This window comes from Gekko japonicus, unplaced genomic scaffold, assembly GCF_001447785.1.
Source record: "Gekko japonicus isolate JY-2015 unplaced genomic scaffold, Gekko_japonicus_V1.1 scaffold162, whole genome shotgun sequence".
Classification (NCBI taxonomy): domain Eukaryota; kingdom Metazoa; phylum Chordata; class Lepidosauria; order Squamata; family Gekkonidae; genus Gekko; species Gekko japonicus.
This window is the reverse complement of record NW_015176456.1, coordinates 1,014,834-1,159,012: the sequence shown is the minus strand read 5'-3', so window position 1 is coordinate 1,159,012 and position 144,179 is coordinate 1,014,834.

The following is a 144,179-nucleotide window of genomic DNA, read 5'->3' as shown; positions in this document are numbered from 1 at the left end:
CCTATTTTAATCCAAGAGATTGTTGTAATGGAATTTAGAGACATTGTCTAGTCCTCCAAAGATCTGAACAGAAAAGTAAACTGTTTATTTTAGGTATAATACAATTGAAGCCCAAAGGCACTAATGGGCATAATGTCAGTACCCATCTTACCAAACCTATTGTTATCTCTGAGCTGTTTGGAGAAAGAGCAGGAAAAATGTGATGGATTAATTCTTTATTACCCACACAATAATTTTGCTTATTGTTGCACAGAGGGAACTGTGCCCCGAGTTCCTAGTGGGAAAGCCAACAATACTGTTTTGAGCCAACAATTCTGTACTGAGGTCATGGCTCAGTAGCTTCTTCCCTCCATGATGTTTTGAAAACTGGTATAAATAGCCTGCTGCTCCTCACTGGTACCCCACTTCTGGCCTCATGCCTTTGCAGTTCCTTGGCTACATATCCAGCTATCATCTGCAAAATGAGGTATACAGCTTCTACAACCCCCCCCCCCAAGGTCATGTAACAGAATAATGCAGATGTACTCACTGGAAAATATAGTAATGCTAGGAAAAGCTGAAGGCAGGAGGAAAAGAGGAAAACCCAATGTGAGATGGGTTGATTCAATAAGGGAAGCCATGGCCTTCAGTTCACAAGACTCGAGCAAGACTGTTAATGCTAGGACGTTTTGGAGGTAAATCCATAGGATCATCATAAATTGGAAGCAACCTGTAGACACATCACACTCCAGAAACCATATTTACTTAACTCAAAAGAGCAACTGCATAACTCTTTTTCTTCCAATTCCATGGCGGTCATTTTCATATATTTCAAAAATGAAAGAAGAATGAATCATTTTAACAGGGAACTGTCAACTTTGGAATGGAATAATAACGAAATATTGACATGAAATGAGAATATGAATTTCAGCAAGGATACCTTCCACCATCTTTTCTTGCATGAATTTGTTGTTTATTCCTTTCATTTGATAACAAAATAGAAAGAAGCTTTAAAGCCAATATTTTCATCATTTCTGAAACCATATACAGTAGTTCAGGTTATACTTTCTCCCTCATCCATAGCTGTTACCTAAGATTTTCATACATAGAACTAGGCTTTTATCAACTGATAGTAGAGAACAAACTGAGATGCTGTGGCATGTTAATGCACTTTGCAAGTTGAATTCTTACTTGTTAAGCAAAAGTGGTCATGTTGATTTCAACTCCATTTCACATACAAAAAATCAATGCAACAAGCAAAAAGGAATTTAAAGTGACTCTAAGTCCAGTTGTTAACAATAAAAAGTAAAAAACTTTTTAAAAAGTGTGAGTTGATGATGTCCGTTTGGAATAAATAACACTATGTGCTGGCATGCATGGATTATATGCTTTGATGAACTTTTAGTCTGGTGTATTGGTTCTGATGCAGGAGTTCACAGTGTTGTAAAACTGAACAGTTATTGTTAGATATTGTCATATAACATCTTCCTGGTTTCAATAGGTCCACCACCGGGCCCCTGATGTCAGGGTGTGTGGCATATGCTAATGAGTTATGCTAATGAGTTCCCCTAGCTCTTTTTCTACGAAACGACCCCTGCTAGAAAGGATAGACCTATCACTGAATCCTGAGTTACCATACAAAGGAAAAGGGAAGATAACAAGACACAATATTATCCATCACGTTGGCAATGCTTTGGAAATGATTTGTGAATATTTGTAAGCTTTACAAATGTAAGCATGTAGGATCAGTTTTCCTATTTTAATCCAAGAGATTGTTGTAATGGAATTTAGAGACATTGTCTAGTCCTCCAAAGATCTGAACAGAAAAGTAAACTGTTTATTTTAGGTATAATACAATTGAAGCCCAAAGGCACTAATGGACATAATGTCAGTACCCATCTTACCAAACCTATTGTTGGTTCTTCTTCCCAGCCTCCATCAGGAGACAGACGGTCCTTCCCCTAAACATTATCTCTGAGCTGTTTGGAGAAAGAGCAGGAAAAATGTGATGGATTAATTCTTTATTACCCACACAATAATTTTGCTTATTGTTGCACAGAGGGAACTGTTCCTAGTGGGAAAGCCAACAATATTGTTTTGAGCCAACAATTCTGTACTGAGGTCATGGCTCAGTAGCTTCTTCCCTCCATGATGTTTTGAAAACTGGTATAAATAGCCTGCTGCTCCTCACTGGTACCCCACTTCTGGCCTCATGCTAACAATAAAAAGTAAAAAACTTTTTAAAAAGTGTGAGTTGATGATGTCCGTTTGGAATAAATAACACTATGTGCTGGCATGCATGGATTATATGCTTTGATGAACTTTTAGTCTGGTGTATTGGTTCTGATGCAGGAGTTCACAGTGTTGTAAAACTGAACAGTTATTGTTAGATATTGTCATATAACATCTTCCTGGTTTCAATCAAATATAAGGAAGTAAAAGTATAAGGAAGTAAAAGTTATTCTTTTTTACTCATCTCTGCTAGGGATGCTTGAACACCTGCCAGTTAAAACTCATGTCCTGTCCCCCAGTTTCAGGGAGAGATCTTTTTTAAAAAATTGGCTCAATAGTTCGTCAATCTGTTCATTCATGTTTAGTGGATTGTTAACTGTATTCCTTACTAACAGTGCAGTACAGTGCAATTGGCTTTTTGCACATGTGCATTCTCTGACCACCCAATTGAGTTCTACTATACTCCTGTCCCTGCTGTGTAACTGCTCCTCTCAGCAGGCAATTGTTTAAATAGACAATTAGATCTCTCACAGTCATCAATACATTCTGTGTTTCAATAAAACCCTGCCCTTCAATGTTCATCTAAGTAGACCTTAGTGACACTAATGGCCACCAATCAATTTGAATCAGCAGTACCTTTGGCATTGCACAGTTCTGAGAAAACCCAATGCAAACTGGTTTGGTGGGCATGTGCATCTCTTTGATACAAAGAGACCAAAACAATCCATTCGCATCTGATTGCCACTTTCAGACATGGGAAGTTTGATAGTCATACATAATTCAGGTGAAATTCACAGCATCCCTAAACTCTAAATTTCTTAAGGTGCTTTTAGAAGAAATGGTACACCTCCCTAGCTCTTTATGCTGTGCTGGTCAGCAACCAGTAGCATTCTGTGACAACTTGTCCCATAATTCGATAAATGATCTATATTCTTTGTTGAGCTGTCCGTGCAATTCCCTTGAGAATGCTGAACATCCTGGCATCACAATAGGCTACATTCAACCAGCTTTTCCACTGGCGGAAAAGAGAGGAGGAATCTCCTTTAACCACCAAAAAGATTATGTTGGGACTCATAACACCTGCATGGTTAAAAGGCAAGTGAGTTGGGGGCTGCAGTAAGGATGTGAATTAAGTAAAACTGAGTGAAAAAACTGGCTGGATCTAATCATGTCTAATATTTGAGAGCCAGCGTGGTACAGTGGTTAAGAGTGGCAGACTCTAATCTGGAGAACTGGGTTTGATTCCCCACTCCTCCACATGAAGCCTGCTGGGTGACCTTTGGCCAGTCACAGTTATCAGCCCCACCTACCTCACAGGGTGTCTGTTGTGGGGAGGGGAAGTGAAGGTGATTGCAAGCCTCTTTCAGACTCCTTAGGGTAGAGAAAAGTGATTTAAAAACCAACTCTTCTTCTTATGCTTTGCTTTAGAGTTCTGTAATCCTAGTTCTCATGTTGCTTATTAGATGTGTCATCCTAATGATGGCTTTGACTTTCACTGTGGCATCCACCTTGAATCTCAGTGAGATGGGAAGACTATGGTCATGGTCAGATGAGCTGTTTGATCCGATGTCATTGCCTCTCCCCTCTGGCTCTTTATGCTGTGCTGGTCAGCAACCAGAAGCATTCTGTGACAACTTGTCCTAACCCATAATTCGATAAATGATCTATGTTCTTTGTTGAGCTGTCTCAAACACCATCATCCCTATCCCATTCAGCAGTCGTTGGCCCCCTGTTCTCACCCCTGACTTTCCCGACACCAGTGAAAGTACAGTATTTATGGATTCAACTGGTTTCACTGTGCACTCCCAGATGTCTGAACTCTCCCTTGCAAACTCAAGTCATTCGGGAAGTCTGATCGCACAGTCCTGTCTTCGCGCTGTCGCACAGCTCCACCCACCTGCCATTTTTTGATGCAGTTAGTGATGTGCACATACATAGATCTTCGCCCCAGGGTTGTGAATCACTGCTTGTGCATTTCTGCACCCAAACATTCTATCAGGATCAGGAGCCCCTGACGGAGTTGCTTTGGAGCAACAAATCCCTCCCCCAATCCTCTCTCCTGTTTCTTGGGGTTGGAAAGCCATGAAAATAGTCCTTGCTTAGGCTCCCATGTTGGCAGGGATCCTGGGGAGGCTGGCATCCCTAATTCAGGGAGACTTGTGTAAAGCCGGAAAAAAATTTAAAATCCAGGCAGCCTTGCTTCTGAGCTAACTTGGGCTGAATATTTGCCCCAAAAGTGTGTGCAGGGCTTTCTGGTCATGGACCTTGACTAAAGTCGGGGATGGATGTTAACCAGACTACAGAGATCAGTTCCTCTCCCCTCTGGATTTAAAATGCTCGTTCAAACACCATCATCCCAATCCCATTCAGCAGTCGTTGGCCCCCTGTTCTCACCCCTGACTTTCCCGACACCAGTGAAAGTACAGTATGGAGATGGCAACCCTACTCTCCATACAACTTCCCCCCATGCAAACTGTGTTAGCAGAAAAAGGGTTTTCTGCTTCAGAGTTGCTGTTTGAGATCATCCCATGATTGACACAAGGGTAAATATACTGAGGTCAATGGGACTACTCTCATGTAAAACTGCACTGTAAAGATGTTCACACTTTCTCCATACATCCCAAGGAAGAGTGGCAAAGCAGAGGAGGCTGCGAAGGGCTGCAGTACTTGATGGAGGGATTGCGGAGCTGTCAAAATGGAGTGGTGCTTCAAATAAGCAGGTGACAATAATCTGAATGGTCAACCATAGTGTGAGCATGAGGTGAGGCGGATTAAGGGTGGCATGCTTGGACAAACCTCTCCAGAACAAAGAACACCGGATAAATTATAGGTGCGGCCAGACTGTGCCAAGCCTGTCACCTGACCACAGCTTATAAGTAAATAAATGAACAAACAAAAAAGAATATTATAAACATATTTTGCATCTCCAAAAGAAGTAAGGGGCAAACAATTTATCACTGCATGGAAGACTAATTTATCAAAATAAGACATGAGATAAAAGGATATTTTAAGATCAATATGGTCATTAATGCAAATTGGCCCATAGTATGGGATGCACATAAGGCAGTTATTAGGGAATTATTATTCATCAGGACTCTATATTGTAAGAAGGAATTCATCCAGGATATAAACACAGTGAAAGATGAAATTAGGACACTGGAATCTAATCATAGGACGACTGTTTCAAAAGGAGGGTATAAGCAGCTGAGAACAGAAAGAAAACAAATGGAATTTAAACTGTAAAGGTATAAAACACTTATGTGTTTCTTAAATGGAGAATATATAAAAAGATAATAAAGCAGAATAACTTAATGAGCTTTAAAGGAACAAAAGAAAGGATTAATATTCCCCATTAAAATAACGCAGGGTTTGCTACTCCATGTAAAGAAAGAAATATGAATGTTGTTAATTATTATTTTTTAAAAAATATGTATTTCAGAATGCCCTAAAAAGAGACTTTATCATCTTTTGTGTATACATGCTTGAGCACCTGCCAGTTTAGCTCATGATCTCCTTGCAAGATTATACTGCTTTCTTGAGTGACTACAATGTTTTTTGCTGCAACCACCCCCTGCCTCTCACCCTCTGCCACCTCTCATTTTAAAAGACACATTTAAAGATAAATTTTAAAAAAATGGAATTGAGACTTACTACTTAGACTTCCTGGGTGGTTTTCAGAATGCTTTGGTGTGTGTTGGAAAGCACATTTCTTATTGTCAGCCTCCATCCAATCTTATTGATGTACCATTATTACTCTATTTCTTCTACTAGGCAATATTCTGGGACTCAAGATGTAATAACACTCATAATTATATATATATAGCTGACCCACATTGTAGCTGACCCGTCTTAGTAGTCCTGATGAGCTTTCTTATTGTCAGCCTCCATCCAATCTCCTTGATGTACCATTATTACTCTACTTCTTCTACAAGGCAATATTCTGGGACTCAAGATGTACTAAAACACACATAATTATATATATAGCCGACCTACACTGTAGCCGACCTGTCTTAGTAGTCCTGATGAGCTTGGGCCAACTGAATAAATGTCCACTGAATATATATACATACATACATACATACATACATTTTTGATTTATATACCGCCCGTGACCCCCAATGGGTCTCAGAGAGGTTTACACTGAACTACTTCTGCACTCTGCCTTGGTTTCGTCTAGCCTACTGAGCTGTGAAGGAGGCAGTCTTACAGGATGGGAGAAGATGGCAAGAGCATACATAGGCCAGCTGTAAGCATGTCTATAGACCCTAATGCTCTGACCCATCAGTGATATGAAGTCCTGCTGCATCTGTCTATTATGGCAACGATCCCACAGGTTGGATGATTTTCCATCTCTAATTTACTAATCAAGATAGTGTGACCAGATTCACATGCTTGTTCTGCATTCTAAAGAAGCCCTTGGCATCCTGCATGGTTTTTCCTACTGAATGAAAAGAGAGAGAAGAAGAAGAGATTGGATTTATACCCTGCCCTTCACTTGGAGTCTCAGAGTGGCTTACTATCTCCTTTCCCTTCCCCTCCCCACAACAGACACCCTGTGAGGTAGGTGGGGCTGAGAGAGCTCTTTCAAGGACTGCTCTTGAGATAACAGCTCTAAGAGAACATTGACTGACCCAAGGTCACCCAGCTGGCTGCATGTGGAGAGGTGGGGAATTAAATCTGGTTCTCCCAGATTAGATTTCACGCTCTTAACCATGACACCAAATTATACACTGTTTAATTATACTGACCAGGATATGTAACCCATTAAAGAAAATTCTTAAGAAAATGGTATTCAAACAAAGTCAATCACATTAAAAGTGATGACAATTGTAACTGAAGAACATACACATGTGCTAAATACATATTAAGAAAGAGTCATCATAAGACAGGCATCTGGTATATTGAATACAGGATGGAAAACCATCAAATGGATTCTCAAACAGAAAATTTCCATTCCCAGATGATAAGCATGGTTCAGCCCCATATGACCAAAGTCTAAACATTTAAGAACACCTTCATTTTAACTAAGTCCATCTCCATGATACATTTGAATGGGAGGACATAGGATAGCACTAACCCTTCTGTCAGGCTATTCTTGGCCCCTAGCTGAAATTTTCATGATGCTGTGGAGGATACAGGATTTCAACTAAAGAGGAGATGGGCACAGGGAATAAATGTTACACTAGGTGGGAACCACAAGAACAGAGAGAAATGTGGGAAGGTGTCATTGGGCTGTCACTGTTGGAGATATAATGGTGGGGTTCCCTAAATTCGCAATGTGAATGCTGCAGTCTCCAAGAGCTAGTGACAATAGATGGAGGCAGCAATCTATTGAGCACGAGGTAATCATCTCACAGTACCCACAACTGATAGAGGCAAGAAACAAACTACTTTACCCTCTCCCTTCTCCATGGGAAGCCAGGAGAAATGTCCAGTGGATGGAAGTGCTCTCTTTTGTAATGAATGTGTTTTAAGCTACAAGGACCAATGCATATGTTTTGTGTGAGTCTTTGGTGCAACACAATAACTTTAAATGGTATACAGTGCATTAAAATGATTTATCCACATTTTTAGATGGATTATGAATTTAGGACATGTTGCAAATGCAAAACAGGTGTCTCTTTTCCCCTTGGATCTTTTATTTTGATTTCATGAGTTCCCCTGTCTCCACCCCTTGCACCAGCAAGAATATACCCAAAAAAGACTCATTTAATGGTCTCCTTTTTTTGCCTGGAGTGAGGAGAGCAGCTTCAGTGTGTTTCTTGTTGGCTGTCATTTATTCTGTAATTACATCTAATCTACTCTTGGACCCTGCCTTCCCTGGAAAGCAGCAATCTTATGAGTGACATTTCCAGAGCGCACCTCAAGCCGGTAATTTATTAGGGTAATACATCATTGGAGCAAGGTGCTGTAATGATGCTTCCCTCAAAAGATAGCACCATCCAAAGAGTGGTTGTATAATTGAGTAGCAAGAGATATGCCAGGAAGCTCAGCACTCTGGAAGGCTGAACAGGTTTGCCTCCAGGTATAACTGGCATTGTAGCCCCTCCTTTTCACACATCTTTTAGTGCTCTGCCTAGGCCTCCATACCTGATCATCAAACTGTGTCTCCTTGACAACTAAACTTTTCAAAGATTACAGGCAAAAAATGTTTCCTTCAGCCCTGAAGCTGTTTAATGCTTTAAAATGTCAGAGAAAAGATCCTTCAGTCCCAAGAGTGAGGAAGATAAGGTGGCGAGAGGCTGAAATGGGATATTTAAAAATATGTTTACAAAATAATTCAGCATCACAAGGCAACTCAACAGAGGTCTACGAAAACAGCCTGCAAAAAAAGGGATTCAGGTATTAAATATGCTGACAAAAGTACAGTTTCTTTTACTTGGGATACAGGTAGGTTTGTGTGTCAGTCGCAGAAACATATTTTCCCATCTAAGTCAGTGGAGTATTAATTTATAGATTCACTTATGATTTAGGAAGTGGTTCTTCTGCTTTGAGCTAAAACATTATCCCAGTAGTACAGAAGTTCAGCAGCATAACTTCCTTACTCATTCCTAGGGAGATCAGACCTCGCCAGTCTCTGGTAGACCTTTCCTAGTACAACACTGGAGGTTTTATAAATACCTTTTAAATACAGTATAGTTACAGAGGGCAGCTGTACTGGTCTGCAGTAGAATGGCTAGATTTGAGTCCACTGGCACCTTAGAGACCAAAGGAAGCTTATACCTTAAAAATCTTGTTGGTCTCTAAAGTGCCACTGGACTTAAATTTAGCTGTTTCAAATACAAGATTAGAGAATGAGACAGATCTCGAAAGTGCACCCCTAAGCAGATTTACACCCTTCTAGGTCCATTAAAGTCAATAGATTTAGAAAGGTGTAACTCTGCTTAGGCTTACACTGTTAGTTCCCTACAAAGAGCAGACATGAGTTACTTGTGAACAACCATTTGTCATCTATGGCCCCGTTCATATGAGGCAGTTTGGGCCAGGAGTGGGCCGGATTGGAAGCGCATCAAACGGGCACGATCCCACACCAACATCTGCCTGGGGTCGTGCTCCCGCCTCCAATCCGGCCCTTCCCCCGATGAAGCGCGTCAAAGATGAACCACCTACCTTCGGTGGTACATCCGGTTGGTCCGCTTCATCCTGGCCATGGGATCGGCGGCGCATCTTGCCGCCGTCGCATCCCCAGCCCCCTGCCGTACTGCGCATGCTCGAGCATGCACAGTTTGGCAGCCTCCCCCTCCGACTAGTATCTTCCTCCCCGGCATCTTATCATGCCGGGGAGCAACGGAGTGCAGCTACCGGGATCCATGGGATCCCGCCGCGGCATTTCTTTTTTGGCGCGGCTTTTAAAAGCCACGCTTCACCCATCTTTTCCCTGCCGTGTGGCAGGGGCCTATGTTTCAGTTAAACGTCTTGTAGCCTCTTAAATGTGAGAATGGATAGCTGTATAGGAAAGCCACACTTGCTGTTCTGAAGCCCATGGAGGAAAGATGGAATGAAAAACAATCTCAAGAAGCAGCCACCCTAGGAGTAGTTTTGGGCAAACAGGAAACATAACAGGAAATGCTTCACTGAAGCATGGAAATTTCTATGCTGAAAATGTGTTAAGTACTGTGATAGTATTGTGGCCAATGACATGGAAACTCCGCATGGCTTGAATTATTACTGGGCTGCAAGTGACCAGCACATCTCTAAATGCTTGGAGGGGGGGAAAGGTAACTTTTAAAATCAAGAATTCTATACTGGTTGCCTTTTTTTGGTTAATGTATGTTCTTGTATTGCCACTTGGGATCTGTGGGGAAAGCAATGTGTTGCCTAGGCAACTGTGTACTGCTTCCTTTCCTTCCATAATGTATCACAATGATGTCTTGTCCCAAGCATTCCTCTGCATATTTATGAGCATAGCCCCGTAGCTAGAGATTATTGGGGGAGGGGGCCTGGGGGGGTCTCAGCTAATTAAATAAAAGTTAATCACATTAATTCAATTTGGGACTGGCCCGGGAGAGAGGGGCCCCAGAAGAAATGCTAGGGGGCCAGGCCCCACAGGCCCCCACAGATCCCTTCCTGGAGACAGGCCAGGGGGCAGCAGCTTTGTGGGAATTTATGCTGTTATTTACAAAACAAACAACCAACAAATCATCAAGTCCGTTTCAGCAGTTGGGACAGCTGCAGACCAAACTGGGGTAACAACTATCAGCCTGTTAGAGCACCTACTGCCTCTGTTGCCTGACTGGTGGCGGAGGTGCAAAACAAGCACATGCCACTTTCTGTTTCAAAGTAAGGGGGATTGTCTCATCATCATAATAAAAAAATAATATGAGGAAGAGAAATTCAGATTGTAAGCCCATTATGTTTATTTTATAACTGCATGGCGTTAATAGTTGGGTAAACTGGAGGGAATTAAATGACTGCTTGCTTACTTCCAGCATAAGAAGCTAGGAAGTTTCATGTGGCAGTCTTGTGCCCGTGCCTCTCTGCTGATGTGCACAGGGCGCTTTTTTTAAAAAAAGAGGTGCCAGAATTCTCAAGAGGGAAATGAAGTTTTCAATCTGTATACTGAAAACTCATGAACTTTTAAGCATTTAAAAAAGAATTCTGCTGAAGAGGTTCCAGAACTCTGTTCCAGCGCATTCCCCCAGGAAAAAAAAATCCTGGATGTGCATATTCTGGGTGAACTGGGAAATGTTCACATGAGCCTCCCTCATGCTGTACCTCAATTTTTGAGGTTTGGGGCAAATGTGTTGTTTGTTTATTTATTTATTGTATATGGTAGAGTTAAACACAATTTTAGCTCACCTTCTCGTGGTGCACACTGGATAATGCTTAAGAGCTAGAACCTCTGGAGCCAGACAGTTGTATGATCTCCTGGTTACACTACAGACATGGAAACAACCAATCAAACAGTCCTTCTCAGGTTTTAAATAGTGGGTTCCATGGATGAGCAGGCTTGAGTCCAGTGATCAGCTCAACTTTTTGTTATTTCAGCAAGAGCAAGACAAGACCCCAGAGCCACAGCTCTGTTAAATAGCATGCAATTGCCACTCCCAGTAACAGGCTATTTACATAACATTTCTGCTTGATTGGTTACTTCCAGAGTCCTGGTTGGCTATTGTTCTTGGGCTCTAAGCTCAGCCAGTCTCTGGTAGAACAGTCCTGGGATGTTTCAGTCTCAATACATAACATCAGGACTACTTGACAAGGGGTGTAGGAGACTGCATCCAAATGTGCCAAATTTGTGTTTGTGTGGAGGTCATAGTTTTGAAACCCTGCGATGGTTTGGGACTCTGTTTTCAGTAGATACTCTCTGTTATCCTACAGAATCTCTTTTCCCATTTTCTCTTCTCAGTTTCCATACAAGTACTGAAGCTCAGACATGGTGAGTTGCAGTTACCACAGATGAAACAGAAGGGAGGCATTTAAAAACTGAATGCACAGTCTAGCCAGTTTGTGCCAGTCATACATATTACAAATGCAGGAAATGGAGTGGTTTAAGCATCACTTTTGTGAAAGGCCTGAGTAAATATTTTACTCTGGCATGCTGATTCATGCTTTCAGAAAGCACAACAGATCATTCTTATTATGACTCATTTTTCATCTATGATGTTTTCAGTACAAGTTGACAATGCGATTACATAAGAACATAAGAGACACCAATGTTGGATCAGGCCAAAGGCCCATCCAGTCCAACACCCTGTGTCACACAGTGGCCATAAATACCAGGTGCCATCAGGAGGTCCACCAGTGGGGCCAGGACATTAGAAGCCATTCCACTGTTGACCCCCCCCCCAAGCACCAAGAAGACAGAGCATCACTTGCCCCAGAGCCCCTATCTATACCTTGTGGCTAATAGCCACTGATGGACCTCTGCTCCATATGCTTATCTAATTCCCTTTTGGAGCCGTCCATGCTTGTAGCCGCCACCACTTCGTGTGGCAGTGAATTCCATGTGTTAATCACTCTGTGGGTGAAGAAGTACTTCTGTGAATTCAAGGGATAACTTGACTTTTCTTTCTATCATGGTACTAAAGGTATATAGATTAAGTATTAAAAAGCCAGTGTTTTGATTGTGCTTCAGGATTTCTTTAAGATCATGAGAGAAGTATAGAATTAAAATGCATTTCTAGTAGAAAGTCTTAGTTGAAAGTCAGTATTGTTTAGAGAAAATAAAATCACCATCTTGAAATCTGTATCCTAAATTCCAGTGGGGTAGCCACTTTAATATGTTGCAGCAAAAATAAATGTGAGTATTATGACATCTTAAACAATGGCCCTGGTCACACGGGAGGATTTGCCCCGCAAAATGGATGGGTTGAAGGCGCATCAAATGGGTGTGATCATACCGCAACATCTGGGAAGCGTCACACACCCGTCCCCAATCCTTCCCTTCGGCCCGGAAATACGCAATGAAAAGGTACCAGCAACAGAGCACTACCTTCTGAATGACACACGGCAACTCCAGGCATGATCAGGGAAGTGCTGGTAGCCCGTCGCAGCCAGCGCCGTTCCCCGTCCCACACATGTGCACAAATGCGCAACATCCATTTTGCCGTGCTATGTCTGATCGCCTTCCAAAGGCTGGAGCATGAAGCCACGGGGGCGCGTTGGCTCTTGCTACTGTGGTTATTTTTGCTTCGGCTCTAATTTGCCTTCCTTCAGCGGCGCAGTATCCCGCTTGTGTGACCGGGACCAATATTTGTATACCAGCATTCAGTTATGAGGATCCAGAACCCAATTCTTCACTCCATTTATATCTGATGAAGGAAACTTTGACTCTTGATACCTTATATCCCCAAAAGTTTGTTGGCCTCCAAGGTGCTGCTGGATTCAGATCTAGCTCTTGTTCAGTCCACTCATTATATCTGAGAAAGTGGGATCTAGGTCATGAAAGCTTATGTCAGAATAAAACTGTTAATCTTTAAGATGCCACAAGATTCCTCTTTATTTTTACAGGTTAAATTGTGCACTTAAAAAAAGCAAAACACCTAACTGATAAAACCGGATATTCTACTGAGTTATCATTAAATCACTTAATGTCACAATACAATGCCGGTCTGACTAGCACCTAGGAATTAACTCTTTCAATGCCCCTTGCAATTAACCTGGCTGTAGTAATTATATTATTGTGTGGCTAAATTATTTCACACCTCTATAAATGCAAATGTAAACTGTTTACGCAGGGATCCCATGCCTAGTAATTTTCATGTCACACCCTAAGCTTCTTATTAGTTTGAACATTTTGCTTGGCCCTGAGTCAAATGATAGTGCAATTAGATGAGATGGAGGGGTATCAGAGTAATCAGAATACAAATGGGCATTTGGGTGAACATCAAGTTCCATATCTTATGCATATGTGGTTATACTCTTGAAATTTCACACACATCTTTCCATGTTTCACATCTGGGAGCAGAACATAAAGGACTAGATCAGGTAGTATGATTAGATCAACAATGAGCATGAGTTTAAGAGTCAGCTTCTTCCATTTCTGCAGAATCCACATAAAATAACCCAAATCTAGGAAAATGGAAAATCTAAAATTTGTTCCAGTTGCTATTCAAATCGTTCTGAGTAGGTAAGGTAAAGGTAAAGGTTCCCTTGCTCGAAAGCCAGTTGAATCTAACTCTAGGGTTGCGGTGCTCATCTCCGTTTCAAAGCCGAATTGCCAGCGCTGTCCGAAAACATTTCAGTGGTCACAAAAGTATAATTAATTGGGGGGAAACAGCACCCTGATAACACTATGGCAGAAACAGTATTTTATTGGCTGCTAGAACTGACTGTTGGGGTAATAACAGGAAATAAACAGAATGAGCAAATAAAATGTGAGGAAAGGCAGATAGAGGGGTTGAGTCCACACATGAGGGGAGCAACCACCTCAGGAAGATTTTTTCATTCCCTGATAATCACCTCATCTCCATTGCTTTTAGTTAGTGCCTGATGGGTTGGATTAAACATGCCAGAGCCACTAGGGCAGTAACTTGCCCATGGCATCCAATGTGTGAGAAGACCTGAAGAGGAGGGAACCTTTCATGTGGTAATGCCTACAGAATTCTAATACTGAACCCATAAACCAAAGGTGGCAGACTTCCAGTTTGGCTCTCATCCAGGTAGCAAGGGCCAAGGAGTATGAACTGACAATTTAAAAAACACCGGCTGATTGAGTCTGGAGCAAATTACTAGCTCTCATCTAGCTAATGTTGCTTTCCAGAGCCCCAGAACCTGCTAGTTTCCCCTTGGATCTGGTCTGGTCTGCCTCCTCCTGGATAAACTAGGAAACCCATGTTCTGTTCTGAGAGAAGGCATGACCGCCTGGGGCATGGGCAATTATTACAAACACCTCAGAATGAATCACAGCTAGAAAGAAATGAATCTGCTGGAGATGTGAGATACGCTGTTTCAATTGCAGTCTAGAACAAACAGCAGTGTTAGGATGTTTAGGTCTCTGGACTTCAATCCAGGTGTTTCCAGGCTATTGTAATGAGTCCCAGGCCCCCTTCCGCTCTACCATCCCCTTTTTCATCATGTCCTTGTGAGGTGAAGTTATGCAACTAAATTCACACAATGAAGTAGCATGAAATTATAAATGGCAGTGGCATGCAAGTGGTTATAAGATTATCACATAGTCTTGTTTATGGAGAAGGCAACTCTAAAGTGTGGGTATCCGAGAAGGGTTCAAGTGGGGTGTTCCACTTTACAAAGATTGCAGAGTTCATTGCTGGAGAAAGACTGCACAAAGCATAGAAAAGGTTAAAGCGATTCTTCAGTTTCTGGGAGTGATACAAAGGGTGTCACATTAATATATCTAATACCTGTGCATTTATATGAGAACAAGTGTAAACCTGCCTTACAGAAATTATATTAAACAGTAGAAATAGACAGTCATTTTAATAAAGTGCATCTATGTAAATGCTCAATACTTCATTATCTATTTATTCTTCTCAGGCACTCAATTTTATTTTTATCCCTCATAATTAAAAAGGAGGCAAAGTCAAGTCTTTAAAATGATCTTATGCCACTATTTTGTATAAACAATTTAGGCTGAATGTAATATTGGCTGTCTCAGTTGCTCATGGACTGCTTGGATCCCTTTATCTGACTGCAATATTTTTATGTTTTTTGTAGACAGATCTAGATCACTTTGACAATAAAAGATGTAAACAACAGTTTAATTTTCTACTGATTAATCCTAACCTGGATTAGAATAATATTATGGGACATTACTTAAAACTCTAGCATCCAGACAACTGATGTAAACCAGAGAACCAGTATGGTACAGTGGTTAGAATAATGTATGGACTGGGGAAACAGGGTTCAAATTCCCACACAGCTTCATGACTGAGTGGGAATCTGAACCAATCCCTTTCATTTGACCTAATTTACCCCACAGGGTTATTGTGAGGTGTAAATAGAGGTGGGGAGGGTTATACATGCTACCTTGAACTACTTGAAGGAATGATGGGATAAAAGTTAGGCTTAATATAGTTTAACCCCATTTCAGTATTGTACAGGACCATCCTGTTAACTCAGAGTTAAGTCCCAGGGAAGTTAATAGAATTTATTCCAAGGTAAGGGCATATAGAATCACATTTTAAATCCAAATTATTTCCAGACACAGGGCCATCTGTCTCTCACTTCTCCTTCAGGCAAATGTGAATTTGTTAAATATACTTTGGGTGGATACTTAACAATAAGGCTTTGGGGATAATTCCTCTGAATGCATCCATATAAAAATATAGTCTAGCAATGGTCCATCCATGCCATTTGTCCAAGGGTGATTGCAGGACCTGGATAGTCTATCCTTGAATAGGCTTCTTGGATGACACGTTCCGTGTTTTCATGTGTTGTATTTAGCGGAGTCATGCAATGCTAGCTTACAATTGGCCTGGAGTAAGTACATGAGAAGTAATTTTCTTGTACAGGTGGAAATTTACAATAAATTATCTGGTAACAATGGAAAACCAGAATGTTTGATGTTTGACAAAAATGGCTTGTGTAGTCTACAGACTTAAGAATGAAATAAAACATCAGCATCTTTTACACTTGTGGGTGATAGTGAAGGGCTGTCTTATTTTTTTTGCTGGCTTTGCTGCTGCTTGTACCTCACACTTTTTGGCCTTTTGCTATAGTGACTTTCAAGGCGGCAGGATAAGGCCCATTGCTTTCTTGTAAATTATTAATATTCATCAAAAATGATAATGAAAATACATAATAATTATGACAAACACACCAACTCATTAAAATGAGAGGGGATGAAATCCTTCTGAATTTTTCATCTGAAAAAGAAAGAACGTTACATTAATAAGAGTTAATTATATCATTAAATATTTACAATTACTTCCCATAGTAGATTTTATTTTTATTTAATATATTTCATTTCTAAATATGTTTAGCACTTTTATGAGAGTTGTCCATAAAAACCACATCAACTTATTGGGCAAAAGAAGTATTTGCTTAATGTATTCATCATATATATTTCACCACATTTTCTGTTTTATTTATCTTTAAGGGACGCTAACAATCCTTTTTATTTTATTAAAATTTATATATCTATATTCTCCAGAAATAAATATTTCATATCGTTGCTAATGCATCATATACAAAATATTTATTTAATAGAAAGTATGAATCACTTGCTGTGCATTTGACTTTAATAATTGATATTTACCTTCATGCAATATTTTCACAGGGAATCATGATTAACATTAAGAATCTGACTTTAACTGACAGTGTGGCCAAGTAATGAAGGGGAAGCGCTGAGAATCCATTCAGTCCAAGATGTTTTGGTTAAATACTGTGGGGGCCTCTGCACAGAAGGTGGCACTACACTTAGGGACTTCAAATTTCTGTGGTAAGTAAACCCACATTCAGCTACAAAACAGTCCAAGATAAGAGATTAGAATAAATTATGCACAGGGCTCAAAATTGCCTAATTATAGATGCATTTCCATATTTTCAAAGTTTTTTTTAAATCTAGGGTTTTCTGAATTTGAAATTTGGGGCTTGAGGTCAAAACGAATATTTCAAATATTTGCACATCAATATATCTAATTCTCAGCATGACCCCATCTGTGGATACTTAAATCCAGAGACTGAACCCATGAACAGATCTGTCTACAAATCTGGAAAAAAATCCACCCAGGTGTTCAGAAACCTAGTCGCCAACAGGGGAGAACTGGGGGTACACAATTCCCAGGGCCAAAGTCAGTTTGAGGGCCCAGTGAAGCTAAAATAATTCTGCATTAAACAAACGTGTTTTAGTGCTGTTCTGCACTTCACCCACTAGGGGCACAGGCAAGGGAGGGCAGAGCAAACAGGCAGCGGGTTTTTCGGGTTGGTGCTCCTTTGTCAGCACCAGTCTTTAAAGAAAGCTCTTAATGGCTACAAAGTTTTTAACTACAAGGCTGAAGAAAACTTTTCTCCTACCTTTTATTTTGCACTTAAGCCCATCAACCAATGTGGTAAGCCCTTATTTCACTCTTCCCCCATCATCCTCCCTCCCCCATTCCAGCCTCATTCCTTCTCATCCCTACCCTGGCTGGGAAGTCCAAACATAATAGTAGAACAGAAAACCTCTGTGTGAAGTTAATATTTCCCAATAATCTATCAAAACAGTGAAAGAGGGGTTTCCTCCACACACTTTACATGCATTATGATCTGTATTAATCTGTATTAGAGATTTTAAATGTGGAATAGTGGATGCCTTAGGTGAATGCCTTCATTTTAGTTTATATAATACGCAGCACAATTAATTAATTGACTAAACTATTATGAGGTGACATCCACTGGTTCAAAAGATTTTAAAAGGGGATTATACAGATTCATGGAGGCTGAAAAGTTGATGAGTAGCCATTAGCTGTGATGACCAAACAGAACCGCCATGTTTAGGGGTAGTATATTCTTGAATGCCTACTACTACTACTACTACTACTACTACTACATTATTACATTTCTATACTGCGGTTTACACATATACATTTAATTGCCTAACTAGGGCCACATACATATCAGGGGAGATGGATGCCTTACCAGGCACCTACGCAGCGTAGGTCTTTTTGTGGCAGGGTCTTGCTAGGACCATCCCTGTTGATGGCATCTGGCTGGCAAGTGTGAGGAATAGGACACTGGACTATAGAAAATTCTGGTGTGATCCACCAAGCCACTTATTTTATTCTTATGAAAGGTACAGGACATATAGTTATCCTATCCTCAATTTTACGGAGAGTTTTAAAAATATTATTCAGTGATCCCATTGCTTCCTCTGCATCTTTAAATATTCTACTGAATTATTAAAGTGTGTGGGAAGAAAAGAGACTGCAGGTTTTGTTTTTTAACATTGAGAGAAAGGCATTCGGTTCATGCCCAGAAGTATTTTCCTTCCAGAACACAGCTTCTGCTGAAAACATACTCTTAGGCTAAATCCTAGTGAGATCTTTGTACAAACTGAGTAACTAGAAAAGATAAATTCTAGAGGGGAAGTCACGTTATTCAGCCATGGCAGAACTAAAAAGGAATCTTGTGCCACCAAAAAACAAAACAAAACCCCATGTATCATGGTTCCAGCTTTTATGGTTAGACTCTGTTTCATCAGATACATGAATTCTCAGTATGCAGATACTGCTATATGCATGAGGGGGAAATTGTCAGTAAGCAGTTGTAATTTCCATTAAAATGCATATTATGGTGCTATGATATCTTGTAATTAATTAATATTATATGTTAAAATTAAGAAGCTCATATGCCAGGGAAACAGAAAACTGGGGATAGGTCCCGTTGATTAAAATAGGATTTACTTCTAAGGATACCTTTTTAGGATTATTCCCAAAAGCTCTAGTCAGTTCTGTACCCTTTGACCTGCTAAAATCTGTACCTCCAACCTGATAAAGACCACAGATTTCACCACTCTGGAAATTATTTCCAGGGTACTTTCAGTTGCTCAATCTGTCCCTGCTCTCCTGCTTTCTTTTTTCCACTTTGAAGAAGTAGCAACAGGAGAGGAGGGGATGGGATGGAATGGGAAGAGAGAGTTGGAGCTAGTTGGATTTCAGCATCCAGGTACTAGAATTCCTTTCTAAAGTGAGTGTAGGTACAGGAAGACAACACCTGCCCTCCTCTCGCTGGATGATGAAACTTGTCTTCTCGTATCTCCCCCATTTTCCATCCTCCAGTAAGTATGTCCCCCCCCCCGGGTTAGTAGAAATATTTTAAATGTCTTTTTGCAGTTTAGTACTGTTTGAGAGAGAGTGTGTGTAATGTCTCACTTAATTCAGGGGAATTTATTCTCAGGGAACAATTATAACTTTATAATAGTAACAGAAAGCCAAGTGGTTTTGTTTTGCCATATTTGTTTTGGATCAAGGTCATGGGGGGCACAGGTGGAATTTTTGCCCAAGGGGCCCATAGTGGGCCCCTTTGGCAAAATTAAAATCTTTTTTAAAAAATTATGCTGGGTGGTTAGGTCCCCCCAAATAATCAAAGCAGCACCTGCAAATTTAAGAAGCAAATGCCCTCAGTGGCCATTGCTCAGTAACCGCAACAGTATAGCCAAGACTTCCAGCCTTGTTTTCTGTCAGGAACAAGCAGGGCCTTATCCAAGACTGTTTGGGCCTTTGTAAAAGGTTCCCTTGCTCGAAAGCCAGTCGAATCCGACTCTAGGGTTGCGGTGCTCATCTCCGTTTCAAAGCCGAAGAGCCAGCGCTGTCCGAAGACGTTTCCGTGGTCATGTGGCCGGCATGACTAAACACCAAGGCGCACGGAATGCCTTCCCAAAGTAGACATTTTTAATGCATTCTCACATTACATATCTTCCCTGCAGTCACACAGCAGTTGCAGGGAACTGCTTCTAAGAAAAGGTAGAGGTCAAACGGGCTTTGAATGGCACCATGGGGAGAAAGAGCTCCTGTCTCCTTGCACAAAAATCATACTGGGAGGAGTACTTTTTCCTGCTCTGCAGTATCCTTTTTGAGACACAGTGTGACCAGAACTGACCTAATAATCCCCATCATAGAGTTTACCTTTTTCACTGCTGCAGCACACTGGGTTGTTGACACTTTCATTGAGCTATTCACTATGACCCCAAGGCCCCCTTTCTACTCAGTTTCAGCAATTTCAGACCCCTTTAGCATATACTTGAAGTTACATTTTTTTTTGTTTCAATGTGTGTCACTTTATATTTGCCTACATTGAACTTCATTTGCCACATTGTTGTCCTCTTCTCCAATTTGTGGAGATCCTCCTGGAGCTCTTCATAGCCAGCCTTTGTTTTCACCATCCTGAATAATTTTGCATCATCTGCAAACTTGGCTTGTGGGACACCACTGCTTCTTTCCCTCCATTGCGAGGGCTCTCCATTTATTCCTACTTTTTGCTTCCTGTTGTTAACTGATTTTTAATCCATTAAACAACTTATCCTCTTATCCTGTAACTACTAAGCTGACTCAGGAATCTTTAGCGAAGTACCTTATCAAAAGCCTTTTCAAAGTCCAGGCATATATAATGTTTAACAGGTCTCCGTTATCTGCATCCTTTTCACTTTCTCAGAAAACACCAAAAGGTTGATGAGGCATGACTTCCCTTTGCAGAAGCCATGCTGATTTTACCCCAGCAGGCTTTGTTTCTCTATGTGTTTAATAATTCTATCTTTGTTTACAGTTTCTAATAAATTGCCTGGAACAGACATTAGGCTAACTGGCCTGTAATCTGGACCCCTTTTTAAAGATTGGTGTAACATTTGGTACTGTCCAATCTTCTGTTACAGTGGCTGATTTTAGTGACATTTTACACATATGGGTTAACAGATAAACAGTATCAGATTTGAATTCCCTAACTACTCTAAGGTGTATGCCATCATGAACTGGAGATCAGTTTTTAATGTCCCCAATAGGTCTAAAACTTCATGCACATGAAAGCTCATACCTTGAATAAAACTTTGTTCATCTTAAAGGTGCCACTGGACTCAAACTTTAACTTAGCCTGCCTGAAACTAGTGGCTGTGTCCTGGGTACGTGTCCCCTCCCCTCTCCACAGTGAACAGAGAAGCAAAAAATTCAAAAAATTCAATTAGCTTCCCTGCCATCTCCCCATTTTCCTTTAGCAATCCTTTTATTTCTTGATCATACAAAGGATAATTTTCTCTGGCTGGTTTCCTGCTCTGGATATATTTATAGAATGGGGGTTGAAGGAGATATGATGAAAAGAAGGATATCAAACTAACATGGGAAAAGTTAAATCTTACATCAAGAATCACAAAATTGGGAAACTTATAAGAGAACATTTCAGCCTCCCAGGGCACTCAACGGGGGACCTCAAATTACCTGTTTTATTGCAAAGAAATTTCACAAACAGTCTGGAATGGGAGAGTGCTGAATTACTTAGGACAATAGAACCCCCAGGGCTTAACAGAGATATCAGGGTCTTATCTCACTACACATGCTAAATCACTCAGTTCTTCCTTATGCCCAGAATTAAAGTTTGTTGGTTTTAAAGGTGCCACTGCCCACAAACTTAGTCCTCAAATCTGTTTGTTAACTCTTTTACTATCTGTATGCTAATTTGCTGCTATTTACAGTCTTACCAACTGCTTTAATCCAATCTTAGCTATACTTATCGCTCAGTTACTTATGCATCTTAACTCTAAGTAGCCCTTCCTGGCAACTAAACCCCCTACCCTTTCTCTACCTATATGTAATGGGTGAGGAAATCTTGTTTCAATGTATCTGAAGAAGTGTGCATGCACACAAAATTTATAACCAGAATTAAATTTTGTTGGTCTTAAAGGTGCCACTGGACTCAAACTTTGTTATTTTGGAAAAGCATTAGAGAGAGAGAGGCCACAATCCTGAACAGAGTGATGCATGTTTAGACTGAATGATTTCAGAATGACTGCTTGAATCTGTGTTGGATTATTGCCACTGAAATAAATCAAAATGTAGATGGAGGAGCCAGGGAAGGCTTTTTGAAAGATGAAATCCCAGGAAGTTTGCTGGGTTTTGTGTATCAACAATATACTTCAATTAATGACGGGAAGATCTTAGAGAATGAATTCTTTCTAGTGACAAGACTCTAAGGTGTTTGCTCAATTATTACAGGAGGTACTAAGAAGTTGTAACTGATGGGATTAAAAATTCCTAGTATGCCACATGACTAGACATTTCATTGGGCCATTACCTATGCCATATATTTTCCCTTAAAGACATAATGTAAAAATAAAAATAAAGAACGATATGATGACAGGCAATGTGTTAGGCTACAGGATGCATGAACTGGGCAAAATAATCCTAATTCTAAACAAAGGAGAATTTCTTCTAGGTGAAGAAGATAAATCTGATTTTCAGTAGGGACCATCACACCAGTCTTGTTTCATCTACACTGCCTCACAAATTGCTCCTGGGCCCAGTTCAGTGTGCTGGTATTGCCCTGTAAACCTTATATAGCTTGGGTCAAGCATACCTGAAGAACTGCCTTTTCCAATACAAATCTACCAACTGGACCACTCCAGCCATCTTTGGAGACCCTTCTTTGGGTACCCCCACCACCTGGGGATTGGCTGGTGGCAACCACAGAAAAGGCCTTCTCAGTCAAGGCACCAAAATTCTGGAACTCCCCCCCCCCAGGAGATTTGTCCGTCTGCTTCGACTGTAGTCCTCCACCAGCGGGTGAAGACTTCTTTGTTTCATTTGGCATACCCCCAGTTATTGTTATTGGCCTTCCTCCCTTGTTCTAGTATTGTGTGTCGCATTTTTACCCTGCTGCTCCACCAAGGAAATCATTCAATGTATTGGACCTCAATGACCCTTGAAATGTATATGTCTCTTACAAATATGTCTCTTACAAATTCACTGTAAATTAGGATTAAAAGTACTACTAACATGCTACCTATATATAAAAGAAAATGTTGCTGAAACATTTGAAAGACCATTTTGTACTCAAGGGTGAACTCTGTGACAAAGGAATGACTAGAAAAGAGAAAATGGGAAATGTGACAATACCTGTATTTATGGGGGAATGCCTTTTGTTACCATTTTTATCAGACTTTTTTTTTTAACTCCATGTGGTCTACAGCCAAGGACTGCCTTAGTGAAAACAATCAGAATGACTGTAACAGCAGAAAGCCATTCAAAAGAAAGAAACAAGGGAGACTGCTCATCATTTTAGAAAGCCCACAAACTGGTTTACCAGCTCAACTCTAGAGTGATAACACATTTGCATATCCAAGATAGGCATCACTTTCTGTAAAAGTGTAATCTTTCACAAAAGAAAGAAAATCATACTCTAAATCATTGTAGTCATTTTCAGGAAACATATCTGATTTGGTCTGATAAATTCCCTTTGACTTTTCAGTTGCAGAAATATTTTAGTGATTGGTTTTTTCACTGTTCTTAAATATAGGCTTAATTCTTCTGACCCTGGATCTGTGCACAAAAATCTCAGTGGAGTCAATAGAAGCATATTTAAAACTCAGTTTTTTAAATAAAAAAGATGAAACAGCTTGTTTCCTTTGTGATATTTACTCCAGATTACAAGAACTGACATTTGACATGAGACAGAACAGAGAGTGTGAAGAAGGGGCTCATGTTTTAATAGAACACTCTATATTTGCCATCTTGATTTCCTACCAGTGGTCCAAACTATTGGCATGTAACGATTTGCAGGTAAATCACACGGTTTGAAGTTATAGGCCATTTTATGTGAAGCAATAATATTAAAAAAGGCTATTGAGCTAATCCCCAGTTAATCTGACATTTAATGAAATAAGTAATGCTAAGTATGACACAAGGTCAGCCTTTATGGGTGTGAGCTTTAATCTATTAAATGTAGGGCGAAGGTGCTGGTTTTGCTGACAGCAATAAACAAGAGATGAAGAACAAAAGAGCTTCTGCATGCCATTATGTCAGGTGAGCAAGTGACAGTTCCTAGGCCAACTATCATCTTAATTAACAGAATAAGTGAAGATATTATTATTATTTTGCTGTTTTTTTAATTAATGGGTGACAGCTGATTTCTTTGAAGTTTCCTCCACCTGCCGTTGGCACTCTTACTTTGAATGAGGTATGTAAGCAACAGCATTAGTCAAAACAGGTCTCGGAATGTCATCAGCAGATTTTCAATAAAAGAGTTCAACATGTGGGCCAGAAGCAGGGGTAGTTTCTAATGCCTCCATGCACACCCTGGAACACAGTCTCCCCATGTGCCACTGAGCTTAGCATTCTATACAGAGAGCAGTTGCACGATACCAGAATCAAACATCCAATAACAAGATGTTTGTGTATTGTTAACTTCCTAGCATTTTACAACATAGTCCTAAATCATGAAGGGCCAAATCATTGGCTCAAGCTTAGCTTTTTAAAAAGATAATAAAACTCTCACTGCTGCTTTTTGCTGAGGGCAAGATCATGACAAATATTTATGTCTGCAAAAGATATGGTGCAACAATCAGAGCAAGAGAACTGGGGGAATCAGACAAAGGTCCTTTAAAAGGAGGCTAAATGAACTAGGATTAAGGGTTCGTGAAGCCAGGCAGACACTTTATTATTTGCTTCCTGGAAATGTCTGGGGATGTCAATCAAAGCCACTCTTGCTGTTATAAATCAAAGCAGACCCAAGGCAGCTCTTCCTTGTTCCATTGCCAGCTTGGCCCATAATTGACTGTAGGAAAGAAAGTGGGTGTTTGACTTGTTCCATCCCAATGTTCCTTGCAGCTGTCTCATGAATAATCCCCAAAGGATGCCAGGTTTCCCTTCAACAGAGGCTAATAAAAATGAATAATAAACATAATTAGAAATCAGATGCAATCAACATAGCACCCTGGTACAGATGTGAAGCACCAATATGCGGTCAAGCTAAGTTTTAATAACAGCTGATTGGTATCAACATACTACTGCCCTAAGTTTTTAGTGTGGGTGGTGATTAGGGCAGCCGTTTTCCCACTGGGCACCATTCAGCTGGGCAGCAGTAGAAAAATGGGGGGGGGTGATTTCCAGTGTACCAATGCATAGATGTCACTTCTGGTGCAACTGGAAGTGATGGTGGTGTATCACCTGCAATGCTCTGGCATACAATCAAAACCCTGCAGAAAAACAAACAACCCCCCCCCCTGCAGTTAAACCATAGAGTTTGGGGCAAATTCTACAGCATCACTAGTGACATACTGATGTCACTTCTGGTTGTGCTTGGAAGTGACATCATTGTCACCAGCAGCATAATGGTGTTGCCATTGAAGCTGTCTGTCCTGCTGTTTCCCAGCTTTGTGCTGGCAAGCCTACTGGTGATAACAAAAAGCCTACCAAAGGTACCCAAGTTTTGGGCAACTCCACCCTGCCTTCAAACCTGGCCAGTAGGCTTTGTTTATCCTGCCTTGAACATCCAACAGTACTAAGAAGTGTTATGTCTCATCTTCTTCTCACCATGTGCCACTCAAGCAACTAATGGCTTAGTTGATACCGCTCAGCCCTTCTCCAGCTCATCCAGATGCTCAAACCAATGACAAGATGGATTGGAGAATGGTCCTTCATCCTTAGAAGATTATCAGTTAGCCCTACCTAGCAATCTGCAATATACTTGCTATCACTAGTTATGGCCTAATTGGTCAAAGGTCAGGCCTAATTATGAACAATAATAAAAAGTGAGAGTCACATTCAGTCACTGCTCTCAACTCTACCTTCAGTTTGCTGAGATACATGAGGCAACCCCCCCATTATTTTTGATTTTTCATAGATACACAAGGCAAAATGACCCCACCATAACCAGTGTCCCATGTCTTATTTCAAATAGAGGCTGTCTAAAGCTTTACCCCATCCTAAAAGCCTGCAAACTGGATTTTGTAAAGGCTGAAATGTGAAGTCCACTTGCTAAAAAAAAGAGAGTCCTATTTAACTTAGTGGGAATTACGTCTGAGTAACCATTGCTTTTCATAGTCATTTGTTGCCTAAAAGACAAATTGTTGCACAAATTCTGAACTGCAAAAAAACTGAGCCGAAGCCATCAGCTGAGGTGTGGCTAGGCTGGTAATAAGCTTTGGACAAATGTATGTTCAGGGATAGGTGTGATCTGTGGCAAAGATACTGCTGCTCCAATCATTTGGTTCATCACAGAGATACTTCATTCAATAACAAAGCAACACTTGAGTTTATTCTTGTCTCCTGGTGAGGCATGAGTGTCGTTCAGTGTCCTGGCTGTCTCCCTTCAGTCTACAACTGCATGAAGGAGAGGCAGTGATGAACATTGCTCAGAGGGAAGAAGCAGCTCCTTCCAGCCAAAACACAAAACTTAGTGAGAAGTTTTGAGGTGCTGCCATTAGCAATTAACACCTTGATTGCCTCAGGAATTGCAAAAGGCACTTTACATATTCATAATTTGTTTCATCATTGTTTCCTGAATTTAAAATGTGGCTTTACTTGCTTCAGTTTTTCATTAAAAATGTAATACAGTGCTGGCTCTGCACCCCAAAGCAGGCTTCTGTATACTGGTTTTCCTCACTAGTTTGGGATGGCTGTGTAATGCTAGGCATCAATACCCATAGGTCCAAAGGGTCATTCAATGTGAATTACTGTATTCTGGTCTTTGTGCACAAATGAAACTGTAAAGCAGTATTGTTGGCGTATTGTACATTTTCAGCCAGATACAGTGAAGGTCATTTGCTGGATCAGTGACCTGACATCACTTGCTGAATCAGAAGCATAAATTGGATGTTCACCCCAGTGAATATATGAGAGTGTACGCAACCAGCTTGGGTTGCATTGCTTTGAATGGGTTTGTTTTCTACCAATTGTCCAGTAGTCCATGAAGAAGAAGGATGGATTTAATCCAGTTACCACTCCCCAATGAAATCCCATATGGCTTTTTCTCCATGTGAGATTGTCCACCCAATCTCCAGGGTCACCTTTTCAGAACTTAAGGAGATGCTGCTGGGGTAGGGTGGAAAGATGGAAATCCAACTAAGTGGGATGCATATGATAAGACATTTCAGTGGCACATGCCCATTCCAATCTGTCCATTTGTAAATGCAACTAGACACAGATCAGGCATTTGCTAGAAAACGTACTTGTATAGTTATTTATGCCTGAAGATTTGTACATGAGGATGTATTTAGCTGTCATTATCATCTATGTATGAATAGAAAAGAAGACGGGGACGGCAAAGGATGAGATGGTTAGACAGTGTCATAGATGCAACGAACATGAAATTGAGCAAACTTCAGAGGACGGAGGAAGATCGGAAAGCCTGGCATGATCTGGTCCATGGGGTTGCGAAGAGTCGGACTCGACTGTGCGACTGAACAACAACACCATAAATAGCCTTAACATGGTACACTACTTATTTGTCTCAATTGTTGTTTTTAAAAATCTGAATAAATAATTGAAAATGCCATTCACTGTTTAGGAAGTTCAGAGGATGTTTTAGGAAGAACAGTCTTCTGCATACTCCATAATTAGGTTTTTGGGTAACATCTAAAACCAAGTGTCACCAATTTGGGCTCATTCAGATACTTTCTCCCTTTATTTTTTCCAAGCAGTGCTTTAAAAAATCCAATCCTAATTAACCACATCCATCAAGTCAAATTTAATTTGACCTATCCAAAGACCATGACAAAAATACATATCTCGCTAATTAATAGCTAACAAAAAATCAACAAAAGTGTTACACATAAAGTAGATTGGTTGCTGGTGTGTGTGTGTGAGGGGGAACAAGGGAGATGGTTCACAGACTAAAAATATTCTTAATTTAACAATATATACAACTTAGAGAGTTCAAACATCAGCTGAAATTTAGATATCAAAATGTAATACTTTCCTGACATATAAGCTGCAGTTTCAGCATTTCCCCCCTGTTTGTATTTATTGATATATTATTTCCTTCTTATTTCTTGGTATATTAAATGAACTAGGCCATGGATCTTTCCAACTTCTGCAGCTGCAAGATGGAAGGGAGGCAATCTCACACAATTCTCTTCTGCACACCCCTTCAATCTGCAGTAATGGAGTCCTTACATTCTTCATAGATTTCTGCTCATGGTTCCAATATCTCAGGGGTAAAAAGGAACAGTTGGGCCAAGAAGGTGGAGAAATGGCCTCTCTCATCTGTAAAATGCTGGTAGGACCTGGTTACGTATCATGAGTTTCTTAGTTCTGCTTTATGGAAACAATGACAGGTGGCCTTTTAGACAGGCACAGGTTCAGGACTGTATAGAACAGATCCTGTGCAAGCTAGAGATGCCAAACTCACAGGGAATCTCCAGCTGACTCTTGTCTACTGGCCCTCCAAAGTTAGTGAGGATTGGACTTACAGGGTCTGAGGTATGGCCCCCCCAAAAGGGTGCCCCCAGGAAAGTGCTTTCTGAGGAAATGACAGGTGGTCATTTCCCCAGAAAGCACTTTCCTGGGGGCAACTTCTTTGGGGTTGTGTGTGTAAATCCAATCCTCACCACACTTGGTGGGCAGGCAGAAGAGAGTCCTGGAGATCCCTTGCATGTTTGGTGTCTCTAGAATGCTAGGGGGGAGGGATTCTACTGGGTCATGAACCCCGTGAACCGAACTGGTTCATTTGGCGGGAACTACATGAACCAAACTGAACCGTATTTTCCTGGTTCATGCCCATCCCTAGTTAGATTTTCAAGGCAAATGTTATGCATGCTTCATATGACAGTATTTAGAAATCCTTCTTCCCATTTAGGCTGCGGTAATAATAAGTCACACACCCACATGCAGTAGCGTTTTACAATTAAGATCGCAGCAAATTTTTGTTGTCAGCATTTGGAATGTTTGTATGCCACAGATTTAACCAAGATTGTGTAAACTTTTAGAACTGCCCCTTTTTAATAGAAAAAATGGTGTGGAATGTACAGCAAAACAGTGGAGAACGAGTGTGTGCGTGCGTGTGTGTCTTCTGGCATGGAGGAGAGAAACTGCATGTCGTTTTTATTCATTTTTGCATATCTTATCACTCCTCCTTCTCTTCCTTCTTGGAGGGCAATAAGACAACCCAGATGCCAAGCTATGGAACATGTTCTTCTTACACTAGCATCTGGCTTTTTGGCAGCCTCCTCTAACTGACATGCTGGCAGCTTTGCTGTTGTGTCCTCATATATCGGTATATAAGAAAATTGCAGATGGGCTCTCTTCTCAGATTAATAAAAGATCATCCTGACCTTCATCATGCAAAAAATGTGTTGGGTTTGCACGTCTGTGAATGAGATCTCAGGCCATTATGAGAATATTTAGCAGTTCAGTTTCCAAGTGTTTTCTGAGGTGATGCCAGAATCTTTTCCACAAGCCCCGTATGTAAAAAGCCCTGTAAACTCTTGTATATCAAGGAGTTAGGATGCATAAAATACAAATGCATTAACTTAGGGGAAAGGGGAATTAACTCTTTCCTTTGCATTCAAGTACACCATTCAGTTTTGAAAATGGGAAGCAAAGAGATCTTTCTTTTTTTTTAACTTTGCATTCTTTGGTGCTTCTGGAACTTCAGATGGCAGAGATGGCCAGGAGCACTTTTCAGTAATTCCAAAAGAGGGTGTGAATTATTTATGAAGGGAGCCAACACAAACATTAACCAAGAACACCTCTGAAGAAGGGCACTGTGTGACTGCAAGGGAGGGATGGAGTGGTGACCACGCTACCTTAGAAGATCTAGGTTTGCTAGAGGCAGACTCAGAAGTCATTTCAGGGAGGTTTTGATTCCTGTCATACACTCCTGTAATTATTCTGTCCCATTGTTGTCTCTGGTCCAGTCAGTACTGCAGATTTTTGAATTGGTCTAAAAAAGCCCATTTACCAGAAACCAACATGGGGTGAGCACAAACAGCAAATACTTCAAATTACCTCTTTGAAATAAGTGTCCCTGGCCCAAGAGTGACCGCTTTGGATGTCTTCCAGTCTTGTTTTATATCATGATATGCCCACACAAACAAATAAGCTCTGATATAGAGGCTCCATGTGCATGGATGTTTGCTGTGAATGTCTTGCACACTTTTAAAATCTGGCAGTCATTGAGAACATTTAGTCATGATTCATGAACCTACGCAGTCTCTGACCTTCCCAACTTCCATCTCCTGTCAAACCACCACAGCAGAAACTGGGATAAGTACAACTCCCTGATGGCACTATGGAAGAGCCAACCCTGATCAAGCAAGGTGGTCCTAGTGAGCATGCTCAGTGGCTGCATGGCAGGGCAGGGGAACACCTCTGGATCTTTATTTGAAGCTTCTTTTAATAAATGTTGCTTGGAGAATAAATTAAGGCATGACTGACGGAGGCTTCTTGTCTGTTGCTTCTACAATAAATAACCACAATGCATAATTATAATATATTGCCCTTCCCCACTTCTTCATGTTATGCTTTTGTTCTATGAATGGCAGAAAATAAAAGTCAGCATAAGAATGAAGCAGATATAGGCTGCAATCTAGTACACAGGCTGCTTCAATCTCACTGAAGCCAATGGGATTTAAACAGACTAAGAGCATGTCATGGCAGCAGCCGGGTCATTTGACACAGGTCACAATTTCTTACAGTATACAGACAATCCAACCAAAGTTAGGCACTTTTTTGTGATTAAGGTTCTTTTTTCCTCAAGAAAAAAGGGATACAGAAGGGAAAAGGGGGTAGGGGAAAATATAAATTCATAAAAGATTATCAAATATTATGAATAGTTACATACAAGTAAAATCAACTGTAGTAGTAAAACTACATGTTTCAAATATAGAATCAGATAAAAGGTACACAAAAAGTTTCCTGATATTAGCAATAGTCTATTAACACTAAAAAAGTTACATCTTTAGCAATTAAACAAAGACGTCAATGCACTTTAAGCATATAGGAAATATTCTGTTAGTATAGGAAATATTCAAACAAACTCCGGAGCATGACAGGAAGGCCTGGTGTGATGTGGTCCATGGGATTGCGAAGAGTTGAACTCAACTGTGTGACTGAACAACAACAATAGGAAATATGAGAGTCCACTTCTTCAAACACAGTTGTGTATGCAGTTGATGGTATTGGATCCTATGGAAACCTGCTAAAATAGAAGGTGGGGATTTTTTACCAATTTCCCCCTTTTGCTGCAGACCTCTGACTCCCCCTCATGCTGTCCCTGGCATTCCCATTTTCCTCAGGAACAACATTTCAGGGCTCATCTTGGGCTACATAGAGGGTGTGTTCAGATGGGGCGTTTCAGCCGGCATAAACTGTACCGGTTGGAACCGGTGCAGTTTATGCCGGCTGAAACGCGATCACACTTACCGCCTTTCTGCGGAGCCCATCGCTGTATGCCTGTTCACATGCAGCGGGCGTCGGCTTTTTTTTTTAAAAAAACCCTCAGTTTGAGCATGTGCATAGGCAGCCATCCACAGAATGGTGATCCTCACGCATGCGCAAAACACCCTGTCTTTCATTTAAAGTTTAAAGGTAAGGACTTACCTTTAAAGTTTAAAGACCAAACTGGCCTCCCTGAAGTCTCGGAGTCCTCCAAAACCTTAAACTAAGGACCTTTTCTTTTTTTTTTAACAAACGCTGGGGCAAAGCTTAGCCCAAGCGCATATCGGCGACCTAAAAAAAAATGGTGGGTGAAAATCGGAAGCCTCAGGCTTCTGAACGGAAGTGGCTCTACAACATTGGAGAGCGATCAGACAGGGGTAAAGCGATTACAACCGTTGCACTCAGGATACCACCACTTGGGGACCTAGTGGCAGAATACAACGGTGTAAAGCTCTTTGCAACGGTTAGGGACGGAAGGCAGATGTTCACCATGTGAACACCGGTAAGTACACCGATTCCAACTGGCACCTATACCGTTGCAAATGCCCCGTCTGAACGCACCCAGGGAGTCCCATTTTGCTGATGGAAACTTCCTCCCATTAAGATTTACCACAGGATCCAAACCCAGGTCTAAAATTAATACATTCTGAATCAAAAACTTACCATTTTAGTCAATAAATGATATAAAGATTTAAATAACATGGAGAACATACCCAGTGTAGTTGTTTGTGTTTCAAACTTGCACTTGATGAAGTCACAAAGTATATTATCAAATACAGTATCACTGTCATCAACAAAAGAAGGAATTGTATGCTTAGATTTTTTTTCCTGCTATGAGTTTTTGTGCATTTAATAACAGATGGTAATCATTCTCATATACTCAATCACTTCAGGAAGAATACAGGGAGAATGTTCAGTTAGAAGAGTCTATTTGCCCTTCATTTTGACAAAATTCATCAATGACCAAATGTTCTAGATCAGGGATGTCAAACATAAGGCCCAGGGGCTGGAACTGGCCCGTCTAGGGCTCTCATGTGGCCCACAAGCAATTGGTGCCAGGGAGGGAGCACTGGGGGGAGTGAGCGGGGCCATTCCATTGTGGCTTCAGCAGGGCAGAACAAACTTGTCTGCAGCAGTCAAGCATCATGGGAGCATCTGCCCAGTGCTGAACTGCTGCCTCTCCAGTCTGCCTATGTGGGTTTTCCTTTGCACCCCCCACCCAACCCATGGGGCCTTTTCAGTGAGGACACACCAACTCAGAGCTTACCAGCTATTGTTCTTTATACAGTTTCTATCTCCGGTACCTGCGTTACATTTTATGGCACTCATGGCCCGGCCTGACAAAGTGACATTTATGTCAGATGTGGCCCTCATAAGAAATGAATTTGACACCTCTGTTCTAGATTTTCTATCAATGCTGTATCCTGTGAACTGAGGAAATATGAAAGTGGTTTAATGTGACTGTATAGACTGGTAAACAAAACAGAGTATTTGCCCATTGAGTGTAGTTCCTAGAATATATGTGTTACTAGTCAGAATTGCTTTGAACATTTCAACCAAGCAGATAATTTAGAGTAATATAAATATGATATTTCTGAAGTTGATTAACTTAATGATTCAATGCAAATATTGGATTAAAGAGCAAATAAGACATTTGAATGTTGTCCAAATCAAAGAACAATAGGTCATCACTATCAGATTCAGCTTAGATCATAACTTTTCCTTGTTAATTGAAGGAAAAGCTGGCTTTTAAGTCTATAAATGCAGCAAAGTGTCTCTGTAATTATTTTATACTTAAAATTAGATGTGATAAATAATACCATTTCTGATGGCAGAACATCTTTCTCTAAATCCTGCTTGCTCATCTGCTGTATTACTTTCATTTCCAAACAGCATTCCCAATAAATGCTGGCACATATTTTTGAAATGACATATATTTACGGTAACTAAATAGATGATACGAAGTAGGAGTAGCAGAATTACTTTTTGAAACAAGAATTTAGGGTTAATCACACTTAATTGTCCATTTCTGTTAGGTTTTTTGTTCCACAATAGAAGAATGAAGACTTCCATATGCGAATCCTTCACTAGACAAGGAATCCTAATGACCTAGGCACTGTGAATACTATTCCCAAAGCTAGATATCTCCATCTGGTCTTTGGAACTGCAAGTCCATTTCAAGATGCTGAGTTGGGACAGAAAGCACAATGTCCAATGGAAGTGCTCCTGTTTTATTTCAGATGGTTTAAATATGCTGGATCATCCTAAAATGGAGCTATAGGAAGCACAATTATGCCTACCTCATATATTGTCTGGCACATATGAATGCAGATTTTATATTTCTGGTAGGACCAGATTTCCACACATGTAACACCTTAATTAAGAATCATAGCCCAACAAGGAGCTCAGGCAAGACACTAGTAAAATATCTATAACAAAAGATTCTAGGAAAGACTAACAATAGAAAACAAGAGAGGTTGAGTGGTGGTGGTGGGCAAGTATACAGATGGATTTCTATAGGCAACCCCCCCCCCCGCTTTCCTATCAAATGAAAATAGCATCATCTGGTTTATTCTGCTTTTTTGAAGGGGGGGGGTTGAAAGTATTGTGGCATGCTCCCTTGAATAGAAGGTTCAGGGATGTTAATCATGACTCCTTTTATCAGACAGCTTTATTAAGATCAATGTTTTTTGTTGCTAAATTAGAGTGGACCTAAAGCGAACTTCCCAGCAGTTATTAACACAAGTCCATGTTTGCTGGAAGGATTGGGGTACGTTCGTGTGTGCTGCAATAGCTGCAAGTTACACAATATCTATATCATTTTTCACAGCTTTGTCATTAGCTGGTAATGATTTGATTATTTTGCAGATGAATCACAGTATAAATCTCTTTCACAAACACTACCTCCAAGTATTAATCAAAACCATTAAGGCAAAGCAGTCAGTGCAAATTAAAAAATTTGCATGTCTAAATTAAAAATTACAGTAATACATCATAAATAAATCTTTTAAATTCTCTATGGTCTCTGCGAACATCCCCTTTTTGTGCCTATAATGAGCCCATGAATGCTAGATTTCCCTCCTTTTTTAATCACAACGTAATTGAATTTTGGAGGTAGAATTCAGGTCTTTCTGTCTGAAGCCAATCCTAGGCCTTGTGAAGGGGTGAAATTGCATAGGTTTTTTATTATTCTTTTCATCTTTCTGAAAGTGAATGAGAGGAAAAGACAGAGATTCAAAGACAAGTGTGAAAGATTAGAGTTTGGTCCCATCACACATAATCTGCAGCGTCTTCAATTGCAGCAAAGTAAATATTTGTAAAAGATGATACATCTTAATCAAATATCTTTGAACTGTGAGAAAAATGACTAGATTTTGTTTTAGACACCATTTCATTTTACCACTATTAACACCTTACTTGCAGTTTGGTAAGAGATTAAAGAACCCTCCTTAATAAAAAGTTGTCTTTGGCATTCCATTCCATTCCATTTTATTTTCTTTTTGTTTCAAAGTACAGACATAAACTTCAACATAAAAATTAACATTTTATGGCCTTAATGTCCTTCATTGTTAGAAACAGCATCAGACCTTTGTCCATAGTTGGACTGAAGTTACAACTTCCTTATTCAAACCATTTTGTCTAGATTTGTCTCACATTCCTCTCTTCAGCCTTCTCTGAAAACTCCAATTGGTTCATGGTCACGTGGTCTTAAATGTCTTTCGCTTTCACAACCTCTACCAGCTTTTTGTGTGTGGATATGAAACAGGTAGAAGAAATTCCGTGAAGATGGAAAGGAGAAACCATTTTCCGTCAACAGTCAGAGATGGTTCTGATTCTTCTGTGGAAAAAAACCATATATATATATATATATATATATATATATATATATATATATATATATATATATATATATATATATATATATATATATATATATATATATATATATATATATATATATATATATATATATATATATATATATAAAATCTGGTTTTTATTAGAGTTGTATGGCACATAAGAGTTAGGTTACCTATTTTGTGTTTTAATGTGGTTTTAATTGTATTATATTTTATACTGTTGGAACTGGCCTGAGCCCATTAAAGAGAGGGTGGGATATAAATCCAAATATATATATATATGTATATATGTTTTTTTTTTCCACAGAAGAATCAGAACCATCTCTGACTGTTGACGGAAAATGGTTTCTCCTTTCCATCTTCACGGAATTTCTTCTATTTGTTTTTGTCCCAGTAGATACATTAAGACAGGCACCTCATTGCACATCTTTCTTCTTTGTGTCTTATACCACCTGCAATTTCATTATCGGGCCTTCTTTTAAATGCTACTTGAATGCATCTGGTACAGACTGAGTTTCAACTGTCTCCAGACAGTTCATCTTTTGCAGTTAACCACAATTAATTTCTTAGCAATGTCTGAATAAAGCAAGCATCTATGAATGGGTATAAGTATGTCAATCAGTCATGCTCACTGTTGCATGTTCTGAAGGAGGGAAGCATCAGGATTTCTTCCTTCCCACTATATCTGTTTTCTATAGCTTTGTACATATCAATTATGAATAGCATAACAGTGATAAAGCAAGACATAGCATTATCTAAGACCCTATTTTTTAATTTGGATACCTGTCAAACAAGATAGGTTGAAAAACACCAACATTTCTAATTTAAAAAAATGATCTCTGGAGAGAACTGAGAAATGCAAGGTGCTTCATGCATTCTCTGGTATTGTTCCAGTAAGCAAAGTAATTTTTTGAATGATGAGCTTAAAAATGGGTGATGAATACTACCACTGGGAAGGCACTTCAGAAGATGACGAAATGCCAAATCTAGGATAGCAACCACTTGAAAAATTAAGGCAAGCAAGTCCTGTGTCAAAAAGGACTTGCATAGGAGGATCCTCCAATACTTAGGTTTTGAACCTTCTCAACAAATTATCATGCCTGGTGGGTCTGGTGCTCCCAAGTTTACAGCTAATGTTATTTTGCATCTTACATAGCATGGCCAATATATCTTTTATTGGCTCCTTGTTTTGAGTTGGTGGCTAGCTTTAATGTTTCAAAAATTCTAACGAAGTTTCATTCAAACTGAGTTTGGCTGGCAATCTGTCTGTTTGTAGGGTTGCCAACCCCCCCTGGTTTTCCAGGGGTCCCCTGTTTTGGGGGGGTTCTACCCGCCCGCTGGCCAGATGGCCAGCGGGGGAAGCCCCACCCCCACCCCCCCTCTCCCTTTAAGTGTGTGGAACCCATGTTTCCTCCCAAGCCTTTGTTTCTTCCCAAGCCCGGAGTGCCAGCTTCATGCTCTTAAAAGGGAAACACGGCTGCTCTTAAAGGGGAAACGCCAGCTCCTGCATTTAAAAGGGAAACACCAGCTTCTTTAAGGGCAGGGAAATGCCGTTTCTGGAGATCCGACGCACGGGCAGGTGGGGGGGCGGCGGACGTCCCCAACGTGATGTCATCACGTTGGGGATGCCCACCCCCTCCAGGAACGCCCCCAAAGTCCCCCGCTGGGGGTGGAAGATGGACTTGGCAAACCTGTTTGCCATGTGTTTTAACTTCTTTTGTACACTTTTTGATGCACTATATATTTATACTATCCATTGTTTTCTACTTTATTCCTGTGCATTTATGCATTTGTTATTGGTATACTGAGCATCAATATATCTAATTCTAAATTTGGCCCTATCTTTGAATGTTTAAATCCAGAGACTGGAGCCATGGATAGATGACAGATCTTTCCATTAACCTGAGAAAAGCCCCAAGGGTGCAAAAACATCAGAAAATCTTTAAAAACAAAAATGAACCTCCATTGGGGCTGTTCAAACCCTCCAAAAGCAGAGAAGCAGGGCCTGTAGTTTAAAGAAATGAATGACCTCAGTGGCCATTCCTAGAGAATCTCAACAGTATTGTTAACCTTCAAGGCTTGGTTTCCTGACAGTATGGCTGTTTTGGAAAGGAACTTCCATGGCCAGAGGCAGTAAGACTCTGAATAAAAGTGACAGGATGCAACATTTGGGGAGGCTTTGGTTCTGTGTCCTGTTCGTTGGCCCTCCAGGGCAGCTGATTGGCTACTGAGTGAAACAGGATACTGGATGAGATAGGCCACTGTCCAAAAGCAGGATTTGAAACTGGGAAGTTATACCATAGTTTAGAATCCTGGCTAATAGGGACGAATCAAATTCCAATTTGATTCCAATTTGCCTAGACCTCTTCATTCAGACATCACTGTAAATTGGAGTTTGATTGAAGGCTTTTGAAACAAGGAAGTTTTCAATTGCACTCAGTTGCACTATACTCATGCAGGGAAAGGAGAGCATGACCATGATAACAATCATACACCATCAGAGGAATGCCCTGAAATCTACAAGCAGCTTTAATCTCTCAGAAGATCTTTATTAGGTATAATGTAATTCTGATTTGAGGGTGCTTCTTTTCTGAAGTGTCCGTTTCTAGCTGTTGTCAGGCAACACTTGGGATATGGTGATCCGTGGCTTATCTTAAGTATCTGCTACATGCATTTAACACTTCTATTACAGAATGATTTCCACAGACCATAAAATGAATCAGAACCAAGGAATTAAGGCTAATGGAGATACAGCATGATTATACTGCTACTGAAATAAGTTATGGAGGGAAGGTATAGGGGTGTGAATGGAAAGAGGGAGGAAATGTGCAGAGTTTCCTGTAAACAACTTTTAGGGTGGAGTCATTAAGAATGATCTAATCCTAGAAACATAATCAGAATACATTTTCTGTAAGTTAAATGTTCAGCTCCCTATTCTTACTGGCAATCAATTCCTAGTGTCTGAAACACAGCAGATTCACCAGATCTACAGGATCTATTTAAGGATCCAAGTCAGAACCTGCCACAGCTAGGTGTTTTTTTACTGGAGGAAAGTAATGACATTCTGAATCCGGCTCCCTTCCACTCTCTGAGCCCTTTAGCAATGGAGGGGAGGGGCTGCTTTGCCCCCCGGAAGGAGGGCAGACAGTATCTGACTGGCTGATGCTTGAGTCATGCTGTGACCTTGGGATGGAGCCATCAGGAATTTAAAACTGGTTGCCTTTTGGGGCCAGGTAGGAATTTTCCAACCCCCCATAATTGGCTTGTGTGTGTGTGTGTGTGGGGGGGTGTTTTCACCTACCTTGCACCATTAGCAGTGGAATTTGGGAAAACCACTTGGTGGTTTAGTGTGGGTAAGAAATGTGGATTTGGTGAGCACCATAGAGCAGATTCTTTGGGAACAAGGAGTCCTTCAGGAACAGCCTTTGAGTTTTGTGGCCCAGGGCTGGGAATGGGGATTGCCTTTGGGACCATCCTGGATAGGCTCTTCTCTGCAAGTTTCACAGCTTTGGGGATGGCACTACAGGGTGATCACTATTTGCTAGGTTGCTGGTCATGAGCTGGGGATGGCTTGGGGCAGGGGCAGGTGTCTTGCCCAATGGAGGGGAAGGAGGCGGTCCAGGATGACACTTGCCTTGCCTACTCCGCGCTTGGATTTTTCTCTCCTTGCTGTACAGCTTTAATCAAGTTAATAAAGTGGCCCTTGTTTAAATCCATGATGGTGTCTGACTCCTTCTTCTGACTGGGTGAGGCAAAGACATGTGTAGTTTCTCTGGTACTGATGATAAAAAAAGGATTTTGTATAAACAGTTTTAGTCAGAGCTCCTGTAGTAGTAGTGCTACGAGTATATTTAGCATGCTTTTGCATTGTGGTTTTTTAGCTTTCTTTTCCTGTGGAATTGTCAACTGTAGGTGACACTATTGTGAAGGCTGCATTTCAAAGCCTTCACCTGTTTTGCCATCTCTGATTTTATGTCACACTTTCTGGTATCAACTTTAACAATCTCATTCTCTAGCTCTCTCTTTTCTTTTACACCTCCTCTACTCATTTCCTGATGTTTGACACAATAAAACTCTTGGTGTGTGTGTGTGTGTGTAAACCATATTTAAAGCTTTGTTGCTGCTGTTGTCACTACTGCAGCTGTTATAATTTCTAAGAAACGGAAAGGCAGGTCTTCAGGTCTTAAGTACAGAGGGGCTTTTAAGCTTATACATAATGCAATATTTTGAGTGTTTATTTTCTTAAAGAAACTGGTTGCCCGAACACTTCCATTTACAAATTTAGCAAAAAATGAGACCTCTGACCATTTCTTTGCTTGGTTAGTGACAAACCTTCACTAGCTGTCCACATAAGTGATGATCAAGACAACCAGCATGTTGGGTTACAACTTCTTGGAATTCCTTCTTATGGAGTCATATTTTCAGTTTAAAAATACTGAGACAGTCTCCAGATCTTGAATACAAAAATAACTTTTTTATATATAAAAAAAAGGCCAACAGACAATCAAGTGGAAAACTTAGTGGGGTGTTGTATATTGCAGTTTTTATGGTACCTCCTTCCCTTCTACTTCCCTTCTACTTCCCTTCTACTTCCCTTCTACTTGCCCCCCCCAAGACGCTCAAAAGATTTGCAAGGAAATGAGGCAAGTCTAATGGAATACACAAAAAGCTACATGAAACCAAACAACAAGATCTTATTACACATATGGCTATTTTATCAATTACTGCATTCTGGCCTTTTATTTGATCCCTATGCTTACTCTGCCCTTACAACAATTGAGAAATCCATGATGCTGGATGCTCATGATCCATGGGTTTCATGATATTGAATTATTTTTGCAGCCAAATTTTGCAGACTCCATCTTGCATCAAATTAGAGTATCGTGCTAGGAATTAAGTGCAATAAAATGCCACTTAATGATGAGACAGCAAGGTCCCTGTGAGAAACTGTCACACCCTTTCATCAAGGACTTATCTAGTGATTCCACAAGATCGTCTCATACCCAGACCAAAGTGAACAACCCATACTTGTGAGCAATGTTCCCTCTAAGCTGAGTTAGTGTGAGCTAGCTCACACTAACTCAGCTTAGAGGGAACACTGCTTGTGAGACAATAACCTTACATTTTATTCCCAGCAAAGAACATTCCAAATAACACAGACCTGCTCGGTAAACTAATCAAGTACTTAATCAAAAGGATAACGTAATTTCCTGCCCCATTAGCATCGCCTTTGGAGTAACTCGAGTAACAAGAAAACTTTGTTCCCACCACTGGCCAAAAAGGGAACATTTCAGATATAAAAGGATCCATTTCAAACGTTTCACTTTCAAAACAGGACTGTGCCTCTGTCACCATGAATCTTGATAATGCTCATGCTTCTCGATCAGGCAATGCATGAGTCTTTCCCCCCACCCCACCCCAGCAGTTTTTACTCTCAGGGCCTATATACATTGCAGTCAAATGTCTGACTGTGGGACTCACTGTTAAAAGTGCTGTGAAGAAGAAGAAGAAGAGATTGGATTTATACCCCGCTCTTCACTACCCAAAGGTGTCTCAGAGCGGCTTACAAACTCCTCTCCCTTCCTCTCCCCACAACAGACACCCTGTGAGGTGGGTGGGGCTGAGAGAGCTCTGACAGAAACTGCTCTTTTTCAAGGACAGCTGTGCCAGAGCTTGTGACTGACCCAAGGTCACATCAGCAGGTGCAAGTGGAGGAGTGGGGAATCAAACCCGGTTCTCCCAGATTAGAGTCCGTGCACTTAACCACTACACCAAACTGTGGGTCCTGATTCTATTCCAGAGTGTGCTGCAGAGGAGGAGAGGCTTCAAGCTTCCCTCCAATCCCATTTTCATGAGGGGAAACAGCCACAGAGGCCCCTGTTCACCCCACTGCTGGGGCCCATGTGTCCTCAGTCACATGATTGTGAGTAACATTGACCTTGCCAGAAGGACAAACTGCCCCCCCTCACAGGCACAAAATTGGTACCAAGATGAAAGCCCCCCCCCCCAGCCATGCTCTGGAGCAGAATCAAGCTCCACAGTGCCTTTTAAGGTGAGTCCCCCAATCAGATTGTGGCTGCAAGTTGGGGCTGGGATTCCTGACCCAGCTCACATCACATCTCTTGTGTAGATAAGCTCTCAGACCAGATCCCCTGGTCCTCCCCCCTGGCTTGCTGTCCTCCTCTCCTGCTCCACTCCATAGGCATCCCTCTCTCTGCCAGCCCCATCCTTCCCTTTCTTTGCTCTCTCTGTTCTTGATCAGCTCCTGGACACCATCACACTATCCTTCCCTTCATCCTAGCCTCACTTGGGTAAGCCCTGACTCCACACTCCATCACCCTTTCTCCTTGCAGCCCCTTATTTCAAGCCTGGTTTTCCTTCCCTCCCCAGACTGCAACACTTCCTCTTGCTTCTGCTCCCCTTTCTACTGGAGACCCCCCTCCCCATACATCCATGGGTGCATTCTGTTTTGATAACATGTGGGAGGCGTATTTAATTTAGCATGTGCACTTCTACTAGAAATGATTTGATTGCTTTTCATTGTATTCCCAGAATGTGTGTATTTGATTTTACTTGATTACATTCTGCTTTCCCTTCTTGCTTTTCTGTCTATCACTGTACTCAATAAAGATTGATTTAAGTTCAATTAAAGGTCTCTCCTCTCTCACACATACATTTCCCCAAATATTATGTACCTAGATATACACACAGATTTAGGATCCTGGATTAGAGAGTACATTGCCTGTGTAATAGCCAATGCAGGTGCTGGTTGGGCAGTAGCAATGGGGCTTCTCCTTAGGACAACCTGGAAGCTTCAGTTTGTTTCTAAAAGAGTAAGCAAACTTTGCAGTGTCACAGTATCTTTTTTCAAATTTAATGGTCAAACTGCTAAATCTCAAATAAATGAACAAAGTTCACACCTGTCCTAACATTGTTGTGCCATGAACACAGTGACTGGTCTGCAACAGGCACATTTTGAACCACGTTCCTCTTGTGAATATTTTGGCAACACTTGTTATCTAGAACCAACATGGCAATGACTATTTTCCTCACAAACTTGTGCATGTAAGTCCCACTGTATCCAATGGCATTTACTCTCATATAAGGGGGCATGTGCACCTAGTGCAACCATGCCCAACCTTTTTGAGCTGGTGGGGACCTTTGAAATGGTGACACAGGATGGCAGGCACAGCCATGGAATGGCTGTTACAAGAGGCAGTGCCAACCACGAAACGTCAGAGAGGGAGGTTATGCATAAATCTCATTGCAACGCTTCAATATTTCAGGCAAAAACTCTGTTTAACAGTATGCCTTATATGGTTTCAAAATAGTTTGTTGCATACACTCAGCTTACCTTCAGTTAGTAAAGATCCTTGTGCACTAGGACTTTTGACCTAGTGTGTGTCCTGAGCAGTAGATGACTTTTTGGCACATTATGATGCCAAACATTCACGAGGAGGTGGCACAGCCCTCACCAGTTTACATTATTCTGTAATTGTTCTGTTTAATACTGACAATAGGACTTTTCTCATATCAAAGTGTGTACTTCTTTGAAGATATACTTCAGACATCTGCAGTTTCTCAGAAATGGAAGCAGTGAACATTCCTAAACCAAAATACCAATGAAAACTAGTTGGGCCTCACCACCCATAAGTGAATCCAATTAGAGAAAGCTCAGATGGCATAAATTACTTTAGATACCAGTCACAAAGCTTGCAGATCTTCATGGAAGAGAGAGATCGGGGTCACATCAGCTTGCCTGAGCTCGGAGATTGGTGAATGGTATCTCCAAAGAGATGTGATATGAGATTAAACAAGACTTGCAGGAGGGCTTTATTTGCAGCAACTACAGATGCTTCAAAACTTGCAGTGAACAGGTTGGGCAGACAAACATACTGTGCTTGACAGCTGTGATCATGACTGAGTTGAGCCTAGGATCTCCTTACCTCACTGCAGTCTCCTTGGAGCAGATGCCAAACAGCTTTGTAGCTGCACAGTAGCTGTGGTTCTTCATTTCCTTCTGCCACTTTTGCATCTGTACAGTAGGCAAAATTTGTTCTCTTCCAGGATCAATAAATGATTGAGTTGGGAAACTAAATGACCCTGGGCAGGGGAAGAATACTATGACTCCCATCAGAATGTGTAAGAATGTGCATATGCAAAATAACCTTCGATGATAACATAGGACTATGCAAATATACAAGATCCTGACCTGTATAATTCTAGACTGAGAGGTCACCACAAAGTATAACAATTGTGGGCAAGATAAGATATGGAGTGTAAAAATGAAGGAGATAAAAAAGAAATGGTCAGTATACTTTAAATGGGTTTATAAAGGGGAAGCCAACATGGGTGTACTTGAAAAGTTGGAAATAATGTGCTCATGGTTGAAAATGTAATTTGAATAACATGATGGTGGCCACCTTAGGGGGGGGAGGGAGAAAATAGGGGGGGAAGTATCAAAAAGTTGGAACTAAACTGTAATGTAATAACAATATTGGGATACAATAAAAAATTGGAAGAAAAAAAAATTGTGGGAAAAGACATATATTGTCATATTTGTCCTCACAGACATAACCTTTTGCTGAGGCATGAGATCCCTTGCCTTAACTATATAACAGCTGGGTATTTTCATGTCCACTCCATTTTAGTTACAGTTTGAGTTTTTGAAAAAAAAATTCAGGCATTTACCTTTTGCAATCTCCATTTTCTTTTGAAGTGAGCAGCCTATATCATTGCGTGGATGAAATTTCAAGTGTACTCATGTCTGCAATGGTAGTAGGGAAGGGCACACACTACATTTTTGCGGTTCATGGCTGAATCATGAACTGACTCACAAAAAGATACGCTGGTTCATGAACTGAACTAGTTTGCATCAGTTCATGACCCATTTAAACCCATGCTTTCTGCTCCCCACGAAAAGCAGCAGCAAGCAGATAGCAGTGGTTTAAATGGCTCCAATCTATTTAAATCAAACAGCTAAGCTGTTTTTCATGAAGAGCAGAAAGCAGGGGTGTAAATGGCTTGTAGCAATTTAAACACCTGTTTTCTGCTCTTTGTGAACCGCATCAAAGTGGAAGTTTGCGGCAGCTCTTCAGTCTGTGAACATTGCTTCGCGAACCATGAATGGGCCAAAATTCATTATGAACTTTAGTTTGTCAGCTGGTTCATGCCAATCCCAAGTTGGTAGTTTTCAGCATGGCAGCGGGCCATCTAGTCACTATTGGGGCCTGTACACAATTCAATGGTTTGCTAATATTATGTGTACCTTAAAGTAATTAGGGGTAGGTCATTGTTTCAGTGAGTAGCCATGTTGGTCTACAGTAGAACAGCTAGATTCAAGTCTACAACAATGGATCCACCCCAGGCTGAAGAGGGACGTAGGATTCTTATCTCACTACAAATTCTAATTTTCTACCCCAAAGCATTTCCCTTCTTCTCTAATCAAGCTAATTACTATGCACATTGTACCTTTACATCCTGGGTTCCTTCTTTGCAACACCTCTCCCAACTTCTGATTGGGATACAAGGACTCAGAAATTTCCATTCAAACTTATATCTGATGAAGGGAGCTTTGACTCTTGAAAGCTTATACCCCAAATTTTTGTTGGTCTCTAAGGTGCTACTGGAGTTCAATCTATGGGTGGGTCATAGATCTACATCATGTAAAATCAGCAACAGCATATGTGCCACTTTTGCATATGCACAGTCAGCAACATTCATCATACTGATGCATGCCAATATGAATGCTCTGTTCCTAAGAGTGTGAAAACAAGCTAAGTATTTAGATCCAATTCAGAACACTCAATTAACACAAACAGGCAGGCAATAGAGACAAGGTTTGAATACCAGGAAAAAAGCCACACAACTTCCTGCACCATAAGAACATAAGAGAAGCCAGTGTTGGATCAGGCCAATAGCCCATCCAGTCCAACACTCTGTCACACAGTGGCCAAAAATACCAGGTGCCATCAGGAGGTCCACCAGTGGGGCCAGGACACTAGAAGCCCTCCCAGTGTTGCACCCCCCAAGCATCAAGAATACAGAGCATCACTTGCCAGTTTGGTGTAGTGGTTAAGTGTTTAGACTCTAATCTGAGAGAACCAGGCTTGATTCCCCACTCCTCCACTTGCAGCTGCTGGATGACCTTGGGCAAGCCATAGTTCTGTCAGAGCTGTCCTTGAAAGGGCAATTCTTGAAAGAGCTCTCTCAGCCCCACCTACCTCACAGGGTGTCTGTTGTGGGGAGCGGAAGGGAAAGGAGTTTGTAAGCTGCTCTGACACTCCGAGTGAAGGGCGGTGTATAAATCCAATCTCTTCTTCTCTTGCCGAGCCTTCCTGTCTATACCTTGTGGCTAATATCTACTGATGGACCTCTGCTCCATATGTTTATCCATATGTTTATCCACTGCAGCAGGATTAAGACATTCAAGGATGGCACTTCTTTCTGAAATCTATCATTTGTTTTACATCTGGTGGGCTGGGGAGATGGCAGAGAGGGACTAAGAAGAGAGAGAGTGCTAGAAAATCTGTGCAAAAGCATCCATGTACAAAACATTTACAGTTTAGGAAAATCTGAGTGCTCTAGAAAGAGCATGTCTCCTTCAGGAGACATACTTCTTCTACAGTCACAGTGCTCAGTAAATTGGGGAGGAGAAAACCCAATTAGCATGGAAGATCTGGCAAGCCTATGTAGGAAAATGTTTTTACAAAAGTACTACATAGCATTCCCGTTTGCTTGTGTATGGTAGAACGCCTCCAGGCAACTGCTACCATTGCAAGCTGACACTCAGCTGGTCAGTCGGCCAGCCAAAAGAGCATGTGTGCCATATATGATGATGCAATTTCCAGAATGACCCAGAAGTGACAGCATTGCACTGGGGGTGATGCTTTAGTACTTGGCCAAAAAATGTATGAAAACCATAGAGTTTTTGGACAAAAGCTAGAGCATCACCCTAGCACAATGCCATTGCTTCTAGGTCATGCCAGAAGTTACATCATAGCATAGGGAGGATGATCATGCTCCCCCCCCCCAGTAAATTTCCACCTTCCCCATCTCTCACCAGTTTCCAGGTTGTGTCTGGCAATGCTAATTATGTATTAACTCAATGTTAATAGAACCAAATAAAGAGCTGGGAATAAATTTTCCATAGGTTTAAAGACTTACTGGTGTACATAGCTGTGCATCTGAAGTACAGAACTATGTTTCCAGCTTCATATCTGCCACAATTAAAAAAAAACAGCAATGTCAATGAAAACCCCACATAATTTTTTAGAAATTATCTGGCTACAAAATGAACTCACTGACATGACACATTTGAGAGAAAGGAACTGAGGTTAGGCAGGCAGTTGAGGCAACTGTACTGGAATGAATGACAAAACTATTTCCTCTAAATCTTGCTTGTTTTTGCTATACTTTGCAGCACTACCAGCATTATTGAAAACCCTTCCTGTTTTAGAGTTTCTCTGAGGTAAGCAATGGAACTTCCCTCTCGCTTAACTGCTCTGTGACACAATACAAGGTCCTCTTTTTCAGATAATTCTGTTACTCTGGATGTTCAGTGATTTGTACTTACTCTCTGATGTACTAGGGTGACAGAGTGGAGGTGTTGTGAGGTAAGGGAAAAGAATGTATCAGCTCCTGCACATGGCCTAGGGGACATTCATCAATGTTTCCCTTTGGAGTCTGGCATAGCCTCTTGTGAGCTAAGCTCTCCACCAGTTCTAATAAGCAAGTAACTGTTCTCTGGTGTGAAAATCAATAATGTCCCTTATGGGTATTAGCTATGCCTGGAAACTGGAAAATGAGCACTCTAATTTGCACACTGATGTAACTCTTAAAGAGTAGAGCAGGAAAACCCTGCATTCAGAAACAAAAACCAAGAAACTTTCAGACAATTTTTAGATAACAGGGAACCATTCCTTCCCTCTTTCTTTCTCTTTTAATCCATCTGTCTATTGGGTCCTAAAGAATAAAGCAATAGATTGAAAGAAAATTTATAATAGGCATAGATCCAGCAGAGATATCCATTGATCAATGAGATTTTTTTCTGCAGAGCATGGTGTCCTTGACTCGCCCCTCCATCTGCAGCCCAAAATAGAAATACAGAAAACTAAGAGATCCCCCAGGATCAGGGATATTGGAGGTCTGCTGGAGGAGGGGGGAACTGGCGAAAATCATCCCATTCCCATCCATGAAAATCCTCCATGGGATACAAGCCATAAACTTTTAATATTCAATGGAATCTAGTTAAATCACATAAACATACAAGGTAGCTCATTAATAGTTCTGGAGTTGTTCTAAAACTTCCATCAAATTGAATCAGACAACTAATATAAGAAGCAGTGTGGTGTCATGGTTAGAGTATCATACCAGAATCTGGAAGACCCAACTTCAAATCCCACTCTGTCATAAAACTTACTGGGACACTTTGGTCCAGTCACACACTCCTCTTAGCCTGTCTCACAGGGTTGTTATGAGAATAAAATGAAAGAGAAGAGTACAATATAAGCTGCTTTGGCTCCCCATTGGGCAGAAAAATTGAAGTAAATAAATAATAAAACTTCACCAGCAGTCTCTAGAAAACTTTCATTAACTCTTAGAAGCTAGAAAATTACTCTTTTCTGGAGCACCCTGGAGAACCAATGCCTTTTTTTGTAGATAGCACCTCTCAACAGACTTTAGATAACTCATAGCCCAAAGTCATTCAGTGAACTTTATAGCTGAGTGGAGATTTGAACTCAGGTGTCCCCAAGCTGCTACCTGTTTTCTTGATGTGACTGGGCATGTGAAGGAACATGTAATCTAGATATATATAAAAGGCTAACTGTGTTGCTGATGACTCACCTTCAATTTGATTGGGCCAACTTTCAAGATCATTTGCATATGTGAGCTGATTGGTCCTCACTCCATTCCGCATGTTATCCTCTCCCTCCTCCCATAGCCCGTTGGAATACAGGAGTCATTTGTATATGCGGCCTGATTGGCCCTCGCCTCCAACATTCTAAACAGTTTGCTGTTGCTGCTGGGAGTAACTGAATGTATTCTGAGGTAAAATACATCTCCCAATCTTCCCCTAAACATTCACTGGGGTTGCCAGTCTCCCTGTGGGGGCCTGGAGATCTCCTGGAAATCACAGTATTCCCCAGCCACATTTCCCCTACAGAAAATTTCCCAGCTATTTCACCTGATCTCCAGATGACCAAGATCAGTTCTCCTGGAGACAATGGCTGTTTTGGGCAGTAGACTCTATGGCATTATACCCTGCTGAGGTCCCTCCTCACCCCAAACCCTGCCCTCCCCAGGCTCTACCCATCAAATCCACAGCTGTTTCCCAACCCAGAGTTGGCAACTGTGTAACTGGTTACAGAACTGCTTTTCAGACCCTTGGAACCCAGAAAACATGGCATAGGAGGAGGTGCTTTTCTACCTTCTGCCACTGCATAGCCCCAAATAAACATACATCAGGGATGGAAGGAACCATACTTGTTACCATGGGACAGCAAATTGACTTGAGACAGCCCTGCCTTATAGCTTAGCAGAAGGGAATAAACATGGCTCGCCACCCTTTGTTTTCCTCTTCCCTCCACCGCCCCCCCAGCCACAGCTGGGACACTCACCTGGAGCTTCTTTCTAGAGCTCATTGTATTTCTTCCCACAACAGGCCTTACTCCTAGTATGCATATAATATTTTAAGATCCAGTGACAACCAACTTATAGCAACCCTGTAGGGGTTTCAAGGCAAGAGATGAGCAGAGGTGGTTTGCCATTGCCTGCCTCTTCATTCATCATTAAGAATATCACAAATCACAGGAAGATAAACAAAATCAAGCATTGTTATAAGTCTTAAGGAGAACATTTGTTCATGACTGAATTGGCCAGCAAAAGTTTAATCAGAGGTTACATTCCCAAGGACCTGTTTGTTTGTCTTTGCCTGGTAAAGAATTTACTAGACCAATTTTTGTGCTCAGATAAAGAATGTCTTCCCTTACATGAAAGATAATAACAGTCTTATTGACTCAAACAAGTCTGTGGGGTTTTAGAATTTTGTTATTTTGACATCTCTTTCATGCATTCTTATTTCCCTTTACATTTGTTGTATGTTGTTGAACTTCTAGGATTGGGTGTTTCACTGCCTAAACAAACAAATATTTTCCAGACGGAGAATCTGATCCACCATTAGTTGCATATAATATGGTGTTGATGAGAATGACTAATGATGTGGGTTGAATCCAAAGTATCAGTGGAGTATCATTTCCACTTCCAGTGGAAGTCTCCTTGATATGAAGGAAAAATCCACCTCTAGAAGAATGGAATATTTGGATCCATCCCATGAACAATGATTGGGAAGAGCCATTTATAGCAGCCCCATATAGCACTATATATATTCCTGTCAACCGTAAAAGGTGAATATGATGTTCATGTGAAGCATACAGGGTCAACAGGGAATGTGTTGAACAACAAGTCCTTTAATGTTCAGATCTGCATGAGCAGTGAGTTTCCATTCAAGTTGGGTCTGAGCAGGGGAAATAAAGAAATATTTTTGATTAGCCTGTCTATGAATATCAAGCCTGATTCTTCTGTTGTACAAGTACTTAATTCAACTATATCTTCTTTGGAGTCACAATTATACCTAAGAAGAAGTTAGACACCTTGGCCACAAGCCAAGAGAAAGCATAAGAACATAAGAGAACATAAGAGATGCCAATGTTGGATCAGGCCAAAGGCCCATCCAGTCCAACACTCTGTATCCCACAGTGGCCAGAAATACCAGTGCCATCAGGAGGTCCACCAGTGGGGCCAGGACATTAGAAGCCCTCCCACTGTTGACCCCCCCCCAAGCACCAAGATGACAGAGCATCACTTGCCCCAGAGTCCCTAGCTATACCTTGTGGCTAATAGCCACTGATGGACCTCTGCTCCATATGCTTATCTAATTCCCTTTTGAAGCCGTCCATGCTTGTAGCCGCCACCACTTCCTGTGGCAGTGAATTCCAAGTGTTAATCACTCTTTGGGTGAAGAAGTACTTCCTTTTATCCGTTCTAACCCGACCGCTCAGCAATTTCATGGAGCCACCCTCCTCAACCCACTGCTTTTTTGCCTTTGCTCTTGGTGTTTGTTTTCAGCCTTTAGTACGAATTCACCTGCCTGAGGGATGTAAACTCTTATACATCTGATGAAGTGAGCCTTGACTCATGAAAGCTTATGCTGGAATAAATTTTGTTCATCTCTGAGGTGCCTCTGGGCTCCTGTTTTATTTTCCTTATCCCTAGGGGATCCTGCAGATTCAGAGTGTTTTTGAAGTGTTCTGGAATCCATGGATCTACTGAAATATTCTTGGGGTTCTCTGCAGAGCAGCTGTTAATTTTATGCTACCCATCAATTCTTTTGAACTGAATTACCCATTCCAGCTATAGCAGATATTATCAGTTACAAATGCTGCTATTTTTAAAGTGTGTCTGGAAAATGAATCTCATGCATGCGGAACCAACTTCTTTTCTCCCATATATTCACAGATTCCAAATGTGCAGCTGGACCAGTTGCTAATTAGTGCTGTGGTGTGATCCAAGGTGTTGGCATTAATTATAAAGCCCCACACAACTTTGGTCTTTAGCTATCTGAGAGGCTGCCTCTTGAGGGAATTGAATTAGCAGCACTCTGCTTGTCATCACAAGAAATCTCATGTCTGAGCCTTTGGGCAGGGGCAAATTTAAGGGGTAAACATGCACATTTGGGCCAAGTAGTCACCTTAGTTTGATGCACCTAACCTAAACATTTTAAAATAAAATGATTTGCACTGTGGTGATGGAATAGGTTATTTGAAGGCAGTTGCTTCTAGTTCACTGTATACTATTGAACTTGCCGTTACCTTTTAGGCAAGCAAAGAAGATACTTCCTGGAGTTTCTGGTAGAATTAAGGCTTACATCAAGGTTTATGAGCCCGCTTGCAGGGAGTGTGATATATAAATCAATCAATCAAACAAACAAACAAATAAATAGGACTGAATGAGCATTAAGGGGTAGAGGTTTCCACCAATTCAGTCCACAGCCTAAGCAAGATTACCTTCTCCTCATGTATGGCCATAGACAGTCATCATAGTGAAGACTGATGTCAGGCAAACTTCTAGTTTAACCTGTAAATTTTTATAGTTCTTGCAGGTTATATGGACCACATCTAGGAAAAGAATTTTGCAATCCACAGTCTGATGGCTACCACACAAGGCAACAGCATTGTGTTGCACTAAAGATATCCTTGTTTTGCATTGTATTGTCTCCTATTGTATTGCAGTCATCATGTTATATGGTGGATTTGCTTAGGCTGGGAATATATGAAAGAACAAGGAAGACTATGTTTCTAGTCATGTACAAATCACATGTTCTGCAGCAAGCACAACCCATCCAATATAGGTATTCAAAAGCTTAACTTAATTCTCTCTTTGTAGAAATTATTCACTGTAATTTTCTTCTGTCTTCCTTCGGAGTAATTATTCCACCTTTGTCTTCTGTCGGTACAAAAGGGAACAAACAATTGAATGCTGGAAAGTTGAAACCACATCTCTGAGTTCTAGATCCATCTCTGTATCTACATCCCTACCTTGTCTATTAAGATCATGAAAGTTCTGTTTGTAGTGTTTGATCTGTGAGAATTCACTCCCATATGGAAGTCATCAGTTCATGTTGCAGTCATCAAGTGATGAACATTCATTCTGGAACATACTTGGAATTTCAAAAATTATCTCCATTGCTCTCCAAAATGGTACTTGCAAGTTCAGTAATACATAGTATGCTATTTGAAAGCCAACATGGTATAGTGATTAAAGTGATTAAATAGGAGCTGGGAAACCCATGTTTGAATCTCTGCTGTGCCGAGCTTGGCCCATCACTCCCTTTTGGTCTCCTCATCCTCACAGGGTTGTTGCAGCGAGGATAAAAATGGAGGAGGAGAGAATGATATTATAAGGAATTTTGGGTTCCTATTGGGGAGAAAAGGTATAAACATCTAAATAAATAAATGCTAATAAACCGCCTTTGGTGTATTACATAAAAGTGTTAATTGAGCAAATGACTCTAGCTAAGTCAAGCAGATAACTCCTTCAAAATGATTTCCTTCAAAGTTATATTTTAATTTTTTGGTGGAGTCTTTTAATTTCTTTTACACCCTCAATGTCTGTTAAGAAAAGATACTTAAGTAGTAACTGCAGCTAGAATTTTATTTGCAACTTACTGGAAACTTACATTAACACCTTCTGAACATGATCTAATAGCAAAGATTATGGAAAGTGCGGAAATGGATAAATTGACCTCGATGTTAAAAGTGCAAATGGAAGAAGACTTTGTTGGACTAGGGACTCCATTTTATCATTGGATAAGAGAGAAATATAAAGATATGAACTTTCTAATATTATAATTTTAAGACTTTATGAACTTTTAAACCTCTCAGTTTATCTGTGTATAACATGAAATGACAAGTAGAGGAAAGTTACATGCAGAAAATCATTACTTTTTTCCTTCCCCCATCCCCCTTCCCCTTCCTTATCCTTGTGTATTTTAAAAACTTAATAAAATTTATTCGTAAAAAATGAAAAGTTACATAAAGGGGCAGGTACATGAGTAGGTAAAAATAAAATGGAAAAGTGAAGAGAAAGAAAGAAATCAAATAAAAATTACTCCATGTGGATGTCATCAGGAAGACATGGAAGAGACAAAAGCCTCTCAGAGGTGAGGCAAAGGACACCTTTGCCATCTGAATGTGAATACACTTACGTTGGTTATATATGGTAATTCAGCGACTGCGGATGTAAGTATGTAGATGTTTAAATACAACATAGGACAGCTCACGCCACAACCTTAGCACATGGTACTGGTATTTGGTTCTCCTCGTATATTTTATTGCTTAGAAACTTAGAAAGCTCAGCCATTAGAATAAGATGTCTATGATACATGGACTTTCCAAAATCAGCTAGATATGAAAAGAAAACTTTCCATAAACATCTGATACGTTTATTATTGTTCACAATTTATATATCATATATTTTAGCTTTAACAGAAAAATACTTTCTGCAACTACTACAGGCAGATGGCTCACTGGATCACTGAGTGCAGTGATCTGGCAGAGATTTCAGTTATCAGGAAGTTATTTTTACCCTTCCTTCCTGTTTTGTTTTGTTTAATAGCCTGGTTTCAGCCTTGAAAATCATTCCCCAGGCATTCTCCTGACTTGTGGAAAGACATTCATTCCTCTTCCCGTTGGGGAGGAACAGGAATACCAGCACCCCCCATGGAATTTTAACCTTTCCCACTTTGCTTCTTTTAAAACTTGTACTGGCTTGAAAAAGGCTCAGAAAAATCCCAAGATATTCCTTGTCTTCTTCATGGCTGTTTTGTGCATTATAGGGCTCTTAGGCTGCTGGTGTGAACCAGCAAAATCCAGTTGGAAAGTGCATTGAAAGTGGATTATTTAGTTTGGGTGACCGCAGCCTTATAAAGCAACTGTACTTGTCACCACTGACTGTAGCTTCAACCAATCAGCAGCAGCTCCACAACTTCTCCCTGGGTCCTCCTCTTTAATGAGAAGCTCTGCTCTGAATACCAAGACTACAAATACTTTGGGTTGGATTCCAATTTGTTCACTCAATTTTGACAATGCCTCTCATTACTCCTCTGTATCTCATGGTTTTTGTTCATCCAGATCCCATGATCCCCAGTGCAGCTTTATGTGGGGTGGGGGATCAAAGAGTCTTTTCTTTACATTTTCAGCAAGGTTGATTGGATCCAAACCTTTGTGCAGAATACTTTCCCTCCCTAAACAAGAATCACACACACACGCACACACATTTAGGGATGAATTTGTAGGCTAGAGAAGTGATTTGCCGCAGGCAGATGTAACTCAGGAATCTTCAATTTTTAGGGTTCCCAGGTCTGGGTTGGAAAATACCTGGAGACTTTGGGGGTGGATCTGGGAGAGGGTGGGGTTTGGGGAGGGGAGGGGCCTCAGCATGGTACAATGCCATAGAGTCCACCCTCCAAAGGAGTCATTTTCTCCAGGGAAGCTGAACTCTGTCAGCTGGAGATCAGTTGTAAAAGAAGATCTCCAGGCCCCACCTGGAGGCTGGCAAGCCTATTCACTTCACTATACAAAACAGTGATCCCCCACATCTCTTCTTGTATTCTCTACTAGCACATTATTTATTTATTTATTTTCTGTCAAATTTATACCCTGTCCTACCCTGTCCGAAATTTCTCCTCACCCCTCAAGTGAAGTCTGAACTCTTCTTAGATGGCTCCTCTAAAAAGGAATTCAGGATTGCATATTGCTACTTCTAGACTTCTGTCATTTCTCTACCACTTTAGAGGCCTCTCATATCATTGGGTGAAACATTACCATTGCCACTGATAAGACTGTTAACCATGTAATAAACTGGCATACAAGATGCTAAATATATTTAAACATTATGTCAGTTATATTATTGATTTCAAAGTGTAACTGTAAGTAACATCATTGTGCCAATAAATACAATAAAAAGAATACATGCAGTAATTGTGATTATTAAAATACATTAAGTCATTGTAATTATTATGAAGTTATTGTGATTGTTGATGAGAACCTCTGGATTGAGTTCCGTTTTGTCTCTTCGTTTGAACAAAACTTCAACCAGTGTTTCAAAAAGTCCTATAATTTTCCCATTCTAATCTTTCTAGTCGTGATTCCTGCATGTCATATAAACATCTTCCAGTGGTATTAGTCAATAATGTATTTTCAATATGCACGTTGCATCGGGCGTTCCACGAGTCAACTGAAAGGCGCCTTTCTCGTCAACAATCACAATAACATGGGCTGATTTCGCACTCGAGCTGCCTCAAAAAACAGAATTACGAAACTGCGGGGGAAATCGGGCAAAGCCGTGGGTCAAATGCAACCCCGCAGCTTCGGGTGAGAAATTGACCAATAGTGTCGGGGCAAACAGCGGCGCAACCACGAGGCAGCTCTAGTGCGAAATGAGCCTTCATAATAATTACAATAACTTCATGTATTTTAATACTTTTAATAATCACAATTACTGCATGTATACTGACATAATGTTTAAATATATTTAGCATCTTGTATGCCTGTTTATTACATGGTTAATCATTTTAGGACTGGATTCTCCACTTTAGTCTGGACTGATAAGACTGTGGCAACATCAAAACATGAACCTAATGACAGTAACCTATCTTACAGTGGATTTAGGTATGAATGTGTAATAACTCCACAAGAACACCATGCCAGAATGATAGCAGGTTTTATTAGAACAGAGCAGGGCCTTTCCAGGCCTCTGCTGGAACACAAAACTAACAGCCAACAACCAGCAAAGGAAAATGAAACCAAACTGCAGCACATGTTTTTCTTGGCCCTAAAGGACCAGAAGAAAATAACTATTCAGTTCAATAAGGGAACATCACCAAATTCATAACTTCCCACGAAATAACAGAATGGATGTGAACATATCTGAACACATGAAATATTCTATATTATTCTAAAGTTTCCCACAATTGGAATTTATGCTGTTCCCCTCCCAAATTTAAATGGTGAGGGTCTGTAAAAATTCTTGGCTCGGTGAGCAACATTATAGCACTGTCTCTGTCTTAAAGTATGACCAATGTCCAATTTGGTCACAGTAGAATCAGTATAATCACTTTGTCACACGAGCTTGACGACCCCTGTCGCTGTCACTCAAGTCGTCTAGCTGTTGGCTGTCCGCCACCATGCCCCACCTCCTGGAGGAACTGCAGAGGCCTCAGACTTGTGAGAGAGGAGGAGTTTACATCACCACCCTCTTCTCTCCCTTGGCAGGTCAGACAAAATCTCTCTGTGCTTGTCCGCTCACCCGTCGCCTGTGCCACATCCTCCTCGGCCTCTGCTATTGGTACTCTTTTATTCCTGCCTCATGTCACCCGACCTCCCTTGTGCTCCAACCTCCACCTCTCCCCCAGGGCCCCACCCCCTCCTCTTATGCTGGGATGCTGAGCCGTGGGCGTGACGTCTTCTCTGTTCGCTGGCTCTCGGCCTGCCGGGCGGGCAGGCTCCGCGCTTCTCCCTCTCCAAGCTATTCTGGGCCATGGGCAAGCTCTCGTGCTGGGCTGCTGGCCTGGCGCAGCTCCCTCTTTTCTTCCGGAGGCTTCCTTCCCCCTGGACGGCTGCTCGTCTGGGGCGTTGTCATCCAGCAGGTCTGTTGTCAGCTTGCCGGGGCCCGGGAGACTCGGCAGCATTGGGGTCGACCACCCCTGCCTTCCTGTGAGTGCCCAGGGGACCGGGCAGTGGGGTGTTGGGGGTACCGGAGTCCCGAGTGGTGGCGGCCCTCGGGACACACTTTTACCACCTAACGTGATTTAATCTTTTTTCTAAAACTAAAGTATTCAGATTTGTGGGAACAATGTATTGGAGAAGCAGCAGTCAAAAGGAGGTAACAGTAATGGGGAAAATGGTTTGGGTAGAAGGCTGTGTTGAGGACAGGTATTCTGGTTGCTGTAGAAAAGGAAAGAGGCCAACAGCTTCCTGTTTCTTTGCACTGAGTCTGGGAGCAAAGTTGTCTAGAGTCTTCAGGCTTAGAAAACCTCCCCCCCCCCCCAAGTCATTCAGGAACTAACAAATGGGCACTATCCACAACAAAACACACAGGTGGAATTTGATATTCATTTCCTTTTCCCTACTCCTGAACATGGACAATCTTAATACCTGTCTAGACTACTTGTTTGAAATAATGGTTGGTTGTTTTCCTGTATGCATGTAAGAATGAATATGGTTTGCCATGACAGAGTTAACATTTCCTCCATCAGCAGATGGTTTAGCACAGTGTTATTGAAGTATCACAGGAAAGCAGATTGTTTTCCAGAAAAAAAGACTAAAATATCATGAGAATGCAGATATTATGAACACATACTAAAGTCCTCCATGTAAACATGACTCAGAAGAGGAGCTGACGAAAGCACGGTGGATTTGGGAATCACCCATAGAATGGGCTATGTGGGATTTAGAAGTGTTGGAACATCAATACAAGACTATTTTATTTCGGCTCTAATTTCAGAAATAGTGTAGTTGTAGTCTAGCAAGTATTCTGTGGAGTGAAAAGGCAATATTGCCATGCTTGGATGGATATAGGCATAATCCATTGCACGCAAGAACCATTAACGAAGATGGCTTAAGAGTAATTGAGGTGTGTGGATCAGTAATTTCATTTCAGAATTAAGTCTATCAGCTTCACATTGTCCTACAGCAAATTCCTTGTATGAACATTCACAAGAAATTGCATCACCTGTGGACATTTGAATCAAATGCTATTTTTTAAATAAAAAAGAATAACCCACACTCTTTTCACATCTTTTGCTATGCACAATCAGCCACATAATGTTTAGACAGCAATGAATAAAAGGTATGTACAGTAGCGCATGGTGATTCATGCATGATGGCATTCATTTGTTTCATGCTCCAAAAATTCTGTATTAATAACTAAAATCTGTTTCCCTTTTTAGCCATTTCAGTTACATAACATAGACATTTGCTCTTCTAAAATATTGCTTGAAATCCATCTTCTTTTATGTATGTCAAGAAGAACTTCAAATAGTAAAATAGTAGCAGCTGGATTTTTTAAAAGGCAGAATACATGTAATTTTGGAAGGAGAGTGAGTTTGTTTGACAATGAAGAAAGCTGACAGGAAGAAAGTTGATTCATTTGAAATATGGTGCTGGAGGAGAGTTTATGGATACTGTGGAGTGCCTAACTCTCCCTAGAAGCTAAAATGACCACACTGAGGCTATTGTACTTTGGTCAAATTATGAGAAGACAAGACTCACTGGAAAAGACAATAATGCTAAGAAAAGTTGGAGCAGGAAAAGAGGAAGACTCAACATAAGATGGCTTGATTCAATAAAGGAAACCACAACCATTAGTTTGTAAGACCTGAGCAAGGCTGTTAAAGACAGAATGTTCTGGAGAATATTAATTCATATGGTCACCATAAGTTGGAAGCAACTTGATGCACTTAACAGACACACACACACACACAGAGTAAATAATGTTCCATGTGAAACATATGAATAGTCTGGTGACAAAGAAGAGATTTTCTAAGTGGGTGAGGATTGCTGGACTTTCTTTACATTTTTGAAGGGAGACCTCTTATTAAGGATGGGCACAAACTGGCTCATGAACTAAAGTTCGTCACGAATTTTGACCAGTTTGTGGTTCATGAAGCAAAGTTCATGGCAGGGTGACTGGCACAAACATTCCATGAACTTTCATGCTGTTTGTGGTGGTTCATGGTGGTTTGTGAATGGATACATTTCTAGACAGACTGTCTCCACTTTTTAATTAAATTTATTTAATCTAGCGGGCAAAATGTGCCACCTATAGAACACTTTTATAATCTTTTCCTTAAAAGCACTTGTTCTTACAAACTTTACATTTCTTGTCCAAATTTTATCCCATTGTTCAAAACTTAAGCTGTGACCTATGTCTTGTGCCCATGCTATCATTGGTGGTTTAACCTGCTCGTCTATCATTTTCCACTCTAACCAAAAATTATAAGCTTTTTAAATAAATTTTTCTTTTGTGCCTAACCAGATCTTATCTAACTTGGTTTGGATTGCATATATACCTGTTTGTTTATCTTTTGTCCATCTTGACAAAAGTTGGTTTTTTCCCCACCAAGTCAAATTGGTCCCTTGTTCTTTTAAGCATGTTTCCGATAGTATCTCTCCCTTTGCGTCTAAAAGATCTTCGTATCTCCATTTGGGATATTTAGTATAGAGCGATGGTTTTGCAAACACCTCTATGGGAGAAAGCCATCTAGGTAACTTTGCATAATATTTTACTTTTATGTCCTCCCATATTTTATACAATGCTGCTCTAATCGTGGGTTGTTTAAAATGTGTAGATGGGGCTTTTTTATTGTACCACATTAAAAAATGCCAGCCCACCTGTAAATCGTGCCCCTCTAAATTCAACAGTCTTTTGTCCTCTTGAACAATCCAGTCCTTTATCGAATTCATAGCCGCCACTTTGTAATATAATGCCCAATTTGGTAACGCAAATCCACCTCTTTGTTTTCTTTCTTGTAGGTGTTTTAGCTTTATTCTTGGTCTTTTTTGTTGCCAAATAAATTCCTTAACTAACTTTTTCAGTTCTTTGAAGAACGTTTGATTTCTTAGTATCGGGATAGTTTGAAACAAAAAAAGAATACGAGGTAAAACATTCATTTTTATTGTTGACACTCTCCCCATCAATGAAATATGTAAACTTCTCCATGTTTCTAGATCCTTTTTTATTTCTAATAGTAATTTCTTATAATTATCGTTGAACAATGAGCAACATCTATTTGTCAATTTAACACCTAGGCATTTCACTTTCTTCTGAATTTTGAAAGCAGACAGATCTTTTAGTAACTTTTCAATATTTCCATTACTATTTTTCAGTAAGATCTTTGTTTTCTCTTTATTTATCTTTAATCCTGCAACTTTACCATATTCTTTCAAAATATATAGTAATTGTTCTAACGATGCTTGCGGTTCATCCAAGATAAAGGCCATGTCATCAGCAAAGGCTTGGACTTTAAAACTTTCCCCTTTGCTATGTAAACCCTGGATTTCTTTTTCGCTTCTAACACGTATTAGCAGAGTCTCCAAAGTGAAAATAAATAGTAATGGGGACAGCGGGCAACCCTGCCATGTACCCTTTTGAATTTCAATATTATCCGTTAAGTCTCCATTTACTATTATTTTGGCCCTTTGTGTATTGTAAATTGCTAAAATCATCTTCCGAAAATTTTCTCCACAATTCCAGTGGTTTAATTTTTCTACCAAAAAATCCCAACTCATGTTGTCAAAGGCTTTTTCGGCGTCGATAAATATCAGGGCCATTGTTTTTTCTGAATGTTGTTCATAAAATTCCAACACGTTTAATATAGTTCTGACATTATCTTTCATTTGCCTCTTTGGTAGAAAGCCGGCCTGATCTTTATGAATAACTTGGGATAGTACTCTCTTTAACCTAGCAGCCAGTATATAAGCATAAATTTTATAATCAATGTTAAGAAGCGATATGGGCCTATAATTTTGGATTTCATTTCTTTCTGCACCCTGTTTGTGAATTAATGTAATATGAGCTTCCTTCCATGAACTTGGCATTTGTCCTTTACTTGGGATATTGTTTATCACCTTTTGTAGTGGTAATGACCAAAAGAGTTAGAGAATATTCAAAGAAGTGTACTAGAGTGTTTGGGAAAACACTGAAACAAAAGCCTCTCAACATAAAGATTTAAGTAACTGTGAATAGCTTAAGAAATTCTCATTAGCCTGAAATGTATGCACTAAAGTCTGCATATGTACTGATTTTACCTCAGACTTACCTAAATTGAGTTCTGATTTTCAACCTCTAATTTCACCTGGCCTTTCCCCTCTACGTTAAATAAAATATTTTGTTATTTTTTGAATTTCAAAATGCCTTAAGTGCCATTTAAGTTGTCTGTTAAAGGGGGCTCCCAATCCTTCCCTTGGGTTTCTGGGCTGAGCAAACAGCCAAAATATTATATTGTGACAGGGTGGGACAGCCAGAATTCTTCAGGAAAGAACAAAACAGACAACTGATGTGGCTCAGTCAGTAAAGGGAAAGAAAAATGGAGGGAAAATCTTGCCTCTGAGGGAGGGAAGAGGACGGGACATCATACCAATCCTCACTGAACTTGGAGGACAGGTAGAGGACAGTCAGCCAGAGATCCTGTGCAAATTTTGTGTCTCTAGCATGCCAGAGGGGACATTCCACCTCATCATGAGCCTCATGAACTGAAGCAGTTCGTTTCACCCTTAACAGTTCATGATGGTTTGTGTTTCATGAGCTGGGCATGCCACAAACCATGAACCAAACGACATTTTCATGGTTTGTGCCCATCCCTACTCGTTATTGTCTCTATTTTCCACATACATACATACATACATACATACATACATACATACATACATACAAACAAACAAACAAACAAACATGCAACATCAGGGGTGCTCCTTAAGACAGAGCATTGAATAGCTCTGTTGGAGTCAGTGTAATAGATGCCAGAGATCCACAATGTCCTGCTTTTTTAAAAACAACAACAACTTTGACTTGGCAAATCTATAGAGTGATTGAACTAATTGAACATTAGCAGCATGTTTTTTAATGGCAGATAAGCCCTAAGAGCTTCTGAGATAGTCTGTCCAGTCTGAATTAACACTTGGACATATGGATTCATTCTCATTTGAACCATCTGGGTCTACAGAACCAGCTGGAGACTCTGCCCAAATGCCATAGGCTATTTTCTTTTAAGTTCTTCATTCAAATGAAACAGTAAATAAAATTCAAAAGGTCAAAAGGTGAAGAAGAGGAGCAAGGCAGGATAGAAATGTTCAATAATGTTGCTGTTTCAGCCTTAACTCTTCTCACTGTTGCCACAAATAAGCAAAAATCAACCAGAAGTATGATAAAACCCTGCAGCAATTAGAGAAGAGAGAAGAGATTGGATTTATACCCTGCCCTTTACTCGGAGTCTCAGTTCGTGGTCACATGGTCATTTTGATTGGGTTTCTTAACTGTTCTCTATCGCATTTAAAAGGGTTGAATCAGACAGCTGATTCTGTTTCCTGTATCGAAGCAGACTCACCCCCACAATCCTCCCAGTTTTTGTGGTGTAATGTGTGGACAGTGGACATTACAGTTTTCTGGCATGTTTTCTGATACTGGGCAAATCAAGTACTTTCCTACTATTTGCACTGTGAATCTGCAATTTCTCCTATCTGGACAGCCATCTCTCACTATGAATGTGATTAGGTCATCTGTATGTCCTTCTTGTCGTAGTCCCCCCCCCCCCCGGCTCTCACTGTTGTGTGCATGACCAATTCTGCACTGAATATATTAAATGCATGAACGCTCAAGTGCACATAAAACAGTGTCCGGTTACATGTTGGTAGTTCGTTTTGTTCACTGTTTGAGGAAAAAACCACTGCATCCAAGCAGGAGCCGTGGTTTGCACATGCACAAAGATATATATATATTTTTAAAACTGTGCCGCGCTACCACTTGGGCAGCGTGGTTGTCTGGATGGTGCCTGGAGCCTCGTCGTGCAATGCAAGCAGTTGGGCAAGGGACGTGTGATCATCTGAACCTGCTAAAAAATATCCGCAATCAAATCTACAGTGGGAACAAATCACACTAAGCTTGCCGTGTGACCACACCCTCAGAGCGGCTTACAAACTCCTTTCCCTTCCCCTCCCCACAACAGACACCCTATGAGGTAGGTGGGGCTGAGAGAGCTCTTTCAAGAACTGCTCTTTAAATAACAGCTCTGACAGAACTATGGCTTGCCCAAGGTCATCCAGCCAGGTGCAAGTGGAGGAGTGGGGAATGAAACCCAGTTCTCAGTAGAGGAAAGGGCATTGTTTGACTGTGATTGACTGCAATCGAGTATTTAAGAAAGCACCTTGACAGAGGCATGAGCCTCTGGCACGAGGCGAAGGGCGAGCTAAAGGGCTCTTTGCCCGTGGCTCTTAGCCCAGGGACTCTTGGACTAGGGGCTCTGTGAGACGCCCAAGAAGAGGCAGAAAGTGAAAACCCTAGGCTCTTTGTTTTCCCCATAAAGTAATTTGACTTTGACAAGAAAAAAACACATAAATACAAAGGGATTTAAAAGGGGGATTACATTTACTTATTTTAAAAGAATTATGAAGCCAGAATGCCAGCAGGGGGTTGGGGGCTATCCAGTGTTTTGCACAGAGTGTCACATGTATGACTATCTGCCCACTGGGCAGAAGTCTTGGGTGTGTCCTCGGTGCAAGGAGCTCCTGGTTCTCAGGGAACGTGTGTGCTCCCTTGAGGCCAAGGTGGCTGACCTGGAGAAGCAGAGACAGTCAGCTAGGCACACAGAAAAGACTCTCGGGGACTTGTTAGCTACGTCCCACTCTGGATCTGGCAGCCCCGCTGCTGTCAGGGAGCATGAGGGTCTAGGGGAAACAGGGCACCGTGCTGAGGATAAGGGGAATGTGCCCTCAGAAGGGACCTCTTCCCCAGCTGGTGAGCGGTTATCCTTTTGCACCAAGGAACCATCCCTGGGCAGGGTGGGAGGGGGGCTCTTGGTAGTGGGTGATTCGATCCTTAGGCAGGTAGACAGCTGGGTGGCGAACCCGCGTACTGACCGTATGGTGACTTGCCTGCCTGGTGCGAAGGTAGCGGACATTACGCGTGTTTTAGATAGGCTGGTAGATAGTGCTGGGGAGGAGCCAGTGGTCGTGGTGCATGTCGGCACCAACGATGTGGGGAAATGCAGTCGTGAGGTCCTGGAGGAGAAATTTAGGCTGCTGGGCAGGAAACTCAAGGCCAGGACCTCCAAGGTAGCCTTCTCAGAAGTGCTACCTGTTCCACGCGCAGGGCCGGAGAGACAGGCACAGATCAGGAGTCTCAATGCGTGGATGAGACGATGGTGTAGAGGGGAAGGGTTCAGGTTTGTTAGGCACTGGGATACTTTTTGGAACAAGAGGGAGCTGTACAGGCGAGACGGTCTCCACTTGTCCCGAGAAGGAACCAGGCTGCTGGCACTTAAAATCAAAAAGGTGGCAGAGCAGCTTTTAAACTGAATATTGGGGGAAAGCCGACAGGAGATGAAAAGTCTCTGGTTCGGGTTGGCTCATCTGAGAGAGGTGAGGGGGTACCGGTTGCTTTTCTACAGGGAGGTGGATTGAAATTGTCCACTGAGACCATGGCTAGTGACATGGACTGCCTGACAAGGTCTCGAGATTGCAAGAGGAAGGTGGCAGGCTTAACCAGTATGGGAAATTACAGCTGTTTCTATACAAATGCTCGAAGTGTCCGAGGTAAAATCGGGGAGTTGGAGTGCTTGGTGTCAGAGGGAAAAATAGACATTGTGGGTATTTCAGAAACTTGGTGGGATGAGGAAAATCAGTGGGATACGGTGATTCCCGGTTATATATTATATCGGAAGGATAGGGGGGGAAGGGTTGGAGGTGGGGTGGCTCTGTATGTCAGAGAGGGTATAAAGTCCAGAAAGATCGAGAGGCTAAGAGAATTGGATTCGCTTCTTGAAGTTCTGTGGGTTGAAATAGGGGGGCCAAAAGGAAACTTAACACTGGGAGTTTGTTATCGCCCACCGGATCAAAAGATAGAGGAGGATTATAAAATGATGAATGAATTAAAGATAGCAGCTAGACAAAAACACTGTGTCGTAATAGGTGATTTTAACTACCCACACATTGATTGGGTCAATATGTGTTCTAGTCGAGAGAAAGAGATTGAGTTTCTAGACACTCTAAATGACTGTGCTATGGAGCAGATGGTCATGGAACCTACCAGGGGAGAGGCGATCCTTGATTTGGTCCTAAGTAACACTCAAGACCTGGTGAGAGATGTAAAAGTGATTGCACCGCTTGGGAACAGTGATCATAATGTTGTTGAGTTCAACATTTGTACAAATAGGGAATTGGCCAAAAAGACTCACACAACCACTTTTAACTTTAAAAGGGGTAATTTTTCTGATATGAGGGGACATGTGGGGAGGAAACTGAAGGGAAAAGTAGAAAGGGTCAAAACCATTGGGGAAGCTTGGAAACTGTTTAAAACTACAATTCTAGAAGCTCAAATAAAATATATTCCGCAGGTTAGGAAAGGCACAAACAGGTATAAGAAAAAGCCTACATGGTTAACAAACAAAGTAATGGAAGCTGTAAAAGGTAAAAAGGATTCCTTTAAGCGGTGGAAAGCTAGTCACAGTGAGGCTGATAAAACAGAACACAGGCTATGGCAAATAAAATGCAAGTCTGTGGTCAGGCATGCAAAAAGGGAATATGAGGAGCATATAGCAAAAAATGTAAAGACCAACAATAAAACTTTCTTCAAATACATTAGAAACAGGAAACCAGCCAGGGAGGCAGTGGGGCCCTTGGATGACCAAGGGGTAAAAGGAGTACTGAAGGATGATAGGGAAATGGCTGAGAAGCTAAATGCATTTTTTGCCTCCGTCTTCACTGTGGAAGATGAGAGGTGCTTGCCCACTCCAGAGCCGCTGAGTTCGGGAGGGGTGTTGAAAGACCTGAGTCAGATTGAGGTGACGAGAGAGGAGGTCCTAAAACTGATAAACAACTTAAAAACTGATAAATCACCAGGCCCAGATGGCATACATCCAAGAGTTCTGAAAGAACTCAATTGTGAACTTGTGGATCTCCTGACAAAAATATGTAATCTCTCCTTAAAATCAGCCTCCATTCCTGAGGACTGGAAGGTAGCTAATGTCACTCCCATCTTTAAAAAGGGTTCCAGAGGAGATCCGGGAAATTACAGGCCTGTCAGTCTGACGTCGATACCGGGTAAATTGGTGGAAACCATTATTAAGGAAAGAATTAGTAGGCACATAGATGAACAAAACCTATTGAGGCAGACTCAACATGGGTTCTGTAAGGGAAGATCTTGTCTCACTAACCTGTTAATGTTCTTTGAGGGGGTGAACAAACATGTGGACAAGGGGGATCCAATAGATATTGTTTACCTTGACTTCCAGAAAGCTTTTGATAAAGTTCCTCATCAAAGGCTCCTAAGCAAGCTCAAAAATCATGGGATAAAAGGACAAGTCCTTTTATGGATCAAAAACTGGCTAATTAATAGAAAACAGAGAGTGAGTATAAATGGGCAGTTCTCCCAGTGGAGGGGTGTAAGCAGTGGGGTACCACAGGGATCAGTACTTGGTCCACTGCTTTTTAACTTGTTCATTAATGATTTGGAGTTGGGAGTAAGCAGTGAAGTGGCTAAATTTGCGGATGATACGAAGTTGTTCAGGGTGGTGAAAACCAGTGAGGATTGTGAGGCACTCCAAAGGGATCTGTCAAAGTTGGGCGAGTGGGCGTCAACATGGCAAATGGGGTTCAATGTGGCCAAGTGCAAGGTGATGCACATTGGAGCCAAAAATCCTAACTATAAATACACGTTGATGGGGTCTGAACTGGCAGAGACAGATCAAGAGAGAGATCTTGGAGTTGTAGTAGATAACTCACTGAAAATGTCGAGACAGTGTGTGACTGCAATAAAGAAGGCCAATGCTATGCTGGGGATTATTAGGAAGGGTATTGTAAACAGATCAGCCAATATCATAATGCCGCTATATAAATCAATGGTGCGACCTCATCTGGAATAATGTGTGCAATTCTGGTCACCACACCTTAAAAAGGATATTATAGCATTGGAAAAAGTGCAGAAATGGGCAACTCGAATGATAAAAGGGTTGGAACACTTTCCCTATGAGGAAAGGTTAAGGCGCTTAGGGCTCTTTAGCTTGGAGAAACGACGACTGAGGGGTGACATGATTGAGGTTTATAAGATTATGCATGGGAAAGAGCAGGTAGAGAAAGAGGTACTTTTCTCCCTTTCTCACAATACAAGAACTCGTGGGCACTCCATGAAATTGCTGAGCGGTCGGGTTAGAACAGATAAAAGGAAGTACTTCTTCACCCAAAGAGTGATTAACACTTGGAATTCAGTGCCACAGGAAGTGGTGGCGGCTACAAGCATGGACGGCTTCAAAAGGGAATTAGATAAGCATATGGAGCAGAGGTCCATCAGTGGCTATTAGCCACAAGGTATAGATAGGGACTCTGGGGCAAGTGATGCTCTGTCATCTTGGTGCTTGGGGGGGGGTCAACAGTGGGAGGGCTTCTAATGTCCTGGCCCCACTGGTGGACCTCCTGATGGCACTGGTATTTCTGGCCACTGTGTGACACAGAGTGTTGGACTGGATGGGCCTTTGGCCTGATCCAACATTGGCATCTCTTATGTTCTTATGTTCCCAGGTTAGAGTCTGCATACTTAACCACTACACCAAACTGACTCTCCCGGTACACCAAACTACACCACTGCATCAAACTTAGGCACTTTGTTTTTTCTGGCATGATACTATTGGGTGGGTAGATATTCATAATGGTGTAGAATCTTTTCACCATCCACTACATTAAGGAAGGTGTTCAGTTCACTTTTTCTAGCTGCTAGACCAGGTGGCATGGAAGGGTAAGACCAACAGGAACAACATTTATACAGGCCCTGCCCTGTGTAAATTGATGGTGCAACCAGACATCCAGGAATGTAGCAGTTCAGGCCAGGATAGAGTTGGGTAGAGTTGACTCTCTCTCCCCGCTCCCAAGCAAGGAAGGTGTGCAAAGCAACACCACCAACCTTGCAGGCTGCACATGCATGCAGGAATTGGCTGAAACTGGCCTCCCCCCCCCCGGTTGGTCTTTTGGGGTTTCTGTGGCATTGTGGCATGCTTGCACTGCCACAGTGCCACTTGTTCTGGAGTGTGCCACTTGTTCTCATGGCAAACAAGCACCTCCCAAGACAGTTCACTTTACTTGAGATTCTCTGGGAGAGTCTGACTGCTGAGTGCTGCCTGCTTGCCTGCCTTAAGTGCTGCTGGCTGGGTTTCCACCTTGGAAACAATGGAGGTAATGGGGGTAACCTGTTTGGGTGCCCATAGAATTGAGCCCACTGCTCCAATTGCTTTGGGACATGGGGGTGTATGTGGGGAGAGGCTCCCGAAGCTACCCTGAAAATGTGGAGCCTCTCCTTCAAACCCCGTCCCCCCAGAGCCACTAACAGCACGGTGAGAAAAAAGTAACTTTCCCCCCCAACATAGAGAACAGTGGAGGGGATGGGGCAACCTGTTTGGGGGACCTGTAGAATTGGACCCCTTGGTCCAATGTTTTTGAAACGTAGTAGGTATCTTGAGGAGATGCTCTAGCATCTATCCTGTGAGTTTGGAGCCTCTCCCTCAAACCCCCTTCCCTCCAGCCCCCAGAATATACCCTATGTTTGTTGCCATTGACTTCAATGGCCCATAGGATATAATGGGGGCGAATTGCCACCGGGTTTCGGTGGCAATTCGGCAGCAAGCCGATTCAGATCAGAGAATCTGAATTAGCCGGCAGCAGCCTGAAAGGGGCCTAGTCTGCATAGCCACAGAAGGCCATTACCCAGCTGCACCACCAGCCCGGGTGGCCTACCTGACCCCGCTTGCCTCCACAGGCCCAGAAATAGGGCCAAGTTAATTCTGAGGTGCCCTGCCTCTTGAAGTATGGGATGTGATGGTGTAGGCTGGGGCTCATAGTTACTAACATTCAAAGTGCATGGTTGTCTACTGGCTAGTGTCCTGGTGATGGTCCAATGCTAAAAAAAAATGCTACAAATTTCTGGAAGACATGTTTCCTACCACTAGTATAGCAATGCTGAAGAAGAAGCTGTAGTTGAAGAACTTTATTTGCAGCCCAAAATAGCTATTGGTTTCATTGTGTGTTCATTCTTTAATCTGTAGAATTGGATATGAAAGAGGTGTGTATATAATCAGATCCCAAAGTCTCAAGGTGGAACCTTCTCATGGTAGAACTTTCCCCCAGTACAAAGAGCCTTCTTCTGGTGAGCTCATGTCTCTTCCATTGAAAGAGGGTTCGTTTCTCTGGATGAAGGTTCCACCATTACTGGAATGGAAGAATCCAACCTGTTATAGATATATATTTGGATATAATATCTATCTCTATCTGTAGAATGAACATTACTATGGTTCTGCAAATGCTGTGAGCAAACACAAAGAATTTAACTATCATAAGCTGTTGGAAGTAAAAAAAGTGATATAGAAGACTAGATATTAATGACAAATAGATATGAGTCCATTTTTTTTTAATGTCTGGACTTCCTCATACTTTCCTTTCAAGTGCACAGATACTTCATTTGTTCAAAACAAATAGCAAAGCAAGTTGCAGAGACTCCAAAACATGCATTTTCTATCTATAAATAGTATGCTTCCTTTCTGTTAGCACAGGAAATTACACAGAGACAAGTACACCGATAACTGTGATAAACAAACTAGTGTAACACTTCTTTTCTATTCTCAGCATTCTTTTAGATCACAAAATAATTCGAAGTTAAAAGAAAGGGAGAAGGGAAAGTTTTAAAATACCTTTATGGCTAAATGAGCCACTCTATAAATTAGCTAGCAAGATTAGCTGCAATTTTAAAAAAAGTGAATGTCAGAAATGTAGGGCAAATAATGGGATGCTGCAATTGGATGCACATGAGTGTAAAGCTCATTGAATTCCAAAATATTTTCATTGATGCCTAAGATACACTGATGCATATTCCAAATTAATTAGTATTAATTGCACTTATACATTTCTAAAAAGACCTAAAACTCAACAAAATATGAGCTAAAGCTAACATTTAATTCCATGTGTATGAACGTATATGATTGTCTGAATATTTTGAATGATGCCATACATGAACGAGGATTATACATTTTTATTCTGAAGTCAAAGACATATCCATGAGCAAGAATCATACTTCAGTTTTGTTACCAGTGAAATATATGTGTTTTGGACCACATCAGATGAGGCTTGAAGAGTGTCTGTGTTTATGTTGTACTTACAAACTGGTTCAAGGACCATTCTGCATGTATCATTCACTCCGTTTTTATACCATAACCACACTGGAACAGAAAAAAGATGCGGCTCAAAACCACATTCAAATAGCCTGGGCCCATTTATACATGGATTTATGAAATGTGGGGAATGTAGACTCAGATGTATAAAAGAATGAATGTATATAATGGTGAATATGACTCATGATATGGGAAGAATGGAATTTTGTATAGAATAATATATTGTGAAAAGGATAAATAAAACTTAAAAAAAAAACAAATAGCCTGGGCCAATGCTGTACTGACTGCAGAGTCACCCTTGAATGGCCATAAAATGGCCATAAATCTATGCAGACAGTACCGTAAAACCGAGAGAGCAAAGGAAGTGAAACTGGTATGCAGTGTGGAGGCTTCCATAAAATCCGACAATCAAAGAAAGTGAAAGTAGTATGCAATGGAGAGGGGAATTTCTGTTCCAATGTGGGTTTGATAAAATAGCGGAGCAAATGCTAGATGCAGAATGGGCCCAAGTGATTGAATGTTGTCCCTGAGCTGAAATTCAAAATGTAGCATGTGCCCCCTGACCTACGTAGTAGTGCTTTTGTTTTGGTGTTATGTCCGTGGACCGCCACTAGGTGGCAGCGTATTTTACAGGAGCTTGGGTTCCTGAAACTTCTAGCGGTCAGCAATAGGAACGTTGGCGGGAAGTTTAAACCCACCAATGGAAGCTGTGGGTGATCCACAGGAACTGTATATAGTTGGCCCTCTGGCTGGTAATGTTATGTTATGTTGTGTACTAGTAAACATGTGCTGAATATCACTCTGTTTCCGGATCATTCGATGTGTCAAACCCACTACACATCAGTTTCACACAATATTTTGCATACCATTGCAGACTTCAATAAATTTGGAACTACACGTAATTGTAAATTCAGAAAAGAAACAAAAAGGAGGTGTTGACAGAAACCATGGTAGCCACCCATGTCCAGTTCCATTGATGTTGTATTCTGTCTGTGCACGTAACTGCTTATACAGTTACGTACACCAGTTTGGTGTAGTGGTTAAGTGTGCAGACTCTAATCTGGGAGAACCGGGTTTGATTCCCCACTCCTCCACTTGCACCTGCTGATGTGACCTTGGGTCATTCACAAGCTCTGGCACAGCTGTTCTTGAAAGAGCAGTTTGAGTCAGAGTTCTCAGCCCCACCGACCTCACAGTGTGTCTGTTGTGGGGAGGGGAAGGGAAAGGAGTTTGTAAGCCGCTCTGAGACTCTAAGTGAAAGGCGGGGTATAAATCCAATCTCTTCTTCTCTTCTTCTTCAACAGCAGATATCTGTCTTTGCATATATTTTTTTGAATAATTTTAATGCTTTTGGAGACTTGGATGAAGCAGGCTCTTGTTTTGAGTGAATTAGGTATGGCTGTCCACATTTGTGAGTGTGTGTGCGGAGGGTCTGGATTTCTGCAGGCCAAACTGTCCACCTCAAACTGAATCCAAATTAATTGCTAATCCCTCAAAAAAACCAATGCATTAATTTCTGCAGGATCTGCATGAATAGAAAGTTAAATATGTAAAAATTTAGGGCTGCTTTTCAATCATCTATTTCTATATTCTTTCCTTCTTCTCCAGGCATATACCATTTCCTAGTTAGCTAATCGGAACTAGCAAAGAATTTAAAAATATTATTATTATATATCTGTTGTTCCTGATAGATGTAAACTATTCAGGTACCATTTGCTATCTTGTTCCTGCAGAATAATTAGCACTGGATGAACTCTGAAGAAATTTTAGTCCACACTTAGTTTTCAGTGGTTTCACTATGTTTCCCTTTATATTTCCAGAGCATCGTGTATATATCTATTTCTCAAGTGAGGCTCCCATCTGCGGATATCTAAATGTGCACATTGGGGCACACTGACCCCCCCCCCCAGATTTGCAGAAAAATCTGTCTTTCTGTCTGTCTATTTCTGCCAAAATAAAAAAGGTTGCCTGTGCATGTGCAGACAATGCACTTACCTTCTTCGGTGACACCATCCCGGGCCATTCTGCCCCCAGACCAGCTGCCAATTACTGCTGTGGCCGGGCCTGAAGGCCTGGAGCTGTGATTGGCAAGAGGTGAGGCACTCTGAGCCTGGAGCAACTTCCAGACACTGCAGCTGCCACAGCTGGTAAGCTAAGGCAAGAAGGGCATAGAAAGAGATCTGGGGGGAATATTGACAAGAAGGGAAGGACAAAGAAAGGGGGTTTTCAAAGAAGAGGGGGAGAAATAGAGAGGGTGTAGGTTGACAGAGAAGGGGAGAGGAAGAAAGACGGGATTGTCAGAGAAGGGGAGGGGAGAAATAGAGAGGGGATAGGTTGACAGAGGAGATTGATGGTGAATGGTTGGGGCAAAAGAAAGAGGGCATAGGTTGACAAGTAAGAGGAGTGAGGAAAAGAGGGGGAGAAATAGAGAGGGGGTAGGTTGAAAGAGAGGGGAAGATTGATGGAGAAGGGTTGATGGGCAAGAGACAGAGGGGGTAGGTTATCAAATATGGGGGAGGGGGAGAAAAAGGGGGCTTTTCAGAGAAGGAGAGGAGGGAAATAGAGAGGAGGAAAGCCGACAGAGATCAGCTCCCCTGGAGAAAATTGATGCTTTGAAGGGTGGACTCTATGGCATTGTATTATGTTGAGGCCTCTCTCCTCCCCAAACCACACCCTCTCCTGGCTCCACCCCCAAAGTCTCCAGGTATTTTCCAACCCAGACTTGGCAACCCTACTACAAGTCCCATTGGAGGGTTTGAACTTCCCGCCACAGTTCCTATAGGTGCTAACTGGGAGGCTTAGGGTCCTAGTCCCTATTGTTCCTAGGAGCCAAGCTCTGGTTGCAAACTGCTTTCTATAATGTGAAAAGAGCTCCAGGTTTGCAGAAAAATCTGAAACAAACAAATAAACAAAAATCTTAGGTGTTTTTTAAAAAAAACACATGGAGCTTTAAGAAATGGAAACTTTCTGCGGCTGTTGCTAGACAATCACAGCATTCTAGGCTTGTTTTTGTCAGTAAGAGGCAGGTGGCAGAGGCAGGGCCCTTTCCAAGACTCTTTTGGCCTTTGAGGGAGGACTTATCAGGGCCAGGCCTGGCAGCATCCACTGGTTGGTGTGATATCACCAGACCTGCATGACTCACCTAGCCCTGGCTGCTTGCTACTGTTCAACAACAGCCACGCTATGAAAGCCAGCATGATGTAGCAGTTAGAGCTTCAGAGTAAGGTCTAGGAGATCCAGGTTCAAGTCACCAGTCTGCCATGGAATCTCACTAGGTGATATAGTGCCAATCACATACTTTCAGCCTAACCTACCTCACAGGGCTGTTGTGATGATAAAAAGGAGAGAAGAATTATTAAAGCTCCTTCAGCTCCCACTGTAGAGAAGGGATATAAATGAAGTAAATAAATAATATATATAGCTGAAGATGGAAAACAGATAAAAGGTAGGATGGTGAGACGGAGAGAAAAAGACAGTTTGGAGCAGTTGCCAGGAGGAGTGAAAGGGGGGATAATGTGATGAGGTGAATACTAGGGAAAGTGATGTGCCCTCCACAAGTCCTTGAGACTTCCCTACCATGCAAGTGGGCCTGCCCCAGCAGCTGGCACCACTCCACTGGACCATAGTTTTCCTTGGTAAAGCCTGCTGGGGGAGGGGGCTGAAGACAGTGTAGCAAATAAGGTAGATTGATGAATATCTGAGAAGGAGAGAATGAGCCTGCAAAGGAGAGAGTCTTATGGGGGCTTTCATGGAAAGGAAAAATAGTGGGGGAGACAGAAATGACAAGTGGGAACTCGCAAGTCCTTGTGGGTTCCCACTTGTGTTCCCTTGTGGGTTCCCACAGATGTAGAATGAAGCTAATGCCTCCTCGGATATTTCTCCTGCTGTAACCCCATACCATAGTGTCTAGCTTACCCCTTCCCCAGAACCATACCACAACACTGTCCAATGAGCTTGGTTGCAGGCTCCAGTTTGCCCCCCACCCCCGTTGGAATAAAGAGGCAGACACAAGGATTGGGATTAACTAAGGGCCACTTTATTGATTACTAGCCTGATACCTGTGCTTCGCTACGGTATTTAAGTTCCATAAATTCAGTTATAATACTGATGATGTGAAATTTGAAATCTGACATTTGTTGTAGGAATTCGAACAGAGAAGATTGTAGTGTAAAAAATGAAGTGAGAAATACGTACTTTTTTCTCTCTACCAAAGGACCTCTCTCTAGACCACATTGGTGGTTCTGCCCTCAGGTACTAGGATCACCAGGCTGCTTGATGAGTTCACTCTGGAGCAGGCCACATAGAACTGTCCATTTAAGTGGCAGTCGTTTGTAAGTCCACTCCGGCTACCTTCCACGAAAGTGATGGCCTCTCTACTTGTGTTCTTGGATTGTTTCGCTCATATGGAGACTGTGTTGTTCTGAGCACCTCAGGGTGATCTTGGTGGTACTTGGCCTGTGCAGCTCAGTGCACTGCAGGAGTACGATGTGCAAATGTCTTTGCTGTATTCCTAAGTTGCCTCCTCCTTGTAGTGTTGGTGTATCTGGCTCAACATTTGTCAGGAGCTTTCTTGGGGGCAGTAAGAGGTGAGAGGAGTGAAGGGGAGTTGGTGTGAGGGAGTGGTGATGTGGTGGACATTTCTTCAGGTTTGTGAGGGAGGTACACATAGAAATGGCTCCTAGAAATGTCCTTTACTATCTCCCCATCAACATTCATACCCTGGCCCTGCTCCTACACCTGACAGACAACAGCCTGTATGGTGTTGGGGGGGATTGTATTTAAAGGCATTGGGGAGGCTGGGCCCACAGCACTGCTAAGGCAATCCTGCTGAGCAAGCCTCCCCAGTAGCTGTAAGCATCCCACCTCCTCTCCTACACCTGACAGGCAGCTGCCTGTCCAGTGTAGGAGGGGAGGGGGGAAGAGTATTAGAAGCCACTGTGGAGGTGGGGCTGCACCTGACAGATAACTGCCTGTTAGGTGTATGAGGTGGGGGGAGTGTGTTGGAAGCCTTCAGAGAGACTGGGCCAGCAGCTTTGCTTCAGCTCACAGATGGTTCTTGGCCTCTCCTTGATTTCCTCAACTGCCATTATTTCTCTGCAGTCCCCTGTAACTTTTTTTTTAAACCTCAGAACACTGAGCTCTGCAGCTGACCAATCAGAGAGTGGGGGGTGCAGGGAGGCAGCTGCCTGGCAGCCGCATAGGAATAAATGGGGGAGCACATTTTACCCCCTTTGACCCACTTTACCCCAACCCTCCAAGCCATGTAACTCACTGAGGGTGAAGCCCTGTGGAGTGCTTCTGAAGGTAGTCCCCATTTCCCGCCCTGGGCTGCGAAATCCTCAGGTAGCTCGTGATGGACCCCTTTCCCCCCAAATAGGGAAAGTGTTCTATGGTGTTCAAGGGACAAAAAGGAAGCAGGAGGACAGAGCCAGCCATATATTCATGCTGGCTCCTCCCCTCCTTGTGGCCTGATGTAGGGATGCCATCCATGACTTCTCCCTTTCAGTGAAGCAAAGCCCCCCCCCACAGGTGCCGGTCAGCTCCGCAGCTGGAAGAGACATGATTTGTGGACACTGACAGGCCGCATGCTGGTTTGGAAGTGGAAGAGCAAACCAGAAAACCCTGGGACTAAGACAGTAAGAGAAGTTTGGGGGAGGCATCAGTAGGCCAGCAGGCAGAAAAGAGAAAGGAAGGTACAGATGTAAATAAAGACAGATGCTCAGAAGATAATTTTATGTCAATTTTATACTGCCACACAAAGGAGGAAGCTGTGGTGAGGGAGAAGGCATTGAGGAAGGAAGAATCATGTAGAAGCTCAGCCTTAAACACACAACTGACAAGGCAACCTGATGTTTTATTACAAAGTGGAGTGGTGAGGAGCCATATTGTATCCTCCTAGAAAGTCTGTTTATTTACTTCATTTATGTCCCAGCTTCGTCCCCAGAGGGAGGTGAAAGTTACTTACATCATTCTCCTCTCCTCCATTTTAATCCTTACAATAATCCTGTGAAGTAGATTCAGTCCAAAGTCACCCAGCAAGGCAGTATGGGGATGTGAACCAGAGTCTTTTATATCCTAGTCTGATATTCTAACATCAGAACCATACTGCCTGTCATATGCAAAGAGACTGTACATAAATGTATTTGAGTAATGAGGTTAAGCCGCAATCTTGAACTGAGCTGCTCCTTTCTGAGTTCAGTGGACTTCAGTGGATACCTGCATTTTCTAACATTTGTTTGAATCCATGTCTTTGGGCTGTGTTGCCCCCATGTTCTACAGTGTGAGCAGCAGCAGTCTGGCTGTGATTTCTGTGGCAACTACACGGATCCCAGAAATCACTGCCAAGTGGCTGGAGTTGTACGTGTAAGAGACTCCAGGTCTATGTGTGAAAGTTGGGATTGCAGGCAATTTAGACTTCAAGAACTAGCCTTAGCTAATGAATCACTCATTATATGGATTTAAGGAAACTGACAGCCTCTCCTCGTACTGAGGGAAAATTCTATCACTACGATCTCAGCTAAGCAAATGGCAAATGTTCAAGTTTTAAATGATACCCACTAGAATATTTTAAAGTAGTGTTTTATCATTAATATGTCATGAGCATTACAAACTTGATGCTCAGCTGATGGCTCTGTTGGCTTACTTGGAGGCCTGCCAGTCCTCACTAGTTGATAACATTGGTCCCAAGTATTAATAGCTGCACGATTCCCAAGTATCTCTTTGTCTGTCCGTCTCCTTTTGCCACTCAACCTGGTCTCCAATGATGGAAGAAGGAAGAAGAAGAATGAACTGCACCACTTCATACTGTAGATATGGAAATCACACATTTGAATGTTCTCCTAAATTAATAACTCTGCACAAAGGAAACCAGAACACCAGGCTGGGCAACATTCTTTATCCCTGATGTACTAGTTTTTGATCTGCTATTTTTTTAAAATATGGGTGAGCATTTAAAAGTATTATTCCCAAACGGAGTCTAGTGATACAATCTATTTATTATTATTCATGTCTGTTTGTATTCTGCCCTTGCTCCAAGGAGCTCCATGGCTCTCCCCTCTTCCACAACAACCTAAGAAATAGTTTAGGGCTGAATTTAGTTTCAATTTATTCATGTTCATCCAGTTCTTCATTGCCTCTAAACACTGGTTTAATAATTCCTCATCTCTCTTTTACCACTGCAGCATTATTCCACCTTATAGTGCCACTTAGCATTATCTCAAACATGTCCCTTAAGGGTGTTTTGAAAGACCATCCTTTGAAAACCTCTTAATTATTATTTTTTTTCTAATGCAATACTGGAAACAAGCACCCCTGGCAATTTCTGTCACCTGTCTTTCCATGGACATCTAAGAGTAACCGCAAATTACACATCTGTTCTTTCAGGGGAAGTGTCATCCCTTTTTGGCTGTGCGGCACCGAGGCCTGCACCAGTTTTACTCCTGACCCAAAGCGATTCCATCTTGTCTGGATTTAGTTTCAGTTTGTTCACTCTCATCCAGTTCATTGTTGCCTCAAAGCACTGGTTTAGTAATTCAGCTGCCTCCCATGATTTAGATGGAAAGCAAAGATAGAGCTGTGTGTCATCAGCATACTGGTGACACTATGTTCCTTATCTCCCGGTGATCTATCACAGTGGCTTCACGTAGATGTTAAACAACATGGGAGATAAGATGAAATCTCATGATACACTATAGGTTAGAAGAGCTGAACAGAAATTTCTCATCAGCACTTCTTCGATCTGTCTTCCAGAAAGATAGTTAGCCTGTAAAAAACTGTTTAATAGTGAGGGAGAAGGATAACATGGTTGATGGTATCTATTTCAAATGTCACTAAGAGGTCTAAGACAACCAACAGGAACACACTTACCCTGTTGGTAGATCAGCATAGACCAACATATTAGAGTGATCAAGGTAGTTTCCATAGCATAATCAGGTAAGAAATGAAAAGGAACAAGCAAATCAACATAGGGATTGCATAAAATGTATTATAAAAACTGGCACAGATAAATCCACTGTGATTTTCATAGTTATTGGTGGCACTTTCTGGAGGTAGCAGTTGTACTGTTGTGTGTGCCTTAAATTTTCCCAGGATTGCAGAAATGACTGACTATAGTTCATTTTTCCAGATCTTTTCCTATACTAGTAAGACGCAGGCCCCCTGGGAGAAGGAAATATGGAGTATTTTTGTTTTATAAGCAGACATAAGCGGAGACATTGAAACTTCCCAGGGTATATTGGTTGTGGAAAGCCTCACACTCTTGAAATCAGAAACAAGGTCACACTTGTATAAAGGTACACATCAGGGGAGATCACAGACAGCCTGTTTGCCTATGTTAATTGTCTTTTGAAGTTCCATCACATATAATTATTTCTCAAGGCATTTGAAACAAAAGAGAGAATCCATTCTCTCTCTTAGCTCCTTGAATGAGTTTGTAAATAAAGTAATTAATACCTAACCATTTTAAGTGTTCAAAATGTAATCCCCCCAAACCTGTTTTGCAGATGGGGGAGGGGTTGAAGCTGACAAGAGCCTAAGGCTAGTTAGTATATTCTTGGCAGATACACATGAAGCAGCCTTATATTTAGTCAGACCATTGGTCTATCAAGTTCAGTTTTGTCTATTTTGTCTGGCAGAAGCTCTCCAATGTCTCCGGTACAGCTCTGCCAAATCAACTGAGCATTGGATCCTTTTAATTGGAGTTGCTAGGGATTCAGCCTAGGACCTTCTGAATGCAAAGTGGGTGCTCTGCTGCTGAGCCAAACACTGGATCTTTCCATAACCCTTTAAAGTAAAATCCTCATCTAGCTTGACATGACATCCCTGATCTAGAGTTCATGCTCACATGCAATAGGTAGATCCTGTTTTTCAAAACAATTCTACATCTTGCTTCCTGCTCCAGTGTGAAAATACCTGTGCTCAGAGCTTGCTATTACTTTGTGAAAATGTTAAGTGAAATAATTATATTGATTTTATTTCTCATTTAAAACACCTGCATGCCTAAAACTATAAAAACATGGAAGATGTCTCATTCCAATTGTTCTGTTTTTGAGGCTTTAACTATGGAATCTTTCTTCACAACACAATTCAAGCCAACTGTGGTGTACTATTTACATAACATCTGTCTTTTCTATTATAGAACAGATTAACAATTAAGTTTTGTTAAAAAAAACACACACAAGATGCCAACATGCTCACACAAAATATGCAGCTAAAACTGCAGTAGTATGCTTCGGGTGCTACATGTATGTCACAGGGAAAAGTCTTTGTGCAGCTGGTGGAGTTCTCACTTTGTCTGCTCACCGTGCAAGAGAAAACCATGTTATTTCTATTATAAAATAATTCCCTGGGGAAAGAATAAACCCTCTCCCTCCCCCTTTTCAGCACATTCAAACATTTTTCTCAATTGTATTAAGTTGTACAGCAGAAGGATTTTTTCTCCTTAAAAATAGTGTTTTATTTTGGCGATGGTTGCTGTTGTATACATGTAATACAGTTTTAATCAAATCCCAAATGCTGAAGACCTTTCAGCGATATCTTAGGCAGCAGTGTGCAAGGCTTGTTCCACTTGAAGTGGCCACTAGGGAGGTACAATTAGCTGTTCCCATGGAGAAGTTTGTTATAGTAATAAATAATAAGTAGTGTAGGTAGAGATGGAATCAATTAAAGATATTTTTGACGACCCCTAATGGTTTATGGGAATGCTAAATAATTGACAACAACAAGTTTTGGACTATGTGTGTTCTGCCGCATCTTCCATCTGCATGTTTCATTGTAACTAAACTGCAGCTGTGCAATCGAAAGCCCGCAATGATGGAAGCTTCATAAAGGTCAACCTCTTTTTTGTTGTCTTAATGCATCACTACCCACAGTGGTGGGGCTGGGCACCAAATTAATTCTTACCAACTCTTCTGTTGAAAAGACATTTTTAAAGGTTAAAATTAAGCAATTAAAATACTTGGATCACACTGGATCATCAGGTGGATCAAAATATTTCACTTCCTCAAACAGTTCCTGGAATAGATGAAATGATGGAGGTTGGAGCTTGGTTGTAAGACTAAGAACTTGAGTCACAACAGTGTAATGCCAGGCCTCCTATTAGTGTGATTTAATATTCATTGCAGGGTTGTTTTTTTTATGTATTCATGGTGCTTCCCTGTTACAAAACATCAATTTATTTCAGAAGACAAAGTAGATGCATACACAGTATGGATGGGCACCTGACAGTTTAGGCCCTAAACTTTAGGGGATCCAGCTGGCCCGTGGGATTTGTCATCTGGGTCTCTGCATAGGTCCAAATCCTGTAGGTACTCCTCATTATGCATCTCACTCTTTAACCCTTTGCTCCTAGGCAAAAAGAGCAATTCAGGATTCTCCCTTTATGCAGTTGTTTCTCTCTCTTGTTTGGCTGTCTTGGCTCAACCTTAGCTGTATAGAGGTGTTATGTCCACTGACCGCCCCTAGGTGGCAGCATATTTTACTGGAGCTTAGATCTCTAGGAACAATAGGGACTAGGATCCTGAAACCTCCAGTGGTCACCAATAGAAACCTTGGCAGGAAGTTTAAACTCACCAATGGAACCTGTGGGTGGTCCACAGTGAATGTATACAGTTGGCGCTCTGGCCGTTTATCCGATGTTATGTTGTGTGCTAGTAAATGTGAGCTAAATATCACTATGTTTCCTCATCATTTGATGCATCCAACCCACTACACAACAAGGGGAGAGATCAGACAGAGCTTCTGCAGCTGTTCACAGTACGGGAAATGCAAATAGGCAGCCTTGGTCTGTTCCTTGAGACCAAATGAAATGAGACTTTATGGAGACATGAGCAGTCTCCTGGGTCCCCCCCCCAATACTGAAAAGCAGTCATGGGGAGGCAGCATATCAACAGAGAACATTGTTTGTACAGGGAGATAGTTGCTTGATTAACACTTTTCCTGTCTGCCATTTCATTACTCAAAACTCCCCACAACTTGATACAAAATGCAGAGACCAGTATCTTTTTTCTCCCCTAGCTGGAAAAGAAGCCGAGTAGGGGCAATTTTGATTGGGAAAGGGACTTCCAGTAAAAAGTTTGAGAATGGCTCTTTGTTGCTGCTTGTTACCTTTGCAACCACACACAGCTGCTGTTCCATAAAAATATTAAGACAGCATATGTACCTCACCTTTAGGGTACATGGGCAAGATACATAATATGTCAGGGACCGGTTGCCTGGTCTGGGTTGGGAAATATCTGGAGATTTCGGGAATGGATCCGTGAGTGTGTGGGGTTTTGGGAGGGGAGGGACCTCAGTAGGTTATAATACCATAGAATCAACCCTTCCAAGCAGCCATTTTCTCCAGGGGAACTGATCTCTGTTGTCTGGAGACCAGTTGTAATTCTGGGTGATCCCCAGCCACTACCTGGAGGTTAACAAGCTTGTGGGGAAGATTCTGCCAAAGCCCCTGCTAAGTCAAGGACCTATAGATTTCTGCATGAGTCAGAGAAGTTGGTGTTCCTGGCCATCTAGCCCATTTTTAATTCTAAATATTTAATTCTATCTGCATACTGGAGCTCTTGCATAGACCTAGTCAGGAAAGGGTTTTTGAATTTTGCAACCTCTTGCACTGGCTGAGAAGGTTTCCTTCTAGGCTCTTATGACTACTAGAAAGCCATTCTAGAGGGACCTCAATGTTGGGGATGGTTTTTGGGGGGAATGGGAGACCACCATTGAAAGGGAATCGGTAATGTACTCATTCCGGACCATGAGCAAGGCTAGGGCTCCACGCAGTCAGACTAAGCCGTCGAGCTTCAGTCCCTGCACAAAGGACTCTGAGGATCCTAGCTGCACCTATAGAAGGCCTAGGATCCCGGCTGAGAGCCTATGGAACTCTCAGCCACTGTAAATAATCAATGCACAGTATGGGGTGTGTTTAGGGGTGTGGGATTCTTGCACATATAAGCCGGCCTGTTAGCTGGCTATCTCGTCTTGTTCCTGATCTACAAATAAAGTATGAGAACTGTAATCACTCATCAGTCTCAGTACTTTTCACTGGTGATGAAGGTGGGATCCTACCTCCCATGAAGAACGACCACGAACCTTGGAGCATCACATTGAGCCCCAGCGCCAAGATCACCACACGCTGCTCCATCTCGTGCCCCACATCTCCAGTTGCCACTCACCGCACAACTCCCAGCACCGAGTATTGCACCGCTGACCCCGAGAGCAGCACCGCCTTGCTCCCTGCTCCACCAGCTGCTTACATTGCTCCCAAGCCGTGACCTCCATGTGGATTGGGTAAGAGGGCCGCTGCCAACGAGTCTCCCCATGTTCAACATCTCCCACCCCACACATTGGGAGACATGGCTCGAAACCCTCGAGAGCCACTTCACAATCAATGATATAACCGACGCGGGGAAGAAGAAGGCCCATCTCCTCTGGTACTGTGGGATGGAGGCGCATCTCATGCTGAAGGACCTGATAGCGCCTCGGTTGACCGAAGATGAGACATACAACACTTTGGTCAAGGTGATGTCTGACCACCTCACACCCAAGCCCACAAAGTTCACGGAGAGAATGGACTTCTTCACATGGGTCCAGGGCCCAGATGAGATGGCCTCTGACTTCCTGGCAGGGCTCCAAAGGGCGGCCATGAGACGTTCTTTCCCCGCCCTAGCAGACGCCCTCCTGAACCAGTTCCTCCTAGGGCTACGAGAACCTAAGCTGTGGCGGAAACTGGTGAGCCGGGACAACTTGGACCTGGATAAGGCGGTGTGGGAGGCCATGGCCTACGAAAAGTCCCACCTAGACCGCAGCACCAAGGCAGTCCATCGAACACAAACTACGGTAGGCTCCAACGTCTCCGATGATGAGGAGATCCTTCAGGTCCAACGTCGTCCGTCCCAGCGCTCTCAACGCTCCATGGGATCCACTTCGCTGAAAGCTGCCCCGAGCTCCATGTCGCCAGCTGTGGCGACGCTCATGAATGCCGGTCTTGCAGATTTTGGGATGCCTTCTGCAGAACCTACAACAAGGCCGGCCACATAGCCAAGGTTTGCTACTCCAAAGGACAGAGACACCACACATAGCCAAGGTTTGCCACTCCAAAGGACAGAGACACCACGGCACAGCTGGAATTGACGTATCTGCACTCCATTTCCGCGCACCAGTGGAGCACAGCTGGAATTGACGTATCTGCACTCCTTTTTGGCGCACCAGTGGAAAATAGTATGTAACTTGCTTCCTGATGGCCCTGACAAGGTGCACATGATCTTGCCCCCTGATGGCCCTGACAAGGTGCACATGACTGTTCTTATTGAGTGGTCCCCCGGCCAAATGGAAATCGACTCAGGCTCGTCCTTTTCCATTATTTCGGCCAAGACCTTGCACGCCCTCTGTCCTCAGGGGAGACCCCATCTGCACAAGCCACAGGGTCTCAAGTTGCGGGACTTTAATAAGAACCCTGTGGCGGTCTGGGGCTGGGGCAAGTTCCGGGTCCAGTTTAAGGACTTCTCGGGGAGTTTGGACCTGTTGGTAGGGGAGAGGCACCTCTCCAGTTTGCTGGGACTCTCCTGATTTGGGCCCCTGGATCCGGCCGCCGGACTTTACTGCTGTGTGTGAGGAATTCCCTAGGGTTTTCGATGGGACTCTGGGGTGGAAGACCGGGTCCCCCATTTCTCTGGACCTTGACCCCAACATCCTGCCCATTCGTATAAAGGCCTGTCACCAGTCTCAGTACTTTTCAGAATCTGAAGGAAGGGAAATTCCACTCACATGTGGAGACCCTTCAGTTTCCCTTCCAATGGCAATTTCGATTCATGGCACTTTGGATTCTGATTACAATGTTAGAACAGCATTCTCAGATCAATGGAGTCACCTACATTAGCAGTACCTATTTGTTTGCTGTTTAGTAGTAATTAATTACAACTGCAGTCTATTGTTGATGTGTAACAGAACTGGAAAGACCTGCTTCAGTTGCCACACTATTGTTGTCCCCTAGGTTTCTAAATCACACTAATGATACCTACTCAGTGGCAGAGCCAGCTATTTTAGGAATACATTTCCTTTTGACTGGGTTCTAGAATGTAAACTGCACTTGTGTACACGTATGAATCCTGCCGTTAGCTCTCAATTTAGCAACCAAAGGGCAAAGTCTAACATCTGAACCAAGATCCAATATCTATCTTTACAAGTTCTTTCTATAGCTTTGTTTGGATTAATAGCTGACAGAAAATGTTCTATGTATTAGACTTCTACAGAAATTCAAAACCTGAATTCAGTGTATGTCTGGGGGCGTATATGGATACAATTAATAAGGTATTGTGGTGACATTATACTAGGCCATCACCACTTTTCCACTAATAAACAGCAAGAATTCCTGGGAAGTTGATACAAAGCACATGGTATGGCCTTTAATGTTATTTATAGGGCCACTAATCAATGAGCAAAGGTGGATTTACATGACAGGCAATAATGGCTTCATCAGATATTACTGGATTAATAATGTGCATTCTCAAAGTTGTGATGGGTGTCTTATGTCTGTCTACCTGATGGACCAACACATCTACTGGCTAAAAGCATTTTTAATAGTCATAAATGTTTTAGTAGCTTTTGAACTGTACAGTTGTAGCAACAAATAGCAACTGCTATAGTACAGTAAAAGTATTGAAATGTGAACACTCCTATAGATACAAGACTGAAAACTTCATTGGAATGAACTATGGATTTGCAAAAAGCAATCTACATATTTTGGCAAACAAAGGAAATAGCTTACACAGAACATGCATAGCAAGGTAGGACATCCACCTGGTTCTCCAGTTTTCCCACCTATTTGCTTACTGCTGTGTCTGCTGGTCTTTTGAGGTTGTGGTTGGCTAGGAGGCAATTCTCCCTCCCTTCCTCCTGGGAACAGATTGCTAGACTAGTTGCATGTAATTGTTCCAAGGGGCAGGCTTGTTTCACCTAAAATCAGGTGACACTTAGGTGTTTCCTTTCCAAAAGCTGCTGCTGTTGTAAGGTTTGCTTTCTAGTCCTCCTGTTCTCCCAGCTACTGTTTGTTAGTGAGATCAGAAGTTGCTCTTCCCTCATGGCCTTTTAAAGAAGTTGTAAAACATATTCACTTCAGAAGGTTTGCGGCTGCAGCAACTTGTAGGTTCGCTAGACTTAATTTGATGTCTACTAAATTCCTAAATTCCGGTGAGCTCTCTGATTGTGGTGGTTGATGTTTAATTATTTTTGAAATACTTTATGATGTTTCATTTCTCAGTTAGTTTTGAAATGCTGGTTATCATAGCCTAAGAGGGCATCAACTTTGCCTGGCCCTTAGTAACCAGGAATCCTGAATCTTGGTGGAGGAAGGACTCAGCTAATCATCACATGGAGACTTCCAAAAGTTCCCAGAGTTTCAATGAATATTATCCATGCTTGAAACCTTATACTGGGAGCGGCAGGTCCCCTGAAGCTTCACTGTCTGTCTCCAGCTTTGGAGCCAACATCATTCTGGTCAACTCCCATTCCTTTAGGGGACATTAGTTTGTATGTGGATAGCTCATGAGAGCAGTAAACAAGCTGTGGGACTTAGTAGAAGTGAGGATATAAATGACCTGGAAATGTGAAGAGGACCTAAAGAGCCTCTTGCTCAGGGTAAAAGAGGAGAGCGCAAAAGTGGGCTTGAAGCTCAACATCAAAAAAACTAAGATCATGGCATCCGGCCCCATCACTCCTTGGCAAATAGAAGGGGAAGTCGTGGAAGTAGTGACAGACTTCACGTTCCTGGGATCCCAGATCACTGCAGACTGTGACAGCAGCCATGAAATTAAAAGACGCCTGCTCCATGGGAGGAAAGCGATGGCGAACCTAAACAGCATGATAAAAAGTAGAGACATCACCCTGCCAACAAAAGTCTGCATGGTCAAAGCAATGGTATTCCCAGTAGTCATGTATGGCTGCGAGAGTTGGACTATAAGGAAGGCCGAGCGCCGAAGAATAGATTCTTTTGAACTATGGTACTGGAGAAGACTCTTGAGAGTCCCTTGGACTGCAAGAAGATCAAATCAGTCAATCCTAAAATAAATCAATCCTGACTGTTCCCTGGAAGGCCAGATAATGAAACTGAAGCTCAAATACTTTGGCCACCAAATGAGAAGGGAGCACTCACTGGAGAAGACCCTGATGCTGGGAAAGATTGAAGGTCAAAGAAGACGGGGACGGCAAAGGATGAGATGGTTAGACAGTGTCATAGATGCAACGAACATGAAATTGAGCCAACTTCAGAGGACGGCGGAAGACAGGAAGGCCTGGTGTGATCTGGTCCATGGGGTCACGAAGAGTCAGACTTGACTGTGCGACTGAACAACAACAACAACAAAGCTTCTAGGGCTCTATAGCTCTCAGAAGCATCAGTGGACCACTTTTCTCCTCTCCCCTTTGCTTTTTACTCCTTTAACTGATTTTCAACTGCTCTCAACAGTCTGTTCTTCTGGAAGTATGCTCAATTCTCCTTCAGGCCTGTTATGTTTTCCAGTTTTTTTCCTTTTTTTATTTACAGAGTTACTTTGTTATGTATTGGGATTGAATCACCCTGATTGAATCACCCTAGAGACTGGTTGAGCTTGAAGAACAAGAACAATAGCTGACCAGGACTCTGGAGTAAACCAATCTGCATGCATATAAGCAGGGCTCTGGCCCTGCTAGAGTTGTCTTAGAGTTAAGCTGAAATCACTAATAAACTATGAGCTGATCACTATATGCGTCTCGAACCCAGTATATTTCACAGGCGACGAAGGTGGGATCCTGTTGAGCCAGCCCAGCACCCTCCAGCACTGCACCGTGCACTGAGCTCCAGTGCCAAGCACATCGCATTGCTACCGGGACCATGGCTGCCGCTCCAAGATACTTCGATGCATTCATCACCACTGCAGCGGACTGGAAGTCCTACCTCGCCCAGTTCGAGTTCTTCCTCCGGGATCGAGGTCGCGGCAAAGAAGCACGCCACTTTCTTCCGAGTTTGTGGTCACACAACCTTCAAGATCGCCTGCTTGCTCATTGCTCCCACGGAGCTCAAGGACACCGCCTACCAGATGATCTTGGACTGGCTTAAGGAACACTTCTCTCCTAAGACGTCTGTCATCGCTGCCCACCATGTGTTCCACACAAGGAACCAGACTGCCAAGGAATCCATCATGGATTTCATCAGAGCGCTATGTCAGCTTGCCTGGCACTGCATAGACCTCAAAGATGCACTCTGAGACTGACTGGTCTGTAGCCTGAGGGATGAGCAGATCCAGAGGAAGCTCCTCGTAAAAGGTGACCCCAACTTCAAAGAGTCTATGGAGGTGGCCCTTGCTGCAGAAGCTGCGGAGCAGTTCACCACCAAGGTCCAGCACACGAAAAGCACGCCATCTTTGCAGAGACCTACCACAGCCACCCACCACGTGGACACCTCCAAGGAAGAAGCCAAGGAAGTTCTACAGCTACAGCACCCCACATGCCACCACACGCCGCCTGCACCACAGCACCCATCCGCACCATCATGTGCCATTGACCTGGAGGTATGGCCCATACAGCTGAAGGCCAGGTGCGTCCCGTTCACCCTAAAGCCTAAGATAGATGGGGAGCTGAATTGGCTAGTGGTGCAAGGGGTTTTGGAGCCAGTACCACAAGCCCTATGGGAAACACCTACTGTGATCCCAGTAAAACCCAACGGAGACCTCGACATCTGTGCGAACTGTAGTAAGAATGGGAATATAAAGATTTTCATAAATAGGTTTTTCCTTCTTGATTGTTCATATTCATATTTCTCTGGTTTTTATAGATTTATTCTTTAAGTAATATTTTATTAGGATGTTAGAAAGGCCTGTTATATAGAAGGCTTTCCTCTTGTAGGTCTGATATTGTTAGCAGACAACATAATAGGTACAAAGTTCATGATTCTGTAGTTCTTAGGGCAAACCTTTCAATGTTTGGGTCAGATAAGATTTTAGTCTCGTATCAGTAATGAATGCTTTTGTTTGGGGAAGAACAAGCTTTAGCCGATAGGCCTTGGGTCATGTCAAGTAAATATGTGACGCTATTGCATAGGCACACCTTTCTTACATTTGACCAATAAGGAGATTTTCATGTAAATGTTGTTTAAGTTTTTGTAACCAATTATGCCTTTTGAATATTATTCCCATGATGATGATATGATGATGTCAGTCCATGTATAAAATATTATGTATTTCCTAAATATGTTCAGAATATGCTCAAGAAGAAGATGAAGAAGAAAAAGAAGAAAGTTGTCAATTTTTGGTTAACTATCTGGTCTAATTGTTTTCCTATTAATTGAGGCATGTTTTCTAATTATGCTGAGAAGAAAGCAATCAGTTTTGATGGGTCCTTTTGCCCAACTGTTTTCCATATTTCATTGCAATAAAATACAAGAACTTCCTCCTCATTTGACTTCATTTTTGACATGGAATCTAATGTCTACAACAGAACTATAAATGCACGATAAACAAGGCCCTACAGGACCATGTCTATCCAGTCCCAGTGGTCAGCCACATCCTGGCATCTCTAGTGGGTACAAAGATCTGTGGTACGCTGGACTTAGCTCAGGCTTACCAACAGCTTCCAGTTGATGATATGACCGCAGAGGCCCAGATGATAGTGACACACAGGGGTGCATTCTGGGTGTGGTGGCTACAATTTGGGGTCAGCGTAGCCCTGGGAATTTTCTAGAATCTAATGGACGCTCTCCTGAAAGGGTACAGCCCAGGGTACAGCCCTTCTTTGATGATGTTCTAATCACCACACCCACGGACAAGGACTTCGCCGACAGACTGCACACCATCCTGCAGAGATTTCAAGCTGCCAGTCTCAAAGTAAAGTAGGAGAAAGGTCTCCTGGGAGTTCTGCAAGTCGAATTCCTGGGGTTCTCCATCGATGCACAGGACATCCATCCTGTTCCTGACAAGGTCTGCACCATCATCAATGCCCCGGCTCCCACCTCAAAGCCAGAACTCCAGCCTTTCTTGAAACTGTTGAACTTTTATCATTCATTCCTGCTCCACAAAGCAGCAATTGTGGAGCCACTGCACCAACTACTTGACAAGACAGCCCCCTGGGTCTGGGGCCAGAAGCAAGCTGCTGTGTTCTGGGCCATCAAAGAGCTGCTCATGTCCAACACCATCCTTGCGCACTTCAATAAAGTGCTGCCCATCGTTCTTGCGATGCTTCCACATACTGGGTCAGAGCTGTCCTTGGACACCAGCTTCCTGATGGCAGGGAGGTTCCCGTGGCATACTTGTCCTTGGCCGAGTGCAATTACGCACAATTTGACAAGGAGGCGCTGGCAATCGTGGCAGGAGTCAAAAAGTTCCATGATTAACTCTACGGGTGGCCCTTCACCATCATGACTGATCACAAGCCCCTGCTGGGTATGCTGGCCCCAGATTGCCAGACACCACAGATACTATCTCCCAGAGTGCTGTATTGGTCTATCTTCCTGGCTGGCTACCAGTACTCTTTCATCTGCCGCCTTGGAAAGGCAATGGGTCACGCCGATGCCCTCAGCTGTCTGCCGCTTCCCTCCTGCGACCCAGACCCTGCTCCAGCACATCAAATCCTGCTCCTTGAGGACCTCCACGACCGTCCTCTTCAGGTGTCTGACATGTCCCACCACACCGCCAAGGACCGTGTTCTCTTCCGCGTTTTGGACTGGATGGGGAGGGGCTGGCCCACCAGCCGGGTGGGCCCGGAATTCGCAGCATTCTCCTCCTGCCAAGATGAACTTTCAGCACAGAAGGGTTGCCTGCTGTGGGGGAGCTGGGTGGTGGTGCCAGCACCATTGCACCAGCAAGTACTAGCGACACTGCACGAAACATACCTGGGGGTCATGAGGATGAAGGTGCTGGCCTGCAGCTATGTATGGTGGTCTGGCATGGACAACAAAATCAGGGACTATGTAAAGCACTGCCAGGCATGCCAAGAAACCCAACCAGAGCCTCCCAGGGCACTGGTGCAACAGCGGGACTCCACCCACAAACCATGGTCCCGGTTACATCTGAACTTTGCGGGGCCCTCCCAAGGACAGATTTTCTTCATTCTGTTGGATTCCTACACCAAATGGCTGGAAGTGGTGCCAGTCTCTTCCACCTCTTCCAAGGCAGCAATTCAGGCTCTCCGATGGATCTTCTGCACCTACAGCCTACCCAACACTGTCGTGACGGACAATGGAACAGCCTTCACCTTGGGTGAGTTCCAAGAGTTCATGGGCCGCTACTTAATCAGGCACATCCAATCCGCTCCCTTCCACCCAGACTCCAATGGCCAAGCTGAAAGGATGGTGAGGACCCTCTGGCGGATCTTCCATGGAGATTGGGATCACTGGCTCGCGGCTTTCCTTTTTGGCCATCATGTGACCCCGAGCACCTCCCCCAGCCGCAGCCCCACAGAACTCCTCATGGGCAAGCGCCTAACCACCCGTTTAGATTGGCTGCACCCAGACTGCACTCCAGAACACTGTCTGGCTCCTGAGAGCCAAGCAGCACCTCATGGATTCTTCCTGGGTGACCCCATCTACTCCCGGAACTTCTCCAGTGGCCCAGCCTGGATCCCTGCCAGGGTGACCCGAGTTACAGGGCCCCTGTTGTACAAGGTTTCTACTGAGGACAGCCAAATGTTGTGGAGGTACATCGACCAACTCCACAGCCATCTACCCCAAGTTGAACTACATCTCCCACCAGCAGTCTCAGAAGATGGCGAGATGCAGCTGCCCCAGCCACAGGAACCCGAGCCCACGAGGAACCTCCCAGCGGACAACGAACCGTCAGCCAGACTAGCAGGAGAAGCCCCAGATCAGGTGACCACGGACGGCCCCAAGGACTCACCAAGCCCGCTACCCCCTGTTACCACCCCAGCAGCAACATCAAACCCAAGCACTGTAATCATGATTCCCTTGCCAGACAGGGAGCAACACATACCAGCTTACTTAAGATACTATGTCTGTTAAGTGCTTGGAATTTAGGGGGGAGGGGTGTTATGTATTGGGATTGAATCACCCTGATTGAATCACCCTAGAGACTGGCTGAGCTTGGAGCACAAGAACAATAGCTAACCAAGACTCTGGAGTAAACCAATCAAGTAGTAATGTTTTGTAAATAGCCTGTAACGGGGAGTGTGTGTGTGTGGGGTGTGTTGTTTTGCATACATATAAGCAGGGCTCTGGCCCTGCTAGAGTTGTCTTAGAGTTAAGCTGAAATCACTAATAAACTATGAGCTGATCACTATACGTGTCTCAAACCCAGTATATTTCATACTTCTTACCCGCATATCTAGAGTATCCCAAAATATGCAGAAATCCCCATGTAGGATTGCCAGCACTAAGTCGGGAAGTTCCTCCATGGGGATGCCATAAAGTCCACCATCCAAAACAGCCATTTCCCCCCAGAGGAACTAATCTGTGTAGTCTGAAATTCAGGTGTAATTCTGGGAGATCTCCAGGCCCCACCTGGAAGTTGGCAACACTATCCCTATATGTGGGAGCCTATTTTGTTGCTCTCATGAGTGGCACCGGGGGGGGGGAATAAGCTATTTGGTATTAGATACAGCAATAGCTATTTTAAATAAAAACGATCAGCTGAAATCCTCAAATGTCTTCCAGAAGAGTGCCACAGAGGCAAAGCATATTCAGTAACTTGTGTCGGCACCACAGTTCATTCATAACAAAGCATACATGATGCAAACAGAGATAACTGGCTTTACATTATTAATACTTGCACATGTGAGCAACCTGTGGCCTGATCTGTTTGGGGAATTGTTCAGAAACTAATGCTGAAGAACAAATAATATGTTTGAGTAAGCACTGATTGCAAGCTATCTTCCAACAGCCAAAGCAGCTGGTATATAAAATGATACGTTAGGCAGTGCTAATTCTGCTCAGTTCTAAGAACCGTGTAAAAATTTCACAGGTAGCTGACAAAACAACTTGGGAAAGGACAAAAAAAAATCCTTTTCAAGTGAATCACGAGATTACAGCTAACTGTGAGTGTAATTTAAGAAGCCTATAAGAATGATATTTTTTAAAATGGAGTTGAACCAGGCTTACCTGTCTGACCTGTTAAAGATACAGAAACGCGTGAGGCTATGGAAGGAAATCTCACCTGTGCTTGCAACTCACCTTCAAAGAACTATACTGTGTCTCCATCTGCTGGTCATCAGTATAACCCTGAGGTGTGCACAGGATCTCAAGAACATTAGCTCAGTGAAATCATTGCACTTTTTTGCTTTCTGTGAAAATCCTCTTGAAGAAATCCTCCTCCTAAAAAAAAAAACCCTTTGAAGAAATATAGCTTCCAGAGAGACTGAACCATGGAAGTAACTCTTGTAAGATTCACTTTTTAAAACTTTGTCTTAGATAATTCCATTTTTAAAATGAAACCAAAGCAGCTACAGTGTTTAAAACTCACAGCAAGCTACTACCACCCTTGGCTTCATACAATCATTCAAAAGAAAGACCTGGTTATGTTGGTGTTTTTTTAATTAAAAATGTATTTGGTAATCAAGTGACTCATCACCTCTCAGTAGACATGTCTTGCACAAAATGCTTTTAAACTTTGCATGGCAGACCCAAATCAACAGAGGAGGCTGTTCCAATCATAAAGATGCAGCATTGACCACAATGTCACCTGCTGATGTCTGCATGTTTAGCAGCTGCTCAACATAGCACATAAGAAGGTGGCAACTATAAATTTAATCTTTAATAATTTAATTTATTATAATTATATCCCACTGTTTCCTCTCCCATGCTCAAAATGTAAGCAAAGTATTTTTGTTGCAGAGGAGAAGCACAAACGATAATATTAAAAGTAGCAAAACAAAGGATTTATTTGGTGAATGCCTTGCTTCACTACGGTAGAATATGCTTTATTCAAGTGCCTTTTTTTAGGTGCTAGACATCCTTGTTTATAACAGCAATGAAAATGCAGTCAGAGAATGAACTTCCCTGAGCTGTCAAAATGTTTCTGATTAGCACCAAAACTATATTTGCAAGCCATTATCTTAGATTATTTTTTCAAAGAGAGTTGCTGCCAAAGCAAAGTTAATCTGAACTGAATTAGATTATAATTGGAGTCCTTATGAATGGGGATTTTAAATTATTCTGTGTTGTGATGACATTACAATACATTATCAGGATATTGAAAGTAGTTGGCAGCAATAGGGTAAAGCAATACTTTTCATATTACTGGTTGATGGTGAATTTCTGTTTTCTGCATATCTCTAATTTCTGGTCAATTTGCCTAATGAAATATTTTAATACATCTAAGGATTATATATATTACAGGGCTTTCACAAATTAAAAAAAATTAAGGAATCAAGAGAATTATTCTCTAGAACCTTTGTTAATTTTACTATTGATTTTATTTCGGTTAAAAATTCCTTTAAAAGGTTCAAAAGATTATGTTGTGTTTTGTTCACATTTCAGCCATAGCAATGATTTGATTTGCACAGAAGAGATGTTCAGAAATTGAATGTGCCATGCTCAAATGCCAACAGTGTCCCAGACAGTGCATCTCATTGTTCTGGATGACTCTGGTCAGTCTTGACTCAGATATGGGTGTGCCCTTAAGAAGCGCTAGATGTCTTGTTAGCTTTCCTATACCAGATCATTTAATTTCTGGCAAGAGGTGCACCTTAACAACATTTAGGTTAATTGTGGGTCTAGTACACAAGTGATATCTTCACTTCCATTTTCATCTTTTATTGGAATGTAACTGTTTTGCATCTCTAACACTGTCTATATCAACAGCAATGAAGGGCAGCTGCGAGCCAGCTCCTGACTGGCCAGCGCTCCTGCACTGAGTGTTGATAGGCTCCCCCACCCTTGTGCTTCACTCTGAGGGGGTGGGGGTGTTGTTTCTTGCCCCTCTGCAAGGCAAAGTGTACAATGTTCTGAGTAATTCCAAATCTGCGCAGCTAGCAGCTTTAGTAATGGAAGCTTATAGGTTATCCAGTAGCCACTATGGATGCATAGTTAAAATTTTGTTTGGATTATATGTGCCTCATGCTCAGGCTACTACAAAGACTTAGCATGGTTTCATTTGAAGTAAATGTGTCTTAGGCTATGCTAGATAATTAAGCATCCTCTTTGCCATTTGGAGGCCCTGTTCATACGAGGCATTTTGGGCCGGGAGGGGGACGGAACGGGGGCGGAGCAAACGGGCGCGATCCCACGGCAATATCTGGGAATCGTTGCCTGCCCGTCCCTGATCCATCCCTACCACCGAAAACGCGCACTAAAAAAGAACCACCTACCTAGGTGGTTCTTTCCAGTAGAGCGCCTCTAGCCGGGCCGTGGGATCGGACGGCGCATCCTTGCGCCGGTGCATCCTGCCCCCCGGCCATACTGCGCATGCTCGAGCATGCGCAGTTCGGCAGACTCCCCCTCCCATCCGACTCTTCCTCCCCGGCATCTGATCGTGGGATCCCGCCGCGGCGTCTCAACTTTGGTGCGGCTCAGATTAGCCGCAGTTCAGCCGTCCTTTTCCCTGCCGTGTGGCAGGGACCGGAATTAAATTTAATGCTGCTTTTGGCCCATGTTATATGGCCTGACAATTAGACCTATGCACACACACCTGCCTTAGACGGAATCAGTCTATCAAGGTCAGTATAGTCAGTTCCATCTGGCCGCAGACCCCTAAGGTCTCAGACAGAATTTTTTGCACTGCCTACTACCTGAGGGTTTTTTTAACTGGATTTGCCAAGGAATGAAGCTGGGAACATCTACATACAAAAGATGAAGGAATGGCATGACCATCACATGACTGGGATGTAACTCCGAGCGATTTTGAACTTCAAGATTACTCCTTCTTGAGGAATTCAGCTTTCAGTCATTGATGAGTTTATTTGTTCAACATTCACACACTGTCAGAAGTAACCTGCCCTGATGAAAGAAGGAAAGCCTCAGAGGGCATGACTACCCAAAGGGAGGTTGCACACGATTTGCATTCAACGTGTAAATGGTTTACAAGTGACAGTACAGGGGTCTTTAGATTAAATATCCTAGTTGCACTCAAAATAAAGAATTAACATTTTGAAACAGAAGTCTAGTGTGCCATTCTCTAGTACGGCTTCAAATATCACCCAGACCTTGATAATTATGCTGAATCACAAATAAAGAACAAACAGGCTTTTTTCCCCATGTATTGGTTTTGCTTTGGTGTGTTGATGGCAGTTAGATCAGTGGACCCCTAATTATATATTGACTCGGTAGTCTTCAAGATACTCTCCAATTATTTATTTGTATTTTACATCACAAAAAGCAGAATTACAGAAGACTGATAAGGACTGGGCCCTTGTAGCAATATTTAAATGGCTAAATTTTCCACTAAGATGGAGTTGGCAGCCACACGTTGGGCTGTGTCTGCCACAATGTGTAGTTTGCCTGTATCTTTGCCCCAATTCAATGAACAGTACCTCTGCAATCCAAGCCAGGAAAATGGCATGAGGAAAAGGGTTTCTCCTCTCTCAGTGCCAAACTGGGCCCTCATGCAAGTGCTATTTATAAAGAAAAATGCTTTGGAGTCCCTAATCAGTTGTTACAGTAGGCACAAATAACTGCTCTGATATCCTATTTATATTTGTAATTTTTAAAAATAATTCCTAATGATAAGAGCATTGGCAGTGTTCAATAATTGGATTGTGGGAGTGGTGGGCTCTTCATGTAGAGGTCAGGCAACCAAACTGGGAGGGAATGTTCTAGTTTGCCTTTACTCCATTAATCAGGAGCCTGGACTAGATGACCTACAAGACACTTCCAGCTCAGCGATTCCGTAATTCTATTTTTTAAAAATCAGTTTGCTATTTCCCCCCAAACCTCATCTCATTTGGCAGTAATAGCCACATGGCTATTGCTGCTGCACTGACCTGGATGGCCCAGGCTAGCCCAATCTTGTCAGATCTCAGAAGCTAAGTAGGGTCGGCCCTGGTCAGTATTTAGATGGGAGACCACCAAGGAATTCCACAGCCGCTCTGCAGAGGCAGACAATGGCCAGCCACCTCTGAATTACTCTTGCCTTGAAAACCCTACGGGATCACCATAAGGCGGCTGCGACTTGACTATCTTCCTGCTGTACTGGTATTTTTCATTTTAGCATTTATTTAAATGAGCGGTTTGTGAGTCTATTTAAAACACATATGCGCTATCACTCCAGAAAACCTCGCACAAAGCAGCTTACAAAATAAAACATCATTAAAAAACGTAATACAATAAAAGTTGTTAACAACCAGTTTTTAAAAAACTAGGCAGGGCATAAAAACACCATAAAACATCCATCAGTTTAAAAATGAGTTAAATACACACTAAAATGTCTACTGTTTAAATCAATGTGACCTAGAAATATCATAGTTTGACTGCAATTATAGTTGATTATGGTCATAAGGACATGTTGAAATGATCTGTGTACCTATAGAATGGATACTTGACCGTGTATGTGATACAGCACATTGGATTTAACTTTTCTAGTTCATCACCAGCTACAGCTAAATGACCACAGTTGATCAAAACCTTAGTCCCTTCCAAATCCATTTTTAGGATAAATGTTGGGAATTAAAACTGATTACAAAGTAAATAATAACAAAGTAAAATGAACTGCAGACCGGAGACCCTAGTGCTGCATGACAGAGTGAGCTCCCGTCTCTGGCCCCAGCTCCTGCCAACCTAGCAGTTCAAAAGCAAAAAAAAAAAAAAATGCAAATAGATAAATAGGTATCACTTCAGTGGGAAGGTAACAGTGTTCTGTGAGCCTCAGTGTTTAGTCACGCCGGCCACATGACCACAGAAACATCTACAGACAGAGCTGGCTCTTCGGCTTGGAAACGAAGATGAGCACTGCCCCCTAGAGTTGGATTTGACAGGCTTTCAAGCAAGGGAAACCTTTACCTAAAATGTATTAACAGTACAGATATTACTAATAACTAAAAGTGATGTCACCATCAATGCTCCCTCTAAGCTGTGGAGTCCTGTGAGCAAAAATTCTACCTTGTGAGCTACTAGCATTAAAGTTGTGAGTGGGCGATTTGGCTACTGCATAAATGAGTTTGCTCTGGAGCCATCCTTCCTGAGTTGAGACAAAAATGTGTGAGCCGGAGGCTAAAAAACTGTGAACTAGCTCACACTAACTCAGCTTAGAGGGAACACTGGTCACCATTCAACATTAATAAAGACATTCACTCCTTTGACTTCCAGTGCTCAGCTATTTTATACATTTATGCATTAATATAAAAACTGGCTGTGCTCCAGCTTCCAATTAAGCACACTTAAATCCCATTTGAATCAATACAATCTAAGTATGCTTAACTATATTTTGGATCATGGCCAGTGTTTTCTTGATAATAACATTATTTAACAACTTCCAAAAAGTAATAAAATTGATTTTAAAAAATCATAATTGGGGTCTTTTTGCTTTACTGATAAAGTACACAGATTACAAATTTTTCTGTATTTCCCGTCAGTCATTATGGCTTGACAATTGGTATTTAAATGACCAAAAGCCATGTAATGTCACATCATAATAAACCAGCTGATCTTTAAGGGGCCACCTGATCTATTATATAGGGTTTAAATAACTGTAAAACTTGTTCCATGTGACTGGTGGTAGTTTACAGTTGTGTTTCTCATTTCAGAAAGTAAACTTCCCCTAAACTTAGGAAGCTCTCAAAAATATTTTGTTATGTAGTTCTGGGAGATTGTTGGTCAAAGGGGAAAAAAATCCTCTGGCAGTTGGGTGTGCCAGCGATTGTCATCTGTTGTCTTTTGTTTTCTAGCTGTGTGACCCACTAAAACTGTGAACATTAGTAGTAGGGCAAGGGCAAGAGACTTGATTTTCTTTCCATTCCTACCTCTGGTATAAACATTGCATTGTAGCATTCATTTGAACCAGAAGCATTTCTTTCCATAAAGAAGCACTTTTGAGTTTTGAAGTTCTCCCCAGCCATTTCAGCCCTTGGGAAAAACAAATGCAACTCACATGCAGCTCTGCTAATGGAATCCTTGAAGGAAGATGCCAACAATTTACTCTATGACCCCAGTATTAATAGTTTGCACAGTATTTCTGGCTTCTTCTGCATTGACCTCAAACAGGAATAAAATTAACAGCAGACACAAAAGACAAAGAATGACTAAGGGAGCCAGTGCCACCACTTAACAAAGGAACTTAACTAATAGATACTATGCCACGGGGGGGGGGGGTTACTAGAAGTCTCTAGCAGCATTGTGTGTTCAAAATGACAATCTTCTCTGTCAATAGAAGCTCCCAAATTCCAAAGGATCAGTGGATAAAAACACAATGAGCTGAATTCTAAAGGGTCCTTGGATGAGTAGAAGACAATTCCATTCATGCAAGAAAGGGTTAGTGGTTATCAGGGCCGGCTTGCTCACTAAGTGAACTAGACGTTCGCCTAGAGCTTGAGGTAATAATGGGGGCACTGGGCTGGGGAGGGGTGCACCGCGACGCCCCTCCCCTGGTCCCCCACCACCCAGCTGGTCCCCAGCTGGCAGAAGCAGACATGCCGCCAGTCTCTGGCTGCTTGGCCTCTGGCTGCTTGGCCTCTGGATGCTCGCACTGCAGGCGCCCATGGCCCAGGCCAAGGGGGCCGAGCTGGCCGCTGGCCTCCACGATGACTCTCTGAAGCCCTGACTGCTACATCACATTGGCTGTCAGCTACGTCACATTGGCTGTCATACAGGGGCCATCTCAGCAGGATATAAGGACACAGAGTCCACCATTTTCTCCAGGGGAACTGATCTCTGCCATCTGGAAAGCAGTTGTAATTCTGAGTGATCTTCAGCCCTCACCTGGAGATTGGCAACAATGGTTTCTCCCAACAGGCACTAAGGGTACCTCAGAACACATTTTACCTCAGAACAGCAATAGCAAACTGTTTAGAATTTTAGAGGCAAAGGCCAATCAGGCCACATATGCAAATAACCTCTGTGTTCTGACTGGCTATGGGGGAGAGGAACAGCAAACTGTTTAGAATGTTGGAGGTGAGACTCAGGCAACGCAGCCAGTGGATAGGGACAGCTTCTGGCTGACAGATCACAGAGCCAAAGGCTGTGGGCGCTGTGTGGAATGTTCAGCAGCGTGCCACCACCAACAGAGAATTATTATATAGAGAGATTTCCCACTCAAGCTGATGTCCCTCTGCTGTAGTCCACACTATTCCTGAGGGTCCCCAAACTCTTAACTGTAGCTTTTCAGGTGTTGCAAAGGCCTGAAGAAGATTGAGGGAGAGCAGAAAGAATCTGTTCAGTGAATGGAACTGTACTCATGGTTCTTTAGACCCCACCCAAAACTCATAAATTATCCAAAATATGAAAATGCATTTACACTAACCCACAAAATTGTCACATCAGCATCAAAGCTGGGCTTGCAAAAATGCCCCCTCCACCGGATTGTGATTGAGATGGCATTTCCACACTGGGTTCTACTGGGCACTAGTACATTGTACTAGTTCTGCTGGGCTTCCAACCTCCGTGCCAACTTGAAGTGTGATTCTGTACTAGACATCAGTCCTGTTGAGCTGTCTTTGCCACAATGGCTCTGGGTTCTCCTGGGCACTAGTACATTGCACTGGTTCTGCTGGGCTTGCAAAAATGGCCTCCCTTCAGTTTCTAGTGAAGAGATTCTCTGGTTAGACACTGGGTTTGCACTGCCACAGTGGCACTAGTTCTGCTGGGCACACTGCACTGGTTCTGCTGGGCTTGCAAAAATGCCCCCCACCTTCAGTTTCTACTGCAGAGATTCTCTGGGACTTTGATTCTGCTGGGCTTCTATTGCCCTTGCTTTTTTGCTGTTTTTTCTCCCTCCTTTGAAAACAGTGGAGGATTGGGCACCTTCTTTGGGAGGGGCATAACTTGAACCCTGCAAATCCAATCCTCACCAAACTTAGAGGCCAGGTAGAGGAGGATCAGCCAGAGGTCCCCTGTGAGTTTGGTGTCTCTTGCATGCCAGGGGGCCATTCTACTGCATCACAAACCTGTGAGAGCCAGTTTGGTGTAGTGGTTAAGTGCGTGGACTCTAATCTGGGAGAACCGGGTTTGATTCCCCACTCCTCCACTTGCACCTGGCTGGATGACCTTGGGCAAGCTGTAGTTCTGATAAGAGCTGTTCTTGAAAAAGAGCAGTTTCTGTCAAGAGCTCTCTCAGCCCCACCTACCTCACAGGATGTCTGTTGTGGGGAGGGGAAGGGAAAGGAGTTTGTAAGCCGCTCTAAAACACCTTTGGGTAGTGAAGGGTGGGGTATAAATCCAATCTCTTCTTCTTCTTAAAAGGTTGTGATGGGTCATGGCTCATGAATCAGACACACCATGAATTAAATGGAAATTTAATTGAGTTGGGAAACTAATTGATAGCCAGTGAAGTTCCTTTAATATTGCTATAATACACTGTCATTGGTTAGCAAGTGTGCAGTCATTTAGGACCAGCTGAAAATTGTTAACTGTTTTCAGGAGCAATGCATATTTTCAAGTAGAATGCATTAGCATGCTTCTAATCTGGATCTTGCTATTTTTCTCCCATGCCTAAGCCATTGGCTTCCACTGTAAAAGCCAGACTGTCCCAGGTAAATTATGTAACATACCAAAGAGGAATAATGATACAGGGGCTAAATATAGATATAGCCTATTAGATTAAGTAGACTAATACATGACTATTTTCTAATTGCTTTGTTCAGCCTCCTTCTAAATCAATAGGATAGCCATAGGTTCTCTAAACACAGAGTTCCACAGACTAATACTTGTTGTGAAGTTCTACCCCTCAATAAGTGATTTTCTATCTGCACTGTTGGTGGCAATCAGCACAGGTTTGGCTGCATAGCTGCTATTAACACATGCTTAGAATTGACTGTCTTGCTTGAATTACATAGGCCCCAGCACCATACCTGATTTAAAATCTGTTACATTTTAATTGTATGGGCTTTCATACCTGCACAGTTGGTAGTATTCATCAGTTGGTAGCACTCACTATGTTGACACATGCTTAGAATTTACTAAATTGAATCCCAGTTCCCTGCTGGCAGCTGAGGATTACACAAAGTATTGCAATTGCATTTAGAAACTTGATTAACATAAACACATTTAGTGTTGTGGGTACTGGTTCGGCTGAGGCTGACTCCTCCTCAGATGAGGAAGAGGTAGGGAGCAACTCAGCCCCCTCTGGAGTCAGCCCAGAAGAAGAACCCTCAAAAGTACCTGAGGAGGAAGAGTCCTTAGCAGTTGCACAAGAGGTGCAGCGAGAAAGAAAGATTATTCCTGAGCCTGGGCCAGCACCCCCAGCTGCAGACACCCCGAGGCCAGACTCCCTGCCAAGTTCTCCTGAGTGCCCCAGACATAGGGCATGCCAGAGGCTGACTATACAGGAGTGAAGAAGGAGTGCCAGACTGCAGCTCCTGCAAAGGCAATGGGAGGAGTTGTAAGCCTTTGCAGACTCAACTCCCAGGGAAGGAAGGACCTGTTCAAAAGCACTCCGTGCACCTGTTTAAGTGTGGCAGCAACTCTGCATAATCAGACTTGCTTCTTAGTGTGCAGCAGCCACTCCTTGTCCTTGGAAACTTGCAATCTTGACTTGACTTCCTGGCTATCCAATCTTTGGCTTTGTTACTGACCTTGATTTTGGACCGTGTTTCCAGCTTCTTGTGTGTAGTCTTGGTGGCCACCAGCCAAGATAGCACATTTGGCTTTAGACATATTAGATATACAGCTGCAGAACTGAAGGTCCCTGTTCTATAGAAAAGCTTTAACAGGAATATACAACATAAATGTATAGAATTAGACTGCATCAAGAAATGAAACACTTTCTGTCCTCTTGGTTTAAATTGAGACTTTTGATTTATCACCCATTATTTCAAATAACCCAAGACGACCGTCCTTTTAGTGACCTCAATAGAATGTTCTTGACATGTTGCATCATGGTGGTGGTGGAAAGTTCCAGTGTCATGTGTTTGACCTCTGTGATTTATTGTAAATATTTCTACTCTGACCCTTAACTATATAGATTAGCTAAAATAAAATAATAAAATAGTAACAAAGAAGATTAAAATATTTATCACAAATAAAACATTAAAACCAGAAAAGATGTTTAAAGCTCTTAACAGCAGTTTTTAAAATAGCGGCACAATTTAGAACAATTCTGAGTACTAAATAATAACAATAGTAAAAAAATTAACCTTCTCCTAGATGACATTACATGCATTGAAACTCATATGTGCAGAAGAGGAGTGGGAACAAATACATTGGTCCCATCCGCCACCAACACACTGTTGCTTGCTCATGAGCATGGAGTCTATGTGTTCATAAAATTTGCAAGAAATAGGCTCTCTTCCTGTGACCTGGAATGCTCCTATTTCCAAATGTTCCCAGTCATGGGAAGGGAAGTTTGTGTGTATACTCTTTCTTCATGCTTAGACTGTGTGCTCATTAACAGAGCCAGTGTGCTTGTGCCCAGTGTCCTTCTAGGCGTGCCAATTTCAATGTGCATAATGTTGTGTGTAAAGGGCATTTTGAGTGTTCAAGGGTACTGCCTGAAATTTGTAATCAAATTGTGGTTCACATCATAGAATACTGGTTTATCACTGGTCTGTGTGTGCATGCGTTTGCCTGCCTGTAAGTGCATGTATGGATCTTTGTTCATGCTTTTCAAAAAGCAAAAAGAGGAAATTTTGACAAGAAGAGGCATTCATTGTATTAGAAATGGGGATCTGTTTGCTCCAGCCCCCTTTTCATTTCAAATGAGTCCTGAGGTTGAATTGGGCTGGCTAGATTCTGCCAGCCAATGGGAATGCTCAGCCTGACTGGCTACAGGGGATACTTTTTTCACCTGCTTTGTGATATCTAAAAGGTAGGGGTGTTTAGATTTAAATAGGCCCATAACTAGTTTGGCATGGATAGGGCAGGTTGCAGTACACAATAGGTAGGAATGACTAGCAATTGCCTTGAGATGTGGGGCATAATGGAGAGAGTGTCTGGAACAATCAATCACTGGGCTTGTGGTGAGATGGGGCATGGGAAGGAGCTCCCTTGGTGCTGAGCAACATCTTTCCAAATCTAGCCTCAGGGGAAGGGGCTGGGCACCTCTTGACACGTTCTGTGCAGGCAAGGATAAACAATGATGCTGGAAGCCACTGGCTGAATTTGGGGCCAGGATGGACCGGCCTAACAAAAGCAGCCACGGCTAGACTGCCTAGTTCATCCTGCCCCTTTAATTATTTTAGCATATTTAATTTATGACACAGATCAGCTATTTAAATAAACCAGTTAAAACCATGGTATTGTCTTGTGTCCATAGGAGTGGCGGTGCAATTGCTAAGTGCCATCTAGCAATGATATTTCAGTGACAGAGATTATTAGTGGGTGAGCGCTGAAACTGACTTTCCTTGCTGGTTCTACAGATTTTGGATATGAGCATCTGTTGGAAGTGATGTAAGGCAGTTTTACTTTGGCGAGCACTTGATGGCGAGCACTTGATTCTATTTAGTCCACATATATTTACAGTGCATTTTAACTGACAGACATAATTTCTTTAAAAAAATAAAATAAAATACAGCAAGCCTGAACTGCAGTGATGGGAAGATAATATTCGTATTAAATAAATAAATAAATGAACAAAGAAACAAATAAATATATACATATTTCAAGTATGTCAACACTTAGCTTGATGTTACAGGTGGGGGGAAAACTTCTAGATGCAGATGTCCCTATCACAAATGCACTGCAAAGGCAAGCAAAACTTACTGGGAGGCATTAAACTTGAAAGCATGGCTCATCTTCAAGAAGTAACAAATGAAAAATCCCCTCCTTGTCTGACATATTGTTTGTTTCTTTGTAAGTGATAATGGTGGTCCTTAAAATGCAAGCATGAAAGCTTTGGCAGAAATAAATAACACGAAATTAAAAGTGACAGTACTGTAGTGATATGCTGCCCTTAGCATATAGACGATCTAATGTGAACACTTTAAAGCATTTATATTGGCATTATAGACAGTTACCCAATGGGGGATACTTAGATTCTGGACTATATTCCTAAATCTCTTTTGACAGGTTTTGAATTCTGTTACAATTTCAATAGTGTGTCTTGTGATTCCATAGCTGTTTAGATATTACTTTCATTCTGAACTTCAATTTTGTCTTATAATTGCTTTGGAATATAATTTTTTAAAGGAAAAGGCATGGAAGTTTTCCCCTTCCTTCATCTCCAGTGTGCATGTCTGTGTAGGGTTGTATTCAGCTTTTGATTCTTATAGTGCTATATGTGCTAAAAGGCTGCCTAGATAAGAGGAGAAATAAATATTCCCCTGCATGCATGGGTCCCATACCATTCATTTGCTACCGCTCAGTTCATTTGAATATTGAGAGATGGTTCCAGTGCACATTCCTTCACATGTACTACCATCAAATTCCACTGAAATGCATGGGGAAGTCTTGCGCATGTGCATCAGACTGCACACAGATCTTTTTGTGGGCTCTTCAGTTTAGTTTAAGAACAAAATATTGTATATTGTAAACTGGTTGTCCATGAACAATGAATCACACATAAATATACCTGCTTGAGTGTATGTCTGATTATCACCAGCTTCATTGAGGATAAATGTGCTTTGCGATGCACACAAAGAAAGTCAACATTTTTGTTTGCTCATATGAAACACTATAAAGTAATAGATATTAAGACAGCACTTCTAAACATGATGCTTACCTTCATGGCCTGGGACCTCCCTAACTGAAGAAACTCCTTCTCCAGTATGTAACCACACAGCAGTTCTGCTCACCCCATCCGTATCTTCTTTCCACCTAGCCTTGTTCTGAGCTATTGCCCACATATTTTCAATCTATGCCCATCTCCTTTGGAGCAGCCTATTAGAAGAAGTGAAAAAGGCCTCTACTCTGCCAGCTTTGTAGAGGCCATATAGGTTAAGAGGGCTTGTTGACTTTTTGGTCTGATTGTGTGTGTAAAGTGCTGTCAAGTCACAGGTGATTTATGGCATCCCCATAGGGTTTTCAAGGCAAGTGATTATGCAGAGGTGATTTGCCATTGCCTTCCTCTGCACATTCTTCCCTAGTGGTTTGGTCTCCCATCCAAGTACTGACCCTGCTCAACTTCCAAGATCTTATGAGATCAGGCTGTACTATACCACTCCCATATGCCTTTTGATCTGATTAGGAATGGATTTTTGGACCATGGACTTGTCAACTGATCCCCCCTACTATCCATGCAGAAACAGCCTACAAGACCCTGGGCTAACCCAAGCTTTTGGAAGCTAAGCAAGGTTAGCAGTGGTTAGTACTTGGATGGGAGACCTCCAAGAAAGACCTGGGTTGCAATGCAAGAGACAGCAATGGAAAACCACCTCTGCTCATGTCTTGCCTTGAAAAACCCATGAGGGTTGCCATGAGTTGGTTATGACTTGATGGCATCTAATTATTAATTATATGTGCAGAAATTATCTATCTTATTGTTGAAACACAAATAGAGGGAACTACTGCATTACATCGAAAGAATTAAATATAGATAATTGCCTCATCCCCCTAAATTGACTGTTTTCTGATTCTTTTTCCATTTTCCAAGTGATTAATGATGACCTTGACAAGTTTGATCTTGGAAAAAAGAGACTATCAAAATGGAGAAGCTAAAGTGTAAAAACTAGGACTCCAGAGTTAGCAGGAAATCTGTCTGAAAAGGTTAAATAGGGCAGAAGCATGACAATGAGTGAAGGAGCGTTTAGTTTTGACTGACTCTGATCCATTTATAGCTACCATTTGGAATTAAAAGGCAGTGCCACTGCCCAACTAGAAATGGAAGTTTCTGTGAATGCCAGTGCTATAATTTCTGGGCTATTAACTTTAATAACTGGACAACAGCTCAATCCTCAGTAGTAGCTGCCAAACTCCTAGTAAGCCGATATACAATATCTGAGTAAAATGCATAGCTGAATAATTGTTGCACCGCTCCATGGACACAGTTTAAGTTGATTAACAGAGGTTGCTCCATATGTAGAGAATGTAAGACATTGTAATGCAACTTCCTTCATAATGGGAAATCTTCCGCTGGATGTTATACAGAATTATGAATATATTGGGAAGATCCGCTTTCATATGCTTTTTCTACCATTAAGCTCCCTAAGTGACCTGGGCCAGTTGCTCATTTTTCTTGGTTTAAGGCAGCTTATAACAATAGTTAAAACATCTCCAGCTAAAACTGAAGACAAAAAAGCAAGCCCCAAATCCCTCCTCCTTCCTCCTTAAAAGACTCCTGCCATTTAAAATGAAAAGTACTGAGACTTACTAGTGAATTCAGCTCTCATACTTTATTTCAGCTCAGAACAAGATGAGAGTTCCCAGCTCACAGGCTGGTTTATATGTGCACAAACCCCGCTCCCCAAACACACCCACACACAAGTGATTGGCTATTTACAGTGGCCGAAAGTTCCATAGGCTCTCGGCCGGGAGCCTAGCCTGCCGATAGGTTAGGACAGCACCTGCTGACCTGGCTGGACCGCCTACATCCCGATCGACAAGCACCAGAAGAGGAACTGGCCACGGAATAACCCGAGGCGGCCAGAGGGTTTTTTCCCAAGGACCCGGTCTATGCCCAGAACTATGTGCAAGGCCTGCCATGGATTCCGGCCCAGGTGGTGAGAGTCCGGGGACCCAGGTCCTACGACGTCTCCAGCGAATATGGCCAGATACTTCACTGCCACATCAATCAGCTGCGGCATCGGGTACTGCCACACGACCCTGAGGACTGCGAGGACCCAGACACCCCGGAGACTCCCACTCCACCTCAGCTACCGGACAACCTGGCCCAGCAAAGTGAGGTTTCTGTCGAGGCCCCTGCTGACCACATGACTGGTCCCCAAGAAACAGCGCTACCAGCGCCCCAACTGCCAACACTGCCCATCTCGCAGCCGAGTGCTCCAGTGTCACCTTCTGCCCCGGTTCCCGCACCTCGCTGCTCTACGAGAACCCGTAAAGCCCCTTCCTACTTGCAGGACTATGTGTGGGGGTGTCTTTTGGACTGCGGTGCAGAGGGAGAAAGGAGTGATAAAAATTTAACAGACCTAAGAAAGCCTGTAATTCAGTCTTGGACATAGGCGGGGGCGCCTGTGAGACCCTGACAAAAACCCTGGCCAGCCCTGGAAGATCTCTGGGGGGGGTCCCTCTTAACTTTTTCAGAGAGCCCATTCCCTAGAGCCAGATCCATGATGGAAAAGGACTGAGCTCTGGTTAATGCCAGACAGGCCACCCTAAGTGTTGGGATAGCCAACAGATGGCTTCCTGAGGACCGTAGTTAGTGCACAAGGACATATGGAAGAAGATATTTGGGTCCCAGGCCATGAAGGGCTTTAAAGAGCATAAGTAGCACCTTGAATTGCACTCAGAAACAGACTGGAGCCAATGCTGCTGTTTCCAGCAAATGGGCAAAATATGGACCAGTTGTAGTTTCTAGGTTGTCTTCAAGAGCAGCCCCACATAAGGCACACTGCAGTAATCCAACTGTGAGGTTACAGAAGCATGGATCAGGGTGGCCAGATCATCCAAGTCTAGGTAATGAGACAGCTGGCGAATCAGATGCTCCTGATAAAAGGTGCTCTTGACCACCATGCCCACTTGCTTTTCAAACAGCTAGCCACAACCCATGAGCACCCTCAAGCTCTTAACCTGCTCTGAAAAAGCCAACATTACTTCATCAAGGGCCAGTGGATTGAGTCCCTCTAGAACAGGGGTGTCGAACTCATTTGTTACGAGGGCCGGATCTGACGTAAATGTCACTTTGTTGGGCCGGGCCATATGTGCCACCAGAGATATAAACTTTACAAAGATGATTTCAGATGCCTAATGGCAATAGCAGGCTTAATTGGATTAGGTCTGATATACATAGGGGTAGTAGGTATGGAGTTATCAGCACTGGTAATGAGACAGAATCCTAGGGCTCAGTTTGGTCCAGGAGGATTCAGTCCAGGAGGATGCAAAGAATAAGTGGAAATAAGTCTACAGAAGTGAACAGTGACTCATGAAAGCTCATACCCTGTTGTTGTTTTTTGTTAGTCTTTAAGATGCTATTGGACTCTTGCTGTTTTCTATTGCTACAGAAAGACTGACATGGCTACGCACCTTGATCTATCTAAAGAAGTGAGCAGTGACTCACAAAAGCTCACACCTTATCACAGATTTTGTCAGTGTTTAAAGTGCTACTGGACTCTTACTCTTTCTACTGCTACTAGAAACCACAACATTCAAAAACCAGTTGGGGAACATTTTAACATTGCAGGACTTTCAGTTGCTGACCTAAGAGTATCTTGGAGAGTGGAGTGATTTCACACAGATGGACTCACATTCTAGCTGTATCTGAAGAAGTGAGCAGTGACTAATGAAAGCTCATGCCCTGCCACATATTTTGCTAGTTGTTAAGGTGCTACAGGACTCTTGCTCCCATCCACTAATAAAGATTGCAAACTGTGCTGTTAGGTAGGTTTCTCCCCCCCCCATCTGTTAGAACTGGAAAGGGATCTCTCTCTCTCTCTCTCTCTCTCTCTCTCTCTCTCTCTCTCTCTCTCTCTCTCCCTTCTTCTCCTTTTTTTTCCTTTGTAAGGAGGAGGGTGAGGAGCCCTCAGCCAATCAAGGGAAGGGAGGCTTTGCTTTCTTCTCCCCTCTGTGAAACAGAAAGCATGAGAGGAGAGAGCTAGTCAAAGCAAGCTGTGATGCAGGAACAAGGAAGTAGGAATAGGAAGTAGGAAACAGACACGAGCCAGTTGCTTGTGGGCCGGATAGGAGCCCTGCAGGGGCCGGTTCCGGCCCTCAAGCTGCATGTTTGACACCTGTGCTCTGGAGTATCAGCCTTCCCAACCTGCATGACCTCTGTTTTGTTAGTTCTGCCTTAACCATCTGACCACAGCTTCAAAGCACCAGTTCAAAACCAAGATGGATGTATCAGGAAGCTGGGATAATAGTATATAGAGTTGGCTGGCATCTACATATTGATGACACCCAACCCCAAAGCTCTGGACAATCTCATTCAGTGTCTCCCTTCTCTCTAAAAGAACATGGGTGAAAGAATGGAACCCTGTGGCACTCCACAAGACAAATTCTGCCCTACTGATTCTGCTTCTCCAGTGGTCTGAAGGGCTATGCCATTAACTTATGTATTCAAGCCAGTGAATAAGAATGGAGTGGTCAACTGTGTCAAATGTTGCTGAGAGGTCCAATAGTACCAACAGGGAAGATTGTCTCCTGTCCAAATTTAAACAAAGATTGTCTGCCAGTGCAACTAAAGCTGTCTGGGTACCAAATCCAGGCCTGAAATCCAGATTGAAATGGATCAAGTGCAGTTGTGTCCAATGCTTCCTCTAAGCTGTGGAGTCTTGTGAGCAAAAATTCTACTTTGTGAGCTACTGGCATTAAAATTGTGAGTAATTGATTTGGCTGCTGCATAAATTAGTTTGCTCTGGAGCCTATCTTACTGAGCTAAGAAAAAAATGTGTGAGGCAGAGGCTAAAAAACTGTGAGCTAGCTCACACTAACTCAGTTTAGAGGGGACACTGGTTTTGTAATCCAGGAACCCTTGGAGCTGCTCTGCCACCACATGTTCTATCACCTTCCCTAGAAAAGGGAAACTGAAGCCTGGCCTTTAACAGGCTACCTCATCCCTCACCAACAAAGGTAGCCACTAGCCAAAGAAGCCAGACCTAATGCAGCCTAACTTTGCTAAGGTTGCTGTGTCAGGTGCCTTCCAACCATCACCTGGGTACATTTTCCTGTTATTTCAGTGAAGAATAAACATTTCATGCGTTTAATTTTCATGACCACAGAAACACACAGAGCTCTGATTCAGGGTGATCATATAACCAATAGAGATGTAATTGTTTAAGTTGCACACCCATTTATCCAATCATTCTGAATTATTTATTTGATTTATTCTGACTATACAGGCTTTTTCTATTTCTCCCAGGACATGTGGATGAATGAGGCTGTGCTGTGCAATGCGGTGCATTTCTTCCTATAGCTGTCTTAACAGATGCTGCACACCCTGCTGCTCTGAGAAATATGTGGCTGCATGTTGAACTGTGCGTGGCAGCTAAAGGGTTAGTAAATCAGAAGGCACAGATTCTTCAGCTTCTGGAGAATCCCCAAAGAGTAAACAAAGTGTAACTGTTGCAAACAGTACACTCTCAATACATTGTAGAAGCAATGGCTAATGAAAAGTTATAATGCCTGTAGTTAGCACCCTCTTTAAAAGAATTTACACAGTATATGAAATTAAATTCTGCACACAGTTCTCTTAATTTGTCCTTAATTAAACAATACTCCATAAATGGTGCATTCAGTGACCAAATGTTCAGAGACAGCAAAATGGTGGGTCCCAAGCCATTAGGAATGAAATAAAGGCAGTCCCCTGAGAGACTGCTAGAGTCTGGTCTATCTAAGTGACAACTGATGGTTTAGGGAAGATAATTAACTTTGCAATTACAAACCGCAGCTTTCACCAGTGCTGTTTCTCCCAGTTATAATCTTGTAAATGTGCTGGTGTTTTTTATACGACAAGCTAAAATCTTCATATGCACAAAAAGTTAAGCTCAAGGCACAGAAGACGAATTTTCCTTTGATCAATTTACTCAGAGTATTCTCAATAAAATATGCAGAACAATAAATATTTGGTGCACAGCTCCTTTAAAGAATTAAATGGCTGTGGTCAAAGAAGCTAGAAATGGAATGTTTTATTCTTGGATACATTGAATCATGGAATAATATGAGACTATGTGCATGTTCTGTCAAAATAAGGTATTTACAAAGTATGGATATGGAGGAAAGTTAGGTTTTTTTGTTCCTTAGATTGGAACAATCTATCCGTTATCTGTAACGTATAAAAGTGTCTTTCAAGCAAATGACTACCCATCTAGTGGCTCAGTAGCTTTGCTTAGGACCTGTCTTTCTCCTAGAAATTTTCCAAAGAGGCCAAGAAATGGTTGCCTGAAAAGGCTTAGAGTCAAATACTGTTACATATGCAGGGATGTAATAAATTTGTGAGTTGAAAACAAAGTTGGTACTGAATTGTGACAAAGATAAAAAATGGATTAAGTACCATTATGAATCATAAATATAATGTGCAGATGTGGACAAGTTTTGTGCAGCTGTGCATCATGCTTTCATCTTAAAAGCGGAAATATAAATATGGACTTCTTGCACATTTTGTGAGTTTCTCATTAAATTTGTTAACCGAAAGGCTTTCTCTCAGTCATTTAACATATATGGAGACGTACAAGCCACTTTGGGATTAATAAAGAAACTTTTCTTTGTCTCATTAATTTTCACAATAATTCTTTATGAAATGGTGCATTCAGTGACCAAATGTTCAGAGACAGCAAAATGGTGGGTCCCAAGCCATTAGGAATGAAATAAAGGCAGTCCCCGGAGAGACTGCTAGAGTCTGGTCTATCTAAGTGACAACTGATGGTTTAGGGAAGATAATTAACTTTGCAATTACAAACCGCAGCTTTCACCAGTGCTGTTTCTCCCAGTTATAATCTTGTAAATGTGCTGGTGTTTTTTATACGACAAGCTAAAATCTTCATATGCACAAAAAGTTAAGCTCAAGGCACAGAAGACGAATTTTCCTTTGATCAATTTACTCAGAGTATTCTCAATAAAATATGCAGAACAATAAATATTTGGTGGACAGCTCCTCTAAAAAATGAAATGGTTGTGGTCAAAGAAGCTAGAAATGGAATGTTTTATTCTTGGATGCATTGAATCATGGAATAATATGAGACTATGTGCATGTTCTGTCAAAATAAGGTATTTACAAAGTATGGATATGGAGGAAAGTTAGGGGTTTTTTGTTCCTTAGACTGGAACAATCTATCCGTTATCTGTAATGTATAAAAGTGTCTTTCAAGCAAATGACTACCCATCTAGTGGCTCAGTAGCTTTGCTTAGGACCTGTCTTTCTCCTCCTAGAAATTTTCCAAAGAGGCCAAGAAATGGTTGCCTGAAAAGGCCTAGAGTCAAGTACTGTTACATATGCAGGGATGTAATACATTTGTGAGTTTAAAACAAAGTTGGTACTGAACTGTGACAAAGATAAAAAAATGGATTAAGTACCATAATGAATCATAAATATAATGTGCAGATGTGGACAAGTTTTGTGCAGCTGTGCATCATGCTTTCATCTTAAAAGCGGAAATATAAATATGGACTTCTTGCACATTTTGTGAGTTTCTCATTAAATTTGTTAACCCAAAGGCTTTCTCTCAGTCATTTAACATATATGGAGACTTACAAGCCACTTTGGAATTAATACAAAAACTTTTCTTTGTCTCATTAATTTTCACAATAATTCTTTATGGATGGGAAAGGAGGACAAGGTATATCAGTTTACAGTATTGTGGGTCCATGGCTTAAACAAAAAAAAAAAATCACACATGCAGTGTATGTGCAGGAAAGTCGCAACGTGACTGAAGACTTGCAAGAAGGTTCACTTACAATGAATTTGGAAAGCATTACAAACACCATCAAAATGACCTTTCTGTTTTTCAAAAATACATACTGGTATGGCAGGGCTGCTAAGCAACTGTCATGTGTGAATTCAGTCTTAGTTTATGATCCAGGTTTCAAAAATTTGTATCATCATATATACTGGGCTACACAACCTCTGATATTACACATAGACACAAATGAGATTCCATATATTTCTGTGCGAAACTCCTGTGTTACCAATCCTGCATATTTCATTATTCAAATTAAACAAGAAGACAGGCGTGAGCCTCTGCACCCCTGTGGACCATCCGGGGTGCCTGTCTGGCCACTGTTGGGAACAGGGTCCTGGAGCAGATCAACCATTGCTCTGACCCAGCAGGCTTTTTATTTCGTTCTTATATGGCAATATAATTATGTACAGTTGGCAAATGCAAAGACCACAGTGCATTCATCCCAACCCACATTAATTTTCAAGACACATAAAAATGTACCCTTGTTCAGTTTCTCTGAAAAATTGTGTGGGTTGAGCAGCTCCATATCTCAGAATATTGTGATCTTTACATCTGTGCGTGTGTGTATGCAATTAACATTACTACAGCCTCCCAGCCTGGTAGCACAGGGAATACTCTGCATACCAGGGTTTACCCAACTGTAGTGCTTGTAAGCGGCAATTGGAAAGAATTTAATTGTGTACCAGCATATGTGCATATATACATTGTCAGATGGAATGTTATTGCTGATAACTTACAGATTATGGCTCTCTAAATAATTTCCTTCCATAAACATGATTTTTAAGGCTTTTTTATTTGCTATTTTGTCCTGATAATGGTCCCTGTCTGTCCATGGCCTCACTGTTTTAATGCAATTGTAATATAAATGTTGTAAATGGGAATTTGGATATTTTCATAGACAGAAGTCAAATCAACTCAGAGCCATGCGATCGTGGAAGTTGCAAGGTACCTTAGTTTCTGTTAGCTTGACAAACCTTGTTGAAAGCACTAGCTGCAGAACCAAGTAAACAAAAGGAGTTAAAACAAGGACCAGGGAGAAGGCGAGAAACTGACTGGTGTTTGCAGTTCATAGAAGGGAAAGCAAACCCAGACTGGTCTGTACATCCATATAACTGACATATGCTCTAACAGTGAGAGCGGCTTCTCACTTTTTGTTTTATTCCTGGGAATACAAACAAGAAAATTCACATGCTCATATTTTCCAATATGTATCCATTTTAAAATACACATTATGTAATGCATGGATCAAAGTGGATTCTGTGAAAAATGTACGCATGCATCTTTCATAGCTGATGATTTTGTGTGCAGTTGGTTCTTGGGTAGGCCTATTGGAGAGTACTAAAATCCAGCTCACTTCTCAGTCTAGACCCTTCCAATGTCTGTATGCCTGACTGATATATCCACTTGGATGTCACATTGCTGCCTCATTTCGACTGAATAATGTCCTATTCTTCCCAAGTTCTCCTCTCCTCATATAAGTCCCATATGTATCAACATTATCATCCAGCATATTGCCTTGGCTTTATCTTCATCAGCAGTGGGAAGTTGCCCCCAATGTCCAACACAATTATTTTTGATTTCAAAAGAAGCCCCATTACAAAAATGATTGGAATAGTCAGAGGGAAGTAAAAAGGAGGAATTAAGACAGCATCTTCAGTTCTGAGATGCCTGGAAACAATGTAAAACTAGACTAATTGAGGTCCAGATAGAATGCATACCTTGAATCAGGAATGGTGCCACTATGTCTAAAAGGATGCCTGCGTGGTTATGCATCCAAGTTAAGGAAGCCATCAAAGGCAAGAAGCCTTTCTTTAAAAAGTAGAAGGTTTTCCCAAATGAGGTGAACAAACAGAGAGAATTTTTGAGGAACAGACTGCTAAAAACATTAGGACAAACAATAAGCTTAAAGAAAGATGTGGAGATGGCAGATGAATGGAATTAATTTTGGGGGTCTTGTTTTTACTGCGGAAAATATGGGGCACATTCCCAAGCAGTACCCACTTCTTTTAGGAATAATATCTAAAGAACTGTCAAATTGAGAGGATCCAGCCTAACTCAGCTTAATGTACCTCACAGTGTTGTTGTGAGAATAAAACAGAGGACAGTAGAATGATGTAAGCAGCTCTGAATCTTAAGGCAGGGTACAAATGAAATAAATAAGTAAAATAAGTGTAAAGTGATACACACTGGAACAAAAACCACTAATTTTAAATGTAAACTAACGCTGTCTGAACTGGCTGAGACCAAGATTGAAAGAGATCTTGGGGCTGTAGTAGAAACTTTGACGAAAATGTCTACTCAGTATACTGCAGCAGCAAAACAGGCAAACTCCATGCTGAGTATTATTAGGAAAGGGATTGAAAATAGAACTGCCAATACCACAATGCTTTGTTGTATAGCTATGCTGCAGCCTCATTTGGCATAATGTATATACTGGGACTTTTCATTCTAGAAGATAGATTGCAATGAGAGGATATGATTAAGGTTGGTAAAATTATGTATGGGGTGGAGAAAGTGGATAGTGAGAGCTTTTTCTCCCTCTTCCATAACACTAGAACTCAAGGGCACAAATGAAATTGATGGGCAACAGGTTCACGACATATTAAAGGAAATCCTTCCTTAGTCAATGAGTAAATACACTGTAGAATTCACTGATGGTGGACAAAGTGATGGACATGATCACAGATGGCTTTGAAAGAGGATTAGACAGATACAAGGTCCATCAATGGCTACTTTCCATGGGGTTTGGAACCAGCAATGCACAAGCGGAAATATAAACAGACCTGATGCAGGTCTTCTGCAAAATCTAGGACTTTCTTCCCTCTATATTACAAAAACTAATTGCACAAGAACCATAGAATCATAGAGTTGGAAGGTACCTCCAGGGTCATCTAGCTCAATCTCCTGTATAGGGTTGCCAGCTCTGAGTTTGGAAATACCTGGAAATTTGGGGGGTGGAGCTTTGGGAAGGTGGGGTTTGGGAAGGGGAGGGACCTAAGCAGGTATAATGCCATAGAGTCCCCCCTCCAATGCAGCCATTTCTCCAGGGCAACCAATCTTGGTCATCTGGAAATCAACTGTAATAGTGGGAGGTCTCCAAGTACCACCTGGAGGATGGCAACCCCACCCCTGCACAATGCAGAAAATTCACAAATATCTCCGTCCCCACGCTCCCAGTGACCCCTGCTCCATGCCCAGAAGATGACAAAAAAAAAACCTCCAGGATCTCCAGCCAAACTGGCTTGGATAAAAATTGTGTCCTGACTCCTAAGTGGCGATCAGCATTTCCCTGGGCATGTAAGAGACAAGAACTAAGCACTGAGGCAACCCTTCCTGCCCTCACTCTCATGAGCTGCCTGAGTTCACAGAATCAGCATTGCTGTCAGATGGCCATCTAGCCTCTGTCTGAAAGCCTCCAAAGAAAGAGAGCCCAGCACCTTCTCAGGAAGCCTGTTCCACTTAGGAATTACTCTAACTGTCCAAAAGTTCTTCCTAATGTTTAGCTGAAAACTCTTCTGATTTAATTTCAACCCGCTGGTTTTGGTCCAACCTTTTGGGGCAAGAGAAAGCAACTCTGCACCATTCTCTATATGACAGCCTTTCAAGTACTTGAAGATTGTTATCGTATCACCTCTCAGTCGTCTCCTCTCCAGGCTAAACATACCCAGTTCCTTCAACCTTTCCTCATAGGACTTGGTCTCCAGACCCTTCACCACCTTCATTGCCCTCCTCTGGACACACTCCAGCTTGTCTATATCCTGCTTAAATTGTGGTGCTCAAAACTGAACACAGTACTCTAGGTGAGGCCTAACCAGAGCAGAGCAAAGCAATACCATCACTTCACATGAACTACAGTTCAGTTGATACAGCCCCAAATCACATACAAGTGGGGATACAATAACTGACAGTGCAAACGGCCACCAAGGTCTTTCTCTTGTGTTGCCTCTAGTGCAAGAGCTTTCGCACAAGCAGAAATTTTATGCAGTACTCAATATATCATGAGCAAAGGCAGCCTCCCTACACAGAGGCAGCACACCTCTGAATACCAGTGGTAGGAGGCAACCTCAGGAGAAGGCTTCAGCCTCTGTGCCCTATGTGTTAGCCGTCCAGGGTAACTGGTTGGCCACTGGTTGAGACAGGATGCTGAATTAGATGAACCAGTGATCTGATCCAGCAAGTCTCTTTTTATATGTTTCCTTTCCTTTACCTTTTAAGATGATATTGTTAACTGGGACATCTGATGAATCTGTAGAAAAGAGTATTTATATCATGCATCATATTGTACATGTGTATTTGCATGTTGCCAATATTTATTTTATTGAATTGATTTATATCATCAAAAAAAGGGGAGACTGCAACCAAGAATTCAGAAGGAGACTGAGACTAGGAAGGGCAGCCATGAAGGAGCTAAAAAAAGGTCCTTTAAGTGTAGGGACATGTCATCGCTGGAGACCAAGATCAAGTTAATTCATGCTATGGTATTCTCTGTTACTATGCATGGGTGCGCACAATGTGGACAATGAAGAAAGCTGACAGGAAGAAAGTTGATTCATTTGAAATATGGTGTTGGAGAACCGAGGGAGGACACCTGTGGACAGCCAAATAGACAAGCGGGTTCTAAACCAAATCAAGCCTTAACTCTCCCTAGAAGCTAAAATTACTAAGCTGAGGCTATTGTACTTTGGTCACATTATGAGAAGACAAGACCCACTGGAAAAGACAATGATGCTAGGAAAAGTTAAAGGCAGCAGGAAAAGACAAAGACCCAACATTGGATGGACGGGCTCCGTACAGGAAGACCTGAGCAAGGCTGTCAACAGTAGGATGTTTTGGAGGACAGATGAGACTCAACGATATTCATAGGGCTGACACAAGTCAGAAGCAACCTAACAGCACTTAACATACAAACACACACACACACACACACTGTCCCCTTTTCCTGCTTCTTTCTCTCCTTCTATGGTTGCCAACCTCCAGGTGGAGGCAGGAGATCTCCTGGAATCACAACAGGTCTCTCAACTACAGAGATCAGTTCCCCTTAGGGCTGTCAAATGAAAGTTGAGAAATCCCTGGAGATTTGGGGATGGAGCCGAGGGAGGACAGGGACCTCAGTGGGGTACAATGTCATAGAGTCCACCCTTCAAAGCAATCATTTTCTCCAGTGGAACTGATCCCGGTTATCTGGAAAGCAGTTGTAATTCCAGGTGATCTCTATCCCCCACCTGGAGGTTGGCAACACTAGTTCCCCTGGAGGTTTTGGAGGGTGGAGTCTATGGCATTCTAACCTTCTGAGGTCCCTCCCCTCCTCAACCTACCCTCCCCAGGCTCTGCCCCAAATTTCTAGGAATTTCCTAACCTCTTTACCTTGGCAGTCCCCATATCATCTCCCTGCCTTGTTCTCTCATTTTCAGCCATTCACACACCTGCCTTTTATCTGCCTCCCATCTTCAGCTATATTTATTCTTTCTTTACTTCATTTAAATCCTACCTTTCTCCACAGTGGGGACCAAAGCAGCTTATATTATTCTCTTTTCCTCCTTTTTATCCACACAGTGGCCAGAAATACCAGTGCCATCAGGAGGTCCACCAGTGGGGCCAGGCACTGGTATTTCTGGCCGCTGTGTGATACAGAGTGTTGGACTGAATGGGCCTTTGGCCTGATCCAACATTGGCATCTCTTATGTTCTTATGACCTAACGTGACCTAACCATAGACTCTGTCTTTAAAGTGAATCGTGGGCCCTCTGGTGGCTAAAGTGAGAAGCGACCTGGATCTGTACTAAAAGCAGCTACACTTTTAAAGGGACAGTACGTTGATCATAGAGATGTATGAATGGCAAGGAGACTCTAAAGTTTAGTTCTTTGCGGCTGGATTGGCAAGCTGATCGAAAAGCGGTTTTCTGGAGTAAAGGGCTTGCTACCCCAACTTTACAAGATCTGCTTGCTAAGAGAAAGGTTGGAATCTCCAATGAACGTGTTGTTAATGCAACAAAAGGAAAGACTCTTTTGATTTAAGACGTTTAAGGAAGCGAAGATGTCCCTGGAAAAAAGGAACTTGGTTTATATCATGAATGGACAGATCCGGATTTATAAAAACTAAAAGATAATTGAAGAAAGAAGATACATCGAAGACGGAAGAAGAAAAATGTGTTGTAATGTTCTTACTGAGGGAACATTGGTTTTAAAGATCTTGCCTATGGGGGGGGAAGTAAAGTGTGGAAATGCTAATTTTTTCTTAAGGGCTGTGATTATGTGTGTTATAGCTTTGGAATTACTCTCTGTTCAGTCAGATAAGCTGGTTTTGTCAGCAAAAGCGATGATTGGCGGGCACTCTTCATGTTTGAAAGTAACTGTATAAGAGTAACAACTATGTTTTAAGCATTGTAAAACCTCCATTCTTGGGTTTTTAGTTAGGTTCTTTTTACTTTCTCCTATAGATTGTAGATTCTCCCTCCCCAATTTCTGTTGTAGTTTTATAGAAATGCAAATAAAAAATTCCCCTTCGGGGGGCCAAAACAACAACAAAAAACACATACATGTGTACAAAAAGAGGCAACACATAGTATTTAAGATACAGGGGAATATGTAATTATGCCATTTACCACAAACGTCTTGCCTCCTTATAATCTGTGCCTATATGGGCATGTAGTTGGCATTACTGTGACATCTAAGGAACACGAAAAGGGGAAATTTTCTACTTCACTAGCCTCTATTGAATAGACTTGAGTAGGATTCTGAGTAAACCAGCTTAAGATGTCACTGGAAGAGTCCAAATAGTTATGAAAAATCAACTGAATATGAGAAACTAACGAACTAGATACAAATGCTAAATCATCACAAAATAAGAAGTACAATATGCTGCTTACAATATTTCCATAATTACCATCAACCTTTTAAACATTTATTAAATACAAACCATGGTGACACAAAAAGATGCTAAAGTGAAATGCATTTCAACCAAAAGTTCTTCATCAGTAATGGCAGCATGTTACACAAATGCATGCAAAGTATAGAGGAAAAAAAATCAACATTTTTAAAAAGCTAAGAGCAAAAGATCAAAGTGAAAGTTCACACTGGCTCTTTTAAAAATACAAAAGGTTCATACGAAGCACACGCCAGTGACTTTAGGGTCAATTTCACTATGAACAACATTAGAATTTTACCAAACATTGCTCAAAGTAATGTACAAAACTTCCTTTTTTTAAAAGTAAGAGGATTCATTTGCTAGTTCAAGACACTCCCATGGATCAGCAAAGAAGGAAAAAAGAGGTGATTTTTCAGGGGACTTACTGCTGTTCTAGGAAACTTCTGTTTTCTAAATAATTCAATCTTTTCCTGGGAAGGACAGATTTCCCCTCAGCACCAACCTCTTCTTGAGGGGAAAAAAAGCTTACCAGCTGAAATGCCAATCATTGAGCAAGAGAATAAAATAAATCATTAATATGTTTAAAACAAAAAAAGTGTTTTTTTGTTGTTGATACATACTCATTAGTACCAAGCTGCAAATGAACTCTGGAATTGTGCTCCCATTAATTAGATGGAAGAGCAGAAAACGTCCTTGCTTCTGTTCAGCCAGATGGAGGGACACTGGGTGTTACAATCTATGTTAGGTCTCTACTCAAGGGGATTCTTTGGTGTCTTCGTAACTATTAGGAGTCAACATGGGTCCCATACCCATTTGTCACTTTAAATATTTATAGCAACCAACTTCACAAGTGTATACTCAAATTATATTCCTACAAAAAAGGCAGCACTATTGGAGAATTGTCTATAAATAATTCTTAAAATTCCAGGGGGACTTGTGACACAGCCTGCAAAACTAAAGAGATCATTCTTAAAGCAAGGAGGGGGAAAAATAAGACAGTCTGTTCTTTTTCTGCTATACCTCCTTAGGAACACTCTACTATCTTGTCCAAAATGTAATCTTATGACTAACTTAGCTTCTGTTATTTGTTAAGGTGATCTTTGTCAGTTTTGCTGCACAATGGAATCTAAAATGGAGGATTTTTGCTGGTATTCTTTGCATCGCTGGTTCAGAGAATGTTCAAATTGGGAAATGCACCTTGTTTCCTGGGCCTCAAGCTCAAAAGACTTCTCAAATGTAGACATTTCTTAATTGGGTGGCATTGGACAAGTTTCACAGCTTGGAGCCTTGGACTAAAACATAACACACTCTCTCAGATGACACATTTAAGCTAATAAGAGACATGATTTGTAATATTTGTCATATAAACTGCTAAAAATGTTCAGAGAGATTAATAACAACATTCCATTTATTATGGGCAGAGGCCTGAAAAGCTGGAAGTGTCATGGGCCACTCTAGAACTCTGAGAAGATCCACTGGTCTCAACCTATTTGCACACATACCATCTATCCATCCTTTGCAAAGGAACCAATTGACAAATCAGAGCTCTAATACACAAATCACTTCCTGTTACATTGGCAGCCCTCTCCCTTCTGCCTCAAGAGTTCTGCATTGAGGTTGAAGATCTGACAGCAGATTCTATCTCTGGGTTTACTTGTGCCTCACCATCAGGTAATAGCAGGGGACCAGCCAATAACTGTGCCTTGTATCTCATCCTAATGGCAGTCTGTTTCACGGACAAATTATGTTGAGAAATTCACATGCTTGCCTGGTGAACGTTCCTGGTTTGAACTCTCTTGATTACAAGCAAGGTGAGCTCCTGATCACAAGAAAATAAAGAGCCACACCAGTCACAGGAGGAAAAAAAAAATAAGGCCAAGGCCAATGGTGCAAACCATGTAAAATATATTTTATTACTCAGTTAATAAAATAGGAAATTTTTGGAAATTTAACTGAGTAATAAAATATATTTTTACCTGATTTGCACCATCAGACTTGGCCTTATTTTTTATATCCCAAATTCCTGATCACATCACCGGAATGTTTCCTGGCTGAGTTCATCTTGAGCATAACACCATGCTGTGCAGCTTTGCACCTGCATAATATCCACTTGGTTGTTGCAACTTGCAGCTGCTCTCATCCAGTCCAAGAAACCAGTTATCTCATTTACCTCAGAAAAGGCAGCATTCCATGGATTCTTTTGGGTTATGACCTTGTATAAAACACAAAATCACTTGCTGTTCATTCCTTCCCTCTTCGTGCCTGTGCAGTTGGATGCAGGTTTGAAATGACAGGCATCCGATCAGACGTTGCCTGCTTTTTTGCATCTACAGAGTCAGAAACATCTATTCAAGAATTGATCACAAGAACTGATTGTGAGATTAGCTGGTTCTCAAGCAGACAGCAAAGGCATACAAACACAATAAGTAGTAAGCATCAGCTAAAAATGTCACATTTAATTTTTTTAATGGTATGCCATTTAAAATTGGAAGTGGCAGAATCGGATAAGTTGTGGCAACCAGTGGAGAAATGTGTGTGTGTGGGGGGACTCACCTGGAAAAAAAGTCCAGGCCTCATCACCAGCATCACACAGAAAGTGAAGTCATCACACCAGCAACATCCAGGCAATGCTCTGGTATTTGGGCAAAAACTCTAAGGTAAAGCCAACTTTTACCATAGAGGTTTTGCCCCAATACCAAGGTGTTTCCTGGATGTCACTCATGTTGACAGCACTTCCTGTGTGATGCCAGCAAGGAAGTCTGGGCCTTTCTCTTTCTCCAGGTAAGTTCTCAGACGGGTGGGGGACAGGGCCTGGCAGCAGGGGACCTCCACCTCTACTGGGGAGCCTGGCAACCTTAGTGGTGAGGCAGCTGCTGTGAGAAAACTGTCTATTCATGTGAGAAAGCAGTGTAATCATACAACCGTCATATCTGAATTCATTTGTATACATCCAGTTTGTCCAGTGATAGGCTCCCTGTTCATGACTGCCAATTAGGACACGACCTGAGCTGTTAATTTGAACATAATTAACCAATCATGAATAATGTCCTGCTTTCTCTGTTTACTCACAAGCCCTTTGTCATGGGTCAGCCAGCTGCCACCTCCTTGGATGAGGAGGAATCTGAAGAATCAGGCCCCACAGCAATGGAATCTCCACCTGAGCAGCTGAATCTGGCAGCAGACCCAACAGGGGAAGCATCAGGAAGTAAGAATGCTTCCCAGTCATGGCTGGGCTGCTCAATCTTCCAGGAGGAGAAAGACAAGCCACAGAGGCTGGCTTCCCCCCAGCTTCTCCTGAGCCAGTAGAGCATAGAAGAAGAAGAGAGTGTTTGGTGGCTCAGGAGAGATGAAGGAGTGCCTGCTTGGTTGATCAACAATGGTCAGTGTTAGTTCCTGGAGTAGAGTCTTTGCAGGACCAGGACTGACAGGCCAATAGGGAATCAGTGAAAGACCACACTATAGGAAGGTGAATGTGACAGTAAGGAGTTACAGCTGGCCCTCAGAGGATGAGTTAGCAAAAAGTGCAGATAAAAGGAACATGCTAAGCAAGATTTGGTGTAGAAACAACCTTGCTTGCCACTCCTTTGTGCACTGACCTGTTTAGCAAACAGAGCTATACCATGACCCTGCTGCCTTGTACCTTGACTCTAGTAATCTGCGCTTGCTCCTGAAACTAGGGACACAGACCCCTGTATCTTGCACCTTGTTACCAAACCTTGGAACTGGGCTCCTGGCCCCTGGATCCTCCTACCTGGACCCTTGGACTGGACCTTCAGATACCTAACTCCAAACTGGTTTGTAGACCTTGCTCCTGTGTAGTTCTGTATTTGTTGCCATTATATTTATGTATCCCAGAAACCTCGTGTAGAGCAACAGCGCCAGGCTTAGCCCTGAACGTGACACCCATACTGGAAACAGAGCAGTTAAAGTAGTAGATTAAGACTGGAATTTCTAAAAAAGAAGTGATATTTTTACACTGTCCTTTTGCAGACTTAGTATTTCATAGAAGCAAACACTTCTTTAATCTGTTCTTTGATCAACGAGAGACTGGTCATTTTGGGAATAATGTAAAAGGTCATGACTCCCCGGAGACCCATTTTTCAAATCACTAAAAATAGTTCATTCTTTTAAGCTAAACTTATGAGCAGAAGCCCTGGCTGTACAAGAGCTGTCATCTATCAAATCAGCTATGATGTTCAGAGAAGGAAAAAATACATTCTGTTCTCACTTGCAGTTCTTTAAATTCTTTCCTTTCCTCTTAAAACATTACCCCCCAAAATATATATGCGATGAGTGTGTATGGATTAGGGCACCTCACATCTTTGATACCTTTATATATTTTCCGACCTATAAACATCTAGTCATGTCACAAATGACAAATGATATATTCCCGTGGCAATGATCACATTCTAGGTAGTTAACCTGAGGAAGAATTTTTTCCAACAGTAAAAAAAAGAAATGCTCATCAGTGAAAGAGTTCTATAAGGATCTTAAGTCCTTCACAGTGAGTTGAAGGACCACTTTACAAGGAGCTCTTTTTATAAAACATAAAAATAAATAAATAAATTCAGCTAGGTGAAGTAGGTTCAAAACATACACATTAGATAATGGAAACATGTTGATGTTCTTAAGGTTACAAACACATCTGAAGTTATACTAATTGTAATATTGAACAAATTGAAAATGATGAAGTACAATGTCCCTGAACATCCTGGAGAAGCATCCTTTCCTCATTCTGCTAATTGCTATGACACTTGAAATCTCAGTGTGATATTTTTTTCCTCAGCAAATGAACAAGTGGAGACCACAGCACCTCTTTAAAAAGCAGATGTGGTAAATAATTAATTTATAAAGGAAAAAATCAGGAGAGAAGGGAATGGAATACTCTGCCTTCCCAGGTGAGTGCTCAACTAGTGGGGGGGAAAAAGGGGGGAAAAATCTTTGCATAAGAGCATTCACATTGTCTCTCCAGTATGGCAGTAAAGTAAGAATAGTATTTAAGGGGACAGTTCCTTAGGAGGAATGAACACTAGAGAACTCAACAGATCCTACATCCTGTTACCATGACCTGAAGTTTTAAGCAAAACTAGCTATATAGCTATTTTCTAGCTCATTTATCCCTAACGAGAGCCTCAATGTACACTGCAATATATTAAAACATAAAAATAATGAACAAGTCTAACATATCAATTAAACCCATATAGGTGTGAGCCAAACCTACCATCTGTGAGGGGTTTTATTTGGGAACATTTTTGGTACTGTTACAGACACCTTCTTTGCTATTAGTTTTTTAGCATCCTTTGCTAAAATGTGTGCTTATTCCTTTAAATTGTCCTCACTTGCCCTTGGTGACACAATCAATCAGCCAAATATTTATTGGCCAACTAGCTTCATGAAATTATCCCATCAATTACTTGTCCTCCCGTACTTTGTTCTTCAAAAGATGAAGCAGTAACAGTAATGATTTTAACTGTATTTATGCTTGTATGGAAGCCGCCCAGAGCCTGCTTTGCAGGGAGGGCGGGGTAAAATCTGATAAATAAAATAAATGAATAATAACAGCCAAGAGAAATGGCAGTGAATAGACAGATTGGTCAAGGGAAACAGCACCAAATGAGACAGGGAGAAGGTGAACGTATCCACAGGCAAAATATTGTGGAAGGAAGCATTTCTACACCAAACTCTTTAGCTCCAAGCTGAGAACCAAAAGTGAATAATATTGTTGCAGCTGTGTGTCTAATAATATTAGAACACAATGGCTTGGATCCCACAGAACATTTCTGCTGATATAAGGAATTTTCATCCATGCAGTGAAACCTCTTCACTTCCCCCTTTTTCTTTGGTTTCAAAAGCTCACCCTCCAAATGCTGCCCCCAAGAGATGAGACACCCAGGAACAAGGGGACAGTTGGGGGTCTGTAGCGGGGGTGGGAATTGATGAAAATTTCCTCCCTTCCCTTGGCAGATCTAAGCCACTCAAAATCTTTAAGAACTAGGAGGCCTTCTGTTTGAAAGTAGAACTGTGGTAGACACAAAATCCCTGTTACTTGCAAATGCAGGATGACTACAAAAATAATACTCTTTAATACACATTATGAGGCCCTGACTCAGTGGTACGGCATCTGGTTTGCATTCAGAAGGTCCCAGGTTCAATCTCTGGCTTCTCTAGTTAGAAGAACCAGGCAGTAGGTGATGTAAAGATCTCTTCCTGAGAACTTGGACAGCCACTGCCAATAAGAGTAGAAACTGCTGACTATGATGGCCTGAGTTAGTATAAGCTAGATTCATATGTTCTTGTCTTCACTGTGGAAATATCTCTGGATCAATCTTTGGCAAGACCTTAATGTCCCCTAAGGACATATGAGGAACTTTGCTGAAACAAACCAAGGGCAATCGAGTTCAGCATCCTATTTGCTACAATGATCAACCTGATGGCTCTGGAAAGACTACAAGAAAAGTATAGAGGTGAAATCTCTTCCTGCTGTTGCCCTCCAGGAACTGCTATTTAGAAGTACACTAGCTCTGAACACAGGCTCCAATATAGCTGTCTATAATGGTTCTTCTCTATAAGAAACTGAGTATTTGCTTCTGTTTCTGAATGGCTTGTTCATGTGCCTATTATCTTCCAAGGATGCCATTTCCACTGTGAACAGAATTACAGCAGTGAAGAACTCTGGTATATTGTCATGTGATATCACTTAAAATGGTTTCCTTTGTAAGAGGAAAGTAGGGAATATACTGGTGTGTATGCGATTAATGTAAAATCCCTATTGAGGTTTACAGTTCCAATATTGAGGGTCAGCACAGTATGCCTGGCAATGCCTTGCACAAGAAGAATGCCCGTGAAACTCCCCTTTCTTTGCTATGAGGAAGAAGGAAGCATACAAAAGGCGAGAAAATGGACATTTAAAAAAACACCTGATGAATTCTCTAAATAATACAGTTTTCCAGAGGGAAGAGCTGAATTTACCTGTTTTCTATTTCAGCCTCTAGAGTGCTATACTCAGTTGCACAGGAAACATCTGGTATGAGCAAAACTAATTTGGATCTCTTTTTTAAAATGTTAGCAGGATTAAAGGATCAGGTAGCTTGTTTCCTTACAAGAATCACTAGAGGGAATCATCTCAAGGAGGAGATAAAATCATTAGGACAGCAAGATTTTAAAAAAAAGACACTGTGGGTCTGCGCTGCAGCTCCATCAACTGAACCTGTAAAATTATATTAACTTGGAAATCAAGCAAGATTTTAAATAAATAAATACATAAACAAATAAATTAATGCTTTAATAGTGACTTCAACTGCACTACTTTTAGCAGTCATCTGGGGCTTTTAGATTCCTGGGAAAAAATCTAGTTTTTATGAGGTATATTCTTGGGACTATAGTATGTGTTCAGGTTTACTCTAATAAATATACAGGTTTGAGGTTCTCATGATTATAACAAAGACTTTTAGTTCAGATAAATTTTTGTCCCCAGTGTTTTTCCCCCAGAGGCAAATTCATGCGATACTTTGTTTCTGAAAGACTTAAAACCTCCAAAAACCACAAGCATTTCTTTGTGCAAAGACGAATATAAATCTGACTGCTCTTGTGTCTTTTGCTCTTGGAGCATAATGTTTATCCAGGGTAGACATCAGAGTAAGAATGTATATTCACCCTTTTCAAATATTTTGAGAGAAATAGAAGTGGAGTCTTGCAAGGACTTTTGGGTGGCATCTTATTTTCCCTCCCCCACTATTTCCTTTTGCTCTTCCCTGAAAGCCCCCATAACTTTCCCCCCTTTTCTGCTTCCTTCTTTCCTTCCCACCCACCAGCCAACCCACCTTATGTAATTCCTCTGGCTTCAGCTTTCTTTCTTTCCTTCCATCCTCCTGGCAGCAACCCTTGGCCTGGCAAAACTATAACCAAGTTGTGTGGTGCCGTCTGCCAGTCCATGCCCAGTTGTGCAGTGGGGAACTTGTAGGGGGTACTTCATTTTCTCCTGTGTTCCCATCCCCAAATTATTTTTTCTTTACTTCTTCCTGGCAAACCCCATATTCTCACCTTTCCCCACTTTCTTGCCTCCTTCCCATCCATGAACCAACCTATCTTTTATCTGCTTCATCTATATTTATTATAGCTACTAGAAATAAGGCCCGTTGTGGAAATAAATACGAGAGCTAGAAAGAGGCTCTGGGAGAGTGCTCTGGCTTTGGGCAAACAGTGTCAGTTTGCTGTGGCGACCTCAGCAGGGTATAATGACAGAGTCCACTGTTTTCTCCAGAAGGACTGATCTGTGCTACCTGAAGAGCAGTTGTAATTTTGAGTGATCTCTAGCCCTCACCTGGAGAGTGGCAACAATTGTTACCCAGGCTCCACCCCTCAAATCTCCAGGAATTTCCATACCTAAAGCTGGCAATGCACCAAACAATTCCTAAAGATTTTCCAAAACACTACTCTGTTGATACATTGTAACACTTTGAATTAGCACCAGAGCTTTAAGTGCTCTCCAGCTGTCACCTGGAGACTGGCAACAGCTTGTTTGGAGGGTGGGGAGTATGGCATTGTATCTGTCTGAGGTCCCCCTCTTCCTCCTCCTCCTCAGACCCCACCCACAGCAGGCTTCTTCCCTAAAATATCCTGGAAGTTTCCAACCTGGAGTTGGCAACCCTATGTCCTTTCCAGGCAACCATCAGCCTACCTTTATCTGCCTGTCTGTCTTCAGGTTTACTTCCCCCCCCCCAGCCTCTGCCTAGGGAAAGGGCAGTCTTTCCCTGCAGTGGGAACCAAAGCAACTGACATCATTCTCCTCTCCCCCGTATGATCCGCACAACTACCCTATGAGGTATGTTAAGGTTGAAAGTGTGTGAATGGTCCATAATCCCCCAGGCAGCTTTTAAAACATGAACCTGGGACCTGCACACCACCAGAATACAGCAGGTTCCATATGCAACTGACATTCCAACTGCCTTGCAGGGGGGGGAGGAGTTTGAGTTGTGGAATGGAGTGAAGTCCAATCAGCTTCCATATGCAAAAAACCTTGAAACGCTGGGCAGGACTGCACAAAGCAGCCAGTCAACCCAGCCAGCTTCTTCTGACTGACAGTTCAAGCGTCCATACACTAAAGGTGTGCATTTTGGAACGTTGGAGCCCACTATGCCTTTATATATAAGGGAGAGATAGTTATTATTTCATCTGTACCTGCCTTTCTTCTGAATGAGGACCCAAAGCAGCTTACATTATTCTCCTCTCCTTAGGGTTGCAAGTCCCCTGGCAGACTCAGAGTGGCAGTGAAACTAAAATGTAAAAATTGCCATTAGGTTCATGGCCTGGGTTCCTAGATAGCAGTCTGAAATTCTAACTACTATGCCATACTTGCTTTTGTGGGATAGCTGCTGTTGAACAAGCAGCTGGGCATGGATAAATCATGCAAGTCATGTGGTAGTAAGTTGCCCTGAAGTTGCTGGTGGGCATGGCCCTAATTAGTCCTCCATCAATGGCTGGAACAGGGAAGATACAAACCTTCTTTCTCTAATGTTTCAATCTCACCCATTTTGCCTCCATGCTGGATGTTCAAAGCCAAGTGTTCATACCCATGCAAGTTAACTGGATCAATATATCCTCACAGTACTACCTGGAACTGTAGTTTTGTTTAATCAGTTTTGATTTTGTACCATCATAATAAAGGCCACAAGTTGATACGTGGTGTTGGCTGCACAGATCCAAAAGCTGTTTCATACCCTTTCACATAGTTTTCAAATGATGTATGACCAGCCCATGATGACTCTAGAATGTAATGAATTTTGGGCCTGTTCGTGGTTCATGAACTGAAGTTCATGGCAGATCAACCAGCATAAAATTTCCACAAACTTTCAAGCAGTTTGTGGAGGCTTTTGCCAGTTCATGAATGGATACATTTCCAGATAGACTGTCTCTGCTCAAACAAAATGTTTACCAAACTTCAAAGCAGCAGGGGGACAGAATTCTCCAGCCTTGGAAACACTGTTGCTTGTTTCAAACTAGTCACATCCATTTCAAGAGGGTTCTCCCCACTTTGCTGGCATTCCTTGGTGTTCACTTCCCATTTTCTTGCACAGAGCTTGCAAAATCCCACCCACCCCTTGCTTGGATTTGTGACTCGGTGCTTTGAGAACAGACTTTTAAAGCTTGCAATGCCATTGACACTGGGTTCTGCTGGGCACTCTGTGATTGCACTCATGCTGCTGGGCACTCTGTACATTGTACTGGTTCTGCTGGGCTTCCAATCCCCCCCAAGTAAGATTATGAAGCTGTGCTTGACTTCAGTCCTGTTGAGCTAGCATTGCCACATTGGCAGTGAGTTCTGCTGGGCACTAGTACATTGCGCTAGTTCTGCTGGGCTTCCAACATGCCCTTGCTTGGAGTGTGATTCTGTGCTAGATATCAGTCCATTTGAGCTGACATTGTCACAATGGCACTGGATTCTGCTGGGCACTCTGTACATTGCACTGGTTCTGTTGGGCTTGCAAAATGTGTCCCTGCAATTTCTACTGCAGAGATTCTCTGGTTTGACCTTAGTCCTGTTGGAGTTGCACTGCCACAGTGGCACTGGTTCTCTGAGCTTGCAAAAATGCACCCCATCTTCAGTTTGTACTGCAGAGGTTCTATGGGACTTTGATTCTGTTCTGCTGGGCTTCTATTGCCCTTGCTTTTTTTTGCTGTCCCCCCTTTGGAAACAATGGAGGATGGGAGCACCTTCTTTGGGGGGGGTCATAACCAATGCTCCCTCTAAGCTATGGAGTCTTGCAAGCAAAAATTCTACTTTGTGAGCTACTGGCATTAAAGTTGTGAGTGAGCGATTTGGCTACTGCATACATTAATGTGCTCTGGAGCCATCCTTCCTGAGCTAAGACAAAAATATGTGAGTTGGAAGCTAAAAAACTGTGAGATAGCTCACACTAACTCAGCTTAGAGGGAATACTGGTCATAACCCAGACCCCATAAATCCAATCCTCACCAAACGTGGAGGGCAGGTAGAAGAGAGTAAGACAGAAATTCCCTGTGAGTTTGGTGTCTAGCATGCTGGGGGGGGGGGCATTCTACCATGTCACAAAGCTCATGAACTGAACCAGTTCATTTACCTCTTAAAAGTTTGTGATGGTTTGTGGCTCACAAACCAGGTATGTTACAAACCATGAAGTGAAATGACCTGCATTTGCAGATTTGTGCTCATATCTACTCTGGAGCATACATAATTCAAGCAAGGCAGGAAACTGTAAGCGTCTATAAGCAGCAGCTACCAGGCCAGCTGCCATTCTGAATACTGCACGGCATAGATGCAAATCTAATCGACATGTTTCCATTTTGAACCAAGAGCAAACAGTCAAGGCTATCATCAGAGGCTTTCAACTCAACACCAAACGGACAGTGTGAACAAAGCCATATCAAATGTTGATTGTAGTTTTCATGAGGTTTGCAGCTTCCCCACTCAGGATAGGAGATAAAATGATCTTGAATTCCAGGAAGGCTAAGGACTAGGGGAACTACAAATTCTGCCGCAAATGTGTTTGACAATTGAACTTGCCATGTTCAAAGGTGTTGATCAAACACGAACTGATAAACCAGTCTGTTTGGTTCATGCCAAACATCTGGAAACACTTGCCTAAGAGGTTTGCATTTGGGCTTTTGCAAAACTGCGGTTGCACAAAGACTGCCAAATTCGAACCAATTGGCAGCTATTAGCATCACTAAGGAGAACTTAGACAAACACTGAAGGACAGGATTTTATTAAAACTGCATTTCTTCATGACTGATTTATATGATTTGTGGCTGATTTCATCATCTGATGATCACCTGCTGAATGGAGCAGTCATGCAGCAAGAACAGGGAGGGAACAAAACTCAGGCTGTGTGTGAACATGCATGCATGGATGCTGATTGTGCTCTACTGTTAGGAAGGATACAGCAAAGCAACCTACTGAACAACCATGAAGACTGGCAAACAGTCGAACCAGTTGTTGTAAAATCAGCTCCCTATTGATGACCAGCAAGCAGGACATGAGCCAAACCAGCAGGTGTTCAAGTATTTCTAATGAAGGCAACCTTTTGACCCATGGCTGTGTACAGTTAGGCTGCTAATGTGGCCATCCTAAATCCATTTGCCAGGAAGCAAGTCACATTGAATACTGTGAGACTGTGTGTAAGAACCCTATGACTGGATTGAATAATAAATCCCATACCCCCCCCCCAATCATCCAGGAATCTAGAGTGCACAGGAATATAGTGCATATGCCCACTCTATTAAGATGTTTTCCTGCACAAGTATGGTTGAGATAAATGAGAACTATATAAAATCTTTACTGTTCTCTTCTAGGGTGGAGAATGCCACTATGTCACAGCCAATTTATGGTGACCCCCATAAGGCTTTTCAAGGCAAGAGTCATTCAGAGGTTATTTACCATTGCATGGCTCTGTGTAGCAACTGTAGACTTCCTTGGTGGTCTCCTGTCCAAGTACCAACCAGGGCTGACCCTGCTTAGCTTTTGAGATATGATTAGATCCATCTAGCCTGGACCATCCAGGTCAGGGTATTCTCCTACTTATCATCCATTAATTTCAAGTGGACATGCAGAAGAGAACTTCTCATCAATTGGGTGCTATGATAAAGGAATAGCAGAAACTGCATATGAAGACTGAGGACTCTCATACCTGAGATGCTTTTAAAAAGGTTTAAATAGGAATGAATTGTTTAGGTACAAGGTGCCTTATTTTAAGGAGCTGCTAATCCATTGGGCCTCTTCTAAAGTGATGAATCTAGGATCAAGTTTAATTCATTGTTCTCCTCATTATTACTGCTAACTGCAGATGAAGGTAAAGCATCCACCTCTAAAGCATCCACAGCTGACCTATTGATGTTTGTAGTTTTGCTTTGATAATAGTATGTTGCTATATTTTAATAGTTAGAACTTGGAAGAATTGTCTACCATTGGTCTTCCCTTGCCACCCCACCCTCCATTTCAGGGAGAGATGTTATCATTAGATCAAAAGAGGAGAAAGCAAGCTGGCAGGATAGGCTGTATTCTATCCATCAAACCACTTTTGCAGCTGCTCAAAAGAATTTGCAATCTCAGTTCATTATATGGTATAGAGCAGTATTTTTCTTATAGCAGTATTATAATTAAGGCTGGATCAGGCTTTCCATTCTAACCCATTATTTTCAGGAGTTTGGTGCCTGTCTATTAATTTTTACCTTAGCATATATAATCTGGGACAGTAACTTTTCCCATATATGTTCCCACTGCATTCATCAAGTAGAAAAATATTAACTATTAAATAAAAGAGATTGGACTGAATGGTGACTTCTTAAGAACTGTTGGAGTTGCGGGCAGTCACTCCCCACAGATTCTGCCCCCCCCCCGCAAAAAATTTACTGTGTTCCCCAACCAGAGCCATAGCAAAAATTACATGAACACATGCACATGACTTCCAGCTCCACAGGGGATTTCCAGCTCACAAGAATTTTGTACCCCTAGCTGCTGCTTCTCTGCAACCCTATGTGTATCTGTGCACATATTTATTTATTCATTCATAGACCAGTTGCAACAGATTTTAATCACCAATTCTTAGTGACTCTGGTAAAATTTCATTCTTCACTAAAAGCTGTGAATGTGCATTTATTTGGTCTTGGTGAGTTCCTTCAATGGTTTAGTTTTTATAACTGATTTTAGGGGATATGTTATATCTATTTTTATGACAGTGTGGGATATAAATTTGAATAAATTAGGGCTGGCTTTAGGTACTTTCACTCTTGGAGCAAAAGACTAGACTAGCACTCATTCTTGGATGCAGGAAATGGGTTGGTCTTAAGGCAATGGCTGCCTGAAGCTCTACATTATAAGTCCCATAAATGCATTCCTGACACCTTTTCTGTGCTGAATGAAAGCAGGAGAAGATGTATGATTCTTTTATTTGCACTGTACTTCATGCTTAGTTGGATGGACAGCCAACAAGAGATATAGTACAATGGTTTAATCTAGTTCCTTCTGCTAAATAAAGTTAAATATAATTTTAATTAAAGATATGGAGCGGTGGCGCAGGCAGTTAAAACGCCTGCACTGTAACATCACCCAGGCAGCCACTATGGCTGTTCGAGTACCACCACGGTCGAGGTGAGCTCTCGACCTTCGTCCCAGCTCTCGCCTACCCAGCGGTCTCGAAAGCAACCTAATTGCAAGTAGGTAAATGGGTACCCACCCTTAGAAGGGTGGGGGGCACCCTGTGTGGTCGGCTGAAGATGGCGGAGATAGCGGAGACGGCGACAGTGGCGGCAACGATGGCGGCGGCGGCGATCCTGGCGTGGACGGCATTGGTGGTGCGGCGAGCAAGGCGGCGGCGAGCAAGGCAAGGTGCGCGTTTGAGCGATCCCTGGCAACGGAGAAGGAGTACACCGAGGGCTGCCGTGAAGAGAGAAGAAAGGGGCGTGCGCAGATGCCGAGTTCCGGCTCAGCTGAGCTGGAAAGGACGTGGCCGGGCCGGAAAGTAGGAGGAGCTGCGCGCCTAAGGAGGAGATCGCCACCACTGAACGCCGGAAACGCCAGAGAACGCCAGAGAAAGAACAACCCGCTGGACCAGGAGACCCGACCATGCCGAGCCAACGGAGAAACAGCAATAGCCACCACAGAGGGGGTGCCGGTAGGTTGTCCCACCCCCCCTTCATACATTGTGGCCCTAGCTAGGAACACAGGTGATTAGCACGCAGTAAAGAGCCCAGGGGGCGGGCACATGCAACAAGCCCCCCCCCCCTCTCCCAGCAGCCCTCAGTCAGAGCAAGAAGCAGCCAGGTAAGTTGCAGAGCTCCTTCTGCCCCCCCCCAGTCCAAAACAGTCCAGTGGCACCTTTAAGACCATGTTTTATTCAGGTACAAGCTCTCCCTCCTCTGTGAGGACAGATCTGCAAGCCCCCCCCCCAATAGCTAGCAATCCAAAACAGCCCAGTGGAGCATGAGCAGTGGGTGTTGCCTTCTGACACTTCCGGTGATGTCAGGGGGTGTGACATATGCAAATAAGTTATGCTAATGAGTTATGCTAATGAGCTCCTGCACCTCTTTTTCTATGAAATAACCCCTGGATGCTATAGTTTATTTTGGAAGAATAAAATAGAACACAGATTCAACTTTAAATTCTAGATACAGATTTACACTGCAGTCCTAAGCAGTTACACCCTTCTAAATCCATTTAAGGATCATACTTATAGAGATGCAGCTCATTCATTGGCAGGCATTTGGAGTTTATGGACCTGAATTGAGATTACTTTTTTTCTTACAGCCATATTTACTAGTGGCACTTTGAAGCCTAGCAATTTATTGTGGCATGGCTTTCATGGACAATAGTCAACTTCATGAGCTGCTCATCACTCAATGAAACAACATTATCCCCATAAAAATTACAAGATTACACTTTGTACTAGTACTCCAAAATAAGGACACAAGATAACAGTACATGGATTAAGTAGTTTTTTCATGGTTGATGGGGGGGGGTGCATTTGGATGCTGCTGCACTGCAATTAAACCCAGAATTTGCTGTTTTGCTTTGGCTTGGGGACATCTGAAATGGCAAAAGGCACTTTCAAAAGTTTGGGATTCCTAAAATTTAAATCCCTTTTTTATTTTTTCCAGCTTATTTTGGCTTCCAATGGGACCAACGGGATTGGACTTGGTCCAGTGTGAGAGCCAGTGTGGTGTACATGAAGCCAGCTGGGTGACCTTAGGCTAGTCACAGTTTTCTCAGAACTCTCTCAGCCCCACCTACCTCACACGGTGTCTGTTGTGGGGAGAGGAAGGGAAGGTGATTGTAAGCCACTCTTAGACTCCTTTGGGTAATGAAAAGCAGGGTATAAAAACCAACTTTTCTTCTTGGTGCTTTTAAGGGGAAATAGACCTGGTGTCTGGAGTTTGGATGCCAGGTCTACTGCCCATTGAAAACAGTGACAGTAGACCGAGCCTCCAGATAGGTCTACCAATGCCCAATATACCTAATCTGGACTCTTTCCAGGGTGTTGTGGTCCGCCACAGAGCATGACTTTTTACATTGTAAACAAGCCAAGCTAAGAGGAACTCTGGCATGCCGCCATATAACTTCATGGCCTACAACAAAATTATTATTACCACCACCACCACCCCCACAGACAAAGATACCTTGAGAACTCTTGCCCTTAAAAATGGTGCGGGCAGTACAGACATCAGGCACGGCTAACTGCTTCATGAACACGCTGCCCAGGATTTCGCTTCTGGTCTCCGAGCTGGCCCAACAACCAGTTCTGTCCCACCAGTTACCTTCCCCCCAAAGGCACAAAGACCCCTAAGGCATGTTCCTGAGAATGGAGGGGGTGGGTGGTCCCTGGTACACATCTTCCCGTCCTTCCTTCCTTCCTTCCTTCCTTCCTTCCTTCCTTCCTTCCTTCCTTCCTTCCGCCCTCCCTCCCCCCACCTCCTATAAATAATGCTTCATAATGGGGAAAAAAATCTTTCTCAGCACTTACAGTAGTCCATGAGCCCAGTAATAATGGCCTTTAGCAGAGCCTGGAGCCAGACTGCTTTACCCTTATAATATAGGTTACGTCACAACACACAGCCTTGCAGTCAGCAAGCTTCTGTGTTGCATATTCTCTTCCACACACAACTGATTTTTGTCTGAAAATATTTTTTTTATCATATTGTCCAAAAGTACACAGTTAAGACTGTCATCTAGTATTATACACACAAAAACACCATGTAGATGAGAACAAGTGAATCATCTTCTGTGCATTAGAGGAAGGGAGAATCATACATGTTGTTCTGAGTTCCTTAGAAGGGCAGGACAAGATGCTAGATAAAGTACTTATACATGCTTCTAAAAGAGAATTGACCTCTCTTTTTTTCTGTTCATTATGATTTCATGGTGGTACATCTAGATCTTTATTGCTTTGTTCCTCTAACAGATGTAATACACTCAGTTAGGTCATTTTATTACTTTCAGCAATGTGCAGCATATTCTCACAAACGAAACCTTATGGATCAGGCATTACACTTTTGTCGTTGTTGTGAAAACATTAAATTACTCAGTGCCTTCCTCAGTGGCTTTTCCCATAATGTTGACAGCCTACAATTTCCTTCTCCTCCTTTTCTTTTCTTTCTTTTGTCTTCTTCTTCTTCTTCCTCTTCTTCGAAACTATAGCCTATAAACTACATTGTTAATCAGGTAGTGTAAAATCCAATTAGAGACATTAGAGTCCAGAAATACAAGTGTTAAAAGGAATTTATATCTTGATTGACAAGAAAGCTAACTAGACCCATCTATTTAGAATCTTAGGAACAATTAGCTGCCTTAGTTTCATTTATTGTGACATAAAAAATCTGGTTTATTGGGAGCTCCATGAATAAGATTTCTGTGATATGTACCAGGAGAAAATATCTTCCAAGTAAAATGATTGTTTTGCTGTAATAAATTGAACCATATGTACACTGTGTTATTCAATCTTTTTTCTTCAAGGCATAAATTGATATTAAAGAACATTTAAGTCATAACACATGCTTACCCAGGCATGAACGAGGCAATAACCCATATAAGTTGTCAAGGTGAAGCCAAAGCATTTATTAGAGGTTTGTGTTGTTTTTGAAAAGTGCATGGTTGGATAAACATGGATTAGTGCTATTATGCTGCTACGATGACTCAAGTGTGTTTTTACAGTGTCAGTAATTTTTATGTTTAAAAATCACTGGTGCAGTATATTAGCTATAATTTATGTTTATCATCTTGTGTATTCTAATAGGTTTCAACAAACCATTTAACATTTCAGCTTGTGCATATACATTACTTAATAGGTATTTATCTTTTAAAAAGAGATACTTAAACAGGACTTTCAAAGCTTGCAAATGCATACCAAGAGAAAATGTCAGTTTGGAGCATATTAAGTATGTGTCTCCCCCCACCCCCCACCCGGTTGGCATTTAACTTTGAAGAGTGCAACAACACCATTTCCTGTTACTTTTTGTTGCCAGGTGGAAGCAAGAGAGGGGGAAGGCTCAGGTATCTCCAGAACTCTTCTGGCCTGAATGACATCAGCATCCTGGATACTGGAGTGTCCGTCACACTTAATAAGTACAGAAGACGTGATAAAGCCGACACAGCTGAAAATGTTGACAGCTTCCTGCAATCAGGGATATGATAGCGTTGCCCTTTGAGACGAGGAGAGGGGAGGATTTGAAGACGGACATTCATAAAGTACTCAAGACAGCACACCTGTCAATTGATCCACTCTGTGCCCTTGCCATTTTTTTTAACTTACCAGCTTAGCCTGTTTGAGAACTACCCTGTGTGTTGCTCTGGTAAAGGAGTGTTATGATATGACTAGTACTCTTTAGGACTTCTACTATGTCACAAGTGGCTTTCAGTCATGTGAATGATTTGTATCTGGGATCTCAGTCCCCACCCGTTCTGAGAGGTTTGGACGAAGTTGGGTCTTCTGGATCTCCTGCTCCAGTGCCATGGAGGAAGAACAAGGAATGCTTTGGGGGATGAAGGAAGTGGACACTAGGAAACACACTGCCAGGCACTATGGTGCCCTGAGGAATTCAATGGGAATCACTGCCATAGGGCCTGTCCTCTCACTTCCAGCTGCTCCCCAAACTGCTGTTTCCTTCCTGTTCTCAATCCCCCCCCCCCTAACTGTGAAGAAGTAGATAAGGAAAATTTGCTACAGCTCTTTAGGAAAACCTGCAAGATGGGATTACACAGAGCTCCTGGCCAGTTCAGGATTGTTAGATGCATTTTTTAAAATCTCTTCTTTGAACATGTTTTTACTATGTTGACATCTTGTTGCTGTGCCTTAGCTGTTGCTGATTTTGCTAGTGTGCTTGACTTTTACTGTTGGTATCATGAAAAATGTCAGTGATTTTTTTGTATGAAGACATGTTTTATTTGTGATTGATTATTTATCTTTATTTTAAATAAACCTCCTTTTCAGAATTGATTGTTAGCTGCATTGAGCTTCATGGAAAGGCAGAATAGAAACATTTAAAATAAATCAATAATAAACATCGCAAGCCTTTTACCCATAGTGTGTGTGTATGTGTGAACCCTGAGTTTAAACCAAATGCAATAGAATATGGTACCTAAGTGATATGGTGGCACCTGCTAATTTAAAAAGAATCCTCTTACACTAATTTGTTTTCTAACACTTTGACTTCTACAACACTTCCTACTCCAAAGTATCTATTTCGTTAATGATTTTTCAGTGATTTGGATCATATGTTTTCAAGTATCCTCTTTCCTTCAAATTTTAATTTCCTTCTTTCCCATCTTCCAGGAGGGAATTGAATTGATGACATTGAATAAGGCTTAGCAGGTTCCTTCTCTTTCAGTTACTATTCAACTGATCTGAGATGCCTCAGCTTCCATTTCATTTATCTCCTAGCAAGCAAAGTGTAGTGTATTCAGAAGCTACCATCCATATATCTAATAGCCAACTTGCCCCCGGAGTGCGGATCGTTAGATCAGCGCTCCGGGGGCAGCTGGGGGGCTGGGGGAGGTTTGTGCACACGTGGGCCAGTCCCCACGTGTGCACAAAAATAAAAAAGTTAAAAAAAAATTCGGGGGGATGTTTAAATCCCCCCGAAAGTGCAAGAGCGTTCCGTGCGCACATGCACAGAACGCTCTCCTGCCGGCCTCGCCGCCGCCGCTTCGGAGCGGTCTGGCCGGCCAGCCAGCCAGCCGGAGCCCAGCGAGGCTCGGGCGGCTACAAGCTGCCGGGCCTCGCTTCGGAGGGGAGGGGAGGGGGAGGGGGAAAGAGACGAGCGAGGCCCAGCTGCAGGAGCTGCCGGGGCAGGGAGGCCTACGGAGGGGAGGGGAGGGGGAAGAGAAAAAGTGGAGACCCAACAGTACGCAACATTTTGTTGCGGGTCTCCACTTGTGAATACCTAAGATGTATTATGAAACACCTCATTGGGAAGCTATGTTGAGCTTCATCTTGGACAGGGATTGAAGCCCAAGACTAATGCGACCAATCAGGTTCGAATTGTATATAAGCGGGAACAACGCTGATTGGTCCCTATGCGCTCTACCTGATAGGTTGATATCTGTACAGTAGGTGTGGCTACATTAGCCGGGAATTGTTTAAATACCGGACAGCTACAGTGGACAAGCTGTTCGGGCTATCAGATGTTGTACCGTGTTGGAGAAGTGTTCGTGATCGGAAATAAACTTGAGTTTTTTGCTGAAATCACTCTCCGACTATTGTTAAGCGCTGGACTTAACACAAAGTCACTTGTGGAACATAGGTGTTGTACATAGTTTCAGAGAGTAGCCATGTTGGTCTACAGTAGAACAGGTGGATTTGAATCCAGTAGCATATTAGAGACCAGAGAGAGTTTCAAGGATTAATCTAGAAATCTAGGTGTTATACATGTGTCCTTGCACTTCATGGGCTGCACATCTTCTCTGCAGGACTTTTGCACAAAATGAAACACAAAATAATGGGTAAAAAACTGCATCCCCTGGATGAAACACATTATCATTGCTGATTCATTTTGCCTTTCTGAAACAGAACACCAGCGTTCCGCAAAGTATACAGCAGAAGAAAAGGCATCATCCTTATAATTATTGCATTTTTGCCCTTTCTGTACATCTGCAGGATTTCACATAGTGACTTCTTCCCTTCTGTTTGACTCTACTTGTTAGCTGCCACCTACACTGCAAATTCAGAAAAACCACAGCTACTTGAGAGATTTCCATCCCCACACTTTTTAAAAATTCTGGCAATGCATGAATAAACCTTATTTACTAATAACTGTGTGTTCTGCTTTTGCCCCCTAAATGTACCCTAAGTGGCTTACAGCATTTATCTTTCCTACTCCATTTCATCCTGAAAACAACTACTCTGTAACGTAGGGTAGGTTGAGAGAGTGATGCTCAGCAAGTTTCCATAGCAGAGTTTTGAACCTGGCACTCCCATATCCTAGTATGACACTCTTACAACTGACTGTACCACACTGGTGAAACACCACAATTCATCATGGTAATCCAGGCCCATAGCCAGTGAGCAGTATGTGTGCTGTGGGTGGCGCCTCCTATCAAATTGTCAACCCCTACCCCAATCTTCCCCCCTAATCTTCCCCTTTAAATCCCCTTCTTCCCTTCTCATCCAGCCAAAGCTGCAAAAAGCTTGTCTTTCCCCTCCCCCTTTCTGCAAAAGCTCCTTCGGGGGGGGGCCTCTTCAGGGGACTTTGCCCACTTCCCTTCCCTTGCAAAGGGCCACCTGCTCGGATCAGCTGGGGGGAGGGGCTCCCTTCTTCCTCCAGAGCAGCCCAGCATCCTGGAGGTGGAGCGCCATGCTGAGGCACTGCCTTGCCCTGCCTTCCACATTTCTCCTCGCGCCTACTGGCAGCAAGCTGGAAAGGGTTCACGCAGAGGCAGTGGAGGGAAGGAAGAGCTTGCTGCGCTGGCCTGAAGCTGGCCAGGGTAAGGAGCTACTACTCCTCTCCCTCCTCCCACACCTTCTCCCTCCCTGCTCCTTTGATTTAATTTAAATGTAATTTAATTTAATTAAGGCCCCCGGTGCCTCCCCCTCAAAAAAATTCCTGGCTATGGGGCTGTTATACTCTATGGATTTGCTTTCAAATATGTTGCTTATTATGTTGATGGATTCTGATTTTTTTTTTGTTTCAGTTGATAGTGTATAGAAATTTTCGTGAAAAAGACTGAACATTAATTTTAAAATGATTATAAATTACAGTTTGAAAAGACATTGCAAGGCTAACAATCAAAGCATAATTTGGATAGGGGGACAATGGAGGCAATGACAATTTCAGGCTAAAAAATTATGCTTGATTATTAGCCTTGCAAACATTACCAGATCTATTTACCACTGAGTTCATCCTGATGGGTTAAAAAGACTTTGCTGAGAACTTTACAAATATGGACCCACTGATCTGCTCAGCAATAGATTTTTACAAAGAGGCTATCAATTATCCTGACTTATCCAAGCATATCAATTGGCTGACTTAGCAAATAAAGGGGGATTTATTACTCACAGGGGAAAAATTGACCAAGATAGACCACTTAGTATTGCAAACTACTAGCTGTTTGTAGTAATCTTGCTTTTTTTCCAGTGTAATTAGAGATCACGGGAGTATCTTGTGGATTATTCCAATTAAATTGGGTATTTGCACAACATGTAATTTTAGATATATGTAAGCAGGAAAAGCATTTGACAGCATTTCATTTTGCCTCTATAAATTACCTAGATATACAAACACCCTTTCATTCACACTGAGTTGGTCATTACAACTTGAGATCTAAGGAGTCTGTTTAAATAACACATGGTGAATAAACACGGTGGACGAAATCAGTGTTTATGCTGTGCCAATGAGCACATCAATATATTAATTAAAACTGGGTAGCTTGGAATAATACTGAACTGAGCTGTGCTCAGCAGCACCTATGTGCAATTATTTGCGAAGCAATGCCATTTTTTCATCATTCTAATACTCTGGATAATGGTTTGGCTTGTATTGGATTGCTTTGTATTAGAATTGATGCAAATTGTATTAGAATTGATGCTGGTAGTTGAGAGCCAGCATGGTCGGATTAGCATGTCAGAGTGGAACTGGGGAAGTTCAGGGTCAAATCTCCACAAAATAGATCACCAATCTGAACAGTTTTCCTTTGAATTTTGTGTGTGAGGCACTTGAACATGAAGTAGGGGAGGGACTGCAGTCTGCAACTCAGTGGCAGAGCATCGGCTTTGCACACAGAAGCTCCCAGATTTAATCCCTGGCATAGAAAAAAACTAGGCAGTAGGTGATGTGAAAGATCTCCACCTGAGAGCCTGGAGAGCCACTCTGAGAAGGATATACTGACCCTGATGGACCAATAGTCTGATTCAATATAGGGCAGCTATGTATGTTCAAGTGTGCATGTGTTCAAGTACAATGTTTTTTTTTCCTTTGAATTTTGTGTGTGAGGCACTTGAACATGAAGTAGGGGAGGGACTGCAGTCTGCAACTCAGTGGCAGAGCATCGGCTTTGCACACAGAAGCTCCCAGATTTAATCCCTGGCATAGAAAAAACTAGGCAGTAGGTGATGTGAAAGATCTCCACCTGAGACCCTGGAGAGCCACTCTGAGAAGGAAATACTGACCCTGATGGACCAATAGTCTGATTCAATATAAGGCAGCTATGTATGTTCACGTGTGCATGTGTTCAAGTACAATGTTTTTGTGGTGAACAGTTCTTCTCAGGGGGTCTGTCAGGACCATAGCTGCTCCCATGGCAACCAGAAGTGGATCACCTAACCTGACCCCTCACTGGATATGATGTCACCACGAGCTGGCCAGGCTCAAGAAGAGGCTGTCTATATAATGCAGGAGCTAAAGGAGGCAAAGGGCAGTTGGGGAGCAGCTAGCCAGGAAGCTGAACAGTTGGTCTGGCTCTGGCTCATTGGAAGCAGGAGTTGCCTGACTAGCTCAGCTGCCTCAGGGAGGGATATGGAAGTGAGGAATAGGAGGAAGCAGGAACAATGTTTAGTTGTTACATTGCACAATATAAATTAGAGGAGTGCAAAGATAGACAGTTTCAGTATTGGGGCAGGAAGGGAAGTGGACTGGATCCTTACCCTGGAAGATTTGCATCCAATAGAAATTGGATGGTGGATAACCTGATTTGCCACTCTTGAATATTTGAATAAGCCTGGCATAATGAGTAGCATAGTTAGTAAGAAATAAAAGAGCACAACGCAAACCAGGTAAGTTCAAAGTTCACAGCAGGTGGGGCTATTTTTTAAAAAAATCTTGGCTCCCAGTTGTCAATTTTGACTTGTGTATAGTAATTCCACAATCAAAGTTTAAAATATTTTCCAAACATATAGTTAGAGCAAACTATATAAAGTAAAGAACTTGCGGCCTAGCTGAAGCAATCCTGACAAACAATTATTTTCATTTTAGCACAATTATGCAAATGTGTTTGGAACAGCAATGGGCACCTAATTATGACACCTAATTATGCCAATTTATTTATACACCTCCTTGAACAACATTTTATTTATAACTCTCCCGCTCATTCAAAGGCAAGACAAAGTAAGAAAGAATTTCATAGATGATTGCCTCCTCATCCAAACATGAGCAAAATATGAACTATTTGAACTTAAAAATTTATATTGCCCTGGCTATAGTGGGTGGTTTATACATTTCATGATTAAGAAGAATGCTCTGTCATCATGTGATTTCGCTAGGCCACATTGCATGATATGCTCTTTTATGAGTAGGGTTTCCAGACATGAGTTGGGAAATTCCTGGCAATTTTGGGGGTCGATCCTGGGGCTTAGCGATGGGCAGGAGCTCAGTGGGGATGTGATGCCACAGAGCCCACCCTCCCGCATGCCAGTATCTTAAATAATTCAGTCCCTGAAAATGGCTCCCATGGGAAAGATCGAGGATCGCTTCAGCCTGGTTGAGGGTTGCCAACTCTGGCTTGGAAGATTCTGGGGTGGTTCCTGGCAAGGGCAGAACTGAGGCAGGAGATCAGTGGGGATGTGATGCCACAGAGTCCACCCTCCAAAGCAGCCATTTTCTCCAGGGGGGTTGATCTCTGTAATCTGGAGATCCGTTGTAATTCCAGGAGATCCACAGGCTCCACCTGGAGGTTAACAACTCTACCTATGAGTGGCGTGTAATGTTATTTATTTAAAACATCTCTATCCTGCTTTTTCTGCTTGTTCAAGGTTTGGGAAATACCAGAGATTTGCTGGGGTACAGCCTGGGGAGGGTGGGGTTTGGGGAGAGGAGGGTCCTCAGCAGGGTGTAATGCCATAGAATCAGCCCTCCAAAGCAGCCGTTTTCTCCAGGGGACTCGATCTGGCTAGTCTGGAGATCAATTGTAATAGCAACACATCTCCAGATGCCCCCTGGAGGTTGGCAACTCTAGTCTATGTATATGCATGCTATGAAAGTAATCCTTCATGCATGGTTTTTGAACATAGGATGTGGTCAAGTGAAAAGTCGTAAGTTCTCGCATCTCCCCACCACTGCTTGATTTTTGCAAAGAGCCCCCCC